The 144179-nt window shown below is 39.4% G+C and overlaps 1 protein-coding gene across 1 annotated transcript; it reads right to left on the bottom strand.

The window, feature by feature from the left end:
• Positions 1 to 25682: 25682 nt before the first annotated feature.
• On the bottom strand, positions 25683 to 81368 carry LOC128113804 (uncharacterized). The gene is made up of 3 exons (XM_052743752.1): positions 81264 to 81368; positions 47236 to 47342; positions 25683 to 26355 (listed from the first exon to the last, which is right to left on the bottom strand). The coding sequence occupies exons 1-3, from the start codon at positions 81366 to 81368 to the stop codon at positions 25683 to 25685; spliced, it is 885 nt and encodes a 294-aa protein (XP_052599712.1).
• Positions 81369 to 144179: the final 62811 nt, after the last annotated feature.

Here is a 144179-nt window from a genome sequence, read left to right as displayed (position 1 = left end):
ATGGATTTGGAATAAACTGAGGTTTCGCTGTTCTCCATGGTGACATGTTTCTGAGAGAAATATTAGAAAGTATTATTCTAATGAGTGGTCATCAGCCATTCAGATTGTACAAGAACAGGGCACAACAATGATTCCACATTGACAATAATAATACCACTAAGCTGACAAACATCACCCACAGATCAGCTTTGGACTACAAACTGCTCAGAAAAATTTTGAGAAGGCTAGCTGAGATGATCCAGCTTCACAGACTACTCAAACAAGGATTTGAGATAAGCCCTGAACTTTGGCATTATGCAGAGACTGGACAACAAATGATATAGCTATCTTTCTTGGAACTTGACAATTAACCCAAGTTTTTTCTTTTCAGAATCCCCTAGAAATTCCTTCACTTACAACCAGCAGGAAGCAATTTTGAGAACACAACACCCACATTCCTAAAGAGGTGGGGTGAGGCAGGTGGTTTTTGGTCTTTCTATGGGTTTTGGGTTTGGGATAATCTTCATTGTTTAGGAGGGTTGGTTACAAGTTATTGTTGTTAACAGTCAGGAAAAGGGCTAAGCAAAGTAGATTAGATTTAAGGTTCTTATCTGAAAAAAAAGATATATAGAAATGATAGAATAGAGGGTAGATTATTGAATCTACTCTGAAAAGACAAAACCCAGGAGATTCTATTAATTATTTAGGATATAAAACAGGTCTACAAAAATTAGACCCCTAAAGGTGCAAATTAGGACAGATCGATTATGGACTCTTAATGACTTTAAAAGATTATTTGGAGATATTTCCCATCTACGAACTATTGCTGGGGTTAAAAATGATGAACTGAGTAATTTATTCAAAACCTTAGAAGGTGACAAGGACTTAAATAGTCCAAGAGAATTATCACCTGAATCAGAGAAAGAATTGGCCTTGGTAGAAAAGAAAGTAGAGGAAGAATATGGTGACTATTGTGGATTCAGGTGTCAGAATGTCTTTTCCTAAGGCGCCCTTGAGAAGATTCAATGACCTTTTGGGTTGTGCTACATCTCCAGGTGCTTATGATGTTAAAGCTTCAGAAGTATCTAAAGGACTAGTGTCTTTTCAGAAATCACAAAGATTTAAAAACCAAAAAGATTCTCAACAAAATCTTAATGTTGACAAAGATACTACCTTGCTTGCTTCATCTGAAAAGACAAGACTTTGGTGTCGAAGAAGGAATCTCAGAAGAATGATAAAGATTTGAAGAGATTGGAAAAAGAGATTCGTGTGCTTTTGCAGGAGTGAGGTGCTCAGGCCAAACAAATCCAGAATATGGAATCTGAGTTGGAGAAGACAGAAGCAAAGCTAAGTATAGCAGTCAGAGAGAAAACATCTCTTTCTGCAAGTAATGCTTCACTGGAAAAAAAGGCTTATTGAACTAACCAGAGCCAACGAGCTGCTAAAATCTAAGTTTTCTGAAGATGGCAACCAAAAGAATATGAGAACTCTAAGGCTAGAGTTGATGAAACTTAGAAATAAAAGAGAAACAAAAATGAGGAGTATGATGGCTAAACATGAAGGCATGAAACTAAAGCAGCAGGTCAACAGAAGGACCATGAAGAAATGCAGAGAAATGAAATCTGTCAGATGGCTGTGTTTCATTTGGCAGAATTTGGAAAACTGAAATATGTACACCATACCATTGATGCTTATTCAGAATTTCAATGGGCCCATTGACCTGAAAAAATTAACTGGTTACTTCAGAGGTGACTATTGCCAAAGCTTAACTGGAAAGCCCAAACTCTTCATCATCCAGTCCTGCCAGGGTACGGAGATGAACTGTGGCATTGAGACAGACAGTGGAACTGATGATGCCATGGTTCTTTCATTTCTGGTGATGATACAAATGTCACCAGGTTAGGTTAACAAAGCATGTGGAAAAAAATGGTTTTATGGGCTGAAAAAAAGTTGCAATTTGGGCTGTATAGGCAGCAAGTCATTTTTAAATTCTCAAATTGTTTAAAAGGAATTGGAAACATGCACATGTATGATATTTCCTTGGGCATCTTAATTCTCTATTTCGGGGAGCATTTGAAAGCCTTGTCTGGACTCACTCTGGCCTAAAAGGGCTATTTTTATTCACTGTCTGTATTCTTACTTAAAATCAAGATTAAGAATTTGCTCTTTTACCACAGGAAGTTTCTGTCCTCCCTGAACTTTGTCTTAGGACACTTACATTACTGTTTGACAGGTGTACCTCACTAATCAAACTCACACCTGGCACTGTTCACAGAGCAGGTCATGCCCACCCACATGCACAGACTGGTGCTTGGTGCCAGAAGTGAGAACCCCTCAGGGCTTGCCCTTCCTGGCTCACCAAATCAGTGAAAAAAATGATGAGAGTACTTGAAACAAGTGCATTTTCAGAGAGATTTCCTCCCAGATAGGTCTCCTTTGTCCCTGCTTGTCTCCTCTCCCAAGATGCAGAGTCCCTTATGCTGCTAGTGCTGCTCAGGCTCTCCAGTAGCTGTTTTCTGTTATGGGGGTAGGGGCCTGCAACCCCACTTCAGCCTCATTTGTATGGCCAAATGCAGCCTCAGCTTTTCCAGTGCTGTCATTGCAGCTACCACTAGGGACATAGACCCTGCTCTTTTCATTGCAGAGAGGATTTCAAAGCCTCTGCCACTCTCTCCACTCCATGGCTCATTCCACCCAACATCTTGTCAGCCAGCAGCTTTCCCCAGGGTCCCACATCACCTCTGCCATGGTTCCACACTTGGGGATGCTGGTTGGTGACTGCAGAAACCCCAGTGTCCCTGAAATGCACTCAAACTCAGAGGTGCCTGCTCCCTGGCTCTCCACTAATTGGTTCCCAAATGTTGGCTTGAAGAGGAGACTCAGTGCTAACACTGAGGGCTTGCATGCTCCAAGGATGTTTTGTGCTAGGGCAATTTTGTGTGGCTTTCCCATTCTGATTGATGTTCCCTTAGGTGAGTAATTTTCCCCTATAGAAGGAAAAGAGACCTGAAGAGCGTCCAGTTTTTGAGTAAGAGAAATTACTAAATATTTCAAGTCTTTCAGTTCTTCCTTTATCTCATCCCAAGATGAGATGAACTAGGCTTCATGGTCAAGAGGGAAATGGCCCTAATTATACGGTACTGTAAAATTGTTTTCAGGCACTGCTGGTGGAGTGGAGGGTTTTGTCTTACCTGTGTCTGCCTCAGGGAAAAAAATTTCACCCTGCTGCTCAGGACTCAGATCTAAGCTGTCCACAGGCCAAAAGCTTCCTCAGGAATCTTTTCTCTGCCTGATTTTCGTCACAGTATTGTTGTATTGTGACTCCAATTCTCTCCCACGAGTCTGTGTTCAGTCAGATAACCAAGGACACAGCTCCTCTGTACTTGTTGCTTTTCTACCTTACCCTAAGTTTCTTCCTACACTATATTCCTATACTTAACCCTATATTTTTTCCTAATTTGATAAGCAGACATTAAGAAAAAAAGAAAGAAAGCTAGACAGAGAGAGATATTTGCTGCAGCCTAATCCTTTCTGTATACAATTTTTGCTCCCACAGAATAAAATACCCCCACCTTCACTTTTATTACAAAGCCAGACATGTTCAACTGCTTCTCACAGGCTACTTTCCTACTCTCACTTAAGTTCCTCCACACCCAAATCCCTACTTCTGCATCACCTGTGGGAGGGTCCCTGAACCTATGTCCCTGCTCAGGGCACCATCTGTGGGAGGCCAGCTCCCACCTTTTACAATAGTTTCTATGAGCAGAAGAGAGGAAAGTAAGTTTTTAAATAGAAAGATTGCAGAGATGAGACAGAAACATGGGATTGCTTTTCGAAGACCTGGTTCAATACCCAATGGCCCCTTCTGTCTCTTCAAAGGGGCTATTTATAACAATGCCAAGGGGTGGGAAAAATATCTCCCCCTTGTTAGATCAAAGCATACCACACAGCCAAGTGCAGACCCTTCCAAACACCTGGTCACCATGCACGTGACGCTGTACCTTTTTCAATAGCCCCTCCTAGATCTCTGCAGGGTTTATGATCCTATTTCATGGTGCCAAATCTCAGCTTCTATCCTTACCTCCTTTAATCCTTCCTCTTTCAGTGTAAGTGAGCCTGGTCCTTCAAAAATTGACATGACCTATCAACTGAGCCAAACCTCACATGCTCTGTACAGTGAGATCCAAAGAATTACATGCACCAGACCCACTTCCACATTCACATTCCTGGCAATGTTCACTTAGTTTCTGAACCAGATTCCTTCACAAGTTCCCCTCTATTTATAAGTGGATCTGCAGAACACCCTTCACCCATTGATAAACCTCCTCCAAAAAGGGTATATTTTTAAAGATAATCTCACTTAATATGGAACAAAGTATTCGAGCATATTACCTTACTAGTACATTCTCACTTGAAGACACACCTGTTCTTGTCATGGCCATACTTTCAGACCCAGCTCTGAATATACTCATGGGGGAGTGGGTGATAGCCTTGTCTAGTGAACTCCAAAGCACCTCACCTACCAGAGCCAATTCCATACTCCCTGACACATCTCCTGTACTGCTGTTTCCTGGTCATTTCCACAAGAACAAACTGGTCTGTATCATTGTCACAATCCAGACCTATGTCTGGGTGTACACAATGTGAGGTGACTTTGTCTGTTGAGCCCAAAGTCATTGCCTATCAGAGACATCTCTGCACTTCTGGGCCTGGCTCCTTAACACAACTTTTTCATCTGTTTTTCATGGAAAATTCTAACAGAAGCATTCATGAGTATCCCACCATCACACTCCCAGATCTAGCTCTAGAAGCCCTAATAGTTCACTGGCTTTTCTGGTGAAAGATCAACACTAATGCCCCCATACTACCTGCACCATCTCTATATACTATATCTCAACTCTCATTGAATACTTCCATCACTGGGTTTCTAAGGTGATTTCTCCATCATCAAGGTCCCACATGCTGTCTCCACAGTCACAGGCCTAGCTCCAGGTGTGAATTTCATGCACAGAGTTTGTCTGGTGATTTACCACAACCCTACTTACACTATCCTGACACTGCCATTCCTGTTGCCGGTGATGCAAATCTTGACATGTCTTTTCATGATTTCTGCAATAGTGAATCCTGCCTGCCCAATTTCCACTCTCTGGGGTTTTTCTCTCAATGCATAGATACCTCACTGGTTTTTGAGATGAACTTCAAGAGAAGTTCAGAACACTGTAATGATCTTGTAATTTCTGTCCTAGCACTGATCACACATTTTCTAAACTGGATTTCACTGCTGATAACTCCAGAACCAAGTGCTGTACACCATCTCTATATGCCCTATAACGCTCTGGATGAACATATTGCATATACTCTGTGTTGTGGGCTACAGTGTACTTCACCTTCAAGTGAGGTTTGTATGCTCAGCCAGCACCTGTACTTGTTTCCTGATTAATTCCACTAGTAAGAAGACCACCTGGGCCTTCTCCACATTCCAATTTGGACACACAGATTACACCTCTTCTTGGTTTGTTAATGCTCCACAGAACTTCACCACTAGCACCATGTCCAATGACAACCATAGCAGGTCCTGAACTGACTTTCGCCATTTTGTTCCTCTAATATCAAGTCCAGTTGAGCCATCTCCTCATTACCAGGCTTATCACCAGGCATTGGTGATAAGGCATTGGTGTTTGGCATGATTTCCCTGTAACCTGGCCTTCTAGTACCACCCATCATTCCATGCTTAGCTCTGAGCATGTAACTATTGCACTGGCTTTTCCTGTCAAGTAACCCCAGAAGCAAGACCACCTGTGAGAAATTCCTACTCCAAAGCCTGGCAAAGAGTGTATACTCATATTTCAGATGGAGTGAATAAGATCCTTGCCTGACAGCACAAACACCATACTCATGGGCTTGGTTCTTGTCTCTCTACCTGGCCTGGCTTGACCGGTGAATTTTTCTAGACCCACGCCCATTTGTACCATCTCCACACCTCCATTCATTTGTACACTCATGCAGATCTTGTAACTGTCTTCCTGTCAGTTCACAAACCTATGCCCACCTGTTCCATCTGCACACTCCATGGGTTATCTGTGAATCACTCACTGATTTTCCTTATGACTCTTGTCAAAAGCCCACCTGCAGAGTTATCCCTATATTCTGCTCCATATCTCTGAAGACAAACTTCCTCTACTGCTTTCCTACTGTACCTGTGTAGCCAATCTTACACATGCTATGTCGACTCTTCTAGTCTTATCTAATTCCTTATTAGCAGACTACATACCTTATATTTTGTTGAGCTCTATACAAACTCAAGTGCCAGAAACATGTGCTAACTCCAAGGCCAAGCTTTTGTCATACACCTCCTGGACTGACATCCTGTTGTTCCATTGTCTTATTCAAAATCCATGCCATATATCCTAAATATAATTCTCCTCCCTCATCTGCTCTCATGTTTTCCTCACCTCCCCAACCATCCAATTCCATGCCTTCATTATTTGTATCTTTTGAAACTAAAAGGAATATAAAGAAGCAAACTGAACAGAGTAAGAAAAATGGAAGAAATAAGCAACAAGATAGTATAAGAAATGCACACACACACACATACACACACACACACACACACACACACACACACACACACACACACACACACACACGATACCCTAAAACCATAAAAACACATAAGCATATACCGTAATGTACAAACAATTGACAAATGCCCCCAAAAATCAAAATGGGGGATGTTTTTAAAAAACACCATTGAGTTTGTTTTGTGTTGGCTATCTACTGTTGTACATGGGGCCTACATTTCAGCATGGATTGTATAGCCATTGAGATTCCATGGGTAAAACTAAATTTCCTTTCCAAGCAGCTGTCAATTGAAGACAGTTTCTTTTTTTTTTCTTTTGCAATACAATTCAGTTCTACATATCAGCCACGGATTCCCTTGTTCTCCCCCCTCCCATCCCCCTCACCTTCCCCCCAGCCCCCCCCCATTCCCATCTCCTCCAGGACAAAGCCTTCCCCACAGACTGAGATCAACCTGGTAGACTCAGTCACATTGTTTGTAATAGCCAGAACATGGAAACAACCTAGATGCCCTTCAACTGAAGAATGGATAAACAAAATGTGGTACATATACACAATGGAATACTACTCAGCAGAGAAAAACAATGACATCATGAGGTTTGCAGACAAATGGATGGATCTAGAAAAAATCATTCTGAATGAGGTAACCCAGACTCAGAAAGACAAACATGGTATGTACTCACTCATAGCAGGATACAGGAAGACAGTTTCTTTATTAGGGGTGGTAGACAGTGTTCACTTCCCACTGTCAGTGCTGGGACTCTGTCCATATTTAACCTGTGCTGGTCCTCTTCATGTTGCCAAATCTCTTGTGAGTTCAGATGTGTGTCTGTCCTGCTGTGTTTAGAAGGCCTTGTGTCCTTGATATTCTCCATCCCTTCTGGCTTTTACAATAGTTCTGCCTCTTCTTTCCCAAGATACCTAAGTCCTGAGGGGAGGGGTTTGAAGAAGAAATCTGACTTAAGACTGAGGGTTGTCAAATCTCTCAGTTTCTGCACATTGTTAAGTTGTGGGTCTCAATATTAGTTCCTATCTACTGCAAGTGGAAACTTATCTGATGATAGCTGAGTCAGCCTGTGGGTATAGCAGAATGTTCTTGGTTGAAATATTATGGCAACTCCATGCAGTTAGAAGGTTTATTTTATGGGGTAACTTACAAGTGAAGGGATAAGTTACAGGGTCTGGGAAAGGTGTAGCACAGTCCAGCAGTGTTCTCGGGAGAACTCTGCTCAGTCTACCTCCAGTGTCCAGGGTCCAGGAACCAAGAGAGCCACCCATCTGGATCTCAGGTCTTCAGGGTCCTCTCTCGGCTCCACCTTGTAGATGTGACAGTTACCAAAGCCTCAAAGGGGTTGGCACTTGAAGGTCAAAGTTGGAATGGCTACCCACTATAATCTCCCCCTTTTGCTTTTCAGCCAGCAGGAGGTGCTGGTATAGCTCCAAAGCAGGTCCTGCTGGAGACCTTGGCTGGTGGCAGCTGGATGCAGGAGCCAAGATGGCGGGGAGCTGCACTCAGGGAGGAGGGTGAATGCCTCACTCACAGCGGGGTTTTTCGCTGGTCTTGGGGCTAAGCTAGGGAACTGAGACCGGACTAGCTGCTCCTTTTTTTGAGAATGGAACCATGTAGGCATTCCCTGGTTATATGGAATTTTGCAGGCAGGTTTAGGTACCCAGCAGCCAGGGAGGAGGCTGAGGGCGGGAGCTACCCAGGCCTTTGGAATTTGTCCCACGTGAGCGCCAGATATTGGTTGAAATATTAAGGCAATTCCACGCAGTTAAAAGGGGGTTTATTTTATGGGGTAATTTACAAATGAAGGGATAGGTAGGTTGCAGGGTCTGGGGAAGATGTAGCGCAGTCTGGAGGTGTTCTCTGGAGAACTCTGCTGGTCTACCTCTAGTGCCCAGGGTCCAGGCACCAAGAGAGCCACCAATCTGGATCTCAGGTCCTCAGGGTCCTCTCTCAGCTCTGCCTTGTAGGTTTGACAGTTACCAAAGCCTCAAAGGGGGTGACACTTCCAGGTCAAAGCTGGAATGGCTACCCACTACAGAATGTCCTTAGGAATAATTTTATAGCAATATTTCTTAAGCAGAACAGTATTATTTGATTTTTTCCCTAGGACCTAGGTCTATCTAGTCTCAGGTTCTTGGCCACATGAACAATATGAAGCATGGGTTCCAGCTCACAAAATGGATCTTAAATATATTCAGCTGGAGGTCAGTTGTCCCATGATGTTTGTGCCACTATTGCAGAAGTGAATCATACAGGCAGGTAACATGGTTGATCACAAGGTTTATGCCTGGGTTTGTGGTTACTCTTCTCAGTTTTTACCAGAATACAATCTGGTACCTTGGACTCTAGCAGGGAAGGGTCCACTTAGGCACCAGCTCGACTTTACCATATTCAATGAGATATTTAACTGTTGTCTTCAGCATTTGAGTATTGATATCAGTTTGTGGAGGGAAACCAAAAGCCTTGGCAATATCCTGAGTTGTTTGGGGATTTCTATAGAGCACCTGTGTCTGAAAAATCGATTTAGAGTGGACTGGAAGTTTCACTTGGTCTCAGAAGATCTCTAGTTAGGTCATTGTCTCACCACTAATTTGATGACTCCATTTTTATTTTTCATATGTGTATATAGTGTAAGACATTCCTACATTAGTAAGTTTCCATATGACTTATGAAATGGTGTACTGCATTTACTTCATCAGTTCTCCTATAGTCAGGTTCACCTATACCACTCCACATTTCAAGGCCTAATGATCAACATAGTGATCCAACACCTGACTCTCTGATAATGCTCTCTAAACACATACCTGGGTTCATAACCTGTATGTCTTTTGTCCAGCTTTCTTCATGCACTCCCTACTTTAGATTTCCTGAGTCAGTATCACATAATAAAAACCATACATGTTGTCTCTTCCCACCCAGATCTAGCACCAGATACACAATGAATGTACTGGCTTGGCCTTGTATGTGCCCCAGAACCTTGTCGACCAGAGCCATCCCCTAACTACAGCTAAACTCTGCTCATACAGTCCCTTCACCAGCTTTCACTTGTGAATCCTCCTATACCTCTTTTGCCTTGCCACCTACATGTTCTAAGTACTAGGTTGGAACCAGTAGACTATGGACATGCTTTGCTTGATGAGCATTGCCAAATCTTACCTAATACCACCACTATTACCATGTAATGTATAGCTCCTGTCACACAGTGATTGAAGCATCTTTTACTTGTAAGCCCCTGAAATCAGCTGACATGCATATTCTCTATACTTTCATGTGTTGCCTTATATCCACAGATAATGCACACACATTACCTGGTATGGTTGACAGATCCTTGCCTAACAGAACCAACCACAAATCTCCCAGAATAGCTAAGGTTACACATTCTTGAACTGGGTTTTCTTCATGAGTTATACAGGAACTAAACATATCTGCCCCTTGAACACATTTCAAGACCTAGCTCTGATGCACAGATCTCATATTGGCTTTCCTGAAGAAGTTTACCAGTACCTTGCTAATTGGAGGCATTCATCATTCCTAGACTCTCTGGCTTAGCTCTGTTCATACATTTCTTATATTAACTTTCCTTTTGAATATTAAAAATGCTGAGATCCCTTTTCATGTCTCTACATGTTGCTGTGTAAGCTCACGTCATCTCCTGCTTTTACCTGGTGATTTCCAAATATCCTGACACTCCAGGAACATCTCACACTCTATGACCTTGTTCCTGTCACACAGATCCTGTGCCTGTTTTTCTTCTATTAAGTTCTCCCAGAAGCAAGATTGTCTACAGCATTTCTACAGCTCATGCACTAGCTGTAAATTCAGAGATCACATGTTAAATTTACCTGAAGTTGCTCCCCAGAATATTGCCTTCTGATGCTCCTGTACTGATTTCCGTGGTTAGTTCTCCTAGAACCCAGTCCTCCTACATAAGCTCTGCCAATTTTTCTCCAAAAACTCTCACCTGTCATCACATTCTAAGCCTAAAGATCTAGATATACAGATCACACAAGTTGGACTCTTGATGTTTCCCTGTACCTTACCCAAATATATTGATCTTGCTCCAGACACAGGTTTCCTTCACCACCATTCCCTTTTGAGTGTTACTGAAACCACATATCACTCTGTTATTTCAAGAGTCCCAGGCCTATCTCTACAGACTCAGATCTTACCAGCTTTGTATGGCAAACTCCCCAGAACCTGGAATGTCATCACCATTCCCACATCACCAGCTCTTGTTCAGGCACCACAGTTACTCCACAGGATTTCTCTAGTGTTTTCTCTAGTATCAAGCCCATCAATGCTATCTCTACATTCCAAGGTTTAGCTCCAGATGCAAAATTCAGGAACAAGTTTCTCCTGATGAGCTCCCTAGAAGCATGCATTCTAACAACATCCCTGCACTACTAGATCCAGTTTGGAGATACAAGCCACTCACTGTCTTTCCTGGTGAGTTCCACCAGAAGCATGCCCACTGGTACCATCACCATACTCCAAGGGCTGGCTCTAACTATATAGAGAACACACCACTTGGACTAATGAAGCTTCCCAAAGCCTTACTTGTGTTTGCCACATGCAGAATCTCTGGCCCTGCTTCAGGTGGTTGTACTGATCCTGTGCCACATGTTCCTGCTGAGTTCCTCTAGAATCCAGCTGACCTGGTCCTCCTGACACTCCTGAACCTTGTTCTGGATGCATAGATACCAAATCAGATTTGCATAATGATGCTTCCCTGAAGCTTATCCCTGTCATGGCTCCTGAACTGGTTTTCCATGGTTAGTTTTTGGCCCAGAATCCATACATCTTCCAGAATTTCCAGGAGATCTCCACAGAACCTCACCTGCCAGAGCCTCTCCCATAGTTCAGTGGGATAGTTCAGGTGAGGAAGGTCCTGTTCCAGCTTCCCCAGCCTACTTCCCCCACATTCACACATTCCTTCCATAACTGCACACTCCAAAGCCTAGCTCTTCACACAAACATCAGGCACTTGTTCTAATAAAATTCACTGAACCTTGGCCACCAGCACCATCTCCATACTCTCTGGCCTTCTGGCCTATCTTCTCTCACACATTATCTACACTGGCTATTCCAGATGAGTTCAGTGTATGCATTGCTCCACTTTAGGTCTCCACAGTTCTAGGCATAGCTCTTTATGTGCAGAGCATGTACCTGCTCTCCCTGGTGCAGTCCTCAGAACATCACACACTAGTACCTTGTCCGTATTTCCAGGCATAAATCTGAGCTCAAGGCACTTGTACTGACTTTTGGTGTGTTCCTCCAGAATAAACCAGTGCCTGCTATCTCTACACTCACAGTCTTATTCCAGAACTCATGGCTTATAAAAGAGTTTGCATGATGAGCTCCATAGAATTATGGACACCGTGCAATCTCCACTCTCATGGTCTGGGATCCTGACACGCAACTCTACCATCAAAGAGGAACAAATTTCCAATTGCATGTAAGTGATTAGAACACTAAGTATAGAGTCCAAAGAAAGAGATTGAAAACTCAAAGAGAAATCCCATAAAGCAAACATGAACAAAAACCAATCATAAGCTGTTTTCTCATTGGAAATTTTAAAAATAAGAATATCCTGGAGTTGGGCATTTCATAATCTAAGAGCATGAATGCCAGCCCAAAGTACCATACCCAGCTATATTATGTGCTGTACTCAAAGGAGAAACAAAAGCTTTCCATGATACAAGCATGCTAATATTTTTCATGTTCATCAAGCCAGACTTATGGGGAAATCTGGAAGAAAGACTTCAGATTAAGAATGAGAAAAAAGATCCAAGAGACTTCAGTAAGTGAAGAAAAGTCATTATACATACAGAAACACAAGGTAAGACTAAGAACACAATTGGAGGAAAACAAATAAAATGACAACAAACACAGACCTTTCAAGAATAACTTTTAGTATTAATATCCTCACCTCCCCAACCAAAAGACTCAGGTAAATTAAGTGGAGTTAGAAATAAAATCCATCTTCCTGTAGTCTACAAGAAACTCATCTTAATAAAAGTATGAAAAATATATTCCAAGTAAATGGAACCAGAAAGCAAGTTGATGTCACTAGTCTAATGTGAAACCTCATAGATTTCAAACAAAGACTAACCACAGGAGATAAAGAAGAGCAATTTATTTTAATAAGGATATTAATCAAGTAAAAATACATTACAATTTTAAACATAAATGCATCAAACTCAGGCACACCTAAATCCATAAGTGCATACCACTAGGCTTAAAAACACAGATGAACTCAAATTCAGTAATAACATGTAATATCTGTACTCCACTTCCTCTGGTAGGCCTGTATCTGGATATTAAGTAAATGTATATGTCAGAATTAAATGACCATGTACATAAAATGAATCTAGCATGTATTTAACCCAATCACCAAATAATTTACATTATACTCAGCACCAAAGGAAGCTTCTCTAAAATGGAGCAAATTTTATAACACAAAACACTTCTTAACAAATTCAGGAAAACTGAAAAAAATCCCATGTATCCTACCTAACTAAAACAAAAGCTTGAAACCCACAGGAAAGAAACCCTCAGTATTTATTCAAACTTATGGAGATTAAACAACAGCTTACTGAATGACGATTGGGCCAAAAAAGAAATTGGAAAAGAAATAAAAAGCATCCTAGAAATAAGGAGTGGGGAGAACAAGGGAATCCGTGGCTGATACGTAGAATTAAATTATATTGTAAAATAAAATAAAATAATAATAAAAAGTTATTCCCCCCTCAAAGAAAAGATTACATTAACGATGTCTAGTCCATTAACATTTGACAGATTCAGGCAAAAAACTCCATTAATATATAACAATGTCCAGTCCAGTAACATTTGATAAACTCAGACAAAAAAATATTTCATTACTTATCCTATTTAAAACAAGTAGTTCCTTTTTAAAAGTATTTTTCTTTTCATAATAGGTTCAGTAATCTACCTTTTGTCATTTTTATATCTTCCCCTTTTTCGTTTTAGTGTAGATTCAATGATCTACCCATTTGTTCTATTATTTCTTTATTTTTTTTCTCAGAGTAGATTCGATGATCTACTTCATATCTATATTCTCTTTTTTTCTTATTTTCTTTTTTTTAAACAAAACCTCTGAATCTAATCTCCTTATTCAGCTTTTTTTCCTGACCGTTAACAATTAACAACTTGTAACCAACCATTGTAAACAATGACAATATCCATAACTCATTAAACAACCCAAAACCACCCACCCCACTCTTGGGAATGTGGGTGTCATTTTCTTAAAATTTCTTCCTGCTTTATGGAGGTGAAGACATCTTTAGGGAATGCTGAAAAGAAATTTTTTGGGTTAATTGTCAAGTCTTGTATCATTTGTCCAGTCTCTGTATAATGAGAAAGTGCAGGGCTTGTTTCAATTCCTTGTTCAAGTAGTCTGTCAGGCTCAATCATCTCAGCTAGCCATCTCAAAATTGTCCTGAGTAGTTTGTAGTCCAAAGTCTATCTTTTGGTGGTGTTAATTAGCTTAATGGCTTTATCATAGTCCATGTGGAATCATCATTGTGGGATCCTGTCATCTTTTTGAAGATTTCAAAGTTGCTGATACACGTGGTCATGGTTCCCTGCAGATTTGATTTTTTTTTTGTGCCTCCTCTGTGGTTTGGAGCAAACACAGTCTGATAAATGTCTATCTCTTGGAACCATGAATGTTCTTCCCTAGAAGAGAAAATCTTCACAGCAATTTCTCCCAACCATTTGTCTTGCCAAACTTTTCCAAACTGACCTTTGCCAATGCTTTCTTGTAACAAGATGGTCCCGGCAATTCTTCTCTGAACAAACAGCAGTAAGCCCTTTGTCCTAGGTAGCAGCATCACCAAAGTCACCAACATGATGAGAAGAAGCCAGCAATTTGGAGCAGCAGCTGCTGCCTCCATGGTTCCACCACTGTTTGTGGCTCGGCCCTGGCCAAAGCTTCTCCTTGGTTGGCCTCAAACTCGGGATCCTCCTGCCTCTGCGTTCTTTAGTAAATCCAACTGGCGTGTGCCACCACAACTGGCTGAGGGTAGCTAGGGTCTAAGCTGGGGCCCACAAGGCCACAGGCAAGCAGCTTTTTCATGAATTCATACCAGGAACGTTGGGCACCAGATGTAGCACGAATCTTAAAAGGTTCTTATTAATAAAATCAAACCTGAAGCCAGGTATTGGAGTGAATGCTGGAAGATCAGAGAAGCAGAACAAACCACAGCCAACCTCACCTTGCTAGTTCTTCAGCTGATCCTGTTTCCTCAGACTGGAAGCTTCTGTGTCCTCATCCCAATGCCTCTCACCTGAACTGCTGATCGAAAGCCTAAAGCTTAACCAGCTAAAAGCTTCTAGTTCTGGTCTTCACACCTTATATACCTTTCTGCTTTCTGCCTCACTCCCTGGGATTAAAGGCTCACTTTCTGGGATTAAAGGTGTGAGTCACCATGCTTGACTGTATCCTTGAACAGATGGATATCTGCCTCTGGAATGGTAGGATTAAAGGCATGTGCTACCACTGCCTATCCTCTATGTTTAATATTGTGGCTGTTCTCTTCTCTGACCCCAGATAAGTTTATTAACGTGCACAATATTTTGGGGAACACAATACCACCACAACTAGCCAAATGTAAATCCAGTGGATGGGAAGAAATAATAAAAATCGCATCAGAAATGAAACAAATAGAAATAAAGAGAACAACAGAAAGATGAAACAAATGGAAGAGCTGGTTCTTTGTGAAGTTTGGATCAATAGATAAATTTCATAATTAATCTAAAAAATAATAAACAGAACATAATTAACAGAATCAAAGACAAACAGCAAATGTTATAATACACACCAACAGAATTCAGAAAATTACCAGGGAATGTTTCTAAAGCCTATACTCTGCTGTGGGATGTCATTCTGTATGCTGTGAATATGTGTTGCTCTGATTGGTTGATAAATAAAATGCTGATTGGCCAGTTCCCTGGCAGGAAGTATAGGCACAGCAAGAGTTGAGGAGAATTCTGGCAAAAGGAAGGGCTGAGTCACAGTAGCCAGCCAGACACGGAGGAAGCAACATGACAAGGGAGAACTGAGAAAAGGTACCAAGCCACATGGCTAAACATAAATAAGAATTATGGGTTAATTTATATGTAAGAGCTAGTCAGTAATAAGCTTGAGCTAATGGCTGAGCAGTTATAATTAATATAAGCCTCTGTGTACTTACTTGGGGGACATGAGTGGGAGAGATTTGTCCTGACTGCTGGCCAGCTGGGACACAGGAAAACTTCCAGCTACATTTGGTGCCCAACATGGGGCTCTCAAATTTCCATAAGGCCTAAAAGAGTTTAAAAAGGGCTTCTAAACACATAATAACAGAGCAAAAATCAGATTCTACTTCATGTCTCATGTGGGTCGAGATATAGAGAAGCCAAAGTACAGAGACAATGTGGTGTGCAGACTTGAGCTACTGTATGGCAGGTTCATAATGCAAACAATATTAGGTCCAGCCTATATTGTTTGCTCCCAGGGTCCACAGAAGAGTCTACCAACCAGCTGAGGATTCTAATATGAGGGATATTCAATGAATCCAAGCACATTGAGTTCTTTAGTCCATTCACTTTATTCTTCTATGGCGATTCTATCTGCACAGTTTCTTTTCTGCTCTCTTACTTAGCTCCTCTCGGTCCCTCCTGCTCCCAGTCCCTCCTGCTCTCAGTTCCTGTTCTCTCATCATTCTACCTAGTTCTTTCCATATCCATCCTCATCTTTGTTCTTCTCCATCAATCCTCTTCTTCTAGTGTTCTCAGAGTACCAGTATATATACCCACACAGTAATTCTTTTGTAAAGCAATGCGAGGCTTGAAGTTTCCAGGGTCTCAGAGAGAGGTGATAAGGACCCACACATAAAGCAATTAATTGTCAGCTTTCAATTACAACCCAAAAGGGGAGTGACTGAAGGGGAGTTCTCTGGTAGGGTCAACTAAAGGCTAAGATCAATTAGGGAATTTATGTGCTCAAACTATAATCTAGAAATGGCTAGATAGAATGTTAGGGGTCAATAAGTCACAAGAAAGTAACTGTCTTTGGTGCCACTTTTCCTGCTCATCCCGGCTGCAGCTGCTTTCTGATATGGAGGGGGACATATGCTAGGTGGCTAAGCAACCTATGTCAGAGCGTGTAGTATTCGGTTAGTAAAAGCACTTTCACTCAGAGTAATTGCTGAGGAGAAAATCTAGGAATAGCATCTGGCTGAGGAAGAATAAAAACTTAATTTGCACAAGAAAGAAGCTTGGCACCTATTGCCTGCCTGGCCTGGAGGCAATCTCCTTGGGTCAGTGGGAAGTAACTGCCTTAACTCAGTATCTAGCAAATGGCTAAAACATTATCCCAGGAATGTGAGCAGTAAATCTCTTAAATTAGGGTCTTGTGTAAATAACTCGGGTTGAAAGTAAGGGGTTAAGGATTTAATTGTTAGTGGTTCTTTTGACTATCTGTGAGTGAGATGAGCTAATGTTTATCTATGTGCAGTTTTGTCCTTGGAAAAAGGTATCTTTGCTGAAATACTTTTGTCCAGAGAATGGCCCTAGCCAGATATATGTTAATGAAAAATAAACGCAGCTAGGGACAGTTGTCCAATTACCCCAAGTGTATAGGGAAAGTTGTGCCCAAGATTGAGATGCAATCATGAGATTACATGTACATGTAACGTGGAGATGCATGGTAAATGGGGAGACTCATATCTGTTATTGCACAAGAAGTTTACAACAAGAGACAACCAATTCATTCAAAAGGCAGTAATTCCATAACACCTTGTGTGATGGTTTCCTCTAACAGAACCCTTAGTTCTGATAGGTTGACCTTCTGAACACTTGTTGTCACTGCTGTATACTCTCATGGACTTTCACTACCAGTGGCTCTCAATAGGTTCACAGCATATGGGCTTGAGTGCAGCATGGAGGATTCCTGCCACTGTAGAAAGTGGCATATGTGAGCCATGCAGCACACTGTGTGGTGGATTTAACTTTTGCTAGTACAAAAAAAAGAGGATTTGGGGCTACATGCTGCTGGATGGAAGCATAGACCCACTGCCTCCAAGGATCAGCAGAGAACATGGATCCTAGAGCTGGCAGTATATGTACCACCACCATGTTGGAAAGCTGAGGTGGGCATAGTCACCAGCCAAGGCTGCCACTTCAGTATTAGCCACTGCAGCTTAAAGCAATAGATTCACAATAAGACAGATTCATATGGAATAAGACTTTAAATGCTTTACAGTGTGTGTAAAAAAATGCACATAGGCATGGAACAGAAAAGAAAATGAATAAGAGACTTATATGAAAAAGTTTTACAAAATAAAGTCTTTAAAGAAACAGTAAAGGTAATATAAAAATAAATCATGTAAATATGGATATTACACAGAGAATCTGGATTGTCTTGTCTGGGATTTTTAACTGCAGAGAGACATTTGATACTAAAGGCTACTAAGTTAAACCAATATATGTATTTTAAAGGTATCTTGACTTCAAAATTTGGATCTAAGGATATGCTTGTTTGGAAAGGAGGTTCTACCTTTGTTTCCACAGGAAGCAAAGGCTATGGATTTGTTCTAGGTTAATATGGATCACTTTTGATCAAGCCAGACCTCGTGAAACTTAACAGATGGTACCTATCAACAAAGGTTGTATCTGGTCTTCCCAGGACTTGACCAGTATCTCAAATTTTCTCAGAATCCCCATAAGACTACCAGAGCCCACAATCAGCAGGAAGTAGCCTAGAACACTATGCCCACATTTCCCAAAAATGGATTATAGATATTTGTCTTAGTTAGAGATTGGTTACAAAGAAAAAAGGGGGATATGATATAGAGATGATAGCATGAAAGGGTAGATTATTGAATCTGCTTTTAAAGAACAACTTGTTTTACATTGCTATGGATTTTAGTTTATTGATACAAATTTAAAGTTAATTTTGTTATACTGTAAATATATTTCTACTCTTGTTTAAAGTATTTTGTTTGTGCAACTCATTTAAAATTTTGTGTATATTTGAGAATACAGATTAATAATTAGTCAACTATGATAATCACAATTGTATTCATGTTAGTTAAGTCTTGTAGATATAAATAGATATATTTCAACTAGGCAGGTAATCTTCAAACTCTTCAAAGACCTACAGAATATGGCATTCAAAATGTTTTAAAAATTTAGACTTTCTGGACAATGAGATATGTCTGGTCCTGGCAGCACTGATTTACTTCAGAGAGGAGAATGGGTGTCAAAGACACTCCATATGGAGTTTATCTTCTTCTTGGCAAAAATAGCCATTTGAGCAAGAAACTGCTCTTGTCTGGCCTGCTGATAATATGTTGTACAAACTGGACAAGCAGGACCCATAGGAAGGTGACCACTGAACTTTGCAAGATGAAATGGTTCTTCATGTTCCTGCTTCATAGAGGAGACTTCCAAATATTCTACATGACACAGGGAAAGGCAACTAAAAAACTCTAGGCCTACTGGCTGAAGATGGATGCCCCAACATCACAGAGGAACTTTTAATGACTGTCCAGGCAGGCAGCTCTCTCTGTCATTTACAGATTTTGGAAGTTGCTTACAATGCATTTCCTGTTTACTTAGGTAATATTATACCCTTCTGGGATCTTTGATATAGTTGAAGACTAGATAGTTATTATAATTTTCCTTAGTCATGATACAAGATAAATTATATAGGAAACTTTAGACTCACAAATAAAGGACAGATAGAAAATTTTCTTTAATTTTGCCAAATACAAATAGACTAGATAGCATAACTGTAATTCTTGCATGATATCTGTTTTGTTATATATAATTTTACTATGTTAAAGTTAAACCTTCCATATTGATTAGACAGAAAAGGTGAAGTGTTGTAGGGTGTCATTCTCTATGCTATGAATTTGTGTTGCTCTGACTTGTTGATAAATAAAATGCTGATTGTCCGGTAGCCAGGCAAGAAGCATAGGTGGGGCAAAAAATGAGGGGAATTCTGGCAAGAGGAAGGGCTGAGTCAGGATCTCCAGCCAGACACAGAGAAAGCAAGATGACAAGGCAGAACTGATAAAAATTAACAAGCCATGTGGCTAAAAACAAATAAGAATTATGGGTTAATTTATATGTAAGAGCTAGTCAGTAATAAGCCTGAGCTAATGGCCAAACAGTTATAATTAATATAAGCCTCTGTGCACTTACTTGGGGGATGTGTGTGGGAGAGATTTGTCCCAACCACCGACCAGCTGGGACACAGGAAAACTTTCAGCTACAATACTCCATTACAAAATAAAATCCAAAAGAAATTATTGATTTTCTAGAGTCAGGCAAAGTCAAAACAAGAAGAGTTTATGAACTTTAACAGACTCATAAGAAATAAAAATATCAAAATAGTAAAAAAATATGTTGTGGGATATAGTACACTGTGTGAAGATGTGTTGCTGTGATTGTATAATAAGGAACTGAATGGCAAATAGCTAGGCAGGGAGGATAGACAAAATTTCCAGGAAGAAAGAGGAAAAGGAGGAGAAATCTACCCACAGCAGATTATGCCAGCAAGACACCAGGAAGACAATGAAGAAGTCAGACATACAATACAAATTAGAAGTTACCAAGCCACATGAAGAATATAGACTAATAAAAAAAGGTTAATTTAAGTTATAAGAACTAGTGGGGTAAGGCTTAGCTAATGGCCAAGCTTCCACAATTAATAAGATTGTGTCATTATTTGGGAGCTGGCTGGCTGGCAGTACAGAGAAATACTTGCTACAAAGTGCCTTCAGTAATAATAATAATAATAATAATAATAATAATAATAATAATAATCAGGTACAAATGAGTTAACAGTAGCACTCTACCATACTTTCAATGGAGATTCACATCTAAAACTTCTTTAAAATATTTGAACACAGAATCTTCCAGCTCTGATTGGACCAAGAAGTGAGGGACTTGTCTCTCACCCAGAGAATCCTGCCTCTAGGACAAAGGGTTTGGGGCACAACCTGTGCCCCCCCACCAATTGCTGCTCCAGTTGCAGGCTAGCAGGGAAGATTCCTGTAGGCAGACTTCCCCACCAACAGCCCCTCATTGGACCCTGCAATCTACAAGTCCCACACCCTACCAAAAACCTACCCATCCCTTGCATCCTCAGGTGCTTCCTGAGACAAAGAATCTTCCAGCTATGATTAGACCAAGGGGTGAGTGACTCTTCTCCAACCATGAGAGTCCTGTCTCTAGGACATAGGCCATGGGGCACAACCTGTGACCACCCATCACTGTCACAATTGCAGACAAGCAGGGAAGATCCCTGGAGGAAGGCTTCCCTACCAACACTCCCATCAGATCCTGCAATCTACAAGACCCGCTCCCTACCACAAACCTGCCCATTCCTCTGCAACCACAGCAGCTTCCTGAGAAGCAGAATCCTCCAGCCCTGATTGGACCACGAATGACTCCCTGAGACACAGAATCTACCAGCTCCAATAAGACTAAGAGCTACAATTGGTCCAAGAATGGTCCCCTGAGATACAGATATAACAAGCACAGATTGGACCAAAGGCAGCGCCCTCAGATACAGACACTTCTTGCACATATTGAAGGAAGAAATGGGTAGATGCCAGTGCAAAAATATATACAAAAACATAAAGAGTGCCGGGCGGTGGTGGCGCACGCCTTTAATCCCAGCACTCGGGAGGCAGAGCCAGGCGGATCTCTGTGAGTTCGAGGCCAGCCTGGGCTACCAAGTGAGTTCCAGGAAAGGCGCAAAGCTACACAGAGAAACCCTGTCTCGAAAAACCAAAAAAAAAAAAAAAAAAAAACATAAAGAGCAATATGGCACCATCAGAACCTAACAGGTCTAAAACCACAAGACCTGAACATCACAAAGCAGAAGAAGCAGAAGAAAGGGACTGTAAAAATAACTTTGTGTAGATGATAGAAGCCTTTAAAGAGGAAATGAAAAACTAACTAAAATAAATTGAGGAAAATACAAACAAAAAATTGGAAGATATCAATAAATCACTTAAAGAAAGTCAAGAAAACCAAGAAAAAGCAATTAAACAGGTAAAGAAACAAGAGGTGGAAGAGAGAATCTTTAGCATGGAGGATACAATAGAGGAAATAGATTCGTCAGTCAAAGAAACCATTAAAGCCAAAATGTCATTACAGAAAATTTCTAGGAAACCCTGGACACCTTTAAAATGCCCAAACTAAAAATAATAGGGATACAAGAAGGAGAAGAATATCAATTCAAAGGCACAGAAAATATATTCCACAAAATCATGGAAGAAAACTTTCCCAGTGAAAAGAAGGGAATACGTATGAATATACAAGAAGCTTATAAAACACAAAATAGAGTAGACCCCCAAAAAATCCCCTTGCCACATAAAAATCAAACCACTAAACACACAGAATAAAGAAATAATATTATGAGCAGCAAAGGAAAAAGTCCAAGTGACTTACAAAGGCAGACCCATCAAAATAACACCCAACTTCTCAGTGGAAACTCTAAAAGCCAGAAGGTCCTGGACAGATGTAAAGCAGACACTAAAAGACCACAGATGTCAGCCCAGACTACTATATCTAGCAAAACCTTAGGTCACCACAAACGGAGTGCACAATATATTCCAAGAAAAAAAAAACAGATTTAAACAGTACGTTTCCACAAATCCAGCCACACAGAAAGCACTAGAAGGAAAATTCCAACCTAAGAAAGTTGGATGCACCCACAAAAACAAAAGCAATAGACAACCCCATGGCAGAAAATCCCAAAGAAGGGAAATCCCAAAGAAGGGAAATACACACTCTACCAACAAAAGATAACAGGAATTAACAATCACTTGTCATTAATATCCTTTAATATCAATGGACTCAATTGGCCTATAAAAAGACACAGGCTAAAAGAATGGATATGGAAATGGAGCCATCCTTTTGCTCCATACAAGAAACACAACTCAACTTCAAAAACAGACATTACCTCAGAGCAAAAGGTTGGGAAAAGACCTTCAAATCAAATGGACTTAAGAAGAAAACCGGTGTAGCTATCCTAATATCTAACAAAATGGACTTCAAACTAAAATCAATAACAAGAGATAAAGAAAGATATTACACATTCATCACAGAAAAAATCCACCAAGATAAAGTCTCAATTCTGAACATTTATGCGCCAAACACAAGAGCACACACATATGTAAAAGAAACACTAGTAAATCTTAAATCACACATCAAACCCCACACACAAGTAGTGAGAGACATCAACACCCTGCTATCACTAATGGACAGGACTGCCAGACAGAAACTTAACAGAGAAATAAGGAATCTAACAGATGCTATGACTTAATGGACTTAATAGATATCGACAGAACATTCCACTCTAACACAAAAGAATATTAAAGAATTATTCAACATCCTTGGTAATCAAGGAAATGCAAATCAAAATGATTCTGAGATAAAATCTTACATCTGTCAGAATGGATAAGATTAAAAACACTGATGACATCTTATATTTTTAGACCTAATAACTCCTATTTTTCTATTGTAAACCTGTGAAAGAGTCCTGATCATTTTGCCTGAAGGCGATCCTGGTTTGTAATGTCCTCCACAAGACAAATTATTCTACATATTTAAGTTCAGTCATATTCGGGTTTTCAGGACACAGGTACAATGCATCCAGCTCTGTGCCAGCATAGAACATGAATGACCACTGGCCCCTTTTACCTTACAGTCCTTGATCCTCTTTGAATACTCATGAGCAGCTTCCAACTCTCCACATCCTTCTAGAATTGCACATTCACCATGGAATGGCCAATTAAATTCTTTTTTAGAACATTTGAGTGCATTTCTAATACATAGCTCCAAATATTTCCATATTCCCCAAGTACTGATTCTAAAAGTTTAATAAGCTCATGGTTAGGTTTATAACATTAACTTGAACAATTCTATTCCAAGGACCACTATTCTACATTACTTACCTGTCTCATTGTTGTGAAAATATCTGACATGATGAAAGAAAGGAAAGAGTGGATATTTGAACATTATTTTCTTACAGTTTGAGGGTACTGTAACAGCAGAGAGTGTATGGTGTAGGAAGTATGAGGCTTCCGGTCACTCTGTGCCTGTCACCTGGGAGCAGAGAGCTATGAATGTTTCTGATCTTCTAGATGTCTGCTTTTTATGCAGTCTGAGTCCACTGCTCATGGAATGATGCCACCCATATTTATCATAAATCATCCACCTCACTTATCCTAGCCTAAATATTCTCACATACATGTGCAGAAGTCTTTTTGTTCTATGATTCCACATCCTGTCATCAGCCACACATTGCTCATAATAAAAACATTTCATGACATCTGATCTTGCTTCTGTGCTCAGTTGAGTCTGGGTATATTGAGTTTACAATAGTTTGCTTTCATTCAGGAACACTCATATCTCTGTTACTTTCAAACCCAGTGGCTTCCAGTTTAAAATTCCTTGTCACAGATCTATAGTTGTCACTCTACCATGTTCACCCATCACTCCACTCTCTGTGGGTGTGGGTTAAATTTCCAGCACATATATAATTTGTCCACTCAAATTAATGAAATTTATATACCCCTAGATGGCTACTGCTTACCAAGTCCCCTATAACATCACGACAAGCCAAAAAGGTTCCTGTACAACCACACACACACACAAAAAAAAATTAATGTAAAAAGTTTGGACCATAAATTGTCAAGAAGAGGATTAGGAATGGTTAATATTGAATGTTGAGTGAACAGGATCTAAAATCAAGAAATACAGAAGCCTATGGTAATGTCTCAAAGAGGTTAAGATGAGGTTAAATGGGCTGGGAAGAACCATCTGAAATAGAGTAGCATCATCCTTGGACTGTGGTCCCTGGCTGCATAACAAAGAGAGAGCAAGGTAAGCATCTGCAGTGCTCTAACTACACTCCCTGCTCTCTAAATACTAATGCAATGTAGCAAGCAACTTGGGACTCTTGTCTCCAATCTCCCAGTCATGATGTGTATTTCCTCAAATTAAGAGCCAATATAAACTTTCCTTCCTTTACTTGCTCATGTTACGTATTTTGTCAGAGAAATGAATCAGCTGTATTGTGATATGCTGGGGGGTGGTGATGGAGATGGAAGATATAGGTCAGTTGTTCTCAAACTTCCTAATGCTGTGACCCTCTAATACACGTCCCCATGTTGCAGTGACCCTCAACCATAAAATTATTTTCATTACTACTTCATAACTGCAATTTTCTGTTATATTAATCATAATGTAAATATCTGTGTTTTCCAATGGTCTTAGGCAATCCCTGTGAAAGGGTCATTCAACCCCCCAAAGGGGCTCCAAACCACAGGTTGAGAACCACTGATCCAGATCTACTGAGAGAAAGTATTCACACACTCAGTATAACACACACTCAGAAAGCTGACCTGATAAAGAATAGGGACTAATGTTACCAGGAAGAAAACCAGTATTTTTTAAGGTCCTGAAGGATGGCTGAGAGATTAGAATGGCCCTATGCTACCCACCACATGGACCATCAGAGCACACTGGAAATGCCTGGGCATTTGTGGCATTTATTCACAACTGGGGAAATAGGAGATGGCTACTGACTTCTAACAGCAACATACGACAGATGGCACTACATACTCAGTGAACAGTCTTGCCTTCTTTCTCCAAGAGAGCATCCCAATCTCCCAGCAGTGCCAAGGCTAAAACATCCTGCTCTACCTGTCAGAGATATGAATACTTAAGTGTCTCCACACAAGAATGTGGTTTCTTTTTTTTGTGTTGAGGTGTCTGCTTACTTGCAAACCATATTACTCATGGGATTCACTAGGTTTACTTAGGAAACATGCCTTTATACTGTACTCTTTCTTGCTATTGCTTGTTGGCAGTGTCGAATGGGATCACAACCTGCAATTTAGAGTGTGAAAACATTTAAAGAATGGAGTGCGTTTTAGAGCAAAGAAGGAATAAAACTTAGACACAATCCCAGAAGTCAAGTTGATATTTTATATAGAATGAATTGGTGATTACACAGTACTGTGTACAAATGGGCAATTTCTTCAAGGATTCTCCTGGCAGATGTTAAAATGCCAGAGCCCTCACTTCAGACCTTTTGCTCAGCCAGGTTGGAAGGACACTGGGCCTTCACCTGACTCTGTCCTGTCAAAGAGATCATCTCACAGAGAAACAAAATCTCGCCAAAGAGTGACATTGTGGCTGTCAGGACACCCATTGGGAACACAGTTGTGCAGTGTTTCTTTATAATGTCCTCCTTTTTAACGGGAAAGTCAGGTGAAAAGTCAAGAGTGTTTTGCCCATAGATGTCTACCAGGTGGTTCAAGGTCACAGTAACAAACGTGAAAAGGCTGCTCACAGCCAAAATTATGGCAGACATCTTGTAGCAAAACAGCTGGATCTCAATGAATGGGTCTTCCATACAGCTGATCTTAATGGCCACTGAAGTGAAAATCATGACTAGGATTTTCATCAAAATGACCCACGCTATCAGCACTTGTAAATACTGAAATTCCGATGACTTGTTCCAGGTTGAATTGATAGGGGTGTGAACCAACATCCTGGTCATAGACCCAGAGATGTTAAATTCCTGAGTGTAATAAGCTTCCCAGAGTCCAAATGACACAAATTGCACAACCTTGTTGTTAAACTCCCACAGGCGCCAGCATTGGCTGTTTGCAAGGATGATTTCGAGCACCAAAGCTGCTGTACTGCAAATCAGGCCACTGAACTTGAAGATGTACTCCTTCATTTTGGCAAATCTGAAGAAGGCATCAAAGAAGAATAGAGTCAGTGAGACTACAAGGGAAGGCAGGAAAACAGAGGGAGTCATGGCTTAGAGAGCACTGAGCTCTCATACCTTGTCCCTGTTGTCACATAGAGATGTTTCAGTGGTCTATGTACAGATTATTATTCTTCACAGAGTAGAAAATAATATTTGTTGACTAGGAGTTTCAATGCTTAGAACTGAAAATGAGAAGAGACTTTGCAATATCATATGTAATGCCATGCTTATTTTACCTGTATTTGCAATTTGTAAATATTTTAGTACCATAAAGAGAGGAAAAAGCAGGGGAATGCTCAAATTAATTGTCATTTCTAAAATATAGTACTATAACATTTCATGACTACAACAAACTAAAATCATCTATGAAAGAACCAAAGAAAATGAAACTAATTCACATAATAAACTAATTTATGTAAAAATAACACACTTGACATTTGTGTATACATACATGTGTATACAAATTGATCTGCACATAATGATACACCTCATAAATGGTAGTCTACAATGCTATTCCTCTTTGTGAATTTTACAGAAATATACACTTCTCTAAAGAAACCAGAAAGTACATGCCCATCAACATCTACTGTAACACACCTGGGGATAGAGTTCAGTGGTAAAGTGGTTATCTAACATGTATGAAACCCTGAATTCTTCTTTAGTATCTGAAAACCAAAATCTATGTGTAAAATTGTCCACAGAGTAAGTCAGAGGAATACAGGATATGGATAATTAACACGCAAAATCATATAAATCCATAAAAATGTATATATCCAAATATAGCCCATCTCTTACTTAAAATTTCATTTTTAGATAATTAGCTTCATTTCAGTGAAACAAAAAGAATCCTGACATATTTTGTATTAGCAAATATCTTCTTTCACAAAAAATTTACACTCTATATTGTAACTTTGAACTAACCTCTTTGCACCTTTTCTCAATTCCAATCTTAGGATGAAATGGAGAAAAATCACACACTGAGGGGTAATACTGGATCATTTAACAGAAAGGAAAGAGGTGAGTCACTTATTCACTAGGCATGTGGATAACATCACTGTTAATTGTGCATGCAGAAGTTTGAAGGGCCTACACACTGGATCTCCTTGCCAGGAAACATTCCTAACAGCTACCCCCTGCTCTAAAGTCTCTGTAGAATGTGCCTGCTGACTGAGTAAAGGCAGTAGCTGTTCTACTAGAGAAGTTTCATCAGCAAGATGAGTTCATAATTCATGGTGGCTTGGGTAACACCCTGCCCATATCTTCCTTGCCAAGGCAGGCCTGAGGCAATGGACTATAAAAACAGTGTGCTGTGAAGCAGTACTGAAAACACGATGAAGACTGCTGTTGTTCCAGAAAAAAAAAATTGAGCTAGCTTGGCAGTATCTGTTTCTTCTGGTGTTTGAAACATGTGGAGTAGATGCGTGTGATTCATAAAGACCATATTTTAAAACTCCCATATACTTTATAATGTTTTTATACCTTGTGTATTCTGGATAAGAAGATTCAATTGGAAGGTTGCAGGATCACAGAAGTTCTTCCCATTAGTATTAAATGATCATATATGCAGTCAGAGAAAGAATGGAAACACCTTCAGAAAAAAGAAATTCAATTAGGCAGATATTTCAGCTCAGAGCAATGTCTCTCCAACCCCTTGATCCCACAATCATTTGCATTCACCTCCTGTCCTTGGCTTAATTAGAAACTCATCAAACACTGAAGAAGTATTCATACATCTGATATTACAGACTCTCTAAGGATACCCATCCAATCATTTCCCCCATTTTGTAGGTAAGGGAACAACAGAGCGGGGCTAACTCTTATACTCCACATCAGGGAGCTACACAAATAAAATCTGCAGGGAAGCTCAATGATTACCTGCAGTCCCACATGGGGCTTCTGGACACTTATGATGCACAGCAGCATTTACACACACTTAATCACATTTCAGTAACCCTTTCTAGCACTCGGTGTCCCGTGAAATCAAATGTGATTAATAAAACCACCTGGGAATGTGAAATACTTGCCTCTTTTTCCCTTCTAGAAGACCAAATGTTAGTGACTGCCAGTTGACAGAGTATTAACTCTCTTTAAAACTTCTTATGTTTCCATGGCTACTAAGGCTGAATGGTGGATTATGAGCAAGGAACACAACTTCCTAGCCATATTTGGACATAAAGGACCAGTGTGCTTAACTTCCCTTTTCTTGTGAATAGTCTTTAAAAGAGGAATTTACTTTTGAAATCATGCATTAAATGAGTACTACAATGCCTGATGGGCACAGCACAGATAATTATTTGAAAAAGAGAAACAAGTAGCTCTCATCCCCCATCCCTTGCCCTCCATTATCTATGTGGTAGAAAGATGTTTCACTTTGAGCAAAGTGACTTCATTGGAAATGTTGGCGTCAAGCTACCTTCTAGAAAATTCTTAGATGTAGACACAATTAATATATTGTCAGTAATAGCTGATTACATGTATATAAAACCATGTGGTATTTTTTTGAATAGAAAAATATCCTCCTTTTTTCTTTCTGTGTTTTACCTCAAACTCTGTTACTTTGCTGATACTGGTTAGGGTTTCGCCTGCTGTGATAAAAGTACCATGACCAAATTAAACTTGGAGAGGTAATGGTTCATGTGGTTCACATTGCCACATTATAGTGCATCATCTCAACAGATTAGGGCAGGCACTCAAGGCACAAACCAAAGACAGAAAATGAATCAAGCAGGAGCCAAAGAAAAACACTTCTTACTGAGTTGACCCCCATAGCTTGCTCAATTTGCATTTTTATATCATCTATTACCAGAGGCCTAGGTTTTGTACGGCCCACTTTCTGCCAGGCCATCCAACAGAAGTTACTAATCAAGAAAATTACTAATCAAGAAAATGTCCTATAGACTAGACTATAGGCAATTTGATGGAGAGAATCCCTTAATTGAGCTTCTTCTTTCCAGGTAACTCTTAAGTTCTTACAAACTGATATAAAGCTATGCAAATTTACACAATGTTATTTCTTCCTATGGTCAAATTTTGAGAACATATCATACTGTATGCATAGAGTTAAAAATAGCCAGATGGTGTAAATGAGTGGTAAAAAGAGAAAAGGAAAGTTTGACTTTCACTTATACCTTATCCCTTTCTACTTCATAATGTCTTTGTGAAGAAAGCCTACACTTTCTGCTACATGGAAGCTTCCAGAACACACTGAGACTAAAATCGGGGTGACTTTCTTAGAGTGAGCTGTGGAGATCAATGGAAAGTGCATAAACATATTGTTACAGGAAATGGGAAGACAAGAATGTTTCATAAAAAAAAAGCACTGGGTAGCCCTACTGTATAAATGTGCATGTTGTTGCTTTTATGTATGTGACCAACATGGAAGATTCCACAGCCTGCCATCTCAGATAGATGAATTCAAAAAGCATTTGCTAGCAAATGATATACCACAGATTCTGCTGGAAATAAATGCAACCTGAAAAGCATCATCCAGGTGCTCAAGAGCTTGGCACAAAAGTCAACTGGCCATCTGGGTGTGGTGAACCATAACTTTAATCTCAGGAACAGGACGGAGAGGCAGCCCAATCTCTGAGAGTTCTAGGTGGACTTGTGTAGATAATGAGCTTCCAGAAATCAAGAGGTACTCTGAAACAGGTCTCATGAAAATAAAGAAAAGAAGAATTTTTCTGACATGCACAACATGCCTTTGTTTGAGACCTCTGCTATAGACCCCAATGGTGATTGTGCTCTCTACTCTTGATCAACTTGAAACACAGTAGAATTTGTTTGAAAGATGGGACTTCAAATGAGGAATTACCTCTAACAGACTGGATTAATGATTGATGTGATATAGACCAGCCTTGCAGGATGGTTTCCTCTAACAGAACCCTTAGTTCTGATAGGTTGACCTTCTGAACTCTAATTGTCACTGCTGTGTACTCCCATGGAATTTTGCTACAAGTGGCTCTCAATACCAGGGAGTGTAAAAAATATACTACTTAGAACACACATGCTGTTAGGTAAGTCAGAGCTGAAGGTAAGGTAATACTTAATGTGGTGGCTTATATTTACTGTGTTATCATTAAGGACTAAACTAATTGAAAATATCCATGAATTGAAAATTGGAAGAATTTATTTAAACTAGGAATTTTATTTTAAATATGAGCTGTTTTAGAAAAACCTTAGAGAATACTGAAGGAAACTACTCCAGAGTCTAAGCCAGGTAGGAAGCACATGTTCCTACTGCCCCTAGTTTTCACCTCATTCCCATTCATATTTTAGACTCAATGCTACATTAAATCTGCACCCATTGGGATTAGAGCTCTGAAGGCATGCCTCACCCTCACAATGTTGAATGTTTTCATGGATATCTGTAGTGCTGTTATTTAGTCATTTTTTCAATTGCTTGGATATTATTGCCACCAGAGACTATTCATCTTCAGGAGGAAAGATAAGTAAAGTATGGGAAACCATCTTATCTGCTCCTTCTTGAAGAAGGACTATTTTTTTAAATTACCCAAAATATGTCATCATGAATTTCAGATTTTCCATAAAGAAAATAGCACCCTTTCATATGAAGTGAATTACAGAAATGGAATATAAGGCATGTACTTCAGCTAAAGTTTCCATCTTGACCATTACCTACAGCTTACAATCCTTGGCAGCATTAAAGGAAATTAAGCCAAAAGACATTTTATTTAAATAATTTCAGAATGTGGGAAACAAGTGTAATCTACCTCAAATTAGCATTATTGCTACTGAGGGAAATTAATCTGTTTTTTTTCCATAAACTAAAGAATAAATTGTTTTGTTACTGTTTTATAGTAAAACACACAGCTGTATTCATTGTTATGTACATAATGAATTGGTTGGTTGGTTGGTTGGTTGGTTGGTTGTTTGGTTGGTTGGTTTGATTAGTTGGTTGGTTTGTTGGTTTGTTGGTTGGTAGATTTGAATCATAGTTTCACATTATATCTTTGGCCTGAACTTTACTATGTATGTGAGATTGGTCTCAAACTCACAGATATCTGCATGCCTTTTGAGTACAGAGATTAGAAGTATGTTATTACTATGCCTGAAGAGTGTAACAGTTTGTCAAAGAATGGAATTTATCATTTTAAAAACTCCTTTGGGAAACCTCCCCTACGAAATCCCCCCATCAGATCCTGCAATCTACATGCCCTTCCCCAATACCCATCCAACTGAGACACCAGTAACTTTCTGAGTCAACGAAAGCATCTTGCCAGCTCTCATTCACCAAGAGTAATTTCCTGAGACAGGGAATCCATCAGCCCTCGTTAGACCAAGAGTGGCTTTCGGAGACATAGAGTCTGCCACCGTGGCTTTCTGAGACATAGAGTCTGCCACGTCTCATTGGACCAAGAGAGGCTTCCTGAGACACAGAATCTGTCAGCTCTGACTGGACCAAGAGCCCTGATAAGACCAAGAGTGCTTCTGTGAGTCACAGAATCAACTAGCTTGGGCTGAGCCAAGAGCAGCTCCCTGAGATACAGAATCTCCCAGCTCCGTTTAGACCAATAGCTAAATTTGGACCTAGAGGGGCCCCCCTTGGACACAGACACAACAAGCACAGAGTGGGCCAATAGCAACTCGCTCAGACACAGGCACTTCTTATACCTATTAGAGGAAGAGATGGGCAGATGTCAATGCAAAAATACATAAAACAACATAAAGAGCAATACAGCATCACCAGAACCACCTAGCCATTCTCCAACATCAAGACTGGAACATCAAAATGTAGAAGAATCAGAAGAAAGCAATTATAAATAAGCTTCATGAAGATGCTAGAGGCCTTTCAAGAAAAAAATGAAACATTCCTGTAAAGAAAGGGAGGAAAATGCAAAAAAAAAAAATGGCAGGAACCAATAAAGAAATAGAGGAAAAGACAAGTAAAAAAATAGAAGAAATCAATAAATCCCTTAAAGAAATCCAAGATAACCATGGAAAAGCAATTAGAACATGTGAGGGAAACAGTTCAAGAGCTGAAAACGAAAATAGAAACAATGAAGAAGACACAAAGAGAGGGAATGCTGGAAATAGAAAATCTGAGTAAATGAAAAGGAAACACTGATGCAAACATAACCAACAGAATAAAAGAGATGGAAGAGAGGATCTCTGGTGTGCTGGATACAATAGAGGAAATAGATTCGTCAGTCAAATAAAACACCAAAGCCAAATAGTCGTAACACAAAACGTCCAGGATATCTGGGACTCCACGAAAAGGCCAAACCTAAGAATTATTTGGATAGAAGAAGGAGAAGAATACCAACTCAAAGGCACAGAAAATATATTCAACATGATCACTGAGGAAAACTTTCCTAACTTAAAGAAGGCAATACCTACAAAGATACAAGAAGCCTGTAGAACACTAAACAGACTAGACTCCCCAAAAAGTCCCCTCACCACATAATAATGAAACAACTAAACATACAGAATAAAGAAAGAATATTAAGAGCAGCAAAGGAAAAAGGCCAAGTGACTTATAAAGGCAAAGCCATCAGAGTAACACCCGATTTGTCAATGGAGACTTTGAAAGGCAGAAAGATCTGGAAAAATGCAGTGCAGACACTAAGAGACCATGGATGCCAGCCTAGACTAATACACCCAGCAAACTTTCAATCACCATAGACGGACTGAATACGGCATTCCACGACAAAACCATATTTAAACTCTAACTATCCACAAATCCAGCCCTACAGAAAGTACTAGAAGGAAAATTCTTTTCATCCCCTGTCCTTGGCTTAATTAGAACTTCATTTAAACACTTCAGGAGTGTTCGTGCATCTGATATTACTGACTCTCTAAGGATACCTGTCCAATCATTTTCCCCACTTTGTAGGTAAGTAAACAACAGAGAGAGGTTAATACATATACTCAACATCAGGGAGCTACACAAATAAAAACTGCAGGACAGCTCAATGGTTACCTGCAGTCCCACATGGGTCTTCCAGACACTTATGATATTGAGCACCACTTACACACACTTAATCACATGTCAATGGCCCTTTCTGGCACTCTGTGTCCTGGGAAATCAAATGTGATTAATAAAACCACCTGGGAATGTAAAATACTTGCCTCTTTTTCCCTTCTAGAAGACCAAATGTTAGTGACTGCCAGTTGACAGAGTATTAACTCTCTTTAAAAATTCTTATGTTTCCATGGCTACTAAGGCTGAATGGTGGATTATGAGCAAGGAACACAACTTCCTAGCCATATTTGGACATAAAGGACCAGTGTGCTTAACTTCCCTTTGCATGTGAATAGTTTTTAAAAGAGGAATTCACTTTTGAAATCATGCATTATATAAGTACTACAATGCCTGATGGATATAGCACAGATAGTTATTTGAAAAAGAGAAAGAAAGAAGCTCTCATCCCCCATCCCTTGCCCTCCATTATCTGTGTGGTAGAAGGATAGATATTTCATTTTGAGCAAAGTGACTTCATTGGAGATTTTTGGGGCCATCCTACCTTCTAGAAACCTTATATATAGACACAAATTATATATTGTCCTTAATAAAAGGTTATGTGTATATAAAACCATGGGGTATTTTGTTTTGAATAGAAATATATCCTCCTTTTATCTTTCTGTGTTTTACCTCAAACTCTGTTACTTTGATGATACTAGTTAGGGTTTCTATTGCTCTGGTAAAAGCACCATGACCAAATTCAACTTGGAAAGGAAATGGTTCATGTGGCTCACATTGCCACATCACAGTGCATCATCTCAACAGATTAGGGCAGGCACTCAAGGCACAAACCAAAGACAGAAAATGAATCAAGCAGGAGCCAAGGAAAAACACTTCTTATTGAGTTGCCCTCCATAGCTTGCTCAATTTGCATTTTTATATCATCTATTACCAGAGGCCCAGGTTTTGTACTGCCCACCTTCTGCCAGGACATCCTACAGAAGTTACTAATCAAGAAAATTACTAATCAAGAAAATGTCCTATAGACTAGACTATAGGCAATTTGATGGAGAGAATCCCTTAATTGAGCTGCTTCTTTCCAGGTAACTCTTAAGTTCTTACAGACTGACATAAAGCTATGTAAATTTACACAATGTTATTTCTCCCTATGGTCAAATTTTGAGAACACACTATACTGTAAGCATATAGCTAAAATTAGCCAGAGGGTGTAAGTGAGTGGTAACGAGAGAAAATGAAAGTTTGACTTTCTTTTTATACCTTATCTCCTACTTCATAATGTATTTGTGATATAATAACCAATGAAGAAAACCCACTGGTCCTGTTTGATGAAAATCTAATTCAAACTGCCTATTAAGGGATACAGAGGTGTCTTCATGGTTAAAAGCATGAGATACTATTCCAGAAGTCCTGAGTTGAATTCCCAGAACCATCTTGGCAGCACACAACTGGCTGCAACTCCAATTCCAGGATTCTGACATCCTCTGACTATCATAATCACTGCACAGACATGGTCAACAGACATACAGTTGATAGTACATTCAAAAATATAAGAAAATGTCAGATAAAACTAACTTGTTAATATGAAATACCTTGGACAAGTAAAAATATCTTTGATTTGGGGGATTATAACAGTAGAAGACTGAGCAGAGGACCTGAGTGCCTGGGTAGGATTCAAATCCACACTCTTACCTGAAGGTTCTTTACTATATCTGGCAACATCCAAGGCACTCACCACTTACTAGAACCTTCCCTGAAATACTTATTATAATCTATTTAAAATAGGTTTCTTCTCTGTAGTTGAAAGTCTCTTTGTTTTGTTGATCTCAAGGTTTGTGGAATCATTCTGAATTATCCCAAGTTTTTATGGAAATCTATTAGCCTGTCTTATGAATGGCTGCTTAGAAGCAGTGCCAAGATTCTCTGTGGCTGAGGCCAGTCTTCACTGTAGTCAGAGTGTGAGTCTCTACACTGTCACTGGGAGCTTGAGTTATTTGTATACCTGAACCTTAGTCAGTAAGCAGTCCAGCTTTGTTGACCATAATAACCACAACATCACCAAAGCCCTGGGCAGTCCTAGGAGCCACCTTTCATGCCAACTGGTTTGGATTGGCATTCTTTAATTATTCCTCAATAGCTTGATAATATCCAACAATCACATACCTATTATCTTTGTGCCAGGGATGTATCAGTGTCAGGCTAGCTCTACTAGTGATATAGGGCTAATGTGCAGAGAAACAGTGATATGCAGCTAAAGAAGAAGTTTTGTAGGATGCCCAGGCTCAAGTGTAGGTGCTTCTGGAGTGGCTTCTGTTGCTCAGCCTTGTAGGTCAACATAGAAAACTATATTCTATCTCTAGGAACTTTGATTCAAAGGACAATTTGTACCTATCACTTTGGACTTGATGAAGCATATAGAGATAATCATCAATATATATTCTATATATTTCTTCATACTATTATAGGACAGTGCTATGCTATTGAAGAAAAGAAAGACTATTATTAAAATCCCAAATCTCCCTATCTAATATATTCCCCAGTGTGTTTTAGAGCCTCCAGGGTGTGTGAAGTTGAACATTGTGCCATACAGCTTGGGGTGTGTTGTGAGATTTTCTTGATGATAGACTCACTGATAAACATTTACCTTGGAAAAGGTGGTTATCCAAGGTCCCTGGAAAACCTGTCCTCATTTTTTGGAAGGGTAGAGTTTGTTCATAAGTCTGGGTATTTTTGAAGGAGAAGGGGAGGACAATCTTGTCTGGTTTGCAGCCCACGATTCTCCTAGCAGTTGCTCTTGCTTTAATGCCTATCTCAAAGGTAATGTCAAACTTCGAAGTGATACAGAATAGCTCAGAATGTGATAGATGTATCCAGATTAGGGGGCCTGATTGCCACAGTGCTTCACTATGCTACCTTTAGTCCAGAAGACTATGGCTATCAGGGGAACATTTGGGTCATGTCTCCTCAGGGAGGCCTTATAGGCAAGTTCACTAGCCCACTTTAAGAGATCCCTGCCCCCATCTATCAACTGTATTTTTGCAGAGGGGGAGGAATGTCCCTTGGGAAGGGAAAACAGTTGTCTCATGTCTTCATCAGGAATTGTGAGAAATTGTTTGAGCCAATTAATGGTGCCACAGAATTCCTGGAGGTCTGTAAGGGAGTAGGACTCTCATATTATTATAGAGGCATTGAGTGGTTGGATAGCTTTGCCAATTTAGTAACCCAAAAAGGCAAATGGGGGCAGGCACTGTAACTTTTGCAGGGCCATCTTGAGGCAAAGGGCTCCTAAGTCCTCAAGGACCAAGGGCAATAACTCCTGAAGTCTCTGTCTGCTATGGTGGGCCAAGAGGTTATTATCCATATAGTGGATCATTAATACCTCACTGGGGACCCTAGCTAAGGCCTGCTGAAGATACAACTGGCAGATGATTGGATTGTTTTTCATACCCTGTGGTAAGACCTTCCAATGATAATAGGAAGCAGGTTTTTAATCATTGGGTTCCCAGACAGTGAAAGTGAAGTGCTCTCTGTCCTTTGAAGCCAGTGGTATTGAGAAAAAAATAATCTTCAACATCTATTACAAGAATATGCCACCCTGGTGTAATAACACCTGGGTGTAGTAGCCCTGATTGAGGGGAGCCCATCTTTTCCATTTGTGCATTGATTTGTCTTAAGTATTTCAGAAGGCAAAATTTTCCTGACTTTTTCTTAATTACAAACATGGGGGTTTTAAATCTACTGCAGGAAGATTCAATATGGCTCAGTGACAATTGTTCTTCAACTAACTCTCTCAACACTGATAGTTTAGATTGTATACTAGGCCACTGGTCCAACCACACAGGCTTCTGCAATGTCTGATTTAATGATATGGGCCTTGGAATATTTGTATCTGGAAGGGGGCAATGGCTCTTAGAATTGGGGGTCAAGGCTAGAATTTCCAACAGACTGACATGTCATGTCATGTGTTACTATATCCTCATAAAAAGTCTTATAATCTATGGTAACCATAGACCCCATTTCCTCTAATATATCACAATCCCAAAAAGTACAGGGGTGGAATCACTCCTGATTTCCATCAAGGTCCTTATAGTGAACTGGGTGAAGGGTTGTTTTACAAGGCTTACCCCCTCCCACCCTCATAACTGTTGGATCATCATTCAGTTTACAGTGTGGGAAGGCTTGGGCATCATTAAATAATATTATAGTGGCTTTTGCCCTTATGTGCACAAGTCCCTTGGTGGGTCTGCCATAGTAAATAGTCAACATGGGAGAATAAGGAAATATAGGGAGGATCCAGAAAGTCTTTGGCTTTGGGGGATCACCACTTATTTGCTAGGCTGAGGGTAGACCCTCTTTAAGTTTTAAAGGCAGCTGGGGAGAGCTTCTACAATTACATGCCTGATGAAAACACTTTTGGCTTTTGGGGTATTTGATCTTGGATCAAGCTTTAGGACAGTCTCTACAAAGGTGACATGGCCAACTTCAGCCTCAGCAAGAATGTGGGTCATGAAAGGATAGGCCATGATCATTATCTTTGTAAGCTAATAGTAGAGGACAATAGAACATGAAGGGGGTCAACTCACCAAAAACAGCTGAAGGGGTCAAATTACTTCGCTGAGTCTAGTGAGGGGTTGGGACAGCAAGCCAGCCAGTAATAAAGAAAAAAGATGACCCAAAAGAGGAAGTTAAAAAGGACCCAAAGGCAAGGCCCAGGTAGGGGTCCATCCATGTTGGGGGCCAGAATGTTGCTGGTGCTGCAGCTGGGGTCTTGCTGGCCATGAGACCCAGGGGCAGGGGATGAGAAGATGGGGAGGGGGACAATAGCTCAGCTTCAGTAGATTGTAAGCAAGCTCATTTGTTAAACAAAAGTCCGGAGTGTATATGTTGGGCTATTGGCAGGCTTTTGCTTCTAGCTGCCATAGTGGCTCTTGGTTGACCTTGGGTTGTACATCATTATATTTCAATTTGGAGCTTATGGGTCAGGTTTCCTCTGGCCAAAGTGCTTGTTGTGCATGTCACAGCTCATTGTTTGCTTAAGGCATGGCCCAGTACTTTAGCCTTACCCATCTCAAAGAAAGACATTATACACTGCTAGCTTGTTCTATATACAGTTCCTTTTTGTGGTGTATCCTTTGCATTCCCATGTCTACGTGTGTGTGTGTGTGTGTGTGTGTGTGTGTGTGTGTGTGTGTGTGTGTGTGTTTGTGTACATACAAATATACATGTTGCACATATGGAATTTAGACTTGAAATGATAAATCAAGAGGATAATTTTTCATTTTGCTTGTTCTTTCAAAAGAGGTCAGTTTGTAATAGTCATATAATAGCACACTATCATAATTTAGAAATTATATTTGAGCATGATTTTGCTTATACCTCTCATTTAAGTTATTTAAATATTATGTATTGCAGAAACAGCTGAAATAAACATCCCTGTGGGGCATTTACCCAACCACCCCCACAGTTCCCCAGAGTTTTCGTGAGTGTGAGCAGCAGGAAATATTAGATAGAAGGATTTATTGCGAAGAATATCGTGGAGATAAACAGATAGAAAATAAAGGATAGCCTCGAGAGGGCCTGGAACCTATTCCAACGGGCCCCGACTGTCTCTGCCCCAGGGTTTTTATAGAGACGCCAAGGGGTGGAGCAAAAGACCTCCTCCCCCAGCACAGCCAAGTGCAGACCATCTCAGATACCTGCACTCAGGCCCGTGGTCTAATCATCCTCTATGAGGACCTGCTGGGTAAAGCCACGAGGAACCCGAGAACGGGCTCCCACAGGTCCCCCTTTCTTAATATATAAAAAACAACTATTAATGGCTTACAGCAATCTCCAAGCTGTTACACCTCCCAGTATGGGAGTAGAGGATGATAAAGATGGCATTTCTCTTTTGAATTAGGTCCAAGGTGACTACAGCAGTCTTAGCTGTCACAAGCCCTTTCTAAGCCAAAAACTCTTAAGGTGACTACAAACTTAAAGAATCCCTTAGCTTCATCATTACCATTAACAGGTTAACATAAATATTGCTATACATAGTCACAATTCTCTCAATCTTACAACTCAGAGCAAACTCTTAACAGAACCATTTGAATTAGCATATATGGTGCTATATATAGTTAACAATTTTCTCCGTCTTACAACTTTAACTCAATCATTTGAATTTTCTTGCTAACAGAACATAGGAAAAACTTCAATGTATTCACATCAAACTTAAATATTTTCTTAACTCCACAAAACCAGGGTGCATCAATATCAACAGGTAAACATAATTTCTGCAAACATAATTCAACCTCATAACTCCTCCTTTTCTTTATAATTTTTGAAGCAAAATCTCAAACCTAGTTAGAAGAACCCAAACTCACACAATTCCTACAAACCCATATTGAAAAGCAATCTTCTCAATCTAACCATTAACACTTTGAAAACTTAGCAAAACATCCAAAAGCAGTTTCTTAATAAAACTCTTTACACTTTAAAAGTAGTCTCTTGGGCTGGAGAGATGGCTCAGAGGTTAAGAGCACTGACTGCTCTTCCAGAGGTCCTGAGTTCAATTCCCAGCAACCACATGGTGGCTCACAACCATCCGTAATGAGATCTGGTGCCCTCTTCTGGCCTGCAGACATACATGCTGTATACATAATAAATAAATAAATCTTTTAAAAAAAAAAGTAGTCTCTTAATATACTCCATTTGCATTTCTTACTAACAAAACATGACATTAATCCACTCAAAAAATTTTTGAAATTAGACTAAGGAATATTAACTCTCCCCCTTTTCTTTATAATTTAAGCAAAATCTCAAGCCTAGTTAGAAAACCCAAACTTTTCCATTTAAACAGTTCCATTTGTAACACAAAACCAGTTCTGTAAGTAATTTTATTTTTACATAAACAGTTCCACAAAACAATTCATGAATCACCAATTAATAAAGCATATATGCATACACAAAACTGCATATCTTGATTCTAGGTAGAAATAATAAATTTCTTCATTTAAATAGTTCCATTTTTAACTCAATTCCAGCAAACAGTTCCTAGGTCATTACTATAAGTAAATTCAAAATTGTCCCATATCAATGAAATCTCTATTGTTCATTTCATTTCTTAAGTCTTAAAACTCAAACGATAAATTCTGGTACTAGCCTTCCAAATATGAGAAATCCATAACTAAAATCTTTTTGTAATTTTATCTCATTTTAAGTTCAAAAGTTCAAACAAGAAATAAATTCTGGTATCGGACTATCACTTCAAAATATGAAGAGATGTTTTTCAACCAAAACTTTTTGCAGTTAACAATTTTAGTTAAAACAAGCGTCTCTGCAACTTTTGTTCTCACAGACCGACCTTTTTAGGTACAGTAGTATTCTACTACTGATGTTAGCTCAGGTTTTTCCGTGTTGCATCGATTTTCCACAGATCTCAGCTGCGGATGCCTTGTGCTGGTTCTGGCATCCTCCATTCTTAGCTTCTTAACGGCTTCTGAACTTTTGAAAACCGCTCAGACTGCCTGCTTTGCAGTCTGCTAGGACACTAACGTCTAGATCTCAGGTTTTTTCATCATATACATTAAGCATAGACTCACACTTAACATTTACACTTTTTCACAAACTCACATAAAACATTTTTTGCAAAGCATTTAGACTCACATTCAACATTTACACTTTTTTACAAACTCACATAACATCTACTTATTTATACTCCTTAAGGAAACTCTAGCTTATTACTTATATACTTATATTCATTCCATCTTATTTCTTATTTAAACTTACATATACAACTAGCATCTTTACTTCTTACAAGCTTATTACTACATGTCTTAAGACTACCTTAGATACTTCTTGCAAGCTTATATTCTTAAAGGAACTCAATAGATCTATTTTACAAACTTATATAGGGCTACTATTAGCATACGTTTAACTTCGCAAACACCTAAAGATTTCTTAACACAGATCTAACAAGACAGAATTTCTTCAAACTCACATATCTTATTTTCATCTTTTTCTATTTCTTACTCTTAATTATTATCACTATATCTATTAGAAAGATTCTCTTAACTAGACAGGAAGTACGTACATCATTTCTAAAGTTTAGAGTTTATAGTCAGCTTTGTTACAAAGCACTGGGATTTAGTGAGTAGTGTTGTTATAGAATTGTGATAGTTGTTGCTAGGGGACTGTAACCTTCCCAGGATGAAGCCACACTCCAAAGTTGCCAGTTCTCTCAGCCGTTCCAGAACCGGCAGAGATGCACTGTCAATGGTAGACGGTTTTTAACTAGAGGCTGTCCCTTCACCCAAATTCATAATAGCTCCCCTAAGTGCTTCAATTCAGACAAATGTTTCTATTACAGCAGTACTTTTGATTTGTTCTACTGAAAAACTTCACTTCACACTGAGGGCGAAATTACCATATTTAACTGCTGTAAAGCTCTTCGCCAAATAATGCACAACTATTAGGTGATACTTTTTTAAAGGAGCTAGTAAAGTCCCAAGTGGCACAGCTCTGAACTGTATTTAGTATTTTCACTTCATTAGCTTTAACTCCTGATGTTATTAGCAGCTGTAATATTTAGCATTGATTTCTTATAAGGAACTTTCAGGTGAAGCAACTCTTTTGTAAGACAGCTAGATTTTCTGAAGTTTGTTTCCCATCTATAAAGAAGTCATTTCTTTTTGAATGCCTATTTCCTTGTCTCCTTATTAGATTTGCAAAGGAATTACTCATTGCAGGCAGTTTGTTCAAAAGGCAAAGAACTTTAATTTCAACATAAGTTTCTTCATATCTAAGACAACATTCAGTGTATAAACTGCTTTCCCTTGTTTTAAGGATTTTAAAGTGGCTTGTTTGCTCTTAAAGGTAGCTTTTTGTCTTCCAACTACTGTAAAAATTTTGCACAGCTATTAGGGTAAATAAGGCATTTTACCAACGGAGCCCCAAACCGAGAAGCACCTAGTTCCGTATCCTTTCAATTTTTCATTGGAACTGACACTTAAACTCTTAGACGATTTTCCTCCTTATTCTTTTAAAAGCTGTATTTTAAGTTTACCATGAACGTATTTTCGAGCTGACAAAAGTGTTTCAAGGCAATGTCGCCATCTTTAGCGGAAAAACTACCTTTCCCAGAATGCATTTCCCTTATATAAGTCCATAATAATATCAGTCCCTTAAATCAGTCCTTTATATCATTTCCCTTATATCAGTCATTTCCCATAGTTCTTTTTGGGTCTGAGAGTCAACTTCTAAGTTCTTTTTTACCAGACTTACTTACAAATTCTTGCCCGGGAGGTTTGAACAAAGTTTTTTGCTTTTGCAATGGGAGATTTGAACAAGCATTTTACATTTTCAATTATGGAACATTGGGAGGTTTCTGGTCTCTCCTCAGCTGGCTTTAACAGGTGTCTCTCCTTCATTTGACACTGGCCCCCAAATCAGAACTGCACCTGCCTCGTTAGCGCGCATTGAGGTGGGCAATTTCTGATAGCAACTTTCCTCGGGGCTTGTGTTTGTCTTAGCCAGTCAGTGAAAAACAAGATCACATACAACAGCTTTTCCATAGCTCCTTCAGAGAGATTTTTCTCCCACTGATCTCATTTTGCTTGTTCCTTCCTTCCCCAGATGCAGAGTTTCAGGTATCTGTCTGTGGCTCTGTTCCTCTGCTAGCTGCTTTTGGAGGTAGGGGCTTTTTTTCTTCCCCTGAATCTGCCTCAAATTCTAGCAGCTTTTCACAGGTCACATATTTTCTGGGGAGGATTATGTCCCTTCTGTTTCTTTGGAGTCTTTCCCAGACAGTTCCCAGTTTGGTCTCAGTTTATCCCCTCTACCCCAGAAACAGTTTCTGACACTACAATGGTGGCTTTCCCTGCTCCTGAAGGTAGGGGCTTTTTGTCCATTTCTGTTTTGGGGGTCTGTGTGGTTTGCGTACAGACTGAAAATCTAACAAGGGAGGTTTTTGACATCTCTAAACTCCCATTAGGACAGGTGTTTTGCCTTATCAGGCCTTCACCTGGCCCATTCCCCCAGTGGGTTGCATTTGCTTGTCTGGGTGCTCAAGGACAGAGCTTATGCCAGAGGCAATCACCCCTCAGGGCTACACTCCCTCATCTCAGGGAGTCAGTTGAAACAAAGCTTTTCTCAAAGAGGTGCTTTCTCTGACAGAAAAGAAAGCTTTACTCCTGGATAGTTCTGTCGTGCCCTGGCTGGGCTTTTTCCCCAGACAGTGTTCTGACTCGGCAGCACAACTGCTTCAGACACAGTTCAGCTTTACTGTTTTCCCAGAAAGGTCCTTACTCTAATAGGAAAGCTTTTTCTCATTTCTTTTTGCAGCTGTGGACCTATCAACCCGGGACTTGTAGGAAAGTGGACAACTGTGCCGTTCCCACTGGCTTTAGTTTTGTTTGTTCATTAGCAATCTTCCTGCCTCAGCTCTGTGCTCCAGGAAGTTTGCAACTGCAGGAACCCTAGTATCCCCGAAATGCACTCCAACTCAGAGATGCTGGCCAGTCGCCTCTGGGTTTTTGGTCAGAAGCGAGGATACAATGCTTCAGGGAATCGTTGCATTAGGATGATTAGGAGCACCTTTTCAAAGATGCTCACTCAAACAAAACCCTTGATGCCTCAGCTCGGCTGTAACTGAAAAGCTTGGCTTTTTTGCTTTTCCCAGTAAAGTTTCCTGCCCTTTTGGGCTCTCTGTAGCTCTTTACCCACACTCTCCCAAGCATTTCCCTCAGGGTACTCTGACCCACTGCCTTTTACCAGCTTGAAGAGACAGAGCTTAGAGGTTTTTAGGAACTTGTCCCTGCCTCCTGCATTGCAGGGAGGATTTTTAAAGCTTGAAAGAGAACTTAGGTTTTGCTGTCTTAAGAGGTTTGTTGTTTTCCCTTAGAGCTAATCACAGTTGGTCCCCATACTAATATCTTCAGGTGATTCTAATTTTTGCCCTTTTGAGAAAGTTAAAGGCTTTAGTTTTTAAGTTTAAGAGCTTTTGAGAAAGATGAAGGCTTTTTAGAGAGATTTTTTCCCCCAAATTTTCCAAGAAAAGCTTTATAGTTTGAGAAAGATTTTTTTCCCCAGGAGAAAGACCAACTTTTCCCAAAACTTCCCAACTTTAAACTTTTTGGCTTTTTACACCTCCATTTTTGCCTCAGGGAGAAATCACTTTCTCCTGCCGCTTGGACTTAGCATTTCAGCTGTCCCCAGGTCAAAAGCTTCCATAGGAAACTTTTTCTTCCCCATAAGCTCAAAGAAGAGCTTTTTTACTACCCAAAAAGCCCAAAGAAAGATTTTTTTCCCAGTTTGCATTCAGAGCCCCCAAAGTTAGAAAATTGTAGAGTTTTTCCTGTCTAGTTGCCTTATTTTTTCTACACAATCTTACACTTCTAAGTTTTTCCTACACTATATTACTACCCTATGCCTTATACTTATTTTTTCACAGATAGAAATTGAGAAAGCGATACAAGATAGAAAATTTTGACAGAAGAGAATTTCGCTGCAGCATCGGACATCCTTCCAGTCTGCTTTCCTTTTCTCTTGAGGATAAAACCCCTGCCTCTCAATGTATATAAAAAATATATATTTTCCATAACACCGGCATGCCTTATCCACTGGCAGGGCTGACTCAGCACTTTCGCCAAAAACTCTGTAATAAAACTATTATTTTCCTTTATCTTAGTCCCTATTACTTTGTCTTTAGTCCCTGTTCATTTGTCTTTAGTCCCCCCCTTTGTTTTAGTCCCCCTTTTTCTCTTTAGTCCCTTTTTTTTCTTTTTTCTTTAGTCCCTGTTCATGGCGCCATTCCGTGGGGCGTTTACCCAACTACCCCCACAGTTCCCCAGAGTTTTCTTGAGTGTGATCAGCAGGAAATATTAGATAGAAGGATTTATTGTGAAGAATATCGCAGAGATAAACAGATAGAAAATAAAGGATAGCCTCGAGAGGGCCTGGAACCTATTCCAACGGGCCCCAACTGTCTCTGCCCCAGGGTTTTTATAGAGACGCCAAGGGGTGGAGCAAAAGACCTCCTCCCCCAGCACAGCCAAGTGCAGACCATCTCAGATACCTGCACTCAGGCCCGTGGTCTAATCATCCTCTATGAGGACCTGCTTGGTAAAGCCACGAGGAACCTGAGAACGGGCTCCCACACATCCCCTTACATATGATACTGCAAACTTTTTTTTTCACGGTTAAATCCAAACAGTAAATTTCTAGCTAACAAATACACACGTTTCAGCCTTTGACAGTTACAATAAAATTGTTAATCAAAATCTCTTATAGAGGGAACTTCTGTTATAGTCATGGAGTTTAAGGCTTCTTATACTCTTATCTATAATATATTGAACCTCAATACATAGGTATACTACGTAAATACAACTATGTGACAGCAGAGACAGGGTATGAGAGCTTAGTGCTCTGTAAACCATAATTCATTTTGATTTCCCAACTTCCCATGAGTTCCTGACTTGACTATATACCTGTTCAATCTCACCTTCAGATTCATCAATGTAAAAGAGTACATCTTCAAGGTGAGTGGCCTCCTTAGTAGTCTATCAACTTTCCTGTTTGAAATAGTTCTTGTGAACTGCCAATTCTGGCACCTGTGGGAATTCAATGACAACATTTTGCAGTTTGTGACCTTGGACTCTGGGAAGCTTATTACCTTAAGAGTTCAATGTCTTGGGACTATAATCAAGATGCTGGTGCACAATCCTATCAATTCCACCTGGACCATTTTACCTTAAATTCAGTATGCACAGAATCTGAAATTAGGAGCTCTTTTGATGAAGCCTGTAGTTCTGGTGTTCAGCATGATGGCCATCAAGTTGAGCTGCATGAAAAACTCACCTGTTGAGATTTAGATATACTGCTACAAGGTCTGTGCCTTAGTTTTGTGTGTTATCAGCCTCTTCATATTTGTCTCAGTGAGGAGGAACTACATGGTATATCTTTATGCTAAAACTACTCTTGACTTTCTGCCTGATGTTCCTGTTAAAAAAGAAGCCTTAATAAGCAAACAGTTTATAGGCATCTTCTCATTAGGTGTCATGAAAGTCACCATGTCACTCTTTGGAGTGACCGTGATACTCTATGAAATAAGTTCTTTAAAACTACAGATTCAGGTGAAAACCAAGTGTGCCTCCAAAATTTCCAAACAAAAAGACTTAAGGAGAGATCTCCTGCATTTGCAATATCTCTTTGAAGACTCCTAAAAGAAATTTCATATTTACACACAAAACCTGTGTAGACATCAATTGTTCTAAATAAACCAACAGCTTGGTTCTCTGAGTCTTTCTAAACTATTTCTTCCTATACCAGTCTAATGTTCCTTTCTTAAATATTTTCACATCTTAAACTCTGAAGGCCATGATCATGCGTTCATATATTGGCAACCAGCAGTAGGAGGCAAAAGTAATTGTGAAATATGTTTTGCAAAAATGAACACAAACAATACCAAGTGAAATCTTTTTATAATGAAGCTGACACCTAAATACAAAAAAGCAAACACATTCTTGTGCAATGATAGGTAAGTCCTTATGTCTATTGAGGGCAGAGCTGGAATTCATAGTTTTGTATCTCTAGACAGTATGTGCTGTTTTCAAGAAGGAGGAAGCCTATGCAGTACAATGGGCAGTGGACTTCTCCTATCTTTATGATCGTGAAAAATCACAAATGGCTAGGCATTTCTAGTGTACTCTGATCAAAAAGTGGTATACAGATCAGAGGATAGTTTATCCAAATTTGCTTTTTTGTTTTACATTCTGAATCAATGCATTCAAACTCATATTATTTTGATATGAGTAACATAATTACCTACTGACCAATCCCACCAACACAAACATGCTACTTTAAATCCTTTGTTCCCATATAATGAAAGCCATTAAATAGTGAAAAAGAAATTTATGTCAGGTCTATAATTATCCATACTCTTTAACAGTCACAAGATTGTTCAATAGTCTGAAGTCTCTTTTGTCACACTCAGGGAGTTTTTCAACTGTGAGAACTTGGTCCATCATAAATTGAGTCATATACTTCTAAACATAAAAGTACAGAGTAAATATTACTGATATAAAAGGGAAGAAAGGGGACAAAGCAAGCGAACAGGTGACAGAAAAAGACTTGAACCCATGAGGGTAAGCCCTGAGTCCAACAGCTCCAAGATTCTCATCTATTAATATGAGGTAGGCATTTGGGCTTCAAAGAGCTTAAGGATACATTGCCTTCTGTCATTGCTGGGTGAATCATACGATTTCTTTCTTGAGATGTCTGTTACATACATGCATCTTTCCATGACAGGTACCACATATTTCTGGCATCCCCATCATCCCAGGTATCCACTGGAGCATGGGCTTCTCCTTTATACCTTCATGTGGGAGGCTTTCTGCAGAAAGTTTTGCTCTGAAACACATTATCTCAAAATGTCATTCAAAGTTATATTACCCTACAATATTGGATCTTCCCTTTCTGCAAATTCAGTACCATGTGGACCATGACGCCAAGTTTTTTGTCCATCTTGATATGGACCTGGCTCTGTGGGTTATTTTGGTTTTTATTAACTTAAAAAAATCTAGAGTCATCGAAGAAGAGTATAACCTTGCAGTGATGGTTATTTTTTTGTTAGTTTGATACAATCTATAGCCTTCTGAGTAGAGGGAATCTCAATTGAGAAAATGTTTTCATAACATTGTCTGTGGGGAAGTTTTAGACCATATTCTTGATAGATTATTGGTCTTTTAATGTACAGGCCTTGAGGGTGGTGCTCTGTGGTGATATTTTATTTGAGCTCTGACAAATAAAGCTTGCATGGGGATCAGAGGAAAAAGCCAGCAACTATATTAAACATAGAGGTCAGGCAATGATAGTACGCATCTTTAATCCTAGCATTCAGGAGGCAGAGATTCATCTGAATCTCTGCGAGTTCAAGGCCACATGGGAACAGAGCCAGATATGGTGGCACATGCCTTTAATCCCAGAACTAGTTAACTATAGATGTCTAGAGGTCTCTACAGACAGAGAGGAAGTGAATGTAGATCAACAAGGGACAGACAAGGTCATCCTTTGCCATTGCCATCAGGAATTTCACTGAGGGGCCTCTTGTAGACCCCCTGACAAATTTAGTTCAGTCAGTCCTTTCCCGCCATCATAGAAGAAATCCCTTCCCAGAGCAAGTAAAAAACCAAATGCCAATTGTAAAAAAAACATACTGCTTGTGGTGATAGAACAGCTATAGCACAGAGAACAAAAAAGTTCAGGAGAAACCATAAAGCAGTTTTTTGGCAAACTTCTATAAATGAACAAAGACCAAAATTAAAAATAAGAATAAATGACGTTCTCATTGAAGGTCTTGTAGACACAGGTGCAGGTGTAACAATAATTGCACCAGAATCTTGGCATCCATATTGGCCTCCTCTGGAGGTAAATATTCAGCTGTTAGGGACTGGAACATTATCTCAAGTGAAACAGAGCACAAGATACATCAAATATATATGGCTAGAAGGACAGAGAGGAAAATTAAAGCCATACATGGTTAATATAGCTATGAAATTATATGTCCATGATTTATTACCACAATGGAATACCCAGATTAACATTCCTCCAACCTCAGAAACAAACCAAAAACTAACATATTTTTCACAGAAAAATATTAGAAGTCATTATAAAGAACATTTACTGACAATTCAGTATGTACAAGAACAGGACACAACAGCTGCTGATCTTTCAAAGACACAAACAGCCCTAACTTTAAAATGGATAACAGACAAGCCCATGTGGGTTCAGCAATAGTCTTTAACAACAGAGAAACTACAGGCCTTAAAATGGCTGGTACAAGAACAGTTAAATGCTCAGCTTATTGAGGAATCAACCACCCCTTGGAATTCTCTTGTATTTCGTTTAAAAAATAAAATAAATTTTCTAAATGGAGAATGGTAACACATAAGGGCAATTAACAAGGTATATCAGCCAATTGGCACTCTAAAATCTGGAATTCCTTTGCGTACTCTGTTACTTAAAGGATGGCTTCTTACACTTATCAATTCAAAAGACTGTTTCTTCTCAATACTCTTACGAGAAAAAGACAGAGAAAGATTTGCCTTCATGGTGCTTATTTATAGTTCCCAGCCAGTGAAGAGATACCAATGGATGGTTCTTCCATAAAGAATGTTAAATAGTCCAACCTTGTACCAATATTTTGTACAACAGCTCTTGGAAGTAATATGTAAACAACTTCCTAAATCTATAATTTATCATTCCATGAACAATATTTTACTACCTGATCCAAATGCAGATACCTTAGAAAGAATGTTTGAAGAAGTAAAGAAAATTTTGCATTGTTGGAGATCACAAATTGCTCCTGAAAAGTTACAAAAAAGAGATTCTATTAATTATTTAGGATATAAAATAGGTCTACAAAATACTGGACCCCAAAAGGTGCAAATTAGGATGGATCGAATACAGACTCTTAATGACTTTCAAACATTATTTGGAGACATTTCCAGTCTATGGACCACTATTGGGGTAAAAAATGCTGAACTGAGTAATTTTTTCAAAGCCTTAGAGGATGATAAGGACTTAAATAGTCCAACATAATTATCAGCTGAAGCTGAGAGAGAATTAGCTTTGTTGGAAAAGAAAATACAGGATGCACATGTGAAATATGTGGATCCAAAGCTTGACTGCATTTTGGTTATTTTACCCTCTAAGCATTCTCCTATAGGAATTTTAATGCAGAAGGAAGATATTATAAGAAGTGATAGAGTATGGAAGAAAGAGGAAGTGATGTAGCTCGAAGGAGGGTGGAAGTAAGATGGCAGGACACAGAAACATGTATAGGCATGAATATACAGGAAGTACCTCTCTCTTTGGCTGAACAATTCCTAGTGGTAAGACGTGGCTGGTTTGCTCTCTGATCTTTCAGTTTACACCCAATACCTGGCTCTGGCTTTTTTATAAATAAGACCACTTAGCAATTTCTGCTACAGTGTCCCATTTAGATAGGGCAGCACGTGTTATAAATGAAATGATGGTGAGTTACCTTCAATGAACAAGCAAGCGAGTAGAATTTCTCCATAGTCTCTACATCCATTCTTGCTCTAGGTTAATACCTTGAATGCTGACCTAAGTTCCCTCAGTAATGGATTGGTAAGTTTCTGCTCTGGCTTTCTCTGGTAAGCAATCCCCTCCCCAGAATCAAGTGCACTTATGGCATATCCACTTTAAACTGAGTAGCATAAGATGTTCTTTTCAGGTTGAGCTCCCCAAAGTCTTCCTACTAGAGCCTCCATAATTCTGCCTGCCTAGATCTTGTCACACAGATCTTCCACTGCCAAACTGTGCTGAATTCCACCTGAACTACATCTACCTGTGCCATTGCTGCTCCCCAAGGCTATCTTGGGATGCAGACAGCTCACTATCTTTTCCTGGAGATCTTCCTTGAATCACTTCTGCTAACCAACCCGGCACATAATCCTAGGCCTAGGATCCATAATATAGCCCCTGCACATGCTTTCACAGTTTAGTTCCCCCAATGCCCAGTTTGCCTATGCCACTATTATTCTTCCAGGACTGTTTCTATCTTATCATCTTCAAGCTTTGTATGATGAGTTCCACAGACCTGGTAGTGTCATGCCCACCCTTCCACACCTGACTCCAATCACACAGCTCTTTCACTGGATTTCCTCATGAGTACCCTTACTGATAAGCTCACATTTGCAATTTTCATATGTAGATGCATAAATTGAAGATTGGCCTTGACTTGTGACCCTTCCCTGACACAAACATGCATAGGCCATTAAGTGCCTCTCAGCAGCCCTCACTCAGTCATGTAACTTCTGCAACAGCTTTCCCAAGTGATATATCCTGGAAAGAATCACACCTGTATAATTAGAATTTTCTTTGGACTGCCAACCATCTCCCAAATAGAGACACTGAGACTTATTAATTATGGGCCATGGCTTAGGCTTGTTCTACTTAATGTAACCTGTTTCTATTCACCTATGTTTTGACTTGGGACTTTTTTTTCCCTTTCTTTCATTCTGTATGTCCTACTTTTCTGCTCCCTCCATATCTGCCTGGCTGGGCCCTGACATCTCCCTGTCTTCTTTACTTTTTCCCATTTTCTGAGCCCAAATACCTCTTCCTATTACTCTCCCTACCCCAAAATTCTGCCTATACCTCCTCCATCACTATTGGTCATTCAGCTTTTAATTAGAACTATCAGGTGCCTTAAACAGGCCAGGTAAAACAGAAACACATGTTTGCATAATTAAACAAATGCAACATGTTTTTACATACTTAAACAAATATATGGCAACATAAAAAATACAATACATCTTTAAATAGTTAAACAAATCCAACACATCTTTACATAGTTAAAAAAATAAAAAGCATATTTGCATAATTAACCAAATATTCCACAACATACCTGGGCTATGTACACACTCCAAGAACTAGATTAACATGAGCAGATCACACATCACAGAGCAGGCTCACCTAATGATGTGTCCCTGAACTTCATTCTCCAGTTTTACTCCTCATACTCCTTTGTCTCATAACAGAGAAATCACATAACAGCTTTGCCTTTGTGCTCCAAAAAACTTACCCCTCCAGCACAAGCCTCATAGTCCTTGGCCCAGTTTTGATTATACAGTTCCCACAGTAGCTTTTCCTGGTCAGTTTCCAAAGAAGCAAGTTGTCCTGTGTCATTAACCACCAAGTTATGCTCTTCTGTGCCTGTTGACAGTTACCAAAACCTCATCTAATAGTAGTGGCTCTAGACACAATTTGGCTTGGTAGTTTTTATACCAGCTTTCCTTGGTCCTTTCTTCAGAACCAGGCTTTCCTATGCCATCTCCACACTCTCTAAAATTAACAGAGGAAGCAGAGATCATGGACTGATTTGCATTATCATAGTCGGCAGCACATCTACTGGCAGTGTCATCCCCACACTCCCAGGTTTAGTAGTCTATATCCAGAAGGGCAGATTTCAAAACTGGTTTGCCTTGTGTTCTCCAAATAATCTCATCTGCCAGCACCATCCACAAACTCCCATACATAGCTCCTTTGTAGCAGATCTTACAGTTGCTTTCCCTGCAGCATTGTATCACAACCAAACCTCAACCAACTATCTACATAGTCCGGGGCTCTCTGTAAATGCACCTATCATACACCAAGTTTCCCTGGTGATCTCCACATAACCTCAAGTGCCTTTGCCATTCCCACACTCCCAGAAGTATCTCTGGTCATGTAGCACCTGTACCCACATTTCCTAGTGAGTTCTGCCTGAATCTAGCTCTCTTGATGTCTCTCTGTACTCCCATATCTACCTACAGAAGCTTTCATTGCTCACCAGCTTTGCCTGTTGAGTTCCACTTAAGGTTGACTGCCAGTGCTATCCACACCGTCTGAGGTACTGCCTAGTCTTGAGGTTGTAGCACTAGCCTTCCTTGGTCAGTTCTCACAGAGCCAACACCACCTGGACCATCTCCATACTCCATGTTCTAACATTCTCACTTGCACAATTCATGGGAAGGCTTGCCTGATAATGGTCATCAGAAAGTTTTCCCTAGCACATAACTAACTACCTTACTGATATGATGAAGTAAAATGGCCAAAAGCCAAAAGTCACTTTGGAGAAAAGGTTTTATTTTAGTTTATACCATTGAAATCCAGTCAGGAACCTTGATAGAAGAACTGACACCAAGGCCATAAGGAGAAGGTGGTCACTAGTTTTCTACCCATGGATCATGGTAACTTGAACAAGGGTGATAGCACCTCTAGTGGGAAGGCCTCTCCAGTGTTAAACATTAATCAAGAAAAAGCTCCACGATCTTCCCTACAGGCCAGTCAGATGGACCCATTGTCTCCATTAAGGTACCCTCCTTCCAGAAGACCCTAGCTGATGTCAAGTTTGCAAATTACTAATCAACACAATTGGGTACTTTTCAACTATACACAAATTAATCACTATGAAGCAATAACCTTTTCTTTCTTGGTCATCTGCTGTGAGGGTCTCTGAACTTATGTCCCTGTTTAGGGCACCATCTGTGGGAGGGGAACTCTTGCCTTTTACAATGGTTCCTATGAGGAAGAGAGAGGAAAGGAAACTTGTAGATAGAAAGTTAGCAGAGATGAGGCAGAAACACAGGATAGCTTTGGGAGGACCTTGGTCAAAATCCAATGGCCCCTTCTGTCTCTTCAAAGGGGCTTAGGGGCTTTTTATACCAAGTGGGGGGGGGAGACTTTCCCCTTGCTAGATCAAAGCAAATCACACAGCCAAATGCAGACCCTTCCAATCACCTAGTAACCATGCATGTGGTCAAGTCACCTCCTTATGCAGTCCTGCTAGGTAAAGCAAGCTCAGATCTCTCTAGGAAACCTCTGTGGGATCCCACAGGTCCCCCTTCTTAATATAATAAAGGGTCCCTCAGATCCCTCAGATAGACTCTGTCTGCCTTACATCATACTCTTCAACTAGATAAGCCTTACCCGTCATGGAGACACATTTTCCATCAATCATATTCTGTCTTAGTTTGGCAGCTAGCAAGAAGAATATTGCCCATCTCTGACTACCAACCTCTGGCAGAGGATGGTTCAGAGTTTAAGATCTAAATCAGGTACCTAGTATGAGTTTACAAGTAGCTGGAACAACCATAGCAAACCCTAGGGCTGTCACCTCCACCCAGTAAAGGAGTAGAGGGTGATAAAGATAGAATATCATTTTTAAATGTGTCTAAGATGTCTATTATGGCCTTAGCTGGTCCAAGCCCTTTTTTAAACCAATAAACTCAAAATGCAAATGCATCAAAATAAACTGAATCAAACTTACAGATTCCCTTAGCTTCACCAAACCATGGTGCATTAATATCAACAAATTAACATAATTCTAATATGAATATTACTATATGTATTTACTATTAGTATGAATATTACTATACATATTTACAATTACCATGAATATTACTATACATATTTACACTTCTTAAAAACTTATATTCAAAAGCAAACTCTGTTTAGATGTTTACTAAAACTTAAAAACTATATTCAAAAGCAAACTCTTTTAGATGTTTACTAAAGTGTATGAAATAGTTCCATAGAATTATAGAACTAAAATTGATCTCTTAACAGAACTATTTACATTTTCTTCCAACAAGACAGAGAATATATGAATCATGATTCACCACAGTTAAAATTGTAGGTGAACTCAAAACTGTTTCATTTCTGAGGTCTGAAGTACAGAGTCAGATTTGATAACATCCTTAAAGTTCCACTAACAGTTTGAAGTCAGAGCCTAATTTGTCAGTGGCTCAAGAATCTTTACATCCATCTCCCACGGTGCCAGAATTTGGTGAGTGCTGCTGCTAGGGGGCTGTAACACTCGCGATGATGCCACTCCTCCAGAGCTACCTTTCCCACCATCCCCTCCCAACAGTTCCAGAAGCAGGAGAAGTGTGCCCTGTGGCAGATGGTAGCCAGCTGAGAAGCTTTCTCTTTACTCATTGCAGATCCCCTGAGTGCTGCAATTCAAACAAATATTGCTGAAAACTTCACTCCCTGCTACGGCAGCACTTTATGACAATCTTGTCCAAGAACCTTGCTTCTGGGTTAGAATGGTTACCATAGTAACTGGGCTGCATCTCTGCTCAGCTAGTAGGACTCAGGGACTGCTTCTTAAAAGGGCCACACATTAATTTGCTACTAGTAAAGAGAAGTGGTGTTGCTCTGGACTCTGTTTCATTACTAAATGCCAACAAAACCTTTGTCCCAAACTCCTTCTCTGCATTCTGGAGGCCTCCTTAGTCTCCTGTTTTCTGCCTACTGAAGGATGGGACATCAATATCAGGAACATTGGTTCCATCAGCAGCAATGGTGTCATCAGAGCTGACATTCCTCTGTTCCATGCATTACACCAAGGGCTGAGGCAGCCATAAAACTTCATTTGGTCACTGAGGGTACAATTCCCCCTTCTTAATTTTTTGAAGGTAGATGTTAAGACTGTCATGAGCTCTTTCAACAATGTCTGGTCTTTGATAGACATTTATTAGCCTAATGCATCTCTCTTTCCCATCTCTGACACAACCCAGGTTCTTTCTTTGTCCTTAAGTTTTGTCTACACCCAAAGCAACTCCTAGCATAACAACTATTTTTCCTTGCCATGAACCATAAAGTGTCTCAAAGAGGCCTGACAAGTGGCATTAGCATTTTAATTGCCTCCTGACAGGCAAGCTTTGTCCATCTGTTTCTAGTCCTCTGGTGGTAAAGCTAAAATAACTTGTGAAAAAATGTTTTGGGCTGAAAAAAAGTGGCATTTTGAGCTGTATAGGCAGCGAGTCATTATTAACTCCTTAAATTATTTAAAAGGAATTTGGAACATACATTCACATGATAGTACCCTGGGCATCTTGCTGCTCTATTTCGGGGAACATTTGAAAGCCTTGTCTGGACTCACTCTGGCCTATAAGGGTTATTTTTATTCACTGTATTCTTACTTAAAATCAAGATTAAGAATTTGCTCTTTTACCATAGGAGGTTTCTGCCCACCCTGAGCTTTGCCTTAGGACACTTGCATTACTGTTTGACAGGTGTACTTCACTAAACAAATTCCACAACTGACACAATACCCCAGAGTGGGTCATGCACATGCACATGGCCATACCAGTGGTTGGTGTCAGAAGTGAGAACCCCTCAGGACTTGCCCTTCCTGGCTCACCAATTCAGTGAAAAAATGATGAGAGTACTTGAAACAAGTGCATTTTCATAGAGATTTCCTCCCAGATAGATCTCCTTTGTCCCTGCTTGTCTCCTCTCCCAAGATGCAGAGTCCCTTATGCTGCTAGTGCTGCTCAGGCTCTCTAGTAGCTGTTTTCTGTTATGGGGGTAGGGGCCTGCAACCTCACTTCAGCCTCATTTGTATGGCCAAATGCAGCCTCAGCTTTTCCAGTGCTGTCATTGCAGCTACCACTAGGGACTTAGACCATTCTCTTTTCATTGCAGGGAGGATTTCAAAGCCTCTGCCACTCTCTCCACTCCATGGCTCATCCCACCCAACATCTTTCAGCTAGCAGCTTTCCCCAGGGTCCCACATCACCTCTGCCATGGTTCCACACTTGGGGATGCTTTCTGGTAACTTCAGGAACCCCAGTGTCACTGGAAGGCACTCAAACACAGAGGTGCCTGCTCCCTGGCTCTCCAATAATTGGTTCCTGAATGTTGACTTGAAGAGGAGACATAGTGCTAACACTGAGGGATTGCATGCTCCAAGGGTATTTTGTGCTAGGGCAATTTTGTGTGGCTTTCCCATTGTGATAGATGTTCCCTCAGGAGAAAAATTCTGCCCCTACAGAAGAAAAGAGACTTGAAGAGCTTCTTGTTTTTGAATAAGAGAAATTACTAAATATTTCAAGTCTTTCAGTTCTTCCTTTATCTCATCCCAAGATGAGATGAACTAGGTTTCATGACCAATAGGGAAATATTCCTGGTTATACAGTGTTGTAAAAATGTTTTCAGGCACTGTTGGTGGAGTGGAGAGTTTTATCTCACCTGTGTCTGTGTCTGTCTCAGGGAAAAATTTTCAGCCTGCTGCTCAGGACTCAGATCTAAGCTGTCCAAACACAAAACGCTTCCTCGGGAACCCTTTCTCTGCCTGACTTTCCTCCTAGTATTGTTGCATTTTTACTTCAATTCTCTCCTACTAGTCTGTGTTCAGAGTCCCATAGTTGGAGAACCGAGGACACAGCTCCTCTGTACTTGTTGCTTTTCTACCTTACCCTAAGTTTCTTCCTACACTATATTCCTATACTTTACCCTATATTTTTTCCTAATTTGATAAGCAGAAGTTAAGAGAAAAAGAAAAAAAGCTAGACAGAGAGAGAGAGAGAAAGAGAGAGAGAGAGAGAGAGAGAGAGAGAGAGAGAGAGAGAGAGAGAGAGAGAGAGAGAGAGAGAGAGAGATTTGCTGCAGCCTAATACTTTCTGTATACAATTTTTGCTCCCACAGAATAAAATACCCCCACTTTCACTTTTGTTACAAAGCCAGACATGTTCAACTGCTTCTCACAGGCTACTTTCCTACTCTCACTTAAGTTCCTCCACACCCAAATCCCTACTTCTGCATCACCTGTGGGAGGGTCCCTGAACCTATGTCCCTGCTCAGGGCACCATCTGTGGGAGGCCAGCTCCCACCTTTTACAATGGTTTCTATGAGCAGAAGAGGAGAAAGTAAATTTTTAAATAGAAAGATTGCAGAGATGAGACAGAAACATGGGATTGCTTTTCGAAGACCTGGTTCAATACCCAATAGCCCCTTCTGTCTCTTCAAAGGGGCTATTTATAACAATGCCAAGGGGTGGGAAAAAATATCTCCCACTTGATAGATCAAAGCATACCACACAGCCAAGTGCAGACCCTTCCAAACACCTGGTCACCATGCACGTGACGCTGTACCTTTTTTAATAGCCCCTTCTAGATCTCTGCAGGGTTTATGATCCTATCTCGTGGTGCCAAATCTCAGCTTCTATCCTTACCTCCTTTAATCCTTCCTCTTTCAGTGTAAGTGAGCCTGGTCCTTCAAAAATTGACATGACCTATCAACTGAGCCAAACCTCACATGCTCTGTAAAATGAGATCCAAAGAATCACATGCACCAAACCTACTTCCACATTCCCATTCCTGGCAATGTTCACTTAGTTTCTGAACCAGATTCCTTCACAAGTTCTATTCATAAGAGGATCTGCAGAACACCCTTCACCCATTGATAAACCTCCTCAAAAAGGGTATATTTTTACAGATAATCTCACTTAATGTGGACTAAAGTATTCGAGCATATTACCTTACTAGTACATTCTCACTTGAAGACACACCTGTTCTTGTCATGGCCACACTTTCAGACCCAGCTCTGAATATACTCATGGGGGAGTGGGTGATAGCCTTGTCTAGTGAACTCCAAAGCACCTCACCTACCAGAGCCAATTCCATACTCCCTGACACATCTCCTGTACTGCTGTTTCCTGGTCATTTCCACAAGAACAAACTGGTCTGTATCATTGTCACAATCCAGACCTACATCTGGGTGTACACAATGTGAGGTGACTTTGTCTGTTGAGCCCAAAGTCATGCCTATCAGAGACATCTCTGCACTTCTGGGCCTGGCTCCTATAACACAACACTTTCATCTGTTTTTCATGGAGAATTCTAACAGAAACAATCATGTGTATACCACTATCACAATTCCAGGTCTAGCTCTAGAAGCCCTAATAGTTCACTGGCTTTTCTGGTGAAAGATCAACACTAACACCCCCACACTGCCTGCACCATCTCTATATACTATATCCCAACTCTCATTGAATACTTCCATCAGTGAGTTTCTAAGGTGAATTCCCCATCATCAAGGCCCCACATGCTGTCTCCACAGTCACAGGCCTAGCTCCAGGTGTGAATTTCATGCACAGAGTTTGTCTGGTGATTTGCCACAACATCACCTACCTACAATATCCTGACACTGCCATTCCTGTTGCCGGTGATGCAAATCTTGACATGGCTTCTCATGATTTCTGCAATAGTAAATCCTGCCTGCCCAATTTCCACTCTCTGGGGATTTTCTCTCAATGCACAGATACCTCACTGGTTTTTGAGATGAACTTCAAGAGAAGTTCAAAACACTGTAATTATCTTGTAATTTCTGTCCTGGCACTAATCACACATTATCTAAACTGGATTTCACTGCTGATAACTCCAGAACCAAGTGCTGTACACCATCTCTACATACCCCATAAAGTTCTGGATATACATACTGCGTATACTCTGAATTGTGGGCTTCAGTGTACCTCACCTTCAAGTGAAGTTTGTACCCCCATATTTCCATATTTTCTATGCTCAGCCAACACCTGTACTTGTTTCCCTGACTAATTCCACTAATAAGAAGACCACCTGGGCCTTCTCCACATTCCAATTTGGACACACAGATTACACCTCTTCTTGGCTTGTTAATGCTCCGCAGAACTTCACCACTAGCACCATGTCCAATGCCAACCACAGCAGGTCCTGAACTGACTTTCACCATTTTGTTCCTCTAATATCAAGTCCAGTTGAGCCATCTCCTCATTACCAGGCTTGTCTCCAGATGTCAACCACAGGCACTGGTGTTTGACATGATTTCCCTGTAACCTGGCCTTCTAGTACCACCCGTCATTCCATGCTTAGCTCTGAGCATGCAACTCATGCACTCGCTTTTCCTGTCAAGTAACCCCAGAAGCAAGACCACCTGTGAGAAATTCCTACTCCAAAGCCTGGCAAAGAGTGTATACTCATATTTCAGATAGAGTGAATAAGATCCTTGCCTGACAGCACAAACACCACACTTATGGGCTTGGTTCTTGTCTCTCCACCTGACGTGGCTTTGTCTGTTGAATTTTCCCAGACCCAAGGCCATTTGTACCATCCCCAAACTTCCATACATTTGTACATTCATGCAGATCTTGTACCTGTCTTCCCATCAATTCACAAACCTATGCCCACCTGTTCCATCTGCACAGTCCATGGGTTATCTGTGAATCACTCACTGGTTTTCCTTATGACTCTTGTCAGAAGCCCACCTGCAGAGTTATCCCTATATTCTGCTCCATATCTCTGAAGACAAACTTCTTCCACTGCTTTCCTACTGTATCTGTGTAGCCAATCTTACACATGCAATCTCGACTCTTCTAGTCCTATCTAATTCCTTATTAGCAGGCTACATACCTGTTATTTTGTTAAACTCTATACAACCTCAACTGTCAGAACCATTTGCATACTCCAAGGCCAAGCTTTGGTCATACACCTCCTGGACTGGCATGCTATTGTTTCATTTTTTATTCAAAACCCATGCCATATATTCTAAATATAATTCTCCTCCCTCACCTGCTCCCAGGTCTTCCTCACCTCCCCAACCTTCCAATTTCATGCCTCCATTATTTGTCTCTCTCTCTGTCTTTTTTTTTATTTTTCATGACAGGGTTTCTTTGTATAGTTTTGGTGACTGTCCTGGATCTTGCTCTATAGACTACACTGGCATTGCACTCACAGAGATCTGCCTGGCTCTACATTCTGAGTGCTGGGATTAAAGATGAGCACCACCACCACCCAGCTATTTGTCTCTTTTTCAACCAAAAGTAATATAAAGAAGCAAACCAAACAGAATAAGAAAAACAGAAGAAATAAGCAACAAAATAGTACAAGAAACACACACATACACTCACACATATATGATGCCCTAAAACCATAATAACATACAAAAAGTAACCATAATGTACAAATAATTGGCAAATACCCAAAAAGGCAAAATGGGGGAAGTCTTAAAAATCACCATTGAGTTTGTTTTGTGTTGGCTGTCTACCCCTGTACATGGTGCCTACACTTCAGCATGGTTTTTATAGCCATTGAGAGTCCATGGGTAAAACTAAATTTCCTTTCCAAACAGCTGTCAATTGAAGACAGCTTCTTGGTTAGGGGTGGTATACAGTGTTCACTTCCCACTGTCAGTGCTAGTCCTCTTCATGTTGCCAAATCTCTTGTGAGTTCAGATGTGCATCTATCCTGCTGTGTTTAGAAGGTCTTGTATCCTTGATATTCTCCATCCCTTCTGGCTTTTACAATAGTTCTGCCTCTTCTTTCCCAAGATACCTAAGTCCTGAGGGGGAGGAGTTTGAAGAAGAAATCTGACTTAAGACTGAGTGTTGTCAAATCTCTCACTTTCTGCACATTATTAAGTTGTGGGTCTCAATACTAGTTCCTATCTGCTGCAAGTGAAAACTTATCTGGGGCTGGAGAGATGGCTCAGAGGTTAAGAGCACTGGCTGCTCTTACAGTGGTCCTGAGTTCAATTCCCAGCAACCACATGGTGGTTCACAACCACCTGTAATGAGATCTGGTGCCCTCTTCTGGCCTGCAGTCATGCATGCTGTATACATAATAAATAAATAAATCTTAAAAAAAAAAAGAAAACTTATCTGATGATAGCTGAACCAGCCTGTGGGTATAGCAGAATGTCCTTAGGAATAATTGTATAGCTATATTTCTTAAGCAGAACAGTATTATTTGATTTTTCCCTAGGACCCAGTCCTATCTAGTCTCAGGTTCTTGGTCACATGAACAATATGAAGCATGGGTTCCATCTCACAAAATAGAACTTAAATTCATTCAGGTGGTGGTCAGTTGTCCCTCGATGTTTGTGCCACTATCACAGAAGTGAATAATTCAGTCAGGTAACACAGTTGATCACAAGATTTATGCTTGGGTTTGTGGTTACTCTTTTTCTCAGTTTTTTACCAGAGTACAATCTGGTACATTGGACTCTAGCAGGGAAGAGTCCACTTAGGCACCAGCTCGACTTATCCATATTCATTGAGATATTTAACTGTTGTCTTCATCACTTGAGTATTGATATCATTTTGTGGAGGGAAACTAAAAGCCTTGGCAATATCCTAAGTTGTTTGGGGGTTTTTATAGAGCCCCTCTGTCTGAAAATCCATTTATAGTGGACTGAAATTTTCACATGGGCTCAGAAGATATCTAGTTAGGTTACTGTCTCACCACTAATTTGGTGACTCAATTTTTATTTTTCATATGTGTATATATTATAAGACATTCTTACATTAGTAAGTTTCCATATGACTTATTAAACGGTGTATTGCATTTACTTGATCAGTTCTCCTATAGTCAGTTTTATCTATACCACTCCACATTTCAAGGCCTAACAATCAACATAGGGATCCACCACCTGACTCACTGATAATGCTCTCTAAACACATACCTGGGTTCATAATCTGTATGTCTCTTGTCCAGCTTTCTTCATGCACTCCCTACTTTAGATTTCCTGAGTCAGTATCCTATAATAAAGACCATACATGTTGTCTCTTCCCACCCAGGTCTAGCACCAGATACACAATGAATGTACTGGCTTGGCCTTGTATGTGCCCCAGAACCTTGTCGACCAGAGCCATCCCCTAACTACAGCTAAACACTGGTCATACTGTCCTTTCACCAGCTTTCACTTGTGAATCCTCCTATACCTCTTCTGCCTTGCTGTCTATATGTTCTAAGTACTAGGTTGGAACCAGTAGATTATGGACATACTTTGCTTGATGAGCATTGCCAAATCTCACCTAACAGCACCATCATGACCATGAAATGTGTAGCTCCTGTCACACAGTGAAGGAAGCATCTTCTACTTGTGAGCCCCAGAAATCAGCTGACATGCACATTCTCTACACTTTCCACAGATAATGCACACACATTACCTGGTATACTTGACAGATCCTTGCCTACCAGAATCAACCACAAACCTCCCAGAATAGCTAAGGTCACACATTCTTGAACTGGGTTTTCTTCATGAGTTATACAGGAACTAAACCTGTCTGCCCCTTGAACACATTTCAAGACCTACCTTTGATGTACAGATCTCATATTGGCTTTCCTGTAGAAGTTCACCAGAACCTAGCTACTTGGAGGCATTCATCATTCCTAGACTCTCTGGCTTAGCTCTGTTCATACATTTCTTATATTAACTTTCCTTTTGAATATTCAAAATGCTGAGATCCCTTTTCATGTCTCTGCATGTTGCTGTGTAAGCTCACATTATATCCTGCTTTTACCTGGTGGTTTCCAAATATCCTGACACTCCAGGAACATCTCACACTCTGTGACCTTGTTCCTGTCACACAGTTCCTGTGCCGGCATTTCTTCTATTGAGTTGCTCCAGAAGCAAGAATGCCCACACCATCTGCACAGCTCATGGACTAGCTGTAGATTCAGAGATCACATGTTAAATTTACCTGAAGTTGCTTCCCAGAATATTGCCTTCTGATGCTCCTGTACTGATTTCCGTGGTTAGTTCTCCTAGAACCCAGTCCTCCTACATAAGCTCTGCCAATTTTTCTCCAAAAACTCTCACCTGTCATCACATTCTAAGCCTAAAGATCTAGATATACAGATAACACACAAGTTGGACTCTTGATGTTTGCCTGTACCTTACCCAAACACATTGGTCTTGCTCCAGACACAGGTTTCCTTCACCACCATTCCCTTTTGAGTGTTACTGAAATCACATATCACTCTGTTATTTCAAGAGTCCCAGGCCTACCTCTACAGGCTCAGATCTTACCAGCTTTGTATGGCAAACTCCACAGAACCTGGAATGTAATCACCATTCCCACATCACCAGCTCTTGTTCAAGCACTACAGTTACTTCACTGGATTTCTCTAGTGTTTTCTCTAGTATCAAGCCCATCAATGCTATCTCTACATTCCTAGGTATAGCTCCAGATGCAAAATTCAAGAACAAGTTTCTCCTGATGAGTTCCCTAGAAGCATGCATTTCTAACAACATCCCTGCACTACTATATCCAGTTTGGAGATACAAGCCACTCACTGTCTTTCCTGGTGAGTTCCACCAGAAGCATGCCCACTGGTACCATCACCATACTCCAAGGGCTGGCTCTAACTATATAGAGAACACACCACTTAGACTAATGAAGCTTCCCAAAGTCTTAGTTGTGTTTGCCACATGCAGAATCTCTGGCCCTACTTCAGGTGGTTGTACTGATCCTGTGTCACATGTTCCTGCTGAGTTCCTCTAGAATCCAGCTGACCTGGTCCTCCTGACACTCCTAGACCTTGTTATGGATGTGTAGATACCAAATCAGATTTGCATGATGATGTTTCCCTGAAGCTTATCCCTGCCATGGCTCCTGAACTGGTTTTCCATGGTTAGTTTTTGGCCCAGAATCCATACATCTTCCAGAATTTCCAGGAGATCTCCACAGAACCTCACCTGCCTCTCCCATAGTTCAGTGGGATAGTTCAGGTGAGGAAGGTCCTGTTCCAGCTTCCCCAGCTGACTTCTCCCACATTCACACATTCCTTCCATATCTGCACACTCAAAAGCCTAGCTCTTCACACAAACATCAGGCACTTGTTCTGATGAAACTCACTGAACATTGGCCACCACTAGCACCATCTCCATACTCTCTGGCCTTCTGGCCTGTCTTCTCTCACACAATGTCTACACTGGCTATTCCAGATGAGTTCAGTGTATGAATTGCTCCTCCTGAGGTCTCCACAGTTCTAGGCATAGCTCTTTATATGCAGAGCATGTACCTGCTCTCCCTGGTGCAGTCCTCAGAACATCACACACTAGTGCTGTGTTCATATTTCCAGGCATAGATTTGAGCTCAAGGTTCCTGTACTGACTTTTGGTGTGTTCCTCCAGAAAAAGCCAGTGCTTGCTGTCTCCACAATCACAGTCTTACTCATGAACACATATTTCATGAAAGAGTTTGCATGATGAGCTCCTTAGAATAATGGACACCATGTAATATCCACTCTCATAGTCATGGATCCTGACAACTCTTTCACCAATGTTTACTTAGTTATTCATAAAGAACATAAAATAGGACCAAAAAGGAAATTGCCCATAGCATATAATGATTAGAACCCCAAATATACAGGTCAAAAAAGAGGCTGAAATCTCAAGAAAAAAATCCATAAAACATACATGAATGAAAACCCATCAGAATATTAGCTGCTTTCTCATTGGAAAATTCAAAAATAAGAATATCCTGGAGTCAAGTAGTTCATATTCTAAGACAGCATGAATGCCAGACCAGAGTAGTCCACCCAGCAAAACTATGGGCTGTACTTGAAGGAGAAACAAAAAGTTATATGATATGAGCATCCTACTATTCTTCATGTCCAGCAAACCAGACTTACAGGGAAATCTGGAAACAATACTTAAGTTTGAGGAATGAAATAGACAGAGTTAAGAGACTATAGTAAGTGAAGAAATGACATTATACCTACAGAAATACAAAATAAGACTAAGAACACATTTGGAGGGGGACAAATTAAAATTGACAGCAATCAACACAGACCACACAATAATAACTTTAAATATTAACATTCTCACTTCCCCAACCAAAATGCACAGGTGAATTAAGTGGGGTTAGAAACAAATTCCATCTTTCTGTTGCCTACAAGAAACTGATCTTACTGTCAAATACAGATAACATCTTAATAAAAGTATGAGAAATGTATTCCAAGTAAATGGGACCAGAAAACAAGTAGATGTTACTAGTCTAATGTCAAACAACATAGATTTCAAACAAGACTAACCACAGGAGATAGAGTAATTTATTTTAATAAGGATAATAATAAAGTAAAAATACATTATAATCTTAAACATATATGCAGCAAACTCAGGTACACATAAGTTCATAAGTGCATACCACTGGACCTAAATGCAGGAATGAACCCAAATTCAGTAGTGTTATGTTATTTCAATACTCCACTTCCTTCAATAGATGTGTATCTGGACACAAAGTAAATAAACATACATGTAGAATTAAATATCAATGTACACCAAATGGATCTAGCAGGTATTCCACCTAGACATTAAAGAATATGCATTTTACTCAGTACCAAAAAATGTTCTCTAAAATGGACCACTTTTTCTTAATACAAAACTCTTCTTAACAGATTCAGAAAAACTGAAATAATCCCATGTATCCTGCCTAGCTACAATGTAATAAAAGTATTTACTCAAAATTGTGGAAATTAACCAACAGCTTACTGAATGATGATTGGGTCAAAAAAGAAATCAGAAAAGAAATAAAAAGCAGCCTGGAAATAAGTAAAAATGAAGATAAGCACATCAAAAACCCCAAACACATAAACAGTAGTCATGAGAGGAAATTGTGTAGTTCCCAGCATCTGCATTAAAGAACAGAAAACACACATAAATGAGTCATTATACAACTCAAGAATTTTCAGAAAAGAAGAAGCCAAATGGAAATCCAGTAGATGGGAAGAAACAATAAGAATTACAGCAGAAATGAACGAAACAGAAATAAAGAAAACTGTAACATGATAAAACATAAATTAGATATGATACTTTAGACCCACAAATATAGGATAGATAGAATATATTCTTTGATTTTGCCAAATACAAATAGACTAGATATTGTAATTTTACTAGGTTGAAGTTAAAACCTTCCTTTTGTTTAGAAAGAAAAGTGTAAGTGATGGGAAATGTCTTTTTGTATGCTGTGAAAATATGTTGCTCTGAGTGGTTGATAAATAAAGCTGTTTGGCCAATGGTGAAGCAGAATAGGGTTAGGTGGGACATTCTAACTAGGGAGGAAGAAGGAGAAAGTCAGAAGAGAGACGTGCCAGCCAGCTACCCAAGGAGCAACATGTAATGGGACACAGGTAAAGCCATGGAATATGTGGCAATACATAGACTAATAGTTATGGGCTAATTTAAGATATATGAACTAGCTAGCGAGAAGCCTGAGCCAATAGGCCATACAGTTCATAATTAATATAAGCCTCTGTGTATTCATTTGGGTCTGAGCAGCTGTGGGACCATAAGGACATGAGAGCCGGGTGGGCACAGGAAAATTTTCAGCTACAGGAAACAATACAAAGATCAGTGAATGGGAGACTAGTTCTTTGTGAAAGATCAGCAGATGCTTTCCATACTTAATCTAAAAAATAACAAAGAAATCAAAATTAACAAAATCATGAACAAACAGGAAATATTACAATACACACCAAGGAAATTCAGAAAATTATCAGGGAATATTTTAAAAGCCTATATTCAATTAAGTAAGAAAATCCAAAAGAATTTAATGATTTTCTAGAGTCAAGAAAAGTTAAACCAAGAAGAGTTTATCAACTCAAACAGACTCATAACAAACCTCAAAGCAGTCTTAAAATCCTTAGGACTATAACAATAATTAATGATAAATAATAAACAATGCAGGTCCATGTGGATTCACAGATAGAGTTTACAACACTTTCAAAGAAGATTCACAACCAGCACTTCTTACATTATTTGAATTAATAGACAGAGAGAGCATTAATATCAGGATCCTTCTGCACAACCAGTATTACTGTAATACCAAAACCACCCAACAACACAAAAGAAAAAGAAAACTACAGGATTTAGCCATGATGGACACAGAAGAAAAAATTCTCAGTAAAATGCTTGCAAAACTGATAAAGCCATATATCAAAGATATCACTCACCATTAGCAAGTTGGCTTTACTTGGTTTCTAAGAACTATGACATCTATTTATCTTTTATTTAAAATTTTGTACACAATAAATTTCTATCATGTTTCCCCATCTCCAGTTTCTCCCAGATTCTCCCAACCGACATCCACCCTCTATTTAAAAACAAACAACACACACAAGCTTTTTGAAAACACAAAAATACAAAGCAACATATATAAGCCAAAGCTTATCTAAAACACTACTGAGATCATTTTGTGTTGATAAAGGATGTATGCCAATGGGGATTACCCTGAAGAATGATTAATAAGTGCAAGAAAACTTCTCTTCAGAAAATAGATATTTTTCTTTGCTTGTGGGTATCAATTGCAGACAGCTCCTTCATTTTGGCAGGGAGCTTGTGTTTACTTACCACATTCAGTGCCTGGATGCCATTGAATTGAACTTCTACAGGCCTGCTGCATACTGCCACATTCTATCTTATTTCATATGTGCATCCATCCTGTGAGCTTGGAAGACAGAGAGAGCTTCAATGGAATCATTTATCCTATGTGGCTCTTACACTCTTTCTGCCTCCTCTTCTGCAGAGATCTCTGAGACTTGATGGAAGAGGATTGATGAAGACATCCCATTTAGAGTTGAGAGATCCAAAGTCACTCACTCACAGCACATTGTACAATTATGTGTCTCCGTGTTAATTACCATCTACTGCAAGAAGCTTCTCTGAGATGGACTGAGTGAGTTACTGACCTGTGAGTATATACCAGAATGTTATTAGGAGTCATTTTATTGCTAAGTTTTCTTTACCAAAATAAGAGTATTTGCTTTTCACCTAGGCTCATGGAAAAGGTTCTTAGCCATTTCAAATCTACTCCCAGATTTCTGAGAGCAGGCACTCATATATTCATAGTGCTCCCTTTCCCATCAGGCTGGATATTTTTTCTTTGTTGTCTTTTATTTTGCTGTTGTTGTTGTTGTTGATGTTGTTGTTATAGTTGTTAAGTTGTGAGATTTTTAATTACTTCTTTTATTTCACTAGAGGTTAGGGGAATAAGTTACTTGTTTGATCAGATTAACTTTGGTAGATGGTCTATATGGAAAAATTCATCCTTTTTAGGACTTTTAGTTTGGTGGAGACCAGATGTTTATTTTTAATTCTGAGACTATGCTTTAATTCCCCTTTGTAGATGTAACCAACCATCTTATTAAATAAGAAACACAGAGCCAATGCAAAGATGAAAGCTAAGAGATCAGACCTAAGAGCCTTACCTGCCTGCTGCAGTTAGCTTCTTCAGCCAAGAGACCTCTCTGAAAGAGACCTACTTCCTGTCTGTTTGTCTTTATATAGACTTTCTGTTCTGCCTTCTTATTGGTTATAAAATGAACCACATGACTGCCTCGTCACTGCCTGTCTGTATAGACCTCCAGATCTTCTATGGTTGGTATTGAGATTAAAGGCCTGTGTCTCCAATGCTGGCTGTATCCTTGAACACACAGAGATCTACCTAGCTCTGCCTGCCAAGTGCTGGGATTAAAGGCATACACCACCAACGCCCTGCTTTTGCTACGGCTCTAATAGCTCTGACACGCGGACAACTTTATTTATTAACATACAATAAAAATCACATTTCAGTACAAATAAAATATCACCATATTTCCCCTTTTCTATTTTAATAAAAAGAAAAAAGGAAAAAGGATGTAACTAACATAAGAAAAACTATATACAAAAGTACAATAACTATATACAATATATACAAGTAATAAATACCTAAACAATGTCTAGTCCGTTTGTATTTAACAAATTCAGAGAAAATAATTCCTTTATCTATCCTATTTTGGTAAGTCCAAAATGTACCTAATTCACTTTCTATCCTAACTAGTCTTCAACATAACTAACTAATCTTCAACTCCCTTAGAGATCCAACAAGGAAAAGAATATTACCTAATAAAAAATTTTAAAAAAGGAAGTACATGCAAGCAACTTCCAAAAAATTTGTGAGTTGACAGAAGCAGCCGGCTGCTTGGGCAGTCACCTGAGGTTTCTCCACAGTGTTGGGGCATCATCTTCAGCCTATAGGCTTAGCATATCTGACAGACTCATTTGTGAAGTAGGATGTACACAAGGTCAACAGTTCAACCTCACATTGGGTGAGGGCAGTCCATGTACCAGAAACACCTGAATTCCACTAGTGTCCTGTCATGATTCAGGATTTTAAATTCTGGAAATTGTTGATGTTTTTTTTTAATTCAGCTGTCCATTCTTCTTGGCTGTGTATATGTGGCTTCATCTCAGCATCCCATTCTTCTTCACATCCCTCTATTAAATGGCAGTCTACTATTGAGAGGTTTGAGCTTAGTTACTCTTCAAGAATAACAGTTTCAGCTGCTTTTCTACTGCACATCAGAAGCCATCGGCACACTGCCTGTTCAGCTGCCTTCGAAGAAAAGGGCACTGTACCTTTTCCGGATTGCAAAGGCCACTTCAGGGATGGTGCCATATTGTCCTGGCCTCAGAAGATGCCTTTTGATAAAGCCATAACCACACTTGTTTTGGCAAGAATCAGTAGTCCTTTGTTTCGTGTCCTGTCTGTGTATTTTGTCCTGTTGATTTGAGGATACTTTGTTGTCCAGTGGCTAACTTTTGCAACAATGAATGTTAACTTCATATGCAGTTTCTTCAATGCTCATATTTTCTCTGAAGTTGATTGGTACTGCCACAAGCTGACATGTCTCATAGTCATAACAAAAAAGAAAAATTTTCTAAGTTATTAAAACATTTTAAATGCCATATTCCATAGATCTCTGAAGGGTTTGAAGATGACCTGTCTATATAAAACATATTTGTTCAATTTTTAAAAACATACCTAATATGACTACAAGTCCTATTATAATGTCTAACTACTAACTTACATTTCTTTATATCCTAATAGTTGGTAATAATAACATTCAAGGATCAGAAAATTGTATTACATTGTTAAATGAACAGCATAAATACAGTTAGAAATATACATAAAGCATTTTCTAACGATATCAATTTCAATATATATAATTTGTATACAATATAAAAACATCCAATTCAATGTAAAGTATTTAAAACTAGTAATTGTCTTTTTCATTTCCTTTTTCTTTTCTTTTTTTTGTTTTAAACAAGAACCTTAAATATAATCTCCTTTGCTTAGCCCTTATGTTATCCCTTGACAACAACTTGTAATCAACCCCCTTAAACAATGAAAATTATCCCAGACCCAAAACCCATTAAAAAGACCTAAAAACCACCCACCCCACACCACCTCTTTGGGAATGTGGGTATAGTATTCTTAAAATTGCTTCCTGCTGGGTATGGGCGAAGTTATCTTTATCCTGAAAGAAGAAATTTAGGTTAATGGTCAAATTCTAGGAAAGGTAACTATATCCTTCATTATCCAGTCTGTGTATAATGCCAAAGTTCAGGGTTTATCTCAAGTCCTTTTTCAAGTAGTCTTTGAGACTGGATTATCTCAGCTAGCCCTCTCAAAATTGCTCTGAGCACTTTGTAGTTCAAAGCTGATCTGTAGATGATGTTTGTCAGCTTAGTGATATTATTATTGTCCACGTGGAATTGTTGTTGTTGTGGGGCCCTATCTTCTTCCTGGAGACTTCAGTTGATGTTAGGTCTGGCCATGATTTTTCCTGCAGAAAACTGAAAAGTGACTCGAATACAAAGACATATATATATATATATATATATATATATATATATATATATATATATATACATATATATATATATACATGCAGGTAATTGAAGCCTTTTTTTCTAGAATTAGTTAGTACTCTATATGACCATTCATATCTTAACAAAGTTTAAAATATATATATTAATCTAATAAATTTTGATATATAATTCATGCTTTAAGAAAAGGTTAAAAATCAGAATAGAATCAAATAGTTGAGATTAGTAATCGAATAGTCCCTTAATTAATTAGGTTTTTCTTTTGTCCCATAGCAGAAGATGGCTCTTTTCTTCTGGCATGATACAGGGAGTTTGCATTTTCCTTTTAAAAATATGCTTGAGTTTAAAGAGGGAGAGAGCCATTCTCCAACTCCAAAGTCAGCTTTAAATTTTAATTGAACTGGGACTATTAGAAGACCAATAGTGTTAAATTTCTTTAGAGAAGAGCAGAAACAAACATTTAGGAAGACTTATAAAATTTTATAGATGATATACCAATAGGCCATTTTATTCTGTTTACTGGGATAGATGATTTGACCTTTTTCTTCAATTGTCTCATTTGTCCAGTGTTCTTCAGATCCCTTAGCCTTCATTCCCCTAAAGGACTAAAACAAAAACCTTTCCCCAACACTAATTTTTGGGAGGTTCTTTTTTGGCAAGTTATTATCTGATTAAATGAAAAGGCATGTGTTACTGGTATGTTAATTTAAATTGGATGTCCATGCTGGTTGATGAACTATCACCTCCTCTAATTAAGAGGTTTCTCTTGTTCAAATCAAACCCTTATCAATTTTGATGGTACCCACAGCTTATCTTCTCCTGTAGAAATAAAAGCAAAACCTCATCCCCAATGTAACATATATCCTGGTTTCCATTCTGAGGTCAGCACATCCTTAAAGTATATAGGCTGATTTGATTAGGTACTTTTTTTATTATCTAATGTCTCTCTGCAGCTGTTGTCCCTTTCTCATTGGCATTGAGAAAATTCAAAGTTAATAGAGCATTATGCAGTCTTTTCCTGGTGGTTTTTGTTATCCATTTCTGTTTATTTAGCATATCCTTAAGAGTTCTGTTTGACCTTTCTATAACTGCTTGACCTGTAGGATTATGTGGTATACCTGCAATATGCTTTATATTGTAAGAATCAAAAAACTGTTTCGTTTTAACAGAGACATATGCTGGAGCATTGTCAGTTTTAATTTGTGAGGGATACCCATGTTGGCCATAACTTCTAGCAAATGAGTGATTACAGAATCAGCCATTACAGAACTCAAAGCAGTTGCCCATTGAAATCCTGAATAAGTATCGATGGTATGGTGTACATATTACAATTTTCCAATTTCTGCAAAGTGAAACACATCCATCTGCCAGATTTCATGTCTCTGAGTACCTTTTGGGTTACATCCTGCTGGTAATGGTGTTTGATTGTAGAAGGAACAAGTAGGACATTTCTTTACTATTTCTTTGGCTTGTTGCCAGCTTATGGAAAAATCCTTTTTTAAACCTTTACTATTGACATGATGTTTTTATGAAATTCTGAGGCCTCCAGCACATTTCCTATCAATAATTTATCAATCTCATCATTGCCTTGTGATAGAGGGCCTGGCAGACTTGTATGGGATCGGATGTGAGATATATATAAAGGATGACTCTTTTTCCTGATTGTATCTTGTAATTGAACAAATAGTGAAGTTAATTCTGAAGCATCAGGGATAAATTCTGTAGTCTCAATATGTAATACCACTCTTTCAGCATACTGAGAGTCAGTTACTATATTGAGAGGTTCTGAAAAATCCATTAATACCTACAGAATAGCATATAATTCTAATTTTTGAACTGAATTATAAGGACTTTGAACAACTTTCCTTAAATTTTCTGATTTATAACCTGCCTTTGTTTGTTGGCATCTGTATAAAATATATGAACTCCAGATATGAGTTTTCCCAAACAATTCAAGGCAAGATCCAATCAACTCTCTTTATAAGATCAATTCTATTGCTTTAGGGATATTTGCTGTTAATTTCTCCCAAAAAATTACTGCAAGCTCTTTGCCAAGGATCACATTCTGTCCATAATTTGTCAATGTCCTCTTTAGTTAAAGGTACAACAATTTGTGCTGGGTCTATTCCTGCTAATTGACAAAGTCTCAATTTTCCTTTCCAAATCAAGTCAGAGACTTTTTTCCATATAAGTTTTTAATTTTTTATTCGGTTTATTTGGTAAAAATATCCATTCAAATATAATATATCCCCTCTGCATTAATATTGTTGTAGGAGAATGCCTAGAAGGTAAAATAACCAAAATGCAATCCAGCTTTGGAACAATATGATCCACATGCCCTTCATGTACTTTCTTTTCTACCAAGGCCAATTCTTTCTCGGCTTCAGGTGACAATTCCCTTGGACTATTTAAGTCATTGTCACCTTCTAAGGTTTTGAACAAATTATTCAGTTCATCATTTTTTACCCCAACAATAGTTCATAAATGAGAAATGTCTCCAAATAACCTTTGAAAGTCATTAAGAGTCTGTAGTCTATGTCTCCGAATTTGCACCTTTTGGGTCTAATTTTTTGTAGCTCTATTTTACATCCTAAATAATTAATAGAATCTCCTCTTTGTATCTTTTCAGGAGCAATTTGTAATCCCCAGCAAGGCAAAATTTCCTTTACTTCTTCAAATATTCTTTCTAAAGTATCTACATTTGAGTCAGCTAGTAAAATATCATCCATATAATGATAAATTATAGATTTAGGAAATTTTTTACGTATCATTTCCAATGGCAGTTGTACAAAATATTGGCACAGGGTTGGGGTATTCAACATTCCCTGTGGGAGGTCCCTCCATTGAAAACTTTTAACCAGTTGAGAATTATTGTAAGTAGGCACTGTGAAAGCAAATATTTCTCTGTCTTTTTCTTGTAAGGGTATTGAAAAGAAACAGTCTTTTAAATCAATAACTATGAGAGGCCATCCTTTTGGGAACAGAGTAGGCAAAGGAATTCCAGATTGTAGAGAGCCCATTGGCTGAATTACTTTGTTCGTTGCTCTAAGGTCTGTTACCATTCTCCATTTACCAGATTTCTTTTTAATAACAAATACAGGAGAGTTCCAAGGGCTTGTTGATTCTTCATTATGCTGAGCATTTAACTATTCTTCTACCAGATCTTCTAAAGCCTGGAGTTTCTCTGTTGTTAAAGGCCATTGCTGAACCAATAAAGGTTTGTCTGTTAATCATTTTAAAGGTAGAGCTGTTGGTGTTTTTGGGAGATCATCAGTTGTTGTGCCCTCTTCTTGTATAATATGGATGGCTGGTGTCCACTCAGAATAATGCCTTCTAATATTTCTCTCAGAAACATGTGCTAGTTTATTTGTTTCTGAGATTGGAGGGATGTTAATCTGAGTATTCCATTGTTGCAACAAGTCTAGACCCCACAGGTTCATAGCTATGTTAGCCATATATGGTTTTAATTTTCTTCTCTGTACTTCTGGACCTATATATATGAGCCATCTTGCACTCTGTTTCATTTGAGATAATGTCCCAATTCCTAACAGTTGAACGTTTACCTCCTGAAGAGGCCAAGTTGGATGCCAAAATTCTGGTGCAATTATGGTAATGTCCGCACCTGTATCTACCAGACCAGACAACAAAACACCATTTATTTTTATCATTAATTTTGGTCTGTGTTCATTAATAGAAGTTTGCCAAAAAATTTTCTTTATGTTTTCTCCTGAATTTTCTATTCTCTCTGTTTATCATCCTGACCAGCATGATTTATTCCAACATGCATTTGGTTATTTAATTGCTCTTAGTAGGGGTTTCCTCTACAACTGCAGGAAAGATTTGAACTGGGTTTACTGTGTGGGCCTGCCTGGGGCCCCTCTGGGAGTTTCCTGAAGCCCGAGGCAAAAGGTTACCTTGTCTGTCCTTGATGATCTACATTCGTTGGTCCAGTGTTTTCCCTTACCAAACCTTCTGCATATTCCAGAAGGAAAGGGCATTCTGTTGCCAGTGTTCCTTGAATAAACATTGTTTCTAAAAATGACCTGTCTACAGTCCCTTTTCAAATGTCCTTGCTTTCCACATCCAAAACATCTAACATTCCTCAAACCTTTTTAAATTGCTTCTCCTACCCACATATCATCATGGTCCTGAGCCTCAACATTAACTGTATCTCTAATCCAATCTTCCAAGGGTGCTGATCTTGCCTTTAATGGCCTGATTATTCTCTTGCATCCTGCATTTGTGTTCTCAAAAGCCAAAGATTCGATTATTATCTGACTGGCTTCTGAATTCGGGACCATTCTCTTTACTGCTGAACTCAATCTTTGTAAGAAATCTGTGAACGATTCTTTTAGGCATGTATAACCTTTGTAAATGACTCAGTTTTTTTCTGGTTCCTCAACTCTGCCCTATGCATTCAAGGCTGCCATTTGACATATAATTAGGGTTTGGACCTCATATGAACATTGTGTTTGTACTGAAGCATATTGGCCTTCTCCAATAATCTGATCCTGGCAGACTTGTGTTCCTTTATCCCTCCATTGTTTTTCTATATTTTTAGCCACATTCTTGAACCACATTTTCCACTGGAGCTTTTGTCCGGGTTCTAGAACAGCCTGTGCCAGCTCCCACCAGTCCTGTGGTATAATCTTATTACAAGTTGACCAGGTGTTTAACATTTGCTTTACATATGGGGAATGCATGCCATAAGATGCTATGGCCTCCTTAAATCTTTGTAAGTCTAACATTTCAATTGGAATCCAAGTAGTTTGTCTATTCTTTTCACCATGTAACTGTTCTATGGCTACCGGTTAAATTAAGGGTGATTGTATGAAAACAGGCTTTCTTTCTGTAACCTCATGACCCAATTTTGAAACAACTTCACTGTTAATTTCTTCTGTTTGAATTTAAATTTCTCTATAATTCATTTTTACAGGTTTAACAGGTTTTCCTAAAACTGTTATCCTGGCACTTAAATTAACTATCTTTTTTGAATAGTAAAATGAGGATATGAAAAGTAATAAACTGCATAATTCGATCAATATTAATCTTTTCATATAGTTGTTCCATTGTCAGACTGCCTAAAATTTCAAACAAAGCCCAATTTTCTTCCAATGTACACATAAAACCCATTTTTTTTAATGTGGAAATAATTCTCTTTTAAATAGTTTCCTTTAAAATATTTGATATCTTATTTGACTTATCAAGTCTGCGTAGAACAGTAGAAATCTGTGGGAATTTCAAAACAGTCACCTAGTGTCCGAGGTGTGAATCCCAAGAGAGAGACAGAGAGAGAGAGAGAGAGAGAGAGAGAGAGAGAGAGAGAGAGAGAGAGAGAGAATGCATAGCCACAAGTTCTGGCTACCTAGCCACGTTTTCCTGCTTGAGTCGAGTCAAGGCTTGGCTCTGGCTTCCTTAAGTTCCGATCATGTGTGTTGGCTTTACAGGCAGGGGTCCTGTTCAGCAGGGCAGGCCTTAGTTGTTTGTAGCACCAGCTTTAAGCAAGTAGCTCCAACTGCGTGCAACCACTTGGGGCTACAGTCAGTCCGGCCTGAGGCCAAGCCGACCTGGGCCCAAGCTGGACCCCTGCTAGGTTGCTGGGCTGCTCAGGCCAGAAGCTGGACCTGCCGCCAAGCCAAGCCAAGCAGTTTTTAATGGATTCTTGTCACATTGGGCGCCAAATGTAGATGTAACCAACCATCTTATTAAATAAGAAACACAGAGCCAATGCAAAGATGAAAGCCAAGAGATCAGACCTAAGAGCCTTACCCGCCTGCTGCAGCTAGCTTCTTCAGCCAAGAGACCTCTCTGAAAGAGACCTACTTCCTGTCTGTTTGTCTTTATATAGACTTTCTGTTCTGCCTTCTCATTGGTTGTAAAATGAACTACATGACTGCTTCATCACTGCCTGTCTGTATAGACCTCCAGGTCTTCTATGGTTGGTATTGAGATTAAAGGCATGTGTCTCCAATGCTGGCTGTATCCTTGAACACTCAGAGATCTACCTAGCTCTGCCTACCAAGTGCTGGGATTAAAGGCATATACCACCAATGCCCAGCTTTTGCTATGGCTCTAATAGCTCTGACACGCGGGCAACTTTATTTATTAACATACAATTAAAATCACATTTCAGTACAAATAAAGTATCACCATACCCATTTCTCCCTCCAAAGCCTTCAATATACTCCTTTCCCCTCTCCTTCAAATTCCCATTCTCTTTTCACTAACAACTATTGTATGCATATACATAAATCTAACTTATTTAGTCCTTAAAATGCTACATGAATGTAGGCTTTCACAGCTGACTTTTGGCACTGCTGAGTCCTTTCCTGGGTAATGCTACCTCTCCTATTCTCTGCTTTCCTGTTCCCCATAATTCTTTGTGTAGGGTTGAGGCATCATGGATTTTTCTCCATCCAATTTGGCATGTTCTTTGGTGTCACCTTGTTCATGTCATGTTTGGGCAGTAATGTGGTGAGAGTTTATTGATATAGGTTCTGATATTACTGGGAGACACAATCTCACAATTCACTCCCCAATACTCTGGTGCTTATAATCTTTCTGTCCCCTTTTCCACAATTTTCCCTTCGCCTTATGTGCATGAATGTTTTTTTAGATATGTTAATTGAGACTGGGCTCCACAATAACGCATTTTATTGGTTGTGGTTTTCTGTAGAGACCACTGAATTAGCTTAATTTTTGCCCTTGACTCTTTTGCACCTCTACTGACTGGTGGTCATGGTACTATAAGGTATTTGAAAAGTTTTGAGAAGAGAAACCTGACCATTATATCATATATTGCAAATCATTAGAACTGCAGTGACTTGCCTATAAGATATACTGGTATAACAGTGTCACAAAACTTATGTGAGTAACCAGTCACATGTTCATTGGATTCAAGGTCCACTCCAAGAGATGGAACTAGTAAACAAAACTGCTGAAATGGAAAGGCACCTGATATTAGATAATCCATGTGGCTATGGAAAACCTACTATTATAATTCAGATAAAAGAATATTGAATTAAAATGACTCCTAAAGAAATACATTTACACTCATAGATCACTTCCTCACTCAACACACATCATAGAAACTTGTTGTTTCAGGAGATGATAATAAAGAGGCCCACAAATGGACAAAGAACAGAGTGTGAGAGACTTTGAAGTATTCAATTCTAAATGAGATCTCCTCATCAAGCCCCTCCCCTTGATGTACAAGAATATATATATATGTATATATATATATACATATACATATATGTATATGTATATGTGTGTGTGTGTGTGTGTGTGTGTGTGTGTGTGTGTGTGTGTGTGGAAAGATTGTAGGAGCTAGAAGTAGTGGATGACTCAGAGGAAACAGGTTGTTCCAGATACAACAGAACTGATACAACATTAGAACTTAGAGAGACTGTGACAACATACACACAAGACATTCACAGGTTCAAACCAGACAATTTGCTAGCATTGTTACAGGGTTGGGGACAAAAAGAACCATCACCAACCAAGAAGCTATTTGCAACTGATAACTTCTGGGAAAAAGAAAATCATTATTTTCCAATGGAGTGTCATTGGAGGTATCCACTACATTCTAAGGCAAGCCTCATGACCAAATGTAGTCAGCTAATGCCCTGCCTGCAGAGCTTCAGTGGGTTCTCGACCACCCTAAGGATGGAATGATAGGGACAGGAGATACAAGGAAATACACCAAGTCTAGATTCTGATCAAGGTGCCACTTTATTTTTCTCTAAGAGGGTTTATATAGTTCCTGCAGGGTGGGGGGAGCAAGAAGCTGTCATCTGCATAAGGTGGGGCAAGTTGTTTGTATAGGATGTTTACAGGGTGAAAGGCTCAAGGGCTCTGCCTCAATGTCCTGTTGCTAGGCAACCTGACTGTAAGATGATCTAGTTTCCTGTCTTATCGGGGGTCTGTATTTTTCCACTAACTAGAGATTCTGTCCTTGTCCCTGACATCTCCCCCTTCTTAGTAATAAATCTAAGGGCCAACATAAACCAGGTTCAAATGGTCTAAAAGGAGGGCTCTGAAAGAGGCTTTCCATGGAGGATTACAGAGGCCCTATCCCTCTAAAGGTTATGAAAAAAGGGTCCGAGAGGGAATGTCTCTCCAGACTCAAGCACCACAGGCATCCCCATAGTACAGGAATCAATGGACCATGTAGTTTTTTGAGGGAGTGGAAATGGGTAAGCGCAAGGCTGCTACTGCACAACCGCTATGCAACAGGGCATATAATCCAGGCTCTTGGGATTTTGGGGTACCATGGTCCCCAGCCTGTGCAGTCCCAGCTGCAGTGCAGCCTCCCTGGAGTGAAGGGGTCTGTGTGGGGCATCTCTCGTCAGGGGAAATTTCAATCCTGGAGTCCTGCATAGCAAAGCAGTGGTAATGAACCTGGATCTGCCTGGCTAGCAGGTCTGTTATTTGGCTTCGGATGAACTGAGTGAGCCAAGAAAGTGCCCATGGCCCAAAGGCAAGGACCAGGAGCAGGAGCAGGCCTACAACAGGTCCTAGGAGGGAGGGAAGAAGGGTTGTTAGCTAAGGGGAGTGGGAAAACCAATTCTGGAACCACCCAAGGTCTTGTTTTCCTTTTTTTTTTCTCTTTTTCTAGACTGGATTTGTGACAAGCAGTGTCCCTGCTCAGCCCAGAACGTGATTGACTATGGGATTTGTATACTGTGTGAAAGGTCTCAAACACAGTTTGCTGTAAAGTTCCCACTGTCCCCCCCACAGGAATTCTGAGCAGAGTGATAACAGAGCTAAAGGGCTGGTGGGGGTTGCTGTGGGCGAGGACAACAGCCTGGAGGGCTTGACGGAGGGACAGCATTTGAAACAGAAGAAGTTTCCTCAGGAGAAGGGCTATCTCTCCTGGGCAGATCAGGTATATTTAAAGCTCTAACCAGGTGTTCCGGCAACTATCTGGGAGCAGAGTGTATCTCTTTTATGGCACCATTAACAGGATTTAGTCTTTCTGTGATGATCAGCAATGGTGTTAATGCTGAATGTTCTCCGACCTCACATCATGAGAATCAGAAGGCTACTGGCTCCCCCAGACTCCTCCTCCCCCCTGCCAGCCCCTGTGACTCTCTGCCCATGAATGAAGGAACCGGCAGGCACCAAGGTGGAAAGGCCCTCCCCTCCATCCTCCACACCCCACAAGCTCCCCTCCCCCCAGTGCCACCAAGACCGGACCCTCCACAACAGCAAGCATCCAATCCTGTTAGCACTTCAGTCCCGGGAACCACCTCCAAGGCCGGCTCCAGCCCCCCCCCCTCCCGCATAAAGACAAACCATGGCCAACAAATCCTACACTTTGAGATCCTCCACCACCATCCCCTCCAGACCTGCCTTACTCTGTTGGAGCAGAAATGTGATCTCAGAGATGGCTCCGTCCTGCACACCAGGCAACTGTCCATCCAGAGACAAAATGTCCCTCGTCCCCTCTAGCCGCCCAGGGGACTCATGGTTGCCTCAGCAAATCCTGAAAGCACCCCAAGCCCTAGTTCCTGGCAGGCAGTGTTTGCGTTTTCAAAGGCCAAGTGTTTAATGAAGGTACTTCTGTTTCTGCCCGAACAGTCTCTCAACCGGGAGGGAATTTTGCCTGTGTTGCATTTGTATCATAGGGGGAGTTACCGAGAAGTTTCTTTAGTGTCCAAGTTTTTGAGGACGGCTGTTCAAGTGAAGTAGGGGGAGTGGAGAAGGAACAAAGAAATCTGTAACTGGTTGTGATCAATTAGTTGTAAACACCACTACCCTCGGACCAACCCTCTAGGGAGGCCTCCTCGGCAGGGTCTAGAGGGAAGTTAGAGTTTAAGAGAGGGATCAAGATGGGCAAAAGCAGACTCCTGAGGATTCCTAGGTTTAAAAGTTGTGAGCATCCCCTCTTCCATAGAGTGCAGGTCGTGATCTGAGGGACAGACCGAAGGCAGACGAGAAAGTGCTGGGGGGGGGGGGTCTTAGGGCAGGTAGAGGGAGAGTGAAAGGCTTCTTTCAAAGTTTTTTCTCCTATATTAATAAGCTCTTATATGTCAGGGGAATGTTTATAGACCCTAAGAATATCATCAATAATCAAAAAAGGCTTTAAGGTCTTTTTTCTTTACCCTAGTTCCTTGTATCTTGAGGGGCTCATTTAGGCCAGAAATAAATAAATCTTGTGACGAAGTTGCCTGTCCCATGGCTCGTCACTTTCTTACCTGCATCATCTCTGCTCTCCTCCGGGATCGTGTCCTGAACCGGGCAATTTCAGGGGGATCCAACAACTTCACCAAGGCCTTGGTCTTTCCTCCGGGAGTCGACATTCCGAGTCTTCAAGAGGTGGTTTCATCCACGTTGGGTGCCAGTTTACCCTGCCTGCAGAGCTTCAACGGGTTCTCGACCACCCTAAGGATGGAATGATAGGGACAGGAGATACAAGGAAATACACCAAGTCTAGATTCTGATCAAGGTGCCACTTTATTTTTCTCTAAGAGGGTTTATATAGTTCCTGCAGGGCGGGGGGAGCAAGAAGCTGTCATCTGCATAAGGTGGGGCAAGCTAACAGGATGTTTGTATAGGATGTTTACAGGGTGAAAGGGTCAAGGGCTCTGCCTCAATGTCCTGTTGCTAGGCAACCTGACTGTAAGATGATCTAGTTCCCTGTCTTATGGGGGTTCTGTATTTTTCCACTAACTAGAGATTCTGTCCTTGTCCCTGACAGCCAATACAAAAGAGATGCCACATTTTTATTCCTTGAGTCTTTGTTTTGTATGGTTCTAGTTTTGTACATTTTATCTTATCAGAATTTTGTTAATTTTAAAAGTTTTCATGGGCTGGGTGTGATGAACAAATGCCTGTACAGTTGGGTGAGCTTGTAGGAGGGAAAGGATCTCAAAAATGATTGCAAAGAGAAAACCCTAATCAAATTACACCATATGAGGAAACTTTTTAAATTAAAAATGAAATAAATTAATTATTCTGTTAAACCTTCTCACATATGAGAGGGACATTAAAAACTCTGGTTCTTTAAGATTGTATGTCATGACAATGGTTCATTCTCATAATCTTCCATTCATAGATTAGTGTCTACAACAGTTGTCATCAGAGAGACTTCATTCAGCAACTGCTGGAAACAGATGCAGAAACTCATAGCCAAGCATTAGGCAGAACTCAGAGAATCCTGACAAAAAGGGAGAGGAAGGATTGTTAGGAGCCTGAGATCTCAAGAACACAATAAGAAAACCCACAGAATCAGCTAACCTATGCTCCAAGGGACTCACAGAGACTCAATCAACAACCAGGTAGCCTACATGGTACTGACACAGGCCCTCTGCATATATGTTACAGTTGTGCAGCTTGGTCTCCTTGTGGGACTTCTACCAGTGGAAGCAGGAGCTATCTCTGTCTCTTTTGCCAGCTTTTGGGACCCTATTCCTCATACCAGGTTTAATCCAATTGGGGATATCTGCTTTTACAACTTGATATGCCATGTTTGGTTGATATACATGGGGTCCTGCCCTTTTCTGAATAGAAATGGAGGAGTGAATTAGGGAGGCAGAGCAGGGATAGGGGAGGGACTGAAAGGAGAGGAGGGAGGGAAACTATAGTTGGGATGTAAAATAATGATGATGATGATGATGATGATGATGATGTATTGCCAAAGTCCAGCTTCAGCAAGTCAGAGAAACTAGAGAGGAGATGTGGAGTCAGTGACTACTAAACACACAGGACACTTATGTGAGGGGGCAAAGCAATACTTCATATTACTTTTCTCTTTTTCCTCCTCCTCCTCCTCCTCCTCCTCCTCCTCCTCCTCCTCCTTCTGTCTCTTATTTTTCTCTTATACCTTATATACCACCTAAGACAAAAGTCTCTACACAAGAGAAGATTACCTAACAACCACAAGTTACATATTTTCTAAAAACAAATTAAAATTTTTACATAGGAACAAATCACATTATGATCACAAGTTACATGTTTTTCTTAGAAGCCCACACATAGTTAAACATTTTCCTTTGTATTAATTTTTCCACCACAACACCTTCACCCAAGAGCAATGATTCTTTTATTGTTAATTAACAAAGTTTAAAGCAAGGCAAGTACATTTCAGCCAGTCCCTTTTGTACTGGCAGGCAGCTGATTGTGGTTTCAGTGGCACAGATTCCTATCCTATTTCTAGTCTACAGAAACTTAAACAAGTGGTCTAGCTAACATCTATATTTCTTTTTTCTTCTCACGCAGTAGGGTCATTTAATCTCCTTTCACAACTTTGTTTTTTCAAGATGCATACTGAACCTGTGATTAACTCTGTAAGCTATATGACCAAGGAACTCAGACCTAACCTTGGGTGTAGGGACATAATTGCTTTAGTTGATCATCATCCTGTTTTTCCACAGGCAGAATTCATGGGTCTATAACCCATGGAACTTTATTGTTCTTATTTTCCATCTTGTGCAAATCTTACATCTAGAAAAAAGGACGGCATATTATTTCTATCTTGTAAGCCAAATTGCTAAATGGTCTTATTAGTAAAAAACCCAGAGACAGATAATGGGGTAATAACTGAGAAATCAGGGAAGCAGAAAGAAGCCAGCCATGTTCTACCACTAGAAATCCTCAGCCAAAGAGAGCTACTTCCTTTATACCCACACCTATATTCTTTCTGCACCCTGCCATCTCACTTCCTCTCTCTGCCCTGCTACATCACTTCCTCTTTCTGCCTAGCTCTATCACTTCCTGTCTGCCTGTACAGACCTCCAGACCTCTATGTTTAACTAGTGCTGGGAATAAAGGTGTGTACCATGTCTGGCTCTGTTCCCAGTGTGGCCTTGAGTTCACAGAGATCCAGATGAATCTCTGCCTCCCAAATGCTGACTTCTATGTTTAATATAGTGGCTGGATTTTTCCTCTGATCTCCAGGTAAGCTTTATTTGTTAGAGTAAAAATTAAATATCACCACACTATCTTTTGTATCTCTTATTGTATCAATTATCAGAGCAGCCTGAACCATTGCCCTAATCATCTTCACTGTCTTAACCACCTGAATCTTTTAGGCTGACTCAGAAAGTTCAGTTATATTTTTTATCCAACTAAGTGCCATTGCTCTTATAAAAATCACCTTTGTTATGATCTGCAAGTAAACTGCCCAGTGAGGAGTGAGATTGTCACAAGAAACAGTCATACTCTACTAGACACAGTAGGATTTTTCCACATATTGATCACACCATGCCAAATACAGCAAGAACACGACAGCAGCAAGCAAGAGAAAGCACAGCAGAAGCAAGGGGCATTCTGAAGTGTCTGGGGGCTACCCACCACCTCCACACTTCCCCAGAGTGTTCTTGAGTAGGAGCAGCAGGAAATATTAGATAGAAGGAATTATAGGGGAGAGAAAGATAGAAAATACAGGATAGCCTTGAGAGGGTGTGGAACCTATTCCATCAGGCCCTGACTGTCTCTGCCCTAGGGTATTTATAGATATGTCAAGGGGTGGAGCAAAAGACCTTCCCCCAGCATAGCCAAGTGCAGACCATCTCAGACACCTGCGCTCAGGCCTGTGGTCTGTTCATCCTTTCTATGCAGACCTGCTGGGTAAAGCCACTAGGAAACCTGAAAATGGGCTCCCACAGGTTCCCCTTTTGTAATATATAAAAAACAACTCCTCATTAAGAGCTCACAGCAATCTCCATAGCTATCATACCTCCCAGTATGTTAGTAGAGGATGATAAAGATGGCAATTTTTTTTTGGATTGGGTTCACGGTGACTACAGCAGTCTTAGCTCCATCAAGCACCTTTTAAACCAAAACTTTCTTGATGCAATTGTAAACTTAAATAATTCCTTAGCTTCATCATTACCATTAACAAGTTAACATAAATATTGTTATACATAGTTATAATTCCCTCATTCTTACATCTCAAAGCAAACTCTTTACAGAACCATTTGAATTAACATAAATGGTGCTATATATAGTTACAATTTTCTCAGTCTTACAACTTAAACTCTTAATAGAACCATTTTAATTTCTTGCTAAGATAACATAGGAAAAACTTCCGGTGTTTTCACATCAAACTTAAATATTTCCTTAACTTCACAAAACCAGGGTTCATTAATATCAATAGGTTAACATAATTTCTGCAAACATACATTCAACCTTAATTCACTCATAACTCCTCCTTTTCTTTATAAATTTTCTTAAACAAAATCTCAAACCTAGTTAGAAAAACCCCAAAGTTAAACAATTATAATTCCTCCAAAAACAATTTCTTAAAAAAACTCTGTACAATTTAAAGTAATCTCTTAGTATACCATTTGCATTTCTTACTAACAAAACATAAAATTAATCCACTCAAATAAAAAATATTTTTTAAATTAAATAGACTCAGGAATATTACTTTTCACTTTTCTTTATAATTTTTTAGAAAAAAACAAATTTCTCTATATAAACAGTTCCATTTGTAATACAAAACCATTTCCATGAGTAATTCCATTTTTTCTTGAACAGTTCCATAAAACAGTTCCATTTTGAACACAAAACAATTTATGAATCACCAGTTTGTAAAGCATATGTGCATATACAAAACTGCATCTTGAGCCTAGGTAGAAACAATAAATGTCTTCATTTAAACAGTTCCAAGGTCATCACCATAAGTAAAATCAAAATTGACCCATTGCAATCAAATCACCATTGTTCATTTCATTTTTTAAGTCCTAAAATTCAAATAATAAATTCTGGTATATGCCTTCCAAATATGAAGAAATCCATAACCAAAACTCTTTTGTAGTTATATCTCATTTTTTTAAGTTCAAAAAGTTCAAATAAATTCTGGTACTAGACTTCCATTTTCAAATATGAAGAATCGCTTTACAACCAAAGCTTTTTGCAGTTAACAATTTTAGTTCAAACAAGTGTCTCTGCAACTTTCATTCTCAAGCCAGAGACATTTTTAGTTACAGTAGCATTTTAGACTGTACCGTTTTTTGCTGCTAGCTCAGTTTTTTCTGTGTTGTGTTGATTTTCCAATGGGTCTCAGCTACAGATGCCTGGCTGTGATTGTGCTGGCTCTGGAATCTGCAATTCTTAGCTTCTCATCGGCTTCTGGAGCTTTTGAAAATCAAGCAGTCTGCTAGGACACTACCTTCTGTATCTCAGGTTCCTTCACCATATACATTAAGCATAGACTCACACTCAACATTTACACTTTTTTACAAACTCATATATAACATATGCTTAAGCATAAATGAACACTCAACATTTACACCTTTTTACAAACTCACATATAACATATTAACATATATTTATATATACTTCTTGAGGAAACTATGGGACTACTTAGCAAATATATTTCTTATAGTCTTCTATAGGACTACCTTAGCAAATACACTTCTTATATTCATCTTAGATTCTTCTTATTTAAACTTACATTTACAACTAGCATATTTACTTCTTACAAGCTTATTATAGAACTACCTTAACAAACACCTAAAAATTTCTTAATACCTAGAAGAGATTTCACATTTTCTAACAAGACAGAATAATTTTCTACTTCTTACTCTTAATTATTATCACTATAACTATTAGAAAGATTCTCTTAATTAGACAGGAAGTCAGCTTTGATATCATTCTGAAAGTTCTTTTGATACAAGAGTTTAATTCTTTAATGGCTCTCTTTCTTAACTCTGGGTTTAATGAATTCTGTTGCTAAACAGTACTTTTTGCATTCCAGATCTTTTATAACAACTCTATTAAGTGCTATCTCAGTTTACAGCAAACCCAAAAAGAAAGAAAAGAGAAGAAAAACCTTGTAAGGAATATTCTGTCTCTGAATTTCTTAGATGGTAAGTCAACAGACAATTTTCCATCGGGAGTTAAAGCTGTATTTTCCATGAGTACTTTTAACAATGCTGATGTTTCTGATAGTTTTTATTAGCCCAATATTTTCACCAAAATTGCTACTATTCAAAGGAGTCAAGAACATAGATGTTCTTTCATGTTTTGCTTCATTAGCTTCTTAACCACTGATGTTATTATTAGCAGCTGTGATATACTCTAACCATGAGTTATTTAACTCAGATTGTTCTCACAAACATCAGTGTATTCACTAAGCAAACATTCTGATTTAACATTGTTTTCTTTTTTTTTTTTTTTTTTTTTTTTTGGTTTTTCGAGACAGGGTTTCCCTGTGTAGCTTTGCGCCTTTCCTGGAACTTACTTGGTAGCCCAGGCTGGCCTCGAACTCACAGAGATCCGCCTGGCTCTGCCTCCCGAGTGCTGGGATTAAAGGCGTGCGCCACCACCGCCCGGCTTAACATTGTTTTCTTATAGGGAACTTCCAGGTGAAGCAACTCTATTTTGTAAGACAGCTACATTTTTTTGAAGCTTGATCCCCATCTATAAAGCAGTCATTTCTTTTTGAATGCCTGTTTTCTTGTTTCCCTATTAGATTTGCAAAGGAATCATTCATTGCAGGCTGTTTGTTCAAAAGGCAACAAACTTTTTTATTTGCCTGTAAGTTTACTCATATCTAAAACAATGTTCAGTATACAGACTGTTTTCCCTTGCTTTTTAAAAGGGGGTTGTTTAAAATTGGCTTGTTTGCTCTTATAGATAGCTTTTTGTCATCCAACTATGTTAAAAAAAAAAAACTCTGCACAGCTATTATAGAAAATAAGTTATTTTTGAAAAAGAAGGAAAAAACTCACAGCTCTTGATTTCCATATGCTTACCATTTTTCCTTGGAACAAACATTCAACAACCTCTTAGACAATTTTCCTCCTTATTCTTTTAAAAGCTGTATTTTAAGTTTACTATGAACATCTTTTCGAGCTGTAAATTTTCTCTGGGCAATGTCGCCATCTTTAGCAGAAAAACTACTTTTCCCAGAATGCATTTCTATTATATCAGTTAGCTGTTAGGAGCTACCTTATGGACTTCATTTCCCATAGTTCTTTTTGGGTCCGGGAGTCAACTTCCTGTTCCCTTTATTGGGCTTTTTTTCAAATATTTTCACCAGTGAGGTTTGAACCAAGGTTTTTGCATTTTCAACTACAGGACATCGGGGAATTTCTATTCTCTATGAGCTGACCCCAACAGGTGTTTCTCTTTCATTCAACACTGGCTCCAGATCAGATCTGCACCTGCCCCGCCAGCATGCATTGAGGCTGGCATTCCTAACACCAACTTCCTTTGGAGTTTGTGTTTGCCTCAGCCAGACAGTAAGAGGAGGGATTGTATGAGCGAGAATTGTTGAGACCATGATTGGAAAAAGCACAGGGACAAATAGCCAAACTAGTAGAAACACATGAACTATGAAGCAATAGCTAAGGAGCCCCCAACTGGACCAGGCCCTCTGGATAAGTGAGACAGTTGATTAACTTGAACTGTTTGGGAGGCCCCCAGGCAATGGGACCTGGACCTGTCCTTAGTACATGAGCTGGCTGTTTGGAACCTGGGGCCTATGCAGGAACACTTTGCTCAGCCTGGGTGAAGGGAGGAGGGGACTGGACCTGCCTGGACCAATCTACCAGGCTGAGATGAAACCCCAGGGGAGTCCTTGCCCTGGAGGAGATGGGAATGGGGGGGGGGCTGGAGGAGGGGGGGGCTGGAGGAGGAAGGACAGTTGAATCCATGGCTGATATGTAAAATTAAATTAAATTATAAAATAAATTTAAAAAAACAGTCAAGATAAATTAAAAAAAAAAAAAGAAAGAAAAGCATTTCCAACAGCTCCTTCAGAGAGACTTTCTCCCAGACAGATATTTTGTTCTGCTTGTTATTAAGGGAGGTTTTTGTTCTCCCTAAGCTTGCATTAGGACAAGTGTATTTCCCTACATTTCACCTGGCCCAGTCACCCAGCAGGTTGTGCTTGTTTCTCCATGAACTCTCAGACAGAGCTGATCACCAGAGGCAATCCTTTTAGGCTTCACACCCTCATCTCTCTGGGAGTCAGAAAGCTTTCCCAGAAAGGTGCTTTCTCTGATAGAAATGAACTTTTCTCACAAAGATTTCTTTTTGTAGCTGTGAATGACATAAGCATGTGTGGATCTGGTAGGGCTGAACAGGGAAAGCAGAGTCAGGAACTGCATGAACTTTCCTAGGCCAGGAAGTGAGAGGATGTCAATTTGGCTTCATCTTTGAGAATTCACCAGAAAAAGGCAGGGCAGGTGCAGAGAGACTGAAATAGGCCAACAAGGATGGGAGTTGTTCTATCAGACAAGATTCCTGGACACTCCACCTGAAAACAAGTACACAATTTGTCACAGGTGGGATTGCTTCTGGGGGTGCTTTCCAGGAAAATCCAGTGAAGGAGCTGCAAGCTCAGAGCTAAGTCTAGAAGAATGAGGGTAATACTGGAAGATCAGATTCTGGTCAGATTCTAAGACACTCCTGAGCATATACCAGTGTCAGTGTTTCAAATTTAGTCCTAAGTTTGGGAATGAGGAGATAGCTCAGTTAAACTTGATATTGGAGAAACATAACAGATAAAATTAGTTTAGGGGCTGCTATGATTGCATTGGACATGGTGCTTTGGTGATGTTCTGTGGAGCAACATCATGTAAAGAAGTGCATTCTGTGTGTCTGGAGCTGAGCCTTGGAATATAGAGGTGTCCCAGGTGTTCTTGCTTCTGGGGGAACTAACCATGGAAAGGCAGTACAGAAGCTGGATGGCCATTACTAGATAGGAGAGTGGAGACAGCACTGGAAGGTGAGGTTCATTTTAAGCTCACCATGCAATGGAAATATCCAGAGCTCTGTGTGGGATGTAGAAATGGTGCACAGAGCTTGGTTCTGGAGGTTTCAGTTGGGAAATCCAGGCTAGGAGTTGTGTGACAAGTATTAGGGCAGAAAGTACAAGCTTGGTACTTTGTTGTGAGTTTCTCATGAAGTTTATCACAAATCAAGTGACATATCTATGCTTCCAGAGCAGAACCTTGGAATGTGGCAATGCAGCAGGGAATCTTTTTTCTAAGAACCCATGAGAAGCCATCTCAGGAGCTGCATACCTGGCAATAGACATCGGTAGTATAAAGATGGCACAGGCAGGTGATGTTCTGGGAACTCACCAGGCAAATTCCATGCATGATATGCATATCCCAAGCTATGCCTGGGAATGTGGAGACAGCTTATGCAGGCTAGGTGTTGGGGAACTCACTTTAGAAACTTAGTGCTGGCAAATATTAGGTAGAGCCAAGGAAACCACTCAGAAGAGAGAGTGGAAGGATTGTGGGAGCCAGAAGGGTCTAGGACACCATGAGAACATGGCATACGGAATCAACTTAGAAGGGTTCCTATGGACTCACTGAGATGGAAGCAATGATCACAGACCCTTCATGGGCCTGAGCTAGGTCCTCTTCATATATATTGTGGTCATGTAGCTTGATGTCCTTGTGGGACTCTGAACAGTGGAAGTGGGGATGTCTCTTCCATGCCCTTGAGACGTTTTCCTCCTACTGGCTTGCCTTGTTTAGCCTTGATATGAGGGTTTGTACCTAGTCTTATTGTAACTTCTTATGCCACATTCTGCTGATATCCCTTGGAAGCCTGATTTTTTTTTAAGGGAAACAAAGGAGGAGTGGGTCTGGGGAAGAGGGGATGTGGGGTTTTGACTGGGAGAAGTAAAGGAAGTGAAACTGCAGTTGAGATGTAATATATGAAAGAAGAATAAAAAGGAGAGAGGAAGAAAGAAGAGAAAAGAAAAGAGAGGAAAAGAAAAGAAATCCCAGTGCTGGATGTCCAACCAGAGATAGGATACAGGCTATAGAGATGGTGCTGGCAAGAGAGGTGCTGGTGATCGTGTCCAGGAAAACTAGTGCAAGATGTGTGCTTCTATGACTAGACCTGAAGATGTGGAAAAAGCTCTTGACTTCAAGAGACAAAACCAGTGTGCTTTATGCACATGCAGAGGTAGGACTAGGATTGTGAAGACAGCATAGGCAATCTTGGTCCTTGTTGCATTGACCAGAAAATGCCACTCCAGGAGCTGAATGACAGAAGCTAGGCCTGGAAATATCGAGATGACTTTGGAAGATGAAGTTCCTTGGAGCTCACTAGACAAAGCTCAGTGAGCACATCTGTGAAGGACAGCTACCCATCAACCCCACAATTCCCCAGAATATAGGATAGCCTCGAGAGGACCTGGATCCTATTCCAATGGGCCATGACCATCTCTGCCCTAAGGTATTTATAGAAACGCCAAGGGGTGGAGCAAAAGACCTCCCCCCAGCACAGCCAAGTGCAGACCATCTCAGACACCTGCACTCAGGCCTGTGTTCCAATCATCCTCTCTATGCAGACCTGCTGGGTAAAGCCACTAGGAACCTGAAAATGGACTCCCACATATCTAGAGCAAGTATGGTTGTGTGAGTGAGAATAGCCTATATGCTCATGTGTTTGATAGTTTGTTCTCAGATGGTAGAATTGTTTGGGAAGGATTAGGAGGTATGGCCTTTTGGAGATGATGTATAACTGGGGTGGGCTTTGAGGTTTCCAAAGACTGCTCTTGTATGAATCAGGGCAGAGTCTTGAGGGAGGGCTGGTCCAGGATCTGAGTGACCATTGCTGGGTCTGGGAGTGGTTAAATGGCTCTGGTGGCTAAGATTCTTTAGAGTTCACTAGACAAAGCATCTGAGGTGTGGCACTGTGAGAGGTCATGAGAGTCCATTTGTCAAGGTACAGCTTCACTTTCAATGAGGAAGAAAGGATTGAAGATCTCAATCCTTTGCAGAGTTAAAAAGCCCAAGAGGTCAGAGCAATAGCTAAGAGCTAAAAACCTTACCCTTCACTGCCGCTGCTGTCCTCCTCAGCCAGAGTAATACTTCCTGTGTGTTTGTCCTTTTTATTGACTTTCTATTCTGCCTTCTCATTGGTTGTAAACCCAACCACATGACTTCCTTGTCACTACCCATCTATACAGACCTCCAGATCTTCTATGGTTGATATTGAGATTAAAGGTGTGTGTCTCCATGCTGGTGGTATCCTTGAACACACAGAGATCTGCCTGTCATGTGATCAAGATTAAGGGCGTGTGCTACCACTGCTAGACTTCTGCTATGGCTTGCTATTAGCTCTAATCCTCAGGCAACTTTATTTATTAACGTACAAATAAAATAACATTTCAGTACAAATAAAATATCACAATACTCATGTAGAAAATGAGCCTTGGCACCATGAGGTAGATTCAGTGTGCGAAGAGAGGCTATTGTAAAAGGCACAGGTATACTTGATGTTCAAACCACAGTTTAGTAGTGATGCTAAGGTCAGGGTATGAGCACCAAGGGCAGCCACAGGTGTAGGGTGAACCTGGACTGAGCCTATGAGAATAACTGTCTGTGGTGTTGATGTTCTAGCCTGAACTTCCAAAGCTCTTGGTATCTCCAAAGGATTGTGAGTGAATCCCAAGCACTAGACACTTGATTAATACTGTCATAGGTAGGGTTTGCTTTGATTTGACTGTAACTGTGTCCTCATTTTTCCCTCATAGAGTAAGAGGGATTTAACTTGTTTAGTTGTTTGTTTGTTTTTGTTTGTTACAGGAGCCCACAGTGGAAATTTTGGACGTTTGAAGAGACTTTATATATATTAAATAGCCTGAACTTTTCAAGTTTTTGAATTTTGTGAAGATTGAAGGGATTTTAAAGTTGCATATTTCACATTATGAAACAAATGTGAGACCTAGGGAATAAAAAGAAAGGAAAGGTAATGGTTTGATAGAGATGCAGTTTGCTAAGTTGACAAGTGATTGATGGATTGATTACTAATTTGCCAACTTGACATCATCTGGAAAGAGGAAGCCTTAATTAAGTAAATGCTTCTGTCTGATTGGCCTGTAGGTGAGTTTGCACAGCATTTTCTTGATTAATGATGGATGTCGGAAAGCCCAGCCAACTAGAGGAGGTATCACACTTCGTCAAGTTATATTGACTTATATGAAAAAGCAAGCTTAGTGACCCACAAGCAGAAATCTAGTGAGGAACTTCTTCCACGACCTCTGTCAGTTAATGCCTAGAAGTTGCTGTCTGGTGTTTGCAGCTGTAAGCTGAAATAACCTTTATGGTGATATTTTATTTGTATTAAAATGTTATTTGTATGTTAATAAATAAAGTTGCCCGGGGGTCAGAGCTATTAGCAAGCCATAGGAAAGCAGGGCAGTGGTAGCATACGCTTGTAATTCCAGCACTTGGTAGGCAGAGCTGGGTAAGTCTCTGTGTGTTCAGGGATACAGCCATTATTGGATACACATGCCTTTAATCTTAATACCAATCATGGAAAACCTGGAGGCCTATACAGACAGGCTGTGAGGAGGCGGTCATGTGGTTGGGTTTACAACCAATGAGAAGGCAGGACAGGAACTCTATATAAAGACTTTAACACAGGGGTAGCTCTGGTTCGGAGAGGTAGGACCACCGCAGGAGGAAGGGTAAGGTTTTAGCTCTTAGCTCTGACCTCTTGGCTTTCTTCTTTGCATTGGTTCTGTGTTTCTTATTTAATAAGAACGTTGGATACATTTACAAACCTTTTTCATTCCAAAGTTGATTTTGGTGATATTACTTCATCACATCACTAAGAGAGATAGGGAATGTCCTTGTGGAAAGTATTCTGCTGACCACAATCACCAAACCTGTCCATGATCTGTGCTCCATAAAAAGGGAGGCCCTGAACTGGATAAAAGTTCAAAGTGATTCTGACTCTGCAAAACTGACTAAGGGAGGTTAGTGGAGATATTTGAGACTGGATTAAGACCTGAAATGGTGCAAATGGCATGGATAGGCAAGATTCTGTGGAGCTCTACAGGCAAAGCTGGTGAGCAACCAGTACATCTTGAGCTAGGCCCCTATAGGAGTGTAGAGATAGGGCAAGTGGGCTTGATTCTTGAATAATTCACCAGGAAAAGTGGGTGCAAAAGCTGCTTAACAAGAGCTACTTCTGAGAGTGTGGTAATGGAAAAGAAGGTGGGGTGTCTCCAGAGAAAGGCCAGAGAGTATGGGCATGGTGCTGGCAGAAGAGGTTCTGGGCAATACCACCATGCAAATTAGTGCCTGATCTATGCTCCCAGAGCTAGGATTGAGAGTGTGGAGATGATACAGGAAGGCTTGGTTCTGGAGGCAGGACCACAGAAAGCTGTTACTGAATCTGTTCTATCTAAGCTAGCACTGGGAATATGGGGATGGTGCTGACAGATAGGGCTCAGGAGAGCTCACCAAACAAAGCAAGAGTAAGATCTCTGTTTCATAGCTAGGGTATTAAGTGTAGAAATAGTGCAGATTGTCTTGGTTTGGAGACATCATGAATAAAACCTGGTGTAGTAGCTGAGTGAGTAGAGGTAGGCCTGGTTGTTCAGCTTCTGGACATGCAGCTTTTGCACCCACTTTTCCTGCACCAGTAGGTTGGTCTTGTCATGTAGCTTCTGGTCATGTAGTTTCTGCACCCTATTTTCCTGGTGACCAGAGGTAGGACTGGGAGTGTGGCAATGATGCTGGCAGGCCAGGTTCTGGGGAGCTGGCCAGAAAAAATGGGGTATGTGATTTGACCATCCAGAAATAGGCTAGCGATTATGTTTACAGCAGTGAGCAGTCCTGTTCTTGGGAGTACAAATTGGGGAAATCCAGTGTTGGAAATGAGCAACTAGAGTAATATTTATGAATATGGTGATAATAATGATAAGTGAAGTTCTTGTGAATGTCAACAGGGGCAGTACTGGTAGAGAAGTTCCTTTGAATCTCACTAGACTTAGACTGTGGGTCATCTCCTCATTCTGAGCTAGGTCTGTGTGTATGTACAGATGGAACATGCAGACTGAGTTCTGTGGAGAACTCATTGGGAAAAGCTAGGGTCCGAGTGGCATGACTGGAACTCAGCTTGAGAGTGCAAAGATGGAAGTGATGGGCTAGATTCTTGGGTTTCTCAAAATGTGGCAAAATGTGGGCCTGGGATTGTGGGAATGAAGGTGGCTGGTGAGAGTCTGAGGATCTGAGCAGATAAAGTGGGTACATGATTTCAGCATCTAGACTTAGACATGAGATTGTGGATATGGCAGGAGCAGGCTCAGGTCTAAGCTAATTGTTAGACAAAGTCAGTACAAGAACTGCATGAGGAAAGCTAGTCACAGGAGTGTAGGGAAGTTGCAGGGGGACAAGGTTCTTTGGTGCTCATGAGGCAAAGCTGTTTGAGATCTGTGTATCCAGAGCTAGACCACAGGACCAGGGAACTAGCCTTAGAAAATTGGGATGACTAGGTGTGCTTGGCTTTGGGGAACTCACCAGGGAAAACTTTTGCATGAGGTGCATGAGTAAAACTATTCCTGGAAATGTGGGGAAAGTACACAAGGATTGGGAGAGTTTACCAGGCAAAAGCCGTGTGACATCTGTGCAACCATAGCTAGGACTTAAAGTGTGGAGATGGCACAGGTGGGGTTGGTTTGGGGAAAATCCACCAGCTATATCTTGCTTCCTGACTAATTTTATGTCAAATTGACACAAGCTAGTGTCATCTGAAAGGTGGAAACTTCAATTGAGAAAATGCCTCTATAATATCTATCGGTAGGTCATTTTCTAAATTACTGATTGATGATTGAAGGAATAGCCCATTGTGGGTGGTGGTTCCCCTGGGATGGTGGTCCTAGGTGCTACAAGAAATCAAGGTGAGCAACCCCTGATGAGCAAACCAGTAAGCATGACTCCTCCATGAACGCTGCATCATCTCCTGCCTCCAGACTTTTACCATTTGAGTTCCTGTCCTGGCTTTCTTTACTGGTGAACTGCATTGTGGAAGTGTAAGCTAGATAACCCTTTCCTGCCCATCTTGCTTTTTGGTTATGACATTTTATCACAGCAATAGAAACCCAGAAGAAGTGGGGTTTGTACCAGGATAGTATTCACATGATAGACTTGAACATGTTAACTTTGGGCTAAAAAGGAATTCAGTGTTGAGAGCTCAGTGAGCTGTTCTGTTGGAACTTGAAAGTTAATACTGTTGAGAACAATGTAGATGAAGGAGGCCTGGCTCATACAGTTTAAGAGGGAAGCCAAGACTAACGGGCTCTTTGTGTGGAGAATCTGTGGTTTTGATTAGCTGGGGCTGAAATATCAGCTGTGATTAACAAGACACAACAACCACTAAACTGAAACCTTTGCCTTGCTTCGATAATTGATGCTGGCCAGGTGGGGCTGAATAATCAGCTGTGATTAACAAGAGAATGGCATCATGAGGTAAAATCTTCTGAGAAGTGTTTCCTGAGAGTTATCACACAGAGCTGTGTTCCAGAAGTGGCCAAGGTACCTTGCACTGGCAGCCGACCTTAGTAATATGTAAGAGTCTCCCAGGGTGTACTGGTTTTGAAGGCATGAAAGGGCCATGGAGAGCTGATGCTTGGCATTGGGAGAGGCCAGGTGAGAACACTGGTAAAGGTTCAGCCGGAGTAGCAGTGAAAGACCCAAGATTGAAGGTGTAATGTAGAGGTGAGTCTTGTCACCATGAGGAGAGCCTAAGAGAGGCTATTGATGAAAGTGTAGCCCCTTTCCAGCAGAAGATTCCATCATTGTGGACATGCCAATACCATCGGATGGTCACCAAGAACAGTAGAAGGTATGGAATGGAAAGAGCTTGAGCCTATAAGACAATCTCTTTGTGCTGAAAAGGGCAGAGCCAAATACATGACCTAAGACATTTGGAGGAGCACAGAATATTGTGTGTGAATCTCAGATAAAACACTGAATTATGTTTGGAGTGCAGTTTTGCTTTGATCTGATTGTGACTGTGCCCTGATTCTTGCCTCTTGAAGTACAAAAATATTTAATTTATTTTTTAATTTACTGGAGCCAACAGTTGAGAGACTGAAGTTTTAAAGAGAGTTTCGTTTTTAAAAGAAATTGTGGCTCATAATTCATGTGTTTCCACTAGTTTGGCTATTTGACCCTGTGCTTTGTCGAATCATAGTCTCAACAATTCTCACTCATACAATCCCTCCTCTTTCTTGCCGATTGGACTCCTGGGGCCTATGCAGGGACACTTTGCTCAGCCTGGGAGGAGGGTACTGGACCTGCCTAGACCGAATCTACCAGGTTGAGCTGAATCCCCAGGGGAATCCTTGCACTGGAGGAGATGGGAATGGGGGGTGGGGTGGGCTGGTGCCACGGACTGGCCCATTGGGGGTACCACGACCGTAGGGGGACCAGAGCTTGTGTAGTCAGGAAGGCAAGGATTCGGCGAATGACAGACAGACAACACACTCAGAAGTGGTTTGAATCTGCTGCAATTTTACTTCTGTAAATCAGTAGTTTATATACAGAATAGAAAACTATCAAGTCACACAAGGAACAACAGGAACTTGGCAATAATTCAATTACATCATCTTTTTTTTAATTTAATTTAATTTTATTTTACACTACAATTCAGTTCTACATATCATCCACGGATTCCTTTGTTCTCCCCCCTCCCACACCCTCCCCTTCCCCCCAGCTTACCCCCTATTTCTACCTCCTCCAGGGCAAAGCCTCCCCCGAGGATTGAGACCAACCTGATAGACTCAGTCCAGGCAGGTCCAGTCCCCTCCTCCCAGACCGAGCCAAGCGACCCTGTATAAGCCCCAGGTTTCAAACAGCCAACTCATGCAATGAGCACAGGACCCGGTCCCACTGCCTGGATGCCTCCCAAACAGATCAAGCCAATCGACTATCTCACCCATTCAGAGGGCCTGATCCGGTGGGGGGCCCCTCAGCCATTGGTTCATAGTTTATGTGTTTCCATTTGTTTGGATATTTGTCCCTGTGCTTTATCCAAACTTGATCTCAACAATTCTTGCTCATATAAACCCCCCTCTTTCTCGCTAATTGGACTCCCAGAGTTCCACCCGGGGCCTAGCCATGGATCTCTTCATCCAGTTCCCTCAGTCATTGGATGAGGTTTCTAGCATGACAATTAGGGTGTTTGGCCATCCCATCAACAGAATAGGTCAGTTTGGGCTGTCTCTCAACCATTGCCAGCATACTATTGCGGGGGTATCTTTGTGGATTTCTGTGGGCCTCTCTAGCACTTTACTTCTTCCTATTCTCATGTGGTCTTCATTTAACATGGTCTCCTATTCCTTGTTCTCCCTCTCTGTTCTTGATCCAGCTGGGATCTCCCGCTTACCCAAGCTCTCTTTCCCTCGAACCTCGCCCTTCATTACCCCTGCTCATGTCCAGATTGTTCATGTAGATCTCATCCATTTCTCCATCATTGGGTGATCCCCGTGTCTTTCTTGGGGTCCTGTTTTCGAGATAGCCTCCCTGGTGATGTGGGTAGCAGTCCAGTCATCCTTGTTCCACATCTAGTATCCTCCTATGAGTGAGTACATACCATGTTTGTCTTTCTGAGTCTGGGTTACCTCACTCAGGATGATTTTTTGTAGATCCATCCATTTGTCTGCAAACCTCATGATGTCATTGTTTTTCTCTGCTGAGTAGTATTCCATTGTGTATATGTACCACATTTTATTTATCCATTCTTCAGTTGAAGGGCATCTAGGTTGTTTCCATGTTCTGGCTATTAAAAACAATGCTGATATGAACATAGCTGAGCAAGTGCTCTTGTGGTATGATTGGGCATTCCTTGGGTATATGCCCAAGAGTAGTATAGCTGGATCTTGGGGGAGATTGATACCCAATTTTCTAAGAAAACACCATATTGATTTCCAAAGTGACTGTACAAGCTTGCACTCCCACCAGCAGTGGAGGAGAGTTTCCCTAGCTCCACATCCTTTCCAGCATAAGGTGTCTTCAGTGTTTTGATCTTAGCCATTTTGACAGGCATAATAAGGTGGTATCTCAGAGTCATTTTGATTTGCATTTCTCTGATGATTAGGGATGTTGAGCAATTCCTTAAATGTCTTTCAGCCATTTGAGTTTCCTCTGTTGAGAATTCTCTGTTTAGTTCTATAGCCCATTTCTTAATTGGACTGTTGGGCATTTTGATGTCTAATTTCTTGAGTTCCTTATATATTCTGGATATCAGTCCTCTGTCAGATGTGGGGTTTTTGAAGACCTTTTCCCATTCTGTAGGCTGTTGCTTTGCCTTGTTGACCATATCCTTTGCTCTACAAAAGCTTCTCAGTTTCAAGAGGTCCCATTGATTGATTGTTTCTCTCAGTGTCTGTGCTACTGGTGTTCTATTTAGAAAGTGATCTCCTATGCCAATGCATTCAAGACTACTTCCTACTTTCTCTTCTAGCAGGTTCAGAGTAGCTAGATTTATGTTGAGGTCCTTGATCCACTTGGACTTAAGTTTTGTGCATGGTGATAGATATGGATCTATTTGCAGCCTTCTACAGGTTGATATCCAGTTATGTCAGCAACATTTGTTGAAGATGCTTTCTTTTTTCCATTATAGAGTTTTGGCTTCTTTGTCAAAAATTATATGTTCATAGGTGTGCAGAATAATGTCAGTTTCTTCAATTCGATTCCATTGGTCCACATGTCAGTTTTTATGCCAGTACCAAGCTGATTTTATTAATGTAGCTCTATAGTAGAGCTTGAAGTCATGGATCGTGATACCTCCAGAGGTTGTTTTATTGTACAGGATTATTTTGGATATCCTGGGTTTTTTGTTTTTCCATATGAAGTTGAGTATTATTCTTTCCAGGTTGTGAAGAATTGTGTTGGTATTTTGATGGGGATTGCATTGAATCTGTAGATTGATTTTGGTAAGATTGCCATTTTTACTGTTAATCCTACCTATCCATGAGCATGGGAGATCTTTCCATTTTCTGACATCTTTTTCAATTTCTTTTTTCAGGGACTTAAAGATCTTGTCATATAGGTCCTTCACTTGCTTGGTTAGTGTTACCCCAAGGTATTTTATGTCATTTGTAGCTACGGTAAAGGGTGATATATCTCTGATTTCCTTCTCAGCCTCTTTGTCAATTGTATATAGGAGGGCTACTGATTTTTTTGAGTTGATCTTGTATCCTGCTATGTTGCTGAAGGTGTTTATAAGCTGTATCATTTCCTTGAATGATTCATTGGTTGAATCTTTGGGGTAACTCAAGTTTACTATCATGTCATCTGCAAATAGGGAAAGCTTGATTTCTTCCTTTCCAATTTCTATCCCCTTAATCTCCTTATGTTGTCTTATTGCTCTGACTAGAACTTCAAGTACTATATTGAATAAGTATGGGGAGAGCAGACAGCCTTGCCTCATTCCTGATTGTAGTGCAATTGCTTTGAGTTTCTCTCCATTCAATTTGATGTTGGCTGTTGGCTTGCTATAAAGTGCCTTTATTATGTTTAGCTATGTTCCCTGTATTCCCGATTGCTCCAAGACCTTTATCATGAAGGGGTGTTGGATTTTGTCAAATGCCTTTTCTGCATCTAGTGAGATGATCATGTGTTTTTTTTTTCTTTGAGTTTGTTTCTATGATGTATTACATTGACGGACTTTTGTATGTTGAACCACCCTTTTATCCCTGGAATGAAGCCTACTTGATCATGGTGGATAATTGGTGTTCTTGGAGTCTGTTTGCCAGTATTTTATTGTGTATTTTTGCATCAATGTTCATGAGGGAGATCGGTCTGTAGTTCTCTTTCTTTGTTGTATCCTTGTTTGGTTTAGGAATCAAGGTAATTGTAGGCTCATAGAAGGAGTTTGGTAATTTTCCTTCTGTCTCTATTGTGTGGAACAATTTAGAGAGTATTGGTATTAACTCTTCTTTGAAGATCTGGTAGAATTCTGCACTGAAACCATCTGGTCCTGGGCTTTTATGCTTGGGAGATTTTAATGACTGTTTCTATTTCCTTAGGGGTTATTGGACTATTTAAATAGTTTATCTGGTCTTGATTTAACTTAGGTATCTGGTACCTATCCAGAAAATTATCCATTTCTTTTAGGTTTTCCAGTTTTGTGGAGTAGAGGTTTTTGAAGTATGACCTGATGATTTTCTGGATTTCCTCATTGTCTGTTGTTATGTCCCCCTTTTCATTTCTGATTTTGTTGATGTGGATGCTCTCTCTCTGTCTTTTGGTTAGTTTGGATAAGGGCTTGTCTATCTTGTAGATTTTTTCAAAGAACCAACTCTTTGTTTCATTATTTTTTGTATTGTTCTCTTTGTTTCTATTTCATTGATTTCAGCTCTCACTTTGTTAATTTCCTGGCATCTATTCTTCCTGGGAGACTTTGCTTCTTTTTGTGCTAGAGCTTTCAGGTGTGCTGTTAAGTCACTAGTGTGAGATTTCTCCAACTTCTTTATGTGGGCATTTAGTGCTATGAATTTCCCTCTTAGCACTGCTTTCATAGTGTTCCATAAGTTTGGGTATGTGGTGTCTTCATTTTCGTTGATCTCTAGGAAGTCTTTAATTTCTTTCCTTATTTCTGCCTTAACCACTTTGGTGATTCAGTTGATCATTATTCAGTTTCCATGAGATTGTAGGTTTTCTGTAGTTTTTGTTGTTGTTGAAATCTAACTTTAAACCATGGTGGTCTGATAGAACACAGGAGGTTATTCCAATTGTTTTGTATCTATTGAGATTTGCTTTGTGGCCAAGTATGTGGTCCATTTTAGAGAAGGTTCCATGGGGTGCTGATGTTAAGATGGAATGTTCTGTAGATATCGATTAAGTCCATTTGAGTCATGACATCAGTTAAGTCCTTTATTTCTCTGTTAAGTTTCGATTTGGATGATCTGTCCAGTGGTGAAAGTGGGGTGTTGAAGTCTCCCACTATTAATGTGTGGGTTTTCATATGTGGTTTAAGCTTTAGTAATGTTTCTTTTACATATGTAGGTGCCCTTGTGTTTGGGGCATAAATGTTCAGAATTGAAACTTCATCTTGGTGGATCTTTCCTATGATGAGTATGTAATGCTCTTCTTGATCTCTTTTGATTGATTTTAGTTTGAAGTCTATTTTGCTGGATATCAGGGTGGCTACATCCTCTTGTTTCTTAAGACCGTTTGATTGGAATGTTTTTTCCCAGCCTTTTATTCTTAGGTCCTGTCTATCTTTGAATTTGGGATGTGTTTCTTGTATGCAGCAGAAATATGGGTCCTGCTTTCATATCCATTCTGTAAGCCTATGTCTTTTTATAGGTGAATTAAGTCCATTGATATTAAGGGATATTAATGACCAGTGATTGTTCATTCCTGTTATTTTTTGGTGGTAGTGTGTGTGTGTACTTCTCTTCTTTGGGGTTTACTGCTGTGGATTTATCTATTGCCTGTGTTTTCGAGGGTGTATCTGACTTCCTTAGGTTGGCATTTTCCTTCTAGTGCTTTCTGTAGGGCTGGGTTTGTGGATAAGTATTGTTTAAATCTGGCTTTGTTTTGGAATGTCTTGTTCACTCCGTCTATGATGATTGAAAGTTTTGCTGGGTATATTAGTCTAAGCTGGCATCCATGGACTCTTAGTGTCTGCATTATATGTGACCAGGTCCTTCTGACTTTCAGATTCTCCATTGAGAAATCAGGTGTTATTCTGATGGGTTTGCTTTGTAAGTCACTTGGCCTTTTTCCTTTGCTGCTCTTAATATTCTTTCTTTATTCTTTATGTTTAGTTGTTTAATTATTATATGGCAAGGGGACTTTTTTGGGGGGTCTAGTCTGTTTGGTGTTCTATAGGCTTGTATCTTCATAGGCATTTCCTTCTTTAAGTTGGGAAAGTTTTCTTCTATGATCTTGTTGAATATATTTTCTGTGCCTTTGAGTTGGTCTTCTTCTCCTTCTTCTATCCCTATTATTCGTAAGTTTGGTCTTTTCATGGTGTCCCAAATTTCTTTGACATTTTGGTTCATGACTTTGTTGTCTTTAGTGTTTTCTTTGACTGATGAATTTATTTCTTCTACCGTATCTTCAACACCAGAGATCCTCTCTTCCATCTCTTGCATTCTGTTGGTTATACTTGCATGTGAAGTTCCTGATCGTTTACTCAGATTTTCTATTTCCAGCATTCCCTCTGTTTGGGCCTTCTTCATTTTTTCTATTTCCCTTTTCAGGTCTGGGACTGTTTCCTGCATTTGTTTCATTGCTTTTTCATTATTTTCTTTCAGTGCTTTATTGTTTTCTTCCAGGACTTTATTATTTTCTTCTACTTTATTTGTCCCTTTCCTCTAGGTTTTTTATAGCATTCTTCCCATTTTTTCTGTCTTTTACTCTATATAAGATTCTCTACCTTCTTCATGATGTCAATCATAAGGCTGTTTTCTTCTGCTTCTTCCAATTTTTGATGTTCAGGTCTAGATGTTGGAGGAGGGCTAGGTTCTGCTGATGCTGTTTTGCTTTTCATTTTGTTTGTATGTACTTCTGCCTTGATGTCTGCCCATCTCCTTGTGGTTCATGCTTGGTCTTATCAGCACACTTGTTTCAGACAGAGCTGACAGAATCAGGAAGTCTCTCTCTCTTGTCCAGATGGGAGCTCTCTTGTCCAAATTGGAACTCCGGGGGCAGGATGGGTACTCTTGTCCAGATGGGAAGTCCAGGGCTGGATGGGAGCTCTTGTCCAGACAGGAAATCCGGGGCAGGATGGGCACTCTTGTCCAGACAGGAAGTCCGGGGCAGGATGGGAGCTCTTGTCCAGAAAGGAAGTCCGGGGGCAGGATGGGAGCTGGGTGCCAGTCTCTAAGTCTCAGGAAGTGGCTGGGGTCTTGGGCAGATTGGCGTGGGGGCAGGGCGTGGAGATTGCAGGGTCTGCCGGGAGTCTTGGAGAAGGGGAGCCTTCCCGGTAGGGCTAGAAGGAAACCTACCCGGTGGCCAGAACCTGGGGCCAAGTTGGGCAGGTCTTCCCTGGAGTGGCTGGTGCCCAGGGATGGGGTCTAGGCTGAGCCCAGACACTTACCTCTGGTCCAGAAGAGAAGTCTGGGGCAGGATTCAATTACATCATCTTTAAAAAAAAAACAGCAAGCACACAATTATTAATTGGCGCTAGACATATCCCTTCACCTACAAGAACTTTATGACCCAAAGAGCAGTCTGTGTTTTTTAAACTTAGTATGGTCCCTAGACTTGTGTAGGCTTCTTGCAGCTGTGTCCTTCATTTTTATCTCAGCCACTCGCTAGTTTATTATTCATTTTTACTTTTCTGGTTCTCATGACCCATTTAGCCAATTTGGATGCTGCAGATCCTCCCTAAGTCTTTCTTCAGTTCTTTACCATATATCTCTTCTGATATAAAACCTTTTTACCTGCTGGAATATGGACTCTTTCACGCCTGTAAGGAGAAGGGGTTCTGCTGTAGTCCTTAAGTTTTTCCATACTGAACTTCCTCAATGGAGGGACCCACCGTCTGCCTCCTATGAGATAACGTTTTTTCTGCCATAATTCACTTTAGATGGGATTCCTAAAGGATTCCTAGTGGGTGATTGTTCATTCCCTAGAAGTGCCCAAACTGTTATACATTCTTTATCTAGTGGCTTGGGGTCTTAAAGGAATAGTTCATTCTGCTATATCTAAATAAGGTCTATGTCCAGCTTCCCCTTTCCTCCACTGTTCACAACCAAGCACTCATTAATTTTGGCTATATTTTATAGATTAATTAGAACATTATCAGAAAAGCAGTTATACAGAACCCATAGCCCAGAGAGATCATGGTCTATGAAGCACATCTCCTTCAAGAAGGAGGCATAACACAGTCACTCTGCCAGGGACCTCCAGGGAGTTTAGTCCCATGGGACACGTATCTCCTGTCCACTATTATTGACACAATTGTTTATGTCAGATGGACGACACTGGAGTTGGTGTGGCAGGCTGGGGAGAGGGTGGGGGTATGGGAGGAGGGAGGACAGGGGAATTGGTGGCTGATATGTAAAATTAAATTAAATTATAAAATAAAAAATACAATAAAAAGAAAGTTTGGTTTTCTAAAGATACTATATTTTAAAGTGTTAATATGTAAAGACTGTGGGACTTAAATTTTGTAAAATGTTTTATATTGTTATTTTGACATTCTGTATGTTCCTGGGAATGAAACTGGAAACATAATGCTTTAACAATGATATGTTTGTGTCAAGTTAACAAGCCATCTGAAATAGGAAAACCTCAATTGAGAAAATGCCTCGATAAGATCCAGCTATGGGGCTCTTTCAATTTTTTTCTTTTTATTAGAAATAGATTCTTTTCTCATACTACAGTTTCCTTTCTTTCTGCTTCTCCCAGTTCCTACCCATCTCTCCTCCCATCCCTCAATTCCTTTTCTGCCTCTCATTATAAAATAACAGGCTTCTAAGAGAACAAAAACTGCAACAAAAGAAAGTAGAATAAGACTAAATAAACTGTCACATGAAAGTTGGACAAGACAAATCAATAAAAGGATAAAAGCCCCAAGAGAAGGCAGATTCATTCACACACACAGGAGTCCAAGAAAAATACTAAACTGAAAGATATAATATATTAACTGAAGACCTGGTGCAGATCCTTTGCTTGCTGCTTGTCTCTGTGAGTTCATATGACCTTTATTCAGTCAATTTAGACAGCCTGGCTCTCCTGGTATCCTCCATCTCCTCTAGCTCTTATGCTCTTTCTGCCTCCTCTTCCATGGGATTATCAGAGCTCTGAGTGGAGGGATATGATGGAGATAGTCCATTTTGTCCCGTGTATTCCAGCTCTTCCTTCCTCCCTCCCTCCCTCCCTTCCTCCCTCCCTCCCTCCCTCCCTTCCTCCTCCCTCCCTCCCTCCCTCCCTCACTCTCTTCCTCCCTCCATCTCTCTCTCTCTCTCTCTCTCTCTCTCTCTCTCTCTCTCTCTCTCTCTCCCTTTCCTAATGTCTAGCCATGAGTCTCACTATTTTTTCAAGAGAAAGCTGCACTGATGATAGCTGAGCAAGGCACTGATCTATGAGTATGATTAGGAGTCATTTTATCACATGGTTTGTTTGTTTCTTTGTTTCAGGCCAATATTTTTGGTTTTACCCTAGGTCCCTGGGCTCTCTAGTCCCAGATTCTTGGTCATTCAAGCAGTTACAGGAATGGGTTCCACCTCCTAGAGTGGGCCTTAAGTCAAATCAGTTCTTGGATGGTTACTCCCACATGCTCTTTGCCACCATTGCCCTAGCATATCTTCCAGGTGGAATATCCCAATGTAGATAAAGGGATTGTGGCTGGCTTGATGTTTGTGTTTCAATTCTGAGAGCATGCACAATATGTTCCTGTACCAAAGACACTGGAATGTAGGAATAAAGTTTCCATGTAGGCATCAGCTCAAACTCTCCATGTTCAATGAGTTCTGTGGGTGTTGAATTCATCAATGATAACTTGCTGGCAGTGTGTAGAAAGCAACCTATTGTCTTAGAAATAGCCTCAGTTGTCTGGGGATTTCCACTAGATCCTTTTGTTAAACAACTCAATTGGATATAACCTAATCCTGGTATTGACAGATTAATTTGCTGACAAGAGAGGGCCAGTTATGGCTCTGTCTCTCTCATTATTTAAAGATGTCATTAAGATCACCTTTATATACTTTAGGAACTTTCTGCTGACATGGGATTCCATATAACTCCTCCAATGCTCCTTAGATCTAGCTGTCTCTCCCTGCTTTCCATTCTTTAATCCCATCTCATATCTACATCCCCACCTGATCCTTTTTTTCAAACTTCTACCCCCCATTCCATCTACCCATAAAATCAATTTTATTTCCCCATCCCAGGGAGAATCTACGTGACCCCCTCCCAGTACCTTCCTCTATGAGTCTACAGCTTGTAACTTGGTTATCACTTATTTATTGGCTATTATCCATATATAAGCAAATGCATACCATATTTGTCTTTCTCAGTTTGGGTTACCACACTCAAGATGATGTTGCAAGTTCCATCCATTTGCCCGCAAATTTCATGATGTCATTTTTTTTAATTTATTAAGGAATTTTTGTTCATTTTACATACCAACCACAAATCCCCCTCTCTTTTCTCCTCCTGACTCCCCAGCCCACCCCCTATTCCCACCACTGAAAAAGTAAGGCCTTCCATGGGGAGTCAGCAAAGCCTAGTACATTCAGTTGAAGCATGTCCAAGCCCTTCCACTTGCATCAAGGCTGTACAAGGTATCCCACCATAGGTATTGGGCTCCAAAAAAGCCAGATTATGCACAAGGGATAGATCCTGGTCCTACTGCTGTGGGGCTGCTAAAGCAGACCAAGCTGTACAACTGTCTTGCTTTTGAAAAGGGCCTAGTCCAGTCCCATGGAGGCTACACAGCTGTTGATCTAATGTTCATGAGTTCCTACTAGCTTGATTCAGTTGTCTCTGTAGGTTTCCCCATCATGATCTTGATGCTACTTGCTCATAGAATCCCACTTCCCTCTCTTCGACTGGACTCCTGGAGCTTGGCCTGGTACTTGAATGTGGATCTCTGCATCTGTTTCCAACAGTTACTGGATGAAGGCTCTAGGATGACAGTTAGGGTATTCACCAATCTGATTCCTGAGGTAAGCCAGCTCAGGAACACTCTCCACTATTGCTAGTAGTCAAAGCTGGGATCATCCTTGTGGATTCCTGTGAACTAGCACCAGGATTCTCCCTATCCCCATGTTGTCTCCCTCTATCAAGATATCTGTTTCATTGCTTCCCACTCTGTCCCTATTCCAGCCCAACCATCCTGTTCCTTTATGTTCTCATGCCCCATCCCCTAACCTCTATTGCCCCCAGTTCACTCAGGAGGTCTCATCTATTTCCCCTTACCAGGGCAATCATGCATCCTTCTTAGAGTCCTCCTTGTTAGTTAGTTTCTCTGGAACTGTGGTTTGTAGTCTGGTTATCCTTTGCTTTACATCTAGTATCTACTTATGGGTGAATACATAGCATGTTTGTCTTTCTGAATCTGGGTTACCTCACTCAGGATGATATTTTCTAGTTCCATCCTTTTGTGTGCAAATTTCATGATGGCACTGCTTTTTGTAGAGTAATAGTACTCCATTGTGTATATATACCACAACTTCTACATCCATTCTTTGGTTGAAGGGAATCTGGGTTGTTTCCAGGTTCTGGCTATTACAAATAATGCTTCTATGAATGTAGTTGAGCAAATGTCCTTCTGGTATGATTGAGCATTCCTTGAGTATATGCCCAAGAGTGGTATCATTGGGTCTTGAAGTAGATTGATTCCCAGTTTTCTGAGAAACTACCATACTGACTTCCAAAGTGGCTGTACAAGTTTGAACTCCCACCAACAGTGAAGGAGTGTTCCCCTTGTTCCACATCCTCTCCAACATAAGCTGTCATCAGTGTATTTTATCTTAGCCATTCTGATAGGTATAAGATAGTATCTCAGAGTCCTTTTGAATTGCATTTCCCTGATGACTAAGGATCTTGAGCAATTCCTTAAATGTCTTTCAGCCATTTGAGATTTTTCTGTTGAGAATTCTCACTTTAGCTCTGTAGCCCATTTTTTAATTGAAGTGCTTGGTATTTTGATGTCTAGTTTCTTGAGTTCTCTATATATTTTGGAGATCAGCCCTCTGTCAGATGTGGGGTTGGTGTAGATCTTTTCCCATTCTGTAGGCTGCCATTTTGTCTTATTTACCATGTCCTTTGCCTTACAGAAACTTCTTAGTTTCAGGGGGTCCCATTTATTAATTGTTTCTCTCAGTGTCTGTGCTACTGGTGTTATATTTAGGAAGTGGTCTCCTGTGCCCATGTAGTCAAGGCTACTTCCTATATTCTCTTCTATTATATTCAGTGTAACTGGATGTATGTTGAGGTCTTTGATCCACTTAAACTTGAGTTTTGTGCATGGCAATAGATATGGATCTATTTGCATTCTTCTATATGTTGACATCCATTTATGCCAGCACCATTTGTTGAGGATGCTTTCTTTTTTCCATTGTACAGTTTTGGCTTCTTTGTCAAAAATTGAGTGTTCATAGGTGTGTGGGCTAATGTCAGGGTCTTCAACTCAATTCCATTAGTCCACATGTATGTTTTTATGCCAATACCAAGCTGTTTTTATTATTATAGCTCTATAGTAGAGCTTGAGGTCAGGGATGATGATGCCTCCAGTAGTTGCTTGGTTGTAAAGTACCATTTTAGCTATCCTGCAAGTTTTTATTTTGAGTATTGTTCTTTCCAAGTCTGTGACAAATTGTGTTGGGATTTTGATGGGGATTTTATTGTATCTATAGATTACTTTTGGTAAGATTGCCATTTTTACTATGTTAATCCTACCTATTCATGAGCATGGGAGATCTTTCCATTTTCTGGTATATTATTAAAATATTTTCTTCAAATACTTAAAGTTCTTGTCATACAGATCTTTCACTTGCTTAGTTAGAGTTACCCCAAAGTATTTTATATTATTTGTGGCTATTGTAATGGGTGATGTCTCTCTGAATTCTTGCTAGGCACATTTATCATTTGTATATAGGAGGGCTAATGATTTTTTTGAGTTAATCTTGTATTCCACCACATTACTGAATGTGTTTATCAGCTGTAGGAGATCCTTGTTCAAATTTTTGGGGTCACTTATGTATACTATCATATCATCTGCAAATAACAAGTTTGAATTCTTTCTTTCCAATTTGTATCTCTGTGATCTTCTTTTCTTATCTTATTCCACTAGCTAGAAATTCGAGTACTATATTGAATAGATATGAGGAGAGTGGACAGCCTTGTCTTGTTCCTGATTTTAGTAGAATCACTTTGTTTCTCTCCATTTAATTTGATATTGGCTGTTGGCTTGCATAAATTGCCTTTATTATGTTTATGTATGTTGCTTTTATTCCTGATCTCTCCAAGATCTTTATCATGAAGGGGTGTTGGATTTTGTCAAGGACTTTTCCAGCATCTAATGTAATGATCATGTGGGTTTTTTTTCTTTCAGTTTGTTTATATGGTGTATTACATTGACATATTTTTGTATGTTGAACCATCCTTGCATCCCTGGGATGAAGCATACTTGATCATGGTGGATAATTTTTTGACGTGTTCTTGGATTCAGTTTGACAGTATTTTATTGAGTATTTTTGCATCAATGTTCACAAGGGAAATTGGTCTGTAATTCTCTTTCTTTGTTGCATCTTTGTGTAGTTTGCGTATCAGGGTAACTATAGCCTCATAAAAAGTGTTTGGCAATGTTCCTACTATTTCTATTGTGGAACATTTTAAATAGTATTGGTATTAGCTCTTTTTTGAAATTCTGGTAGAATTCTGTGCTGAAACCATCTGGTCCTTGTAGATGTAACCAACCTTCTTATTAAATAAGAAACACAGAACCAATGCAAAGAAGAAATCCAAGAGGTCAGAGCTAACAGCTAAAACCTTACCTTTCTTCCTGCGGTGGTCCTACCTCTCCGAACCAGAGCTACTTTCTGTGTTAAAGTCTTTATATATAGTTTCTGTTCTGCCTTCTCATTGGTTGTAAACCCAACCACATGACTGCCTCATCATGGCCTGTCTGTAAAACCCTCCAGGTTTTCTATGATTGGTACTGAGATTAAAGGCATGTGTATCCAATACTAGCTGTATCCCTGAACACACAGAGACTTACCTAACTCTGCCTACCAAGTGCTGGGATTACAAGCGTACGCCACCACTGCCCTGCTTTTCTATGGCTTACTAATAGCTCTGACCCCCGGGCAACTTTATTTATTAACATACAAATAACATTTTAATACAAATAAAATATCACCATATTTCCCCTTTTCTATTTTAACAAAAAGAAAAAAGGAAAAATCTTATAACTAACATAAGAAAAACTATATACAAAAGTACAATAACTATATATAATATATACAAGTAATAAATACCTAAACAATGTCTAGTTCATTTGTATTTGACAAATTCAGAGAAAATAATTCCATTATCTATCCTATTGTATCTAATTCACTTTCTATCCTAACTAGTCTTCAACTATAACTAACTAATCTTCAACTCCCTCAGAGACCCAAGAAGGAAATAATATTAGCTAACAAAAAAAATAAAAACAGGAAGTACATGCAAGCAACTTCCAAAAAATTGTGAGTTGACACAAACAGCCAGCTGCCTGGACAGTCATCTGAGGTTTCTCCGCAGTGTTGGGGCATCATCTTCAGCCTATAGGCTTAGCGTATCTGACAGACTCATTTGTGAAGTAGGATGTGCAAAAGGTCAAGAGTTCAAGATCACATTGGGTGAGAGCAGTCTATATACCAGAAACACTTGAATTCCACTAGTGTCATGTCATGATTCAGGATTTTAAATTCTGGAAATTGTTGATTTTTTTTTTAATTCAGCTGTCCATTCTTCTTGGCTATGTGTGTATGTGGCTTCATCTCAGCATCCCATTCTTCTCCACATCCCTCTATTAAATGCCATCCTACTATTGAGAGGTGTGAGCTTACTCTTTAAGAATAACTCTTTAAGAGTATTAAAGTATTACTCTTTAAGAATAACTGTTTCAGCTGCTGTTCCATTGAACATCAGAAGCCATTGGCCCACTGCCCGTTAAGCTGCCTTCGAAGAAAAGGGCACTGTACCTTTTCCGGATTGCAAAGGCCACTTCAGGGATGGTGCCATATTGTCCTGGCCTCAGAAGATGCCTTTTGATAAAGCCATAACCACACTTGTTTTGACAAGAATCAGTCGTCCTTTATTTCGTGTCCTGTCTGTCCTGATTGTCAGCAGTTGATTTGAGGATACTTTGTTGTCCAGTGGCTAACTTTTGCCACAATGAAAGTTAACTCCAATTGCAGGTTTTTCAATGCCCATATTTTCTCTGAAGTAGATTGGTACTGCCAGGAGCCAACATGTCTCATAGTCATAACAAAAAAGAAAAATTTTCTAAGTTATTAAAACATTTTAAATGCCATATTCTGTAGATCTCTGAAGGGTTTGAAGATAACCTGTCTATACAAAATATATCTACTCAATCTTGAAAACATACCTAATATGACAACAAGTTCTATTATAATGTCTAACTACTAACTTTCATTTCTTTATATCCTAATAGTTGGCAATAACAACATTCAAGGATCAGAAAATTGCATTACATTGTTAAATGAATGGTATAAGTACAAGCAGAAATATACATATAGCATTTTCTAATAATATCAATTTCAATATATATAATTTGTATACAATATAAAACAATTCAATCCAATGTAAAGCATTTACATTTTTCTTTTCTTTCTTTTTTTTTAAACAAGAACCTTAAATCTAATCTCCTTTGTTTAGCCTTTTTCCTAACCCTTGACAACAACTTGTAACCAACCCCCCTAAACAATGAAAATTATCCCAGACACAAAACCCATTAAAAGACCAAAAAACCACCCACCCCACACCACCTCTTTGGGAATGTGGGCATCGTATTCTTGAAATTGCTTCCTGCTGGGTATGGGCGAAAGTATCTTTATCCTGAAAAGAAAAATTTTAGGTTAATTGTCAAATTCTAGGAAAGGTAACTGTATCCTTCTTTTTCCAGTCTGTGTATAATGCCAAAGTTCAGGGTTTACCTCAAATCTTTATTCAAGTTGTCTTTGAGACTGGATCATCTCAGCTGGCTCTCTCAAAATTGCTCTGAGCACTTTGTAGTTCAAAGGTGATCTGTAGATGATATTTGTCAGCATAGTGATAATGTTATTGTCCACATGGAATTGTTGTTGTTGTGGGGCCCCATTTTCTTCCTGGAGACTTCAGTTGATGTTAGGCCTGTCCGTGATTTCCTCCAAAAAACTGATAAGAGACTCGAACACAAAGACTACATATGCAGTTTTTTAGAATTAGTTAGTACTCTATATGACCATTTATATCTTTACAAAGTTTAAAATGTATATATATATATATATATATATATATATATATATATATATATATATATTAATCTTGTAAATTTTGATATAAAATTCACGCTTTAAGAAAAGTTTAAAGAATCAGAATAGAATCAAAGACTTAAGATTAGTAATAGAATAGTCCATTAATTAAATTGGCTTTTCTCCTGTCCCATAGCAGAAGATGGCTCTTTTCTTCTGGCATGATACAGGGAGTTCGTATTTTCCTTTTAACAACATGCTTGAGTTTAAAGAATGAGAGAGCCATTCTCCAACTCCAAAGTCAGCTTTAAATTTTAATTGAACTGGGACTATTAGAAGACCAATAGTGTTAACTCTTTAAAGAAAAGCAGAAACAAACATTTAGGAAGACATAAATGTTTTTAGATAACATACCCATATGCCATTTCACTCTGTTTTTTAGGATAGACGATTTGTCCTTTTCTTCAGTTGTCTCATTTGTCCAGTGTTCTTCAAATTCCTTAACCTTCATGCTCCTAAAAGACAAAAACAAAAAACTTTTCCCAAGATTTTTTGGGGAAGTTCCTTTTTGGCAAGTAATTATCTGATTAAATGAAAAGGCATGTGTTACTGGTATAAGTTAGTTTAAATTGGATGTTCATGATAGTTGAATGAACTATCACATCCTCTAATTAAGAGGTTTCTCTTGTTCAAATCAAACCCTTATCAATTTTGATGGTACCCACAGCTTATCTTCTCCTGTAGAAATAAAAGCAAAACCTCATCCCCAATGTAACACATATCCTGGTTTCCATTCTGAGGTCAGCACATCCTTAAAGTATATAGGTTGATTTAATTGTGTATTTTTTTTTCTATTATCCAATGTCTCTCTGCAGCTGTTGTTCCTTTCTCATTGGCATTAAAAAAATTCAAAGTTAATAGAGCATTATGTAGTCTATTTCTGGGGGGTTTTGTAACTCCTTTTTGTTTATTTAGCATATCCTCTGAAGTTCTGTTTGATCTTTCTATAACTGTCTGACCTGTAGGATTATGTGGTATACCTGTAACATGGTATAAATTGTAATAAGCAAAAAACTCTTTCATTTTAATGGAGACATATGGTGGAGCATTATCAGTTTTGATTTGTGCAGGTATACCCATGATGGCCATAACTTCTAGCAAATGAGTGGTTACAAAATCAGCTTTTTCAGAACTCAAAGCAGTTGCCCATTGAAATCCTGAATAAGTATCGATAGTGTGGTGTACATATTTCAGTTTTCCAAATTCTGCAAAGTGAAACACGTCCATCTGCCAGATTTCATTCCTCTGAGTACCCGTTGGGTTACATACTGCTGGTAATGGCGTTTGATTGTAGAAGGAACAAGTAGGACATTTCTTTACAATTTCTTTGGCTTGTTGCCAGGTTATGAAAAAGTCCTTTTTTAAACCTTTACTACTGACATGGTGATTTTTATGAAATTCTGAGGCCTCCATCACATTTCCTATCAATAATTTATCAGTCTCATCATTGCCTTGTGCTAGACGGCCTGGCAGACCAGTATGGGATCGGATGTGAGCTATATAAAGGATGACTCCTTTTCCTGATTGTATCTTTAATTGAATAAATAATGAAGGTAATTCTGAAGCATCATGGATAAATTCTGCAGTCCCAATATGTAATACTACTCTTTCAGCATACTGAGAGTCAGTTACTACATTGAGAGGTTCTGAAAAATCCATTAATACCAACAGAATAGCATACAATTCTGATTTTTGAACTGAATTATAAGGACTTTGAACCACTTTACTTAAATTTTCTGATTTGTAACCTGCCTTTCCTTCTTTGTTGTCATCTGTATAAAATGTACGAACTCCAGATATAGGTTTTTTCCTCACAATTCGAGGCAAGATCCAATCAGTTCTCTTTATAAGATCAACTCTATTGCTTTTGGGATATTTGCTGTTAATTTCTCCCAAAAAATTACTGCAAGCTCTTTGCCAAGCTTCATTTTCTATCCATAATTTTTCAATGTCTTCCTTAGTTAAAGGTATGACAGTTTCTGCTGGGTCTATTCCTGCTAATTGACGAAGTCTCAATTTTCCTTTCCAAATCAAGTCAGAGATTTTTTTCCATATAAGTTTTTAATTTTTTATTTGATTTATTTAGTAAAAGTATCCATTCCAATATAATATCTTCCCTTTGCATTAATATTCCTGTTGGAGAATGCCTAGAAGGTAGATAACCAAAATGCAATCCAGCTTTGGATCAATACGATCTACGTGCCTTTCATGAACTTTCTTTTCTACCAAGGCCAATTCTTTCTAAGATTCAGGTGATAATTCTCTTGGACTATTTAAGTCCTTGTCACCTTCTAAAGTTTTAAAAAAATTATTCAGTTCATCATTTTTTACCCCAACAATAGTTCTTAGATGAGAAACATCTCCAAATAATCTTTGAAAGAAATTAAGTGTCTGTAGTCAATCTCTCCTAATTTGCACCTTTTGAGGTCTAATTTTTTGAAGTTCTATTTTATATCCTAAATAATTAATAGATTCTCCTCTTTGTATCTTTTCAGGAGCAATTTGTAATCCCCAGCAAGGCAAAATTTTCTTTACTTTTTCAAACATTCTTTCTAAAGTATCTGCATTTGAGTCAGCTAATAAAATATCATCCATATCATGATAAATTATAGATTTAGGAAATATTTACATACCACTTCTAATGGCTGTTGTACAAAATATTGGCACAAAGTTGGGCTATTCAACATTCCCTGTGGGAAATCCCTCCATTGAAATCTTTTAACCGGTAAGAATTATTATAAGTACCACATTTTGTTTATCCATTCTTCAGTTGAAGGGCATCTGGGTTGTTTCCATGTTCTGGCTATTACAAACAATGCTGATATGAACATAACTGAACAAGTGCTCTTATGGTGTGGTTGAGCATTTCTTGGGTATATGCCCAAGAGTGGTATAGCTGGATCTTGGGGGAGATTGATTCCCAATTTTCTAAGAAAGCGCCATATTGATTTCCAAAGTGGTTGTACAAGCTTGCATTCCCACCAGCAGTGGAGGAGAATTCCCCTAGCTCCACATCCTCTCCAGCATGAGGTGTCTTCAGTGTTTTTGATCTTAGCCATTCTGACAGGCGTAAGGTGGTATCTCAGAGTTGTTTTGATTTGCATTTCCCTGATGATTAGGGATGTTGAGCAGTTCCTTAAATGTCTTTCGGCCATTTGAGTTTCCTCTGTTGAGAATTCTCTGTTTAGTTCTATAGCCCATTTCTTAATTGGACTGTTGGGCATTTTGATGTCTAATTTCTTGAATTCCGTACATATACACAATGGAATACTACTCAGCAGAGAAAAACAATGGCATCATGAGGTTTGCAGACAAATGGATGGATCTAGAAAAAATCATCCTGAGTGAGGTAACCCAGACTCAGAAAGACAAACATGGTATGTACTCACTCATAGCAGGATACTAGACATGAAACAAGGATGACTTGTCTGCTACTCACATCACCAGGGAGGCTACCTGGAAAACAGGACCCCAAGAAAGACACAGGGATCACCCAATGACAGAGAAATGGAATGAGATCTACATGAACAGCCTGGACATGAGTGGGGGTAATGAAAGGCGAGGGTTGAGGGAAAGAGAGCTTGGGGGAGTGGGAGATCCCAGCTGGATCAACAACAGAGAGGGAGAACAAGGAATAGGAGACCATGGTAAATAAAGACCACATGAGAATAGGAAGAAGCAAAGTGCTAGAGAGGCCCACAGAAATCCACAAAGATACCCACACAACAGACTGCTGGCAGTGGTCGAGAGACAGCCCAAACTGACCTACTCTGGTGATGGGATGGCCAAACACCCTAATTGTTGTGCTAGAAACCTCATGCAACTACTGAGGGATCTGGATGCAGAGATCCAAGACTAGGCCCCGGGTGTATCTCTGGGAGTCCAATTAGCGAGAATGAGGAGGGTTTATATGAGCGAGAATTGTTGAGACCAAGGTTGGATAAAGCACAGGGACAAATAGCCAAATGAATGGAAACACATGAACTATGAACCAATGGCTGAGGGGTCCCCACTGGATCAGGCCCTCTGAATGGATGAGACAGTTGATTGGCATGAGCTGTTTGGGAGGCATCCAGGCAGTGGGACCAGATCTTGTGCTCATTGCATGAGTTGGCTGTTTGAAACCTGGGGCCTATGCAGGATTGTTTGGCTCGGCCTGGGAGGAGGGGACTAGACCTACCTGGACTGAGTCTACCAGGTTGACCTCAGTCTGTGGGGAAGGCTTTGCCCTGGAGGAGATGGGAATGGGGGGGGGGGGGGTTGGGGGGAAGGTGAGGGGGACGGGAGGGGGGAGAACAAGGGAATCCGTGGCTGATATGTAGAACTAAATTGTATTGCAAAATAAATTAATTTAAAAAAAAAAAGAATTATTATAAGTAGGCACTGTGAAAGCAAATCTTTGTCTTTTTCTTGTAAGGGTATTGAAAAGAAACAGTCTTTTAAATCAATAACTATGAGAGGCCATCCTTTTGGTAACAGAGTAGGCAAAGGAATTCCAGATTGTAGAGAGCCCATTGGTTGAATTACTTTGTTCATTGCTCTAAGGTCTGTTACCATTCTCCATTTACCAGATTTCTTTTTAATAACAAATACAGGAGAATTCCAAGGGCTGGTTGATTCTTCAATATGATGAGCATTTAACTGTACTTCTACCAGCTCTTCTAAAGCATGGAGTTCCTCTGTTGTTAAAGGCCACTGCTGAACCCATACAGGCTTGTCTGTTAACCATTTTAAAGGTAGAGCTGTTGGTGTTTTTGGAAGATTATCAGTTGTTGTGTCCTGTTCTTGTATGATATGGATGGCTGGTGAGCACTCATTAGAATAATATCTACTAATATTTCTCTCAGAAACATGTACTATTTTATGATTTGTTTCTGAGATTGGAGGGATATTAATCTTAGTATTCCATTGTTGTAACAAGTCTCGACCCCACAGGTTCATCGCTATGTTAGCCATATATGGTTTTAATTTTCCTTTCTGTCCTTCTGGACCTATACATTCAAGCCATCTTGCCCTTTGTTTCACTTGAGATAATGTCCTAATTCCTAACAGTTGAACGTTCACCTCCTGAAGACGCCAAGTTGGATGCCAAAATTCTGGTGAAATTATGGTAATGTCTGCATCTGTGTCTACCAGACCAAACAACAAAACACCATTTATTTTTATTGTTAGTTTTGGTCTTTGTTCATTAATAGAAGTTTGCCAAAAAATTTTCTTTATGTTTTCTCCTGAATTTCCTATTCTCTCTGTTTCATTATCTTGACCAACATTATTTTTTCCAATAGGCATTTGGTTATTTAGTTGCGTTGAGTAGGAGTTTCCTCTACAACCCCAGGAAAGGTTTGAACTGGATTTACTGTGGGGGCCTGCCTGAGGCCCCTCTGGAAGTTTCCCAAAGCTCGAGGCAGAGGATTACTCTGTCTGTCCCTTGTTGATCTACATTTGTTGGTCCAGTGTTTTCCCTTACCACACCTTCTGAATACTCCAGAAGGAAGGGGCATTCTGTTCCTTGAAGAAACATTATTTCTATGAATTACCTGTTTACAATCCCTTTTCAAATGTCCTTGCTTTCCACATACAAAACATCTAACATTTCTCAAAATTTTTGACATTGCTTCTCCTACCCACATATCATCATGGTCATAAGCCTCAACATTAACCGTGTCTCTAATCCAATCTCCCAAAGGTCCAGATCTTGCCTTTAATGGCCTGATTATTCTTTTGTGTGCTGCATTTGCATTCTCAAAGACCAAAGATTCAATTATTATCTGACTAGCCTCTGAATTCGGGACCATTTTCTGTACTGCTGAAGTCAATCTTTGTAAGAAATCTGTGGAAGATTCTTTTGGGCCATGTATAACCTTTGTAAATGACTCAGTTTTTTTCCTGGTTCTTCAACTCTGTCCCATGCATTCAAGGCTGGCGTTTGACATAGAACTAGGGTTTAGACATCATATAAACATTGTGTTTGTACGGAAGCATATTGAGCTTCTCTAATAAGCTGATCCTGGCAGACTTGTGTTCCGTTATCTCGCCATTGTTTTCCTATATTTTTAGCCTCATTATTGAACCACAGTTTCCACTGGAGATTTTGTCTGGGTTCAAGAACAGCCTGTGCCAAATCCTGCCAGTCCTTTGGTAGAATCCTATTACAAATTGACCATGTGTTTAACATTTGCTTTACATATGGGGAATGCATGACGTAAGATGCTATTGCCTCCTTAAATCATGGTAAGTCTAACATTTTAACTGGAATCCAAGGTTTTGTTCATTCTCTTCATCAGGTAGCTGCTGTATGGCTACCGGATAAATTAAGGGTGATTGTGTGAGAACCAGCTTTCTTTCTGTAACCTTATGATCCAATTTTGAAACAACTTCATTGTTAATTTCTTCTGTCTGAATTTAAATTTCTTTATAATTCATTTTTACAGGTTTAACAAGTTTTTCTAAGACTGTTATCCTGGCACTTAAATTGACTATCTTTTTAAATAGTAAAATGAGGATAAGAAAAGTAATAAACTGAATAATTCGATCAATATTAATCTTCTCATATAGTTGTTCCATTGTCAGAGTGCCTAAAATTTCAAAGCCCAATTTTTTCCAATGTACACATAAAGCCCATTTTTTTAATGTAGCAAAAGTTCTCTTTTAAATAGATATGTTAATTGACTTACCAAGTCTGCATAGAACAATAGAATCTGAGGGAATTTCAAAACAGCCACCTGGTGTTCGAGGTGTGAATCCAGAGAGAGAGAGAGAGAGAGAGAGAGAGAGAGAGAGAGAGAGAGAGAGAGCAAGAAAGCATAGCCGCTTGAGCTGAGTCAAGCCTTGCCTTTACATGCAGGGGCACTGTTCAGCAGTGCAGGCCTGAGTTGTTTGTATCAGTTGCAAGTAGCTCCAGCTGTGGGTCAGTCAGGTCTGGGCCCGAGCTAGTGAGTTAGGCTGCCCAGGCCAGATACCAGACCTGCCACCAAGCCAAGCCAAGTGGTTTTTAATGGATTCTTATCACGTTGGGTGCCAAATGTAGATGTAACCAACCTTCTTATTAAATAAGAAACACAGAACCAATGCAAAGAAGAAATCCAAGAGGTCAGCGCTAACAGCTAAAACCTTACCCTTCTTCCTGCGGTGGTCCTATCTCTCCGAACCAGAGCTACTTTCTGTGTTAAAGTCTTTATATATAGTTTCTGTTCTGCCTTCTCATTGGTTGTAAACCCAACCACATGACTGCCTCATCACGGCCTCCAGGTTTTCTATGATTGGTATTGAGATTAAAGGTATGTGTATCCAATATTGGCTGTATTCCTGAACACACAGAGACTTACCTAACTCTGCCTACCAAGTGCTGGGATTACAAGCGTATGCCACCACTGCCCTGCTTTCCTATGGATTGCTAATACCTCTGACCCCTGGGCAACTTTATTTATTAACATACAAATAACATTTTAATACAAATAAAATATCACCATAGGTCCTGGGCTTTTTTTTGTTTGGGAGACTTTTAATGAGTGTCTCCTTAGAGGTTTTAGGTCTATTTAAATTGTTTATCATCATTTCATTTTTAACAGCTGAGTAATATGCCATTATTTAAATGGCAACATTTTCTTTATCCATTTGTCTGTTGAGAGACAGCTAAATTGTTTTTAATTTCTCATGATTGTGAGTAGAGAAACAATTATTATGGTTGAACAAGTGTCCTGTTGATAGAATGAAGCATCCTTTGGGTATATGTCCAAGAGTATAATTCCTGGATCTTGAGGTAGATTAATTCTCAACTTCCTAATGCACTGCCACATTGATTTCCATAGAGGCTGTATAAGTTTTCTGTCCAACCAGCAATGGATGAGTGTTCACCTTGTTCCACATCCTTGCTAGTGTGAACTATCACTTGTGTTACTGATCTTAATGATTGTGACAGGTATAAAATGGTATCTCAGATCATTTTGATTTGCATTTCATTGATGGCTAAGGATGTTTAACATTTACGTTTAACATTTCTTCCTCAGCCATTTGAGTTTTTTTAAGTTTTTTTATTTAAATTTTTTTTCATTTCACGTACCAACCACCCTTCCCCCTCTCTCGCCTCCTCCTGCTCCCCCCATCTTCTCCCATCACACCCCAACCCACTTGTCATAGTGGGTAAGGCCTCATTTGAGTATTCAGCATAAGGTTGCACACCAAGTTGGGACAGGCCCAAGCCCCTCCCCACTGAATCAAGGCTGGGCAAGGCATGGTAACATAAGGAATGGGCTCTAAAAATGCCTGTTCATGTACTTGGGATGCGTCCTGGTCCAATTGCTAAGGGACTCACAAACAGATCAAGCCAGTATCTGTCATACTCATTCAAGGGACTTAGTGTGGTTCCATGTGGGGTCCCTGGCTATCAGTCCAGAGTCAGTGGGCTCCCACTAGCTTGGGTCAGCTGTCTCTGTGGCTTTTCACATCATGATCTTGTTCCCCCTTGCTCTTGTAGTCCCTCCTATCTCTCTTCAACTGAACTCCATGAGCTTGGCTACGTGCTTGGCTGAGGGTCTCTGCATCTGCTACCATCAGTTGCTGGATGTACATTCTATGATGACAATTAGGGTAGTCACTGATCTGAGTACAGGGGCTAGTTAAAATACCCTCTCCACCATTGCTACAAGTCTTAGAAGGGGACATCATTGTGGGTTCCTGGGGATTTCCCTAGCACCAGATTTCTCCCTAACACCATATGGCTCATTCTGTCATGATATCTCTTTCATTGTTCTCCCATCTCAAGTCCTCATGTTCCTACCCCCCATCCTCTCCCCTCTGCTTCCCCCTCCAAGTTAACCAAGGAGATCTTAACCCTTTCCCCTTTCTGGGGCAATCCATGCATGTCCATCTCATGGTCTTCCTCTTTGCCTAGCTTCTCTGGGGTTGTGGGTTGTAGCCAGTTTATCCTTTGCTATGCATCTAATATTCACTTATGAGTGAGTGCATACTATCTTTGTCTTTCTGGGTCTGGGTTACCTTACTCAGGGTGATTTTTTCTAGTCCCATCCATTTGCCTACAATTTTCATGATGGCTTTGGTTTTTAACACTGTGTGTAATACTCCTTTGTGTAAATGTACCACATTTTCTTTATCCACTCATCAGTTGAGGGGCACCTAGGTTCTTTCAAGTTTCTGGCTGTTATTCATAGTGGTGCTATGAACATAGATGAGCAAATGTCCTTGTGATGTGGTGGAGCATCTTTGGGGTATATCCCCAAGAAGTATATGCCTAAGTGGTATTGCTGGGTCTTGAGGTAGGTTGATTGCCAATTTTCTGAGATAACACCATACTGACTTCCAGAGTGGCTGTACAAGATTGCACTCCCACCAGCACTGGAAGACTGTTCCCCTCACTCTAAATCTTCTCCAAAATAAACTGTCATCAGTGTTTTTGATCTTAGCTGTTCTGACAGGTGTAAGATGGTATCTCAGAGTTATTTTGATTTACATTTCCCTGATGGCTAAGGATGTCAAGCCATTCTTTAAATTTCTTTGGGCCATTTGAGATTCTTCTCCTGAGAATTCTCTGTTTAATTCTGTAGCCCATTTTTAAGTCAGATTGTTTGGTATTTTGAGATCTAGTTTCTTGAGTTCTTTATATATTTTGGAGATCAGCTCTCTATCAGATGTGGGATTGGTAAAGATCTTTACCCATTCTGCAGGCTGCCTTTTTGTCTTTTTGACAGTGTCCTTTGCCTTACAGAAACTTTTCAGTTTCAGGAGGTCCCATTTATTAATTGTTGCTCTCAGTGTCTCTGCTACTGGTTTTATATTTAGGAAGTGGTCTCCTGTAACAATGCATTCAATGGTACTTCCCAATTTCTCTTCTGTCAGATTAAGTATAACTGGATTTATGTTGAGGTCTTTGATCTATTTGTACTTGAGTTTCATACATGGTGATAGATATGGATCTATTTGCATTCTCCTACATGTTGACATCCAGTTATCCAATCACCATTTGTTGAAGATGCTTTTTTCATTGTAAAATTTTGACTTTTTTGCCGAAAAAGCAAGTGTTTATAGGTGTGTGGATTAATGTCAGGGACTTAAATTTGAGTTCATTGATCTACATATCGTGTTTTTGTGCCAATACCAAGCTATCTTTATTACTATAACTCTATTGTAGAGCTGGCAGTCAGGGATGATGATGCCTCTGGAAGTTCCTTTAATGTACAGTATTGTTTTGGCTATCGTGGGTTTTTTGTTTTTCAATATGAAGTTGAGAATTGTTCTTTCAAGGTCTGTGATGAATTGTGCTGGGATTTTGATGGGGATTGCATTGAAACTGTGTATGCTTTTGAAAAGGTTGCCATTTTTACTATGTTGATCCTACCTATCCAAGAGCATGGGAAATCTTTCCATTTTTTGAAATCTTTTTCAATTTCTTTCTTCAAAGACTTAAAGTTTTTGTCATACAGGTGTTTGGCTTTTTTGGTTAGAGTTACCCCAAGATATTTTATATTATTTGTGGCTATTATAAAGGGTGATGTGTCTCTAATTTCTTTCTCAGCCTGTTTATCATTTGTATATAGGAGGGTTACTGATTTTTTGAGTTATTCTTGTATCCTGCCACATTACTGATGGTGTTTATCAGCTGTAAGAGTACCCTGGAAGAGTTTTGGGGGTCACTTTTGTATACTATCAAATCATCTGCAAATAGCAAAATTTGACACCTTTCTTTCTAAATTGTATATCCTTGATCTCCTTTTTTCTTGTCTTATTGCTCAAGCTAGAACTTTGAGAACTATATTGAATAGGTTTGGAGAGGGTGGACAATTTCGTCTTGTTCCTGATTTTAGTGGAATCACTTTGAGTTTCTGTCCATTTAGTTTGATGCTGGCTGTTGGTTCACTGTATATTGCCTTTATTATGTTTGGGTATGTGCCTTGTATCACTGATCTTTCCAAGACCCTTATCATGAAGGTGTGTTGGATTTTGTCAAAGACTTTTTCAGCATCTAATGAGATGATCATATAGTTTTAAGTTTGTTTACATGGTGAATTACATTGACAGATTTTCCTATGTTGAACCATGCTTGCATCTCTGGGATGAATCCTACTTGATCATGCTGCAAGATGTTTTTAAGTGTTTTTGGATTCAGTTTGCCAGTACATTACTGAGAATTTTTGCATCAATGTTCATGAGGTAAATTGGCCTGTAGTTCTCTTTCCTAGTTGTGTCTTTGTGTGGTTTGAGTATCAGAATAACTGTAGCCTCATAAAAAGAATTTGGCAATGTCCTTCTGTTTCTATTGTTCAGAACAATTTCAGGTATATTAGTATTAGCTCTTCTTTGAAATGCTAGTCAAATTCTATGCCAAATCCATCTGGTCCTGGGCTTTTTTTGGTTGAGAGATTTTTAATAATTTCTTCTATTTCCTTAGAGGTTATAATTCTATTTAAATTGCATATCTGATCTTGATTTAATTTTGGAATGTGGTCACGATCCAGAAAATTGTCCACTCCTTTTAAATTTTCCAATTTTGTGGAGTACAGTTTTTCCAACTATGACCTAATGATTCTCTGGATTTCCTCAGTGTCTGTTATTGTGTCCCCCTTTTCATTTCTGACTTTGTTAATCTGGATATTCTCTCTCTGCTTTTTGGTTAGATTGGATAAGGGATTGTCTATCTTTTTTCCTTTTTTAATGACTATGAGACATGTTGGCTCCTGACAGCACCAATATACTTCAGAGAAGATATTGACATTGAAGAAACTGCATATGGAGTTAACTTTCATTGTGGCAAAAGTTAGCCACTGGGCAACAAAGTGCCCTCGCATTGACTTCTGACAGTATGCTATCCAAAATGGACAAACAGGACACAAAACAAAAGGCTACCAATCCTTGCCAAGACAAGTGTGGTTGCAGCTTTGGTAACAGGTGTTCTCTGAGGCCAGGACAATATGGCACCATTGCTGAAGTGGCTTTGCAATCCAGAAAAGTTACAGTGCCCCTTTCTTCAAAGGCAGCTGAACAGCCAATGGACTGATGACTTCTTGTGTGCAGTGGAACAGTATCTGAAACAGTTATTTTTGAAAGAGTAACTAGCTGACAGAGTCTAACCTCTCAATGGTAGACTGGCATTTAACAAAGGACATAAAGCCACCCACAAGCAAGAAGAATAGGCAGCCAGATTCCAAAAATACCAGCAATTTCCAGAATTTAAAATCCTGAATCATGACAGGACACTGGTGGAATTCAGGTTTATCTGGTACATGGAATACTCAAACAAAATGTGTGATGTTGAGCTGTTGGCCTTGTGTACATCCTCACAAATGAATCTGTCAGATATGCTAAGCCTATAGGCCAAAGATGATGCCCCAATATGCAGAGAAACCTTGGGTGACTGTCCAGGCAGCTGGCTGCTTCTGTCAACTCACATTGTTTTGGAAGTTGCTTGTTTGCAATTCCTGTTTTACTAGGAAATATTATTTCCTTCATGAGTCTCTGAGGGAGATGAAGATTAGATAGTTGTATTAATAATTTTTCTTGTTAAGAAATTCCAGAAAAGAAACCCACTAAGAGGTGTAAAGTGTATACATTAGAAAGATATTATAAGATGGTTCTCTATTAGTAATATAAGTTTGAACAGAAAGTGAATCAGGTACAATTTGGACTTACCAAAATAGAATAGATAATGGAATATTTTCTCTGAATTTATCAAATGCAAATGGACTAGACATTGTTGATGTATTTATTGCTTGTATATGATGTATACAGTTATTGTACTTAGTGTATATAGTTTTTCTTATTTTAGTTATAACTTTTTTAAATTATTAGACAAAAAAGAGGAGGTCTGGTGATATTTTATTTGTGCTGGAATGTGGTGATATTTTATTTGTATGTTAATAAATAAAGTTTGCCTGGAGATCACATGAAATAAAAGTCATTTTAAGTAAGCACAAAAGTCAGGCAGTGGTAGCATATGCCCTTTATCTTTATCACTTGGCAGGCAGGGTCTCTGTGTATCCAAGGCCATAATAGGTAACAGAGCCAAGTTTGGTGACACACAACTTTAATCCAAGTACCAACCATAGACAGCTGGAGGTCTGTACAGACAGGCAGTGACAAGGAAGTGAGGTAGCTGGGCTAAGAGCCAATGAGAGGGCAGAACAGCAAGTCAATAAAAGATTGGGTAGACAGGAAGTCGTAACACTTTTGAAGCTGTGGTGTGGTGAGGTAAGGTTAGCTGGTGGCTATTCCTATTTCTCTGATCTCTAAGGCTTTCACCTCTACATTTGGCTTTGTGGGTTTTTTTTTATTTAATAAGACTGCTTAGAAATTCGCTTACATGTAAGCTTTCTGTAATTTGTGTTGTTGAATTCTAACCTTAAGCCATAGTGGTCCATTAAGTTACAGGGAGTTATTCCAACTTTTTGGTATCTGTTGAGATTTGCTTTGTGACCAAGTATGTGGACAATTTGAAAGAAGATTCTATGAGGTGCTGAGAAGAAAGTGTATTCTTTTGTGTTTGGGGTAAATGTTCTATAGATGTCTGTTATGTCCATTTGAGTCATAACATCTGTTAGTTCCATTATTTCTCTAAGTTTCTGTCTGGTGGGCCTGTCTAGTGGTGAGAGCAGGGTGTTGAAGACTCCCACTATTAGTGTGTGGGGTTTGATGTGTGAATTAATGTTTCTTTTACAAATGTAAGTGCCCTTGTGTTTGGGGCATAAATGTTCAGAATTGAGACTTCATATTGATAAATTTTTCTGTGATGAATATGAAATGTCCTTCTCCCTCTCTTTTGATTAATTTTAGTTTCAAGTCTATTTTGTTATATATAAGGATAGCTATACCAGCTTGTTTATTAGGTCCATTTGATTGGAAAATTTTATCCCAACCTTTTAATCTGAGGTAATGTCTGTTTTTGAGGTTGAAGTGTGTTTTTTCTATGCAGCAGAAGGATGGATCTTGTTTTTGTACCCATTCTGTTAGCCTGTGTCTCTTTATAGGTGGATTGTGTCCATTGATATTAAGACCAGTGATTATTAATTCTTTTTATTTTTGGTTTTGTTGATCGTGGTGGTAGTGTGTGTATGTGTTTCCCTTCTTTGGGATTTGCTGTTATGAGGTTATCTATTGCCTCCATTTTGGTGGCTGCAGATAACTTTCATGGATGAGAATTTTCCTTCTAGTACTTTCTGTAGGGCTGGATTTGTGGATATGTAATGTTTAAATCTGGTTTTGTCATGACATATCTTGTTTGCTCCATTTATGGTGATTGAAAGGTTTGCTGGGTATAGTAGTCTGGGCTGGCATCTGTGGTCTCTTAGTGTCTGCAGAATGTCTCTGCAGGACCTTCTGGTTTTCAGGGATTCCATTGAGTATTCATGTGTAATTCTCATAGGTCTGTCTTTATATGTTACTTGACTTTTTCCTTTACTGCTCTTAATATTCTTTCTTTATTCTGTATGTTTAGTGTTTCAATTGTTATGTAGTGAAGGGACTTTTTTGTCTAGTCTATTTTGTATTCTGTAAACTTCTTGTATCTACATAGGCATGTCTTTCTTTAGATTGGGAAAGTTCTTCTATGATTTTGTTGAATATATTTTCTGTGCCTTTGAGCTGGAATTCTTCTCCTCCTTCTATTCCTATTATTCTTAGATTTGGTCTTTTCATGGTGTCCCAGATTTCCTGGATGTTTTGTGTTAAACATTTGCTGGATTTAATATTTTCTCTGACTGATGAATCTATTTCCTCTATGGTATTCTCAATGCCTGAGATTCTCTCTTCCATCTCTTATATTCTGTTAATTATGCTTGCCTTTGTAGTTCCTGTTTATTTACTTAGATTTTCCTTTTCCTAATTCTCTTGATTTGTGTTTTCTTTATTGCCTCTATTTCAATTTTCAAGTCTTGAACTGTTTTCTTCATCTGTTTGATTTTTTTTTGTTGGGTTTCTTGGCTTTCTTTAGGGAATTTATTGATTTCTTCCCCCTTTTTTGTCTTTTCTTCTATTTCTTTAAGGAAATTTTTCATTTCCTCTTTAAGGGCCTCTATCATCTTCATAAAGTTATTTCTAAGGTCCTTTTTTTTGTATCTCCTGCATTGAGATATTCAAGTCTTGCTGTTGTACGGTTACTAAGTTCTGGTGGTGCCATATGCTGTGGGATGTTCTGTATGGCAAATATGTTAATAAATAAAACACTGATTGGCCAGTAGCCAGACAGGAAGTATAGGCAGGACTAAGAGAGAGGAGAATTAAGGGAACAGGAAGGGAAGGAAGAAACTGCCTGGAGCTGCCACCAGGCAAGGAAGATGTAACGTACCAGTAAGTTATTGGTGACATTATTAAGGCCACTCCATGTAGTTAAAAGGAGCTTTATTTAATGGCATAACTTACAAGTTAAGGGATAGGTAGGTTGCGGGGTCTGGGGAAGGTGTATCACAGTCCAGTGATGTTCTCTGGAGCTCTGATTGGCCCAGCTTTACCGTCCAAGGTCCCAGAACTGAGTGAGTGCGCTGCCCATCCAGATTTCAGGTCTCCAGGTGCCTCCCTTGGCCCCGCTTTGTAGGCGTGACAGTTGCCGAAGTCTCAATGGGGGTCGGAACTTCCAGATCAAAGCTGGAATGGCTACCCACTATATCTCCCCCTTTTTGTCTAAATAAGAAGGTTCTAACCTAATACAAGACTATATACAAAGGAATGGTTATCAAATATTGTCCAGGAATAATGAGGGATAATGACCTAGATAAGATGGAACTACAACCAATGCAAACAATATCAAGCAAGAAACACATACTAAAATCCAGAGAAATATAGAGCATAGGTAAATGGCATGTTACAAAGATCATTCCAAAAGGTGTCCTATCCTAAAGAACCTGAATCTAATACTTAATATGTTCTATCTACTAAGTTGTAACTATAACTGCTAGTCTTCAATCCCATCAAAGACCTGAGAAGGAATATAATGGTACCTGAGAAATGGTAGATGGATGCAAGCAACTTTCGGGAATCTTGCAAGAGTAGACCAAGACAGCTGGCAGCCTGGACAGTCACATAATGTTTCTCAGCATTGTTGGTGCATTCAAATTGGCTACAGGCCTAAAGTATCGTGGGTTCGTGCCCCACGTTGGGTGCCAGATATTGGTGAAATTATTAAGGCCACTCCACGTAGTTAAAATGAGATTTATTTAATGGCGTAACTTACAAGTTAAGGGATAGGTAGGTCGCGGGGTCTGGGGAAGGTATATCACAGTCCAGTGGTATTCTCTGGAGCTCTGCTTGGCCAACCTTCACCGTCCAAGGTCCCAGAACTGAGTGAGTGTGCCGCCCATCCAGATCTCAGGTCTTCAGGTGCCTCCCTTGGGCCCACCTTGTAGGCGTGACAGTTGCCGAAGTCTCAATGGGGATTGGAACTTCCAGATCAAAGCTGGAATGGCTACCCACTACAAAAACCTCAACATAAAATTTGATTTCTCTGAAACTGCCAAAATGTGAAGACCATACTACAAGACATAGGCCTATGGAAGGACCTCAATAAACTACAATACTTCTCTACAACAGAGAAAAAGAAATCAACCAAATGAAGCAGTAGGCTACAGAATGGGAGAAAAACATTGTTAGCTATACATTAGAAAGTGGATTAATAACTAGAATACATAAATAACTCAAAACACTAAACATCTAGAAAACAACCCCATCAAAATTAGGCTATAGGCCTGAAGAGAGAATTCACAGATGAAGAAATACATATGCTTAAAAAACATTTAAAATTGTTTAACATCATTAGCCATCAGAAAAATGCAGATTAAAAATTTTGCTGAGATTCTAAGTTACTCCATTAAAATTCTTGTAAGCAAGAAAACAAATGACAATGAACACTGGGGAAGATATGTATAAACTGGTACAACCAAATGCAATTGCCATAGAGATTCCTCAAAAATCTAGAAATCTATCATAGGACTGAAGTAGTCCATTCCTGGGCATAAACCTAAAGGAATACTTAGGAAGATAAGGCCTAAGAGGCCAAGAGATGAGCCAACCTACAGTCTGCCTGAGGGCCTAGTAACAGGTGCTGTCAGAGGTCCTGATCATGTCTAGCCAATGAGTGGCAACCATGCATGTCATCAGATTGGGACACAGCCATAGTGCTGGGAGAAGGTTATATAAGACTCTCTAAATTGCTGAATAAACAAGTCTTCTGTTTGCCTTTTAACTCACTCCTGGTGTCTGTGCTGTTGACACTGCACTTTCTCACCCCCCCACCAAGGGAGCCCTTAGGATCCACCAATAGTACTCTATATACTATGACAGAGATACTTGCAAATTCATGCTCTCTGTTGACATATCGTTCCACTTTTAGTCAAGGAAATCAACCAAGATTTTGCATGGAAAATAAAAACATATGTATATGCACAACAGAATTTTATCTGTAAAGAAAAATGAAGTTATGAAATTTGCAGATAAATGGATAAAACTGGAGAATTTTATGTTGAGGTAACTTGGAACATAAAGATGAATGTAGCATTTTCTCCCTCATGTGTGTTTCTTAGCTTCAAATCTCTAAGTCTGTGTATTCTTCTTCAAGTTACTTTAGAAGCTGAAAACTTGTAATGGCCCATTGATAGGATGGGAAGATAGTAGATTGTGGTAAATATGGAAGTAGATAGGGGAATACTGGAGGTTGAAAGACTTTAGCAGGGACAAGATTTGGTCATGGGAGAGAGAAAGAGGTGAACCAAAATGAAATGTGCATGAAAAAGCCATGTGGAAGACAACTACTACCCAAGCCAACTAAAAATACAGGTTCAAATAAAGTTAGGAAAGAGATACCCTGAAGTCCTGGGTATTATATGGAAAGCCTGAGTGCTGACCCATCCCTAAATAGGACATTTTTACAACTCATTTTATGGTTTGGAGAATAATGCATTATATAAATGCATGAGATTATCAATGAAAAAAATTATAAAAGTCATTTTAAATTACTGAAGATAGACTATTACACATAGGAAAACTACTTATTAAGTGTCAGTAAATAAAACCTTTCCATGACAATACAGAATAATGAGATCAAGATCACTAAGCCAGTTCTACAGAGGACTAGAAAGCAAACCTGTTTCTGAAAAGATTAAAACACACAAGAGGTCACAGTAAACAAATGAGCAATGCAAGAACATGTTATTAAAAGAAATTTGAGAAAACACCATACAATCAATATGATGACAAGACGTGATTAATACACATATCTCAATAGTGTCTTGGATTTTAATGATCTTGATTCCATAATAAAAAAAAGACACAGACTGACAGACTGGGTCAGAAAACAGGATCCATCTATTTCTCCCTTCAAGAAACACACTTTCAACATCAATGAAAGACACCACTTTGATAAAAGGATGGAAAAGACATTTTAATCAAATAGACCTAAAGAAAAGAAACAAGTGTATTGATTATACTATACTATTCTACTTCAAAATAAAATTAGAAGAGATAAGAGGAACAAGTCATACTAATAAGGAAAACATCCACACCAAGAGCACATTGCAACCCTAAACAAATGTGCACCAAACACAGGAGCACTGAATGAGAGCTTCTTCCTGTGCCCACATTGATACTCTGTGCTCTGCTAACACTGCAGATAATTCATAGTAAATAAAGAGGACACTCATGGCGTAGATCACCTACACTGTTATGACACATTTGTATGTTAGGTGTGCTTCTCGCCTGGTTATTGGGATCATGTAATCTTGATCATCCATTGTATTATCCTTGGAGTGAGCATTTGTTGTTATGGAATAATGCTCTACTGCTATGCTTGCAGTAGGAAGAAATCACCACAATATTCATACTTCAAATGTTCAATGAATATAGTAGAAATTGATGTCAAAAGAATTTGAAAGCCAGGGGAAGAGGTAGAGTATCATGGCACTAGTCATCTGAACCCTGGCTACCCTGGTCTATTACAGTAAATTCCGGGCCAACCAAGACTACCATGTTGAGAACCTGTCTCCCAAAATTGGTTTGGCTGCTGGGTTTGGTTCTGGCTTCTCACCCCTGATAACTCCTTAGAGGAGACATGACTTTGGAAAGAGAACTCCAGATGTCAGAAAGACTGGCCCTGGACTTATATCCACACTCAGCACTTGTATGTATGGAAGCTCTGTAACACACAAGGGAAATAAAACATGGGAACAAGGTATTGCTAGGAAGGCATTTAATATAGAAATTGAGGGATTTGTAAACTGTGTCACAGGAATTAAACATTTCATAAGGCCCGGTACAGCTAAGGCCAGGGCACTTTCTTTAGCTTTCAGTTTTTTCTTCTTCTCCCAGTAGGTAGTAGGTGTTTTCTCTCCTCTCTGTCTCTCCGTCTCCGTCTCTGTCTCTGTCTGTCTCTGTCTGTCTGTCTGTCTGTCTGTCTGTCTCTCTCTCTCTCTCTCTCTGGATTCTTATCTCACACTAGGTAGCTGCTTTGAAATTCCCTTGGACTTCTACTGTTCTACACAGACTTGGTAAGTCAATTAAGGTATGTTTAGGGACAAACTAGTTAAAAGAGAAATTTTTCCACTTAAAAAAATAGAAAATATTTTTACAAAGGAAGGAAATTGGTCTTTGTTTAATAACACATTAGGCAGTCTGAAAGTGGACCAATTAAATGATAGGATAATTAATTAATGTTGAAGGGATATACATAACATCAATTATGAATGTTATTTGTTTAATTATCCTTATTTTAGTATTTAAAAGGTTGGTCAATTTAAGTGCCAAGATAAAAGCTTTTGAAAAACCTGTTAAACTGAATTATAGAGAAATTCAGACCCAGACAGAAGAATTTAAAGGTGAAATTATTTCAGGATTGAATTATACAGTTACAGAGAGACAGCCCGTTTTCAAAAATCAAACTTAATTTATCCAGTAGCCTTACAGGAACTACCTGCTCAAGGGCATGCACAAGCTATTTGGAGTCCAGTGGAAATGTTAGATTTAAGGAGATTTAAGGAAACTATAGTAGCATATGGTGTGCACTCTCCATTTGTAAAGCAAATGTTAAAGTTATGTCAAGTTGTAATAGGATTATTCCTCAGGACTGGAAACAATTGGTAGCAGCTGTTGTGGAATCCAGAGCACAATTACAGTGGTGAACCTGGTTTAAGGAGGAGGCTAAGACAATAGAAAACCAATGTAGAACTAGAGGTGTGGAAATTTCCCAGGATCAGCTTCTTGGAGAAGGCAAATACTCTGATACACAAAGACAATGTTTATATGTTAACCAAACCTTAATGCTATGCCACATGGCAGCCATGAGTGCACTGGACAAATTGAGGAAGCAGGAAAAAACACTGAATCATTCACAAAAGTTATATAGGGCCCCAGAAAATCCTTCACAGATTTCCTACAAAAGCTGTCTTCAGCAATAAATAGAATGATACCAAATTCAGAAGCTAGACACATAATAATTGAATCATTGGCTTTTGAAAATGCTAATGCAGCATGCAAAATAATAATCATGCCATAAAGGCAAGATTGGCACCTATGGAGGATTGGACCAGGGACACGATTAATATTGATTCTCATGATCATGATGATAAGTGGATAGAAGAGGTAATTTTAAAAGATTTGGGGAAAAATGTCAGATGTTTTGCTTGTGGCAAACAAAGTCATTTGGAAAGGGAGTATAAACAGGGCATTCCTAGAAAGAATGTTTATTCAAGGAACAATGGCAACAGAATGCCCCTCCTTTCTGGATTATGTAGAAGCTGTGATAAGAGTAAATATTGGACCAAGGAATATAGATCAACAAGGGACAGACAAGGTAATCCTTTGCTCCTGTCCTTGGGAAATTCCCAGAGGGGCCTCATGTAGGCCCCCACAGCAAATTCAGTTCAGACCTTTCCTGCTATTATAGAAGAAACCCCTTCTCAGAGCAATTAAATAACCAAATGCCTATTGGAATAAGCCAGGCTGCTTGGGGTGATATAACAACTATAGCAGAGAGAAAAGGAAACTCAGGGGAAACCATAAAGAAAAATTTTTGGCAAACTTCTATAAATGAACAAAGACCAAAATTAAAAATATGAATAAATGGCATTTTCTTGGAGGTTTAGTAGACACATGTACAGACATGACAATAATTGCACCAGAATTTTGGTATCCAAATTAGCCTCTTCAGGAGGTAAACGTTCAGATGTTAGGGAGTGGAACATTATCTCAAGTGAAACAGAGTGCAATATGGCTCGAATGTATAGGTCCAGAAGGACAGAGAGGAAAATTAAAACCATATGTGGCCAATATAGCTATGAACTTATGGGGCCGTGATCTATTAAAACAATGGAATACTCAGATTAACATTACTCCAACATCAGAAACAAATCATAAACTAACACATGTTTCTGAGAGAAATATTAGAAAGTATTATTCTAATGAGTGGTCACCAATCATCCAGATTGTACATGAACAGGGCACAACAACTGCTGATATTTCAAAGACACCAACAGTTCTACCTTTAAAATGGTTAACAGACAAGCCTGTATGGGTTCTGCAATGGCCATACCATTTCTTACCAACAGAAAAACTCCAGGCTTTAGAAGAGCTAGTAGAAGAGCAGTTAAATGCTTAGCATATTGAAGAATCAACAAGCCCTTGGAATTCTCCTGTATTTGTCATTAAAAAGAAATCTGGTAAATGGAGAATGGTAACAGACCTTAGAGCAATGAACAAAGTAATTCAGCCAAATGGGGTCTCTACAATCTGGAATTCCCTTGCCTACTCTGTTACCTAAAGAATGGCCTCTTATAGGTATCAATTTAAAGGATTGTTTCTTTTCAATACCTTTACAAGAAAAGGACAGAGAAAGATTTGCCTTCACGGTACCTACTTATAATAATTCTCAACCGGTTAAAAAATATCAATGGAGGGTTCTCGCACAGGGAATGTTGAATAGCCCAACCCTGTGTCAATATTTTGTGTGACAGCCATTGGAAATAATATGTAAACCATTTCCTAAATTTATAATTTACCATAACATAGACGATATTTTACTAGCTGATTCAAATAATTTCTAAATTATGCAGATAATTTAGAAAGAATGTTTGAAGAAGTAAAGAAAATTTTTGCCTTTTGGGGGACTACAAATTGCTCCTGAAAAGATACAAAGAGTACATTCTATTAATTATTGAGGATATAAAATAGGTCTACGAAGAATTAGATCCCAAAAGGTGCAAATGAGAAGAGATCAATTATGGACTTTTAATGACTTTCAAAGATTATTCGGAGACATTTCCCATCTACAAACTGTTGTTGGGATGAAAATGATGAACTACGTAGTTTGTTCAAAACCTTAGAAAGTGACGAAGACTTAAATAGTCCAAGAGAGTTATCACTTGAAACTGAAAAAGAATTGGCCTTGATGGAAAAGAAAGTACAGGAAGGACACGTGGATTGTGTGGATCCAAAGATTGATTGCATTTTGGTTGTTTTATCCTCTAGGCATTGTCCTACAGGAATTTTAATGCAAAGGGAAGATATTATATTTGAATGGATTTTTCTACCAAATAAACAGAGTAAAAAATTAAAAACTTTTGTGGAAAAGATCTCTGACTTGATTTTTTAAAAGTTAGGATAAAAGTATATCAGGTGCATTTTGGACTTACCAAAATAGGATAGATAATAGAATACTTTCTCTGAAATTATCAAATGCAAATGGACTAAACATTGTTTATGTATTTATTGCTTTTTTTTGTATTTATTGCTTATATATTGTATATAGTTACTGTACTTATTGTATGTATTTTTTCTTTTATTAATTATAACTCTTTATTATTTTTTATTTTATTAGACAAAAAGGGGGAAATGTGATATTTTATTTGTGCTGAGATGTGGTGATATTTTATTTGTATGTTAATAAATAAAGTTTGCCTGGAGATCAGAGGAAATAGCAAGCCATTAACACAAAAGTCAGGCAGTGGTAGCACATGGTGTTAATCCGATCACTTGGTAGGCAGGGACTTTGTGTGTTCAAGACCACACTAGGGAACAGAGCCAAGCGTGGTGACACATGCCTTTAATCCCAGTAACCAACCATAGAGACCTGGAGGTGTGTACAGACATGCAGTGACAAGGAAGTGAGGTAGCTGGGCTAAGAGCCAATGAGAAGGCAGATCAACAAGCCAATAAAAGCCTGGGTAGACAGGAAATCATGGCATTTTGGAGGCTATAGAGCTGGTGAGGTAAAGTGGTTGGTGACTCTCACTATTTCCCTGATCTCTAAGGCTTTCACCACTATATTTGGCTCTGTGTTTTTTATTTGATAAGACTGCTCAGAAATCCAGCTACAGCTCTGAATCACACAAGTTAATCCAACATGGAAACAAGGTATTACTACAAAGATATTTAATATGGAAATTGAGGGCCATGTAAACTGTGTCACTGGAATTAAACATTTCATAAGGCCTCTGCCATCACATTTCCAAATGTTTTCTGGCTGTGCTCCTGATCCTCCTGTCTGCTTTACCTACAAACTTTGCCAATAATCTCTAAGCAAAACCTGACCTGGTGACTTCTGATTGGTGCATTGTGTGTATGATTTTGAGCACATGACTTGCTTTGTGCTGACACTGGAGCTTCATGTTCGATTCTCTCTGCTCTTCAACTTCAACCATGAATATCTTGGCAGTGCTTGTGTTGCTGGCCTTTAGCTGTGAGTAAAGAGTTTTACCTGAGTCTATTTTTGGGGTATCTCATATAAAGAATGGTTTTAACTAATGAATGATTAGAATGCTGGTCCTTCTCATTCTCTCATTCTGGAACATCTATATACATAAAGCCATCATAGCTTGAATTTAAGCTGCGTTTGGGTTACTTAATTCTGTATGGTATTTTTTTTTCCTGTTCTAAACTTTGTTCACAAGTACATTGCTAATCTCAGTAAAATACCTTTCAGAAAGTAATCAAAATTCACTTCAGGAAACAAGAAAAATTTGAATGTGTATTAGGTTTTTATCTCCCCAATTTTACCCTTGGGTCTCCTTGCCCTCTGTGTGTCTCTTGGCACTAAGGCTATCCATTGTGAAGATATGCCCCATTGGTCACTCAGTGTCCTATAGCTTATTTTTCTTCTTGTCTCTAAGAGAATACAACAATAGCTGCTCCATATAAAATATCAGGTACTGGTGAGCCTGAATACCCTTATCCATTTCCTGTAATTCATTTTTTTTCCTTTCCAGCCTTATGTTGCTTAACTTGTATGTGATAAATTATCAAATAGTAGTGAAAAGCTGCATTCCTCATTATAAAGCTCATTTTGAGTCTATACAAACTGCTTATTTTATATTTATTTTGGTAAATGAGTATCTATTGTGGACTTTTAGAATATTGTGAATTCATGTAAAGCTCTCACTAGCTGAGTGACTGAATATGTAACTATATGTGGGGATGAGAGCAACAATCACTGCAGGGAAGGAACAGACTACAGTTTCAGAAGCTGCTAAGGAATAAAGGGATCTAGACCATATGGCAAGATATTATGAAAGAGTACTCCAGTTGGGGTCAAACAACTGCAGGGGTCTTGGATTTGCTCTGTGTAGTGCCTTGTATGGCTACTATAAAGAATTTTTTTCTCTTCTGAGATTGGAGAGATAAAGTATTGGACTGATGAATTCCCTGATGCATTCAGGGCTGCAGAGTCTGTGGGTGGAAACCCATGTGAGTGTGGTTGTTCTGTTCTCATGTCTGGGACAGCCTTGTTTTTCTTTTCTGTCAATGTCATTGCCCACAGAGGGAAGTCTTCACCTCTTCATGTCACAGAAAGGGCAGTGTCAGAATTAGGCAAGAACACATGTATGAGAGAATCACAAAGATACATTCAGAGGAGGAAATGTAAATTCAATTGATGGTGGGAATCTTGTAAAGGTGGAGTCTACATCACACCTCAAATTCTTATTCCTGGTTTCTATTCCTGCAGATCCAAACTCTGCTGCCAAAATGCAAACTATCTTTGATTATTTCTTCAGTAACATTGATATTGGTAAGACCATTTCATCTAAGCTTGTCTGTAATGTGACTCCTGGATTTTTGTACATTCTCTACATTTATAGTTAAATATACTTCTGGGAGGGAGAAGAAGGGAAGGAGTGAGAAAGGGAGAGATGGATGAGTGAGGGAAGTAGGGGGAGGGAAGGAGAGAGAGAGGAGAAAAAGAGAGATTTAGAGAAAAAAATCCAAACATTCCATTGTTTTATCCACATTATTATAATTTCTCATTATTCTTCCAATTCAACTCTGTAAGTAAACACCACAGAAGCCAGGGTATTGTCCTTTCTACTTTAGCAATTTCAATGACATCAATCTTATAATATGAATATTTTAAAGATAAATAGTAAAATTAGTAGAAATCAGTATACAACAAGCTGAATGTTGCATGGTACCTGTTTATCTTTGATGGTTATCTGAAATTAGAAATAAGATATGGTAAGCATTCCTGTAGTAATCTGTTTTGAGCATTATTCAGGGCATTTCTGAGAATTTCCTAATTTATTTTGTGTTTATGATTTTTTTCTCCTCAGAGTTCATTTTCCTTTGTCCTTCAAATATTTGACTGACATTATACTGTTTAATATTATAAATACATTTCAGGAAACATGTTAAAGAATCCATAGGCTTTTTATTATTATGATTTTTATTTTTAAAACAGTTTTTATATTTAAATATTTTGGTCATATTCTTCCCTCCCCTCAGTCCTTCCAGATCCTATCACACTCCCATCTCACTCAACTTTATATTCTTTCACAAAAAAACCCAAAAATAAAATTTAACAAGAAACCTCCCAAAACCAATAAAAAACACCACCCAACAAAAAAGAAAAGCAAACAAAAACCTCTTACAGAACTGTAACCGAATAAAGAAGAAAAAGGAAGAAACCCCTGTGGGGTCCATTAAATGTTGGTCAACTACTCCTAAACATGAGGCCTGTCAGAAGTGGTTGATATGGTGATATTTTATTTGTACTGAAATGTTATTTTATTTGTATGTTAATAAATAAAGTTGCCTGGGTGTCAGAGCTAATAGCAAGCCCTAGCAGAAGCCAGGCAGTGGTGGCACATACCTTTAATCCAGATCACATTACAGACAGATCTCTGTGTGTTCAAGGATATAGCCAGCATGGAGACACATGTCTTTAATCTCAATACCAACCATAGAAGACCTGGAGGTCTGTATAGACAGGCAGTGACGAGGAGGTCATGTGGTTGGGTTTACAACCAATGAGAAGGCAGAACGGAAAGTCAATAAAAAGACAGATACACAGGAAGTAGGTCTCTTGCTGAGGGTAAGGACAGCAGTGGCAGGAAGGGTAAGAAGGTGGTTTTTTAAGTCTCAGCTCTTACTACTGCTCTGACCTCTTGGGCTTTGAACTCTGCATTTGGCTCTGTGTTTCTTATTTAATAATAAGACCATTACATCTGCATTTGGTGCCTATGTGGCAAGAATTCATTAAAAACTGCTTGGCTTGGCTTGGATTGGCGGGCCTGGCCCAGCTCCCTGCCTGGGCCTAGCTCGACCTAGGCCCCAGGTCCGACCAACTATAGCTACAAGTGGTTAACCACTACTGGTGCTACAAACAAGTCAAGCCTGCTGGAGCTACCGGTCAGCTGCACTCAACTGTAATTGCAACAGCTACAAGGAAAAAACAATGCATGTGGTCGGAGCTTAAGGGAGCCAGAGCCCAGCGGGAACACGTGGCTGGATTTAAGCTTTTAGCCAGAACTTGTGGCTATGCTTTGTTGCCTTCTCTCTCTCTCTCTCTCTCTCTCTCTCTCTCTCTCTCTCTCTCTCTCTCTCTTTGGATTCATATTTCAGACACTAGGTAGCTGTTTTGAAATTCCCTTGGATTTCTAGTGTTCTACACAAACTTGGTAAGTCAATTAAGATATCAGATATTTTAAAGGAAAAAAACTAAAAGAGAAAAAATTTTTACACATTAAAAAATGGGTTTTATGTGTACATTGGAAGAAAATTGGTCTTTGTTTGATAAAATTTGAGGCAGTCTGAAAATGGAACAACTATATGATAAGATTAATGTTGATGGGATTATGCACATTATTACTTTCCTTATCCTTATTTTACTATTTAAAAAGATAGTTAATTTAAGTGCCAGGATAAAAGCTTTAGGAAAACCTGTTAAACCTGTTAAAATGAATTATAGAGAAATTCTGATTCAGACAGAAGAAATTAACAGTGAAATTGTTTCAGGATTGGATTATAAGGGTACAAAAAGAAACCCTGTTTTCACACATCACCTTTAATTTATTCGGTAACTGTACAGCAGCTACCTGGTCAAGTGAATGCACAAAATATTTGAACTCCAATTGAAATGTCAGATTTAAGAAGGTTTAAGGAGGCAATAGTATCTCATGACATCCCCATTTGTAAAGCAAATGTTAAACTCCTGGTCAACTTGTAATAAGATTATACCACAGGATTGGCGAGAGCTGGTAAATACTGTTCTGGAACATGGGGCACAGATACAGTGGCAAATGTGGTTCAAAGAGGAAGCCAAAAACATAGAAAATCAATGGAGGGCTAAAGGTATACAAATCTTCCAGGATCAGCTTGTTGGAGAAGGTCAATATGCTGAAATACAAACACAATGTTTATATGATATCCAAACCCTAATTCTATGTTGAATGGCAGCCTTGAATGCATGGGACAGAGTTGAGGAACCAGTGTCAGGAGCCAAGTAGCCTAACTGATTCTCATGGGAAAAAGCTGTGTACCTAACCTCCCATTAACAGTTTCAATAGCAACAATTTTTCAACAAAACCGCAATACGTACTTTTAGATTAACTTCCTGATACATGATGGTCTGCTGCATGGTCTGTTGATCAAGCCCTGGAACAAAGAGTCCTTTCCCTGAACCCTACCTTACCCTAACTTCCTCCTAGTAATTTTCCATACACCTATCTACTTCTCCTAGCTCCCAGCATATATAAGCCTGACTCCCCTTGCAATAAACGAGACCTTGACGCGACTCAGACTGACTTTGTCTTCCTTTATGTGCCTGGTCTCCTTTCTCTCTCACCCCCATTGATCTTTCAGGAGGTGCCTCCTTGGGTCTTACCCAATAACCTGACCTGCAGGATGGGTCAAACCAGGAAAGAAAACTGAGTCATTTACAAAGGTTATACAGTGCCCAAAAGAATCTTTCACAGATTTCTTACAAAGACTGGCTTCAGCACTAAAGAGAATGGTCCCAAATTCAGAAGTTAGTCAGATAATAATTGAATCTTTGGCTTTTGAGAATGTGAATGCAGCATGCAAGAGAATAATCAGACCATTAAAGGCAAGATCTGCACCCTTCGAAGATTGGATTAGAGATATGGTTAATGTTGAGGCTCATGACCAACATGATATGTGGGTAGGAGAAGCAATTTCAAAAGGTTTGAGGAATGTTAGAGGTTTTGGATGTGGAAAGCAAGGACATTTGAAAAGGGATTGCAAACAGGTCATTCCTAGAAACAATGCTTCTTCAAGGAACACTGGCAACAGAATGCCCCTTCCTTCTGGAGTATGCAGAAGGTGTGGTAAGGGAAAACACTGGACCACCGAATGTAGATCAATAATGAACAGACAAGGTAATACTTTGCCTCGGTCTTTGGGAAACTCCCAGAGGGGCCTCAGGCAGGCCCCCACAGTAAATCCAGTTCAGACCTTTCCTGCAGTCATAGAGGAATTAAATAAACAAATGCCTAATGAAATAAATCAGGCTGCTTGGGATGATGAAACAGCGGAGACAGAGAGAACAGAAAACTCAGGAGAAATCATAAAGAAAATTTTTTGGCAAACTTCTATAAATGAACACAGACCAAAATTAACAATAAAAATAAATGATGTTTTGTTGTCTAGTCTGGTAGACACAGGTGCTGACGCGAGCATAATTGCACCAGAATTTTGCCATCCAACTTGGCCTCTTCAGGAGGTAAATGTTCAGCTGTTAGGGATTATAATATTATGTCAAGTGAAATACAATGCAAGATGGCTCAAATGTATAGGTTCAGAAAGACAGAGAGGAAAATTAAAACCATATGTGGCTAACATAGCTATGAACCTATGGGGTCGAGACCTGTTTAAACAATGGAATACTCAGAATAACATTCCTCCAAACTCAGAAACAAATAACAAACTAGCACCTGTTTCTGAGAGAAGGTATTATTCTACTGGGTCATCACCACTCATCAATATTTTACAAGAACAAGGCACAACAACTGATGATCTCCCAAAGACACCAACAACTCTACCTTTAAAATGGTTAACAGACAAACCTGTATGGATTCAGCAATAGCCTTTAACAACAGAGGAACTCCAGGCTTTAGAAGAGCTGGTAGAAGGATAGTTAAATGCTCAGCATATTGAATAATCAACCAGCCCTTTGGAATTCTTCTGTATTTGTTATTAAAAAGAAATCTGGTAAATGGAGAATGTTAACAGATCTTAAAGCAATTAACAAAGTAATTCAGCCAATGGGCTCTCTACAATCTGGAACTCCATTGTCTACTCTGTTACCTAAAGGATGGCCTTTTATAGTTATTGATTTAAAAGACTGCTTCTTTTTAATACCGTTATAAGAAAAAGACAGAGAAAGATTTGCCTTCATGGTACCTACTTATAATTATTCTCAGCAGGTTAAGAGATATCAGTGGAGGGTCCTCCCACAGAGAATGTTGAATAGCCCAATCCTGTGCCAATATTTTGTAAAACATCCATTGGAAGTGATACATAATAAATTTCCTAAATCTATAATTTATCATCATATGGATGATATATTACTAGCTGACCCAAATGCAGATACTTTAGAAATAATGTTTGAAGAAGTAAAGAAAATTTTGCCTTGCTGGGGATTACAAATTGCTCCTGAAAAGATACAAAGAGGAGATTCTGTTAATTATTTAGGATATAAAATAGAACTACAAAAAATTAGACCCCAAAAGGTGCAAATTAGGAGAGATCGATTATAGACACTTAATGACTTTGAAAGATTATTTGGAGACATTTCTCATCTATGAACTATTGTTGGGGAAATAATGATCTACTGAATAATTTGTTCAAAACCTTAGAAGGTGACAAGGACTTAAATAGTCCAAGAGAATTATCACCTGAAGCTGAGAAAGAATTGGCCTTGGTAGAAAAGAAAGTATATGAAGGACATGTGGATTGTATCAATTCAAAGCTGGATTGCATTTTGTTTTATTTTACCATCTAGGCATTCTCTGACAGGAATTTCAATGTAGAAGTAAGATAATATATTGGAGTGGATATTTTTACCAAATAACCAAGTAAGAAATTAAAAACTTAGGTGGAAAAATTCTCTGACTTGATTTTGAAAAGAAAATTGGGACTTTGTCAATTAGCAGGAATAGACCCAGAAGAAATTGTTGTGTTTTTAACTAAGGAGGACATTGAAAAATTATGGGCAGAAAGTGAACTCTGGCAAAAAGTTTTCAGTAATTTTTTTGGGAGAAATTAACAGCAAATATCCCAAAAGTGATAGAATTGATCTTATAAAGAGAGGTGATTGGATTTTGCCTTGAGTTCAATGAGAAACACACATATCTCCAGTTCATACATATTTTATAGATGCAAACAAACAAGGAAAGGAAGGTTACAAATCCGAAAATTTAAGTAAAGTGGTTCAAAGTCCTTATAATTCAGTTCAAAAATTGGAATTGTATGCTATTCTATTGGTATTAATGGATTTTTCAGAAGCTCTCAATGTAGTTACTGACTCTCAGTATGCTGAAAGAGTTGTATTACATATTTAGACTACAGAATTTATTCCTGATGAGTCAGAATAAACTTCACTATTTATTTAGTTACAAGATATAATCAGGAAAAGGAGTCATCCTTTATATATAACTCACATCCTATCCCATATGGTTTGCCAGGCCCTCTAGAACAAGGTAATGTTGAGATTGATAAATTATTGATAGAAAATGTGCCAGAGGCTTTAGAATTTCATAAAAACATCATGTCAATAGTAAAGGTTTAAAAAAACATTTTTCCATAACCTGGCAACAAGCCAAGAAAATTGTAAGGAAATGCCCTACTAGTTCCTTTTGCAATCAGACATCATTACCAGCAGGATGTAACCCAAAGGGTACTCAGAGGAATGAAATCTGGCAGATGGATGTGTTTCACTTTGTAGAATTTGGAAAATTGAAATATGTACACCATGCCATTAATACATATTCAGGATTTCAATGGGCAACTGCTTTGAGTTCTGAAAAAGCTAATTCTGTAATTACTAATTTGCTAGAAGTTATGGCCATCATGGGTATACCTGCACAAATTAAAACTGACAATGCTCCATCATATGTCTCTGTTAAAATGAAAAAGTTTTTTGCTTATTACAATATAAAGCATATTACAGTTATACCACATAATCCTACAGGCCAAGCAG

This window comes from Peromyscus californicus, unplaced genomic scaffold, assembly GCF_007827085.1.
Source record: "Peromyscus californicus insignis strain IS unplaced genomic scaffold, ASM782708v3 Scaffold_10__1_contigs__length_136768540, whole genome shotgun sequence".
NCBI classification, from domain to species: Eukaryota; Metazoa; Chordata; class Mammalia; order Rodentia; family Cricetidae; genus Peromyscus; species Peromyscus californicus.
The sequence above is the reverse complement of the archived record's forward strand: the minus strand, read 5'-3'. Positions and strand labels throughout refer to the sequence as shown.

Bases quoted from the DNA above. Each gene is read 5' to 3' on its own strand.
- LOC128113804 (XM_052743752.1), bottom strand. From the start codon at position 81,368: ATGTCGACTCCCGGAGGAAAGACCAAGGCCTTGGTGAAGTTGTTGGAT. The intron at 47,343-81,263 runs GTAAGAAAGTGA...TTTTATGTTTAG, and splicing joins GGAGAGCAGAGATGATGCAG to AAGTATATGACTCAATTTAT. The intron at 26,356-47,235 runs GTATGGATAATT...TGCCTTCTTCAG, and splicing joins AATCTTGTGACTGTTAAAGA to ATTTGCCAAAATGAAGGAGT.